We start from the raw sequence: 134549 nt of genomic DNA, 5'->3' as shown, positions 1-134549 counted from the left end.
GGGTCAGCCGGGAGGCAGTTGCAATAATGCAGGTGGGAGATGACAGCAGCTTGGACCACAGAGGGCGTTCTGGAGGTCAACGGTCAGACTGACCTTGTATGTCTGTCTTAGGGCCACCATTGGGCAGATGGGTGATCTTGGAAATAACGATTTCTGCAAACCTCCATTTCCTCATCTACACATCCTTGGGAAGCACTTGGCCCAGGCCCGGGCACATTGCCTGCTCAATACGTACTTGTGTGGCTACGGGACAGGGTCACACACAACCAGTTTGCTGCCAGGCTGGAAGGTTCCCCATCACCCTGAGGAAGTCGCCCCTGCACTTCTGGTCACTCTGTGTGTGTGTGTGTCCACGTGCACGCACACACCTGTGGACACTGCTTCTAAGACATAAAGAAGAAGAAGAGGAAAAACGGAGACCTGGAAAAAAGGATGATTTGAATTAAGGATGGTTTGTGGCAGGACGCACGCTCCCCTTTAGCCTGATGTTGTTCCTCAGGAGCATCTGTTTTGCCTTAAGCATGGGGTCCCCTTAGGGAATGCTTTTAAAGGAAGTCGATCTTTTCCTCGGGTTTCCTCCAGCCGTGCCACGTGCTTTGGCGGAGGCCAGTGGCGTTTGGAGTCTGCGCAAAGGCCGCCTCTGCCTCTCGGGAGCACCAGCGTAGCGAGCATGCGCGTCGAGTGCCGAATGGCTCTCAGGAGGGAACAATTTTCCATCAGTTCAAATCTAGAACAGATTTGAACGAATGCCCTGGAATTAAAAAGCCATCCTGTCTCTGGTTGAATAGGGAATGATGTCTGCAAATGCAGTTTGAAGCAAGTTGCTCGGATGGGTTTTACGTTGCACTAGACCCTTCTCTGGAGTGTTAAACTCTTTATGAATATCTGTTGGGTCCAGTATGGCTTGGATTAGATGATATTCCCAATTCAGGGGAAACGTAGTCCCTGACATACCCACATAGTGTGGGCTTTTGGTATCTGAAAGGATACGCTTTTATCGTGTCCAGCCTGTCAGTTCAGGACGTTGGTACTTGCAAATCAATCACTTATAATTAAATAATGTTTAATGTACTTCAGGGCAGGCAGAAGAAAATGGGCGATGAAGTCAGGAGGACAATTTTGAGCTCTCAGCTTTCCAGGCACATGGTTTCAACAAGTCCCTTAGCCCCTTTGAACCTCTCTTTCTCCCCATTAAATGGGCAGAACAACAGTTCCTACCCAGGGCAGGCCTGTTATTAGGAGATTTAAACTGCAAAGTGAGGGTTGAATACCTGGCTCTGTGTCTGGGACTTAGTGGATGCTCTGAACACCAGATCACCATCTTCTGCTCTCTTTATGGCCTTGAGCAAAAGTAGCAAATCCGTGAGGCATGCATTAGATGTCCTCAGATCAGGGGACTCATCTTGAAGCGTTTTCAACCACATGGCAAGTGCTGGGAGGCAAATCCTGTGGAGTACTGAGCATATCACGTTTCTCACTGTCCAGGCTCTCCAGTGATCAATGATATTTTGCACTGGAAAAGTGGAAAATAGAAAACAATAACACTGGGCATAGATAACCAGCAACACCAAAGAAATCAAGCCCGAGTCACAACTTTCGCAGGTAGAACATGGGATAGCAGACAACCGTAGGATGGGCTTAAATTTCCTGCGGAGCTTTGAGAGTTAAGAGAGGGAAGTTTGAGATTCGGGGACAGAGAGGAAGAAAGGCCAAAAGGCCAGGCACAGTGGCTCCCTCAGAGTTCCTGGGACCCAGACTGCCTGGGAGGATCACAGCCCCCGGCTGCACTGAGAGACCTGGGCGTGGGCTCTGTGTTCATCCGTTCTGCTTGATGGGGCAGCGCCTGCAGGATTTATGAACAGGTGCCTCCCTAACTAGTGAGCTCAGCCCCCAGTGGTCTCCCTCCTTCCCCTGCTGAAATACTCATGATTGCCTTGGACATCCACCTGTCCTTTATGTGGAGGTGTTTTTTTCTGAACCAGCCACCTGTATCTCTTTCCCTCAGTCCATTTCTGGGAGAGGGAAGCTCCCTTGTTCTTACCTCCTTCACCATGTTTGATTGCGGGTTTCCAGTGAGACAGCTAGCTGAGGGCGAGCATGCCTTTTGAAAGAGGAGGACGTGGTGCCTGATGCACTATCCTGGCAGTCACTATGGCCTGAGGACTTACATCTCAATCCCACCTGAAACGCTTATTAAAAATTTAGATTTCCACACTCCTGAATCAATCTTTCAGCAGTGAGATCTGGAAATTGGCACGTTTAACAAACACTTGGGGTGATTTGATCACAATTTAGTTTCAGAGTCCCTGTCCTGGTAGAGAGACCCTGGGGTGAAGCACATGTAGTTTTAAGCCCCCGAATAGATGACAGATTGGCTTACATGGTTGCTGTTGAAGACCACATCCATCTACTGCACCTCACCATTTTGCTGGAGTGCCTGCTGGCACTTACTTCTTCGCCACATGGGGCACACCTGCACCAACAGGCTGGGATGGAGGTGGGAGCAGAGGGAAGGGTGGGTTTTCTTATCCCTGCTCCACTTCCTCCTTAATCTGCACGAACAAAGGCATCACTCCCAGGTAGAAATATACATGTCCTCTGATCCGAAGTGTGTTCAGCAGAGTACCACTCTGAGCATGCCTGCATTGTTTTGTTTGGAGATTCAAGGAGGAGAGAAAGGCACTTAGCAGCTTCCTATAAGGTCATCAGGACCTGGCAAAATGATCTCCAGTGATTGAGAGTTAATAAGTGTGCTGTGATGCAGAAGCTTGCTAAATCCCTATCCAGTTCTGTAGGACTACTTGGCATTTTCCTCAAGTTCTGTGGTGACCTTGTTTCATTTTTGCTTTGTCTTGACAGAGCTGTCAAGACAAAGTTGTATCTTGACAGAGCTGTGCTGGGGTTGTTTTTCACACATTCACTATAAATTGTTATTTTTCTACCAGGAAAGAAGAAGAGCCATAAATGAAATGTTCTGTACTTCTGAAAAACACACACAGAGAGGAAGGGAACTCACAAGGCTCTTAATGGCATAATTTACAAAAGAAAGTCCTTAGAAACCTTCACAAATGGGGCTTGACTGGTCAGGGTCTGAAGGAAATTAATTGATTCCTGTTTTCACCTGAAAATGAAAAGGGGATTAGATATAATGAACATTGGCTTTCACCTTGACAACTGTCCTTCTACCTTGCAAACAGAAATAAGTGCCTTGAAGTATTTTCTGAGTAATTGAACTCAGAAAGTAGTTTAAGTAAGCTAAGGGAGATAGCTTGTGGTCTTCATTTCTGGTTGGAAAGGAAGGATTTTTGTATATTTAAACAATTTTTTAAAGAAAAGTAGGAATATCTAAATGCCAAAATTTGAATTGTGTAACTGTATATGAAGAGTTTGAATGATGGCTTTATATATTGTGAGCTTTCCTAGGGTTTTTAAAATATATTTTATTACTTATGCTATTACAATTGTCCCAATTATTCCCTCTTTGCGCCCTTCCACCCAACATCCCTCTTCCTGTAAGCAATGCCCCCTTTAGTTCATGTCCATGGGTCATGCATATAAGTTATTTGGCTTCTCCATTTCCCATACTGTTCTTAACCTTCCCCTGTCTATTTTGTACCTACCATTTATGCTTCTTATTCCCTGTATCTTTTTCCCTATTCCCCCTCCCCCTCCTTGCTGATAACCCTCCATGCGATCTCTAGCTCTGTGATTCTGTTCCTGTTCTAGCTGTTTGCTTAGCTTGTTTGTTTTTTTTAAGGTTCAGTTGTTGATAGTTGTGAGTTTCTTGTCATTTTACTGTTCACATTTTTGATCATCTTCTTTGAGCTTTTACCTCTATTTTTTATGTTGGTCAAATCAAGATCATAGCAAAGGCTACACATTTATGTTGTAAGTGTAGTGAGCATTTACTTTATGCCTTATACCAACCCTTTCCAAGTCTAATCTTGTAAAAGATCAGAAAGGTAGGTGCTCTAAATTTTGTTTTATAGATAGAGAAACTGAGGCTTGGAGGTGCTCAAAGTTAACAACAGCAAAAATGTAGTGGGAGATTTGTGATTTGGACCTAGACCCTCTGATTCCAAAGTCTATGGAGTTAACACAACTCTAAGCTTATTGTTTTCTACAGTACTTTGCTATGCATGCACATACATACATACATACACACACATGCACACACGTATATGTGAACGCACACAAAGAAGATAATTATTCCTTAGGGGCAAAATATTCCTGTATTTCATTTTATAGGAACCAGGTTTGAGAAAGAGAGACAGAGGATATTAGAGGGAAAAAACAAAACATGCAGAAAAGTGTTGGCACTTGGAAAAATAGGTCAAGACTCTCAGAGGCCTGATTCAACTCATCTTGGCTTTGCATTTCAGTTTTGCTCCTTCATTAAATTTGTTTGTTCTTAGGAACAAGTGCTAATGTCCTTGACTCTGGGTTTTCTCACCTGTAAACGATGCAGTTGGATCAACTGACTATCACATTGCTTCAGCTTCTAACATTGTATCACTACATAATACGTGCGTCCTGCCTTCAAGAAGCGTGCTGTCTCTAAGCAGATGTAAAGTGCAAGCAATGCATGATGCAAATAGGAGTTCATGTGAACAACTGAAGTGTCTTTTAGACGGTCTTGGAATCATTGTTAAATGAATGGTAAAGACTGTAAGGAAAGTGAAGAGATGACAAGTCACAGTGTCACCAGAAAAGATTTCCCCAAGGGGATAAAATTTATACTAAGCTTAAAAAGTTGTTGTTTTTTAATTAGACTGAAAAAAATTTATGAGATGAATCTATGCTCTTTGTGATGAGTCAATGTTACGCAAGTGGATGAAACCGAAGGCAGGCTAGGAAAGGTGAGAAGAAAGATGAGAGCCCTTGCCCTGTAATCATTTGGCTTTTCATTTGCTGTTTGCCCTTTGACACTTCCCACATGCTGTAGCCAGCTTCATGTCATATTATTGCCAGTCACTCAGGGCACTCCCATGGGTCCAGAGCTCCTTGTGACGCATCCGTATGACCGTATCTGGCACAGTGCCTGCATCGACAGTGCACTTCCTAAGTAATCGGTTGAATGAATGTTGGCATATTTTTGAGATGCTTGTTCATTCATTGAAACAACTCTATTGAGTACTTTGGGGGCTAGACACTGCCAGCAAAGATGAAAGTGACATTGATCCCGTAGCTCCATAGCCCCATGAAGATGTTGTCATAAACAGTTGAAATGCAGAGTAGGGAGGGAAGAATGTCCCAAGAGAAATTTTTTAATGGAGACTCTGCCAATGTGGGTGGGCTGGAAGGAAAAGTGCAAATAAAATTTCAACCCAATAAAGCCAGAAAGGAAGACATGGAATGGGCAAATACAGTCCCAAATGATTAGGTGATTATTTGATTGATCAGTTTCTCAGCTCTTAAGGTGGACCAATTTCCTTAGGCCTTGGATGTTGACTCTTCAATTTCATTATTCCAGCATCTTATAAGGCTATATACAAGAGGGCGTGATTACATCCTAAGTTTAGGGTAGAAGTGTATCTAATTCTAGAAGGATCCAGAGCATGTATGAAAACAATATAATAAGAGTATTGGTTGCCATCGCAGACCACATAGGCACTCACATGGAAATGCTGGCTGGAGGGAGAGGGGGGAAGCAAGAGGGGAGGATGAGAGAAAAACCAGCTAGTCTTTCCATCCCCATTTATCACTTTCTGGAGAATCTAGCCTGGGAAGACAAGGTAAGTGGCGGTTTCATTTTAAAATTAATTAATTAATTTGTTCGACAAACCAGTGGAGTGTTTACAGTGTCCAAGGCAACATGCTAAGCTCTGAAAGACTCCAGCGACTCACTACGTGTGTAAGTCTGAGATGATATGAAACAATATGACTGTCAGGGCTGCCACAGCCACATCGTAAACAGTTGCAGCCTGGAGGGCTTGAACAACAGACAGCTATTTTCTCACAGTTCTAGAGGCTAGAAACCAAGATCAGAATTTCACCTAGGTTCTTCCCTTCGACACCTCTGTCCTTGGCTCACAAATGGCTGCCTTCTCCTTCCGTCTTCACATGGTCTTTCCTCTGTGTCCTACTCTGTCCTTCTTACAAGGACGTATGGGATTAGGTCCCATTCGTATGACCTCATTTTCCCTTCGTCGCCTCTTCAGAGGCCCTGGCTCCAAATAGAGCCCCACCTTGAGGTGCTGGGGGTTAGAACTTCAGCCTGTGCATTTTGAGGGGACACAGATCAAACCATAACAGGAGGCTTCACACTTTCAGCCTCAGCTCAGGAAAGAGAGATGCTTAGGGGTGCTTCTTTTATTAACATTTACCTTTACTAGATACATAAACATATGTTCTTCTGGAAAACTGAAAACCAGCTTGTGAAAGCCAAAGCTTGAAAATTTTCCATTCACTAGGGATTTCATTGTTTGATAAAGATGGTGATTTTTCAACTTTTGGCACTAAGCTGTGTTAACCACCCCTGAGTGTTTTGTTTATTAGGTCCTTAGTTACAGCCTAGAGTTGACGTAGAATGTCCTTCTCTGGAAATGTGTACACATTGTACAAGCTCTAAAAGAGGAAAAAACATGACACTTTGCTGTCCTTCGCCTGGGTTTTAGTATAAAAGAGGATTTCAAGGATGTTAGAAGAGGTGATAGATGATGCTGAAGAACTTTATTCCAATGGATGGAGAGGAATTGTTTAGACTTGGATAAGAGAAAATATTTTGACTTGGGATCCAGGGGAATAACAGGATATTAAAATAGTTGGTTATGCTCATCAACAAGAACTTCTGTGCTTGTTAAAGACACTTCTGTTTCCACAGAGGACATTTTCTTTTGTGACCTTCACCATGACCTAGCAGAGCCCATGCAAAATAATGAAAGATAATGCAAAAATTCCACCTCTAAGCCAATATTATTATCATCACAGGGTGATAACTTAAAAAAAAACCAAACCCTTATTCTATGCACAGAACACTAGATTGGGGCTATTTTAAATTGTGCAGCCTATAGATTTCAAATATAATAATATTATCAACTTGATTTTTTCCATCAAGAAAGAATAATTTTGCATAAGGCATTCATAGAATAGTTGAGCTCTACAAAATATCGTAAGGCACCTTGTTTGACCCCCTTAACTTACAGGTGAAGAACTGAGGTTAGCCAGCGTGGCATAGCTCTCTTGTGGCCATCAGCCAAAATGAGCTCACCATTCCCCCACTCCCTGCTTAGGGCTGCCTCTAGCCCCAGACTCACAGAGCATTTGTGACAAATAAGACCTGAGAGGCCATTGAGTCCAGCTCTCTTGTTTTAGCTAATTAATTGTCATTAATTAAGGACCCTGCAGCCCACAACGGTGGGAGAGCTGCTGAGGTCATGGGGAACTGAGGGTAGAGCAGGGACCCCGATCCCCCATCTTCCTTCTCCGGCTGCCTGAGGCCCCTCCCCTGGGTTTCTCTCGGGGCTTCCTGAGCTTCCACTGCGCACAGAGCTGGTGGGAGGGGCCTGGCTCGATGTGACAGGGGAAGGGAGCAGGGGGTTTGGTGCCCCTCTCCATGGAATCGTCATCTTCGTTTTGCACAGAAGGAAGATAGGACAGGACTTAGGGATTCCAACCAGAAGTCGGCCAAAGTGCCCGTTTTAACTTAAGTGCAGTGGATCAGTTGGTCAGATTATTGAGAATCTGCTGGTTTTCAAGGATAAAAAACAAAGACAACAGAAAAATGAAGACTCTTTCTGTGCTTCTGCTCTTGTCCATGTAAGGAAACAAGGTATAAAAACTCCAACATGCACTAAAAATACTCTATGCATAGAGCTTTTCTAAGTCCACACCAGACATTCCCTTTCTTGTTGAATGAAGTTTTATTTTTCAAAATGTACAGCTGGCAGAACCTGTTGTTCATGCATCTGCACCAGCAGCTCTGGGCTTGTTGGTATGTCTGGTGTGAACAGCTTGAGCTCTGTGCTTTGAAACTAGTTGAATAAGTCCTTCACTGAGGAGCTCCTGAAGGGGTGTTCTGGCCAAGGGGCTGCGATCTCCAGTCCCTCACTGACAACAGCCCGGGTTATAAGGGTGTAGCTGGAGACTTTGGTACAGAGTTTGTCCTATGTTGCTTTGTCAGAGAAGGCAAGGTTATTGGTCTCATCCTGAACTTTGCTTTTGGACCACTTCTTCTTTTTGGCCTTGTCCCTAGATTTGTTCACTGGGTCTCTGTCTTCTTTGGTTGAATTCCTGGCATCCTTCTTCTTTCTGCCCTTGGGCAGCAGGGCAGAGTTCAAAGAGCAGATGCTACCACTATAGCCTCGCTATGATGCCAGACAAAAAAAGGAAAAGAAGGATAAAAGAAAACCAGGTACTCCCTTTATTGTAGTCTCATGGATGTCTCTGTCTCCCCTTCTAAACTGAAACATCTTTGAAGCAAGACCGTATCTTAGTCATTCCTATCTACAGCACTTAGCACAGCCAATACCAGTTTAACTTAACACAAGATGCCATGGTACACAAGAGGTCATGAGGCTCCTACTTTGGTTAGTATTAAATACAACTGTGGGAAACGGGGAATAAATGCAGTAGCTTAAACAAGCAGAAATGGTTGCTGGCCCACATTCAAGCTGTCTGTAGGCGGAAGCCAGTGCTTCAGGGTGCAAGTGACTTAGACACCCTCTTCCTTATTATGCCGCTGAGTATGGCTTCCATTCCAAACTGGCTGCTAGATTACACATGAACTCTAGCCAGCAGGAAGGAGGAAAGTGGTGAAGAATATGTTCCCTGTCTTTAAGAACACTTCCAAGAAATACTATACACCATAATGTGTTTTCTGCTTAAATCACATTAGCCAAAATTTACTCATGACCATAGCTAGCGGCAAAGGAGGCGGAGAATGTAGGTTTTTTCCCCAGAGGCTATAGGAACTTCTAAATCTTAGGGCTTCAATCACTGAAGGAGAGACATCAGGGAGAAAACTGGCAGGATCTGACCTAACTCCAAGCTCCTGAAATAAGTGTTTCCCTGCAACATTGCAGTTTGTTTTTTAAATCAGGGGAGTGTCATTGCTTTCTAATCTTATGATTAAGATTGTAGACTGAATAGTAAACAGGGTTGTTGCAAGACTTAAGCCACAGTCCTGACACATGGGCAATGATAAATGATGGTGTTTGTCGCGGTGTTTTTGTCATTGATGTCCCTGTTGAGAAATGTCTATGCAAAAACATGTCTAGGAAAAGAGATATCAACCATCAACTGGAGGACGCAGGCCTTACAAGTACAGCCATCACAGTGCCAAACACAAGGGGTTATTCTTTCCTTCTGATCAGCTTGGTCTGGGGAATCATTGCTGTGGATATTCTGTATATCCAGGTCTTGGTCCCATGTCCCCAGGGCACATGCCATTGTTCATAGGATTCTCCATGTCTGGGGGCTAGGTGCCCTGGGTGGACATGGCATAGGGGAACTCCAGAGTCTTTTAGTATTTTCCCATTATAAGTACGTCCAGAAAACATATCTTTTTCCCACATTGAGGGAAACCCAAAGGTTGCTGGTATCACCTCCAGGCAATGTTACTGGTTGGTTGGTTTTGCATTGGTTGAGCAATGAAGTTGGGCACCAAATATGTACCCCAACCTTGACATTTTAGGTGCTTTTCCAGGAAGGCAGGTGGGTTAGAGAACCACCTGCAGTGACCTCGGCCTGGAAAAAGCATGCAGTAAAGCAAACATTCATGGAGCACCTGCTCCATGGTGAGCACAGTCCTGGGCACTGAAGATCAATGAGGTCATGTGGGAGAGACAGAATCCAAGAGAGTGGATGGTATCCAGAGGAAAAGTGATTCTAGCATAAGCTCTCAGGTCAAGAAAGTTTGTATTTTCATCTCTCTACAGCGTAGCTGGAAATGAATATGGAGAACTCAGGATGCAGAAATTTCTATTAAAGAATGAGCAGGGAAAACATACAAGATATTTGCATTGTTGCTTTTCTCTTGCCACTAATTCTGTGACCTTTGCTAGTTCAGTTACCGTTTATGGAGCACTTACCATTGCCAGGAGTGAAGCCAATGAAAGCAACCTGGCTGCTTTTTAGGAGGGCAAGTGAGTTAACCTTTCACCAACTGGTCCTGGGTGCAGTGGCTGTTTTGCCGGACAACCAGAATTTGTAAAAGGAATCAAGCAACAATGTTCTAATAGGAGTCACTGAGACACTATAATCTGAAATGTAGTTGTTCATTTACAATGACCTGGACTGAAAGTTAACATAGTGGAAATAGGTTGGCACTTTGAATGCAGGACGGGCTTATATGTAAGCCTAGCTGTCTGCTTAGCTTCTGGGTGATGGTGCAAAGCTTAGTTCACGTCTTTTAGCCTCTGCTTCCTCCTCTTTTGGGGGAACTTTGTGAAGACGCACTGGAATGACATGTGCAAACACCAGTGTATTGCCTGGTGTGTATTAAATACTTAATATCAGTTTGTCATCTTCCCCTCCGCTCATCCTTCCCTCCCTCCCTCCCTCCCCCCCTCCCTCCCTCCCCCCCCCTCCCTCCCTCCTTCCTTCCCTCCCTTCCTTCCTTCCTTCCTTCCTTCCTTCCTTCCTTCCTTCCTTCCTTCCTTCCTTCCTTCCCAAATTGCTCTCAGCAATTGCCAGATCCAGTGGACAGCTTTGAGTGCTAGCTTTAAACCCCTTTTCCATTTGACACTGCTAACTCCATCTTTTTTTCTTCTCCTCCTGTTGTTTTCTACAATGCCCTTGCCTCTTGTTTTCTTCCTACGTTGACAAGTCCACCCTCCACAGACTCAGCTTTCCCCAGCAGCCCCTGAAGGACGGGTGTGTCTCCTTTCCATCCCTGCCCTGGCTCCAGCCACCAAACTTTCAGCCTGCCGGAGATTTCTAAACCCACACCAACTGCCCAGACTCTTTCCTGAATCTCAGTGTCGAGTTTCCAACAGCCTGTTTTGTGCCTTCCTCTGCCTGTCCCAGCAACGGCAACATGTTGAAATGGAACTTTTCCCTCCGCCACATTGCCTCTCTCGGCTGGTGCCTGGCCATCCGCTGACCACCTGTATCTTTTCTACCTCCCTGAAACTTCCCTTCTAACCAGTTCCAAAGTCCTGTCAACCTGGCCTGCAGAGTTTCTTTCTCCCAGGCTTTCCTTCCTTTCCACTATGGTTGCCAACGCCCGGGTCTGCATCTGCTTCACCTTTCTTCTGTTTCCAACGACCACGCTGGCTTTTCCGCCTCCCCCCGTCCCCTCCAGTCCCTACATTAAAATCACAGTTAGTGTTATACCAATATAGTCTCTCCTGCTTCATTGTCTTCAGTGGAGAAGTTCTGGCTAAAATAGGAGAGTGAAGCTGTTTTTATCCCAACTCTATCTTCTCAAAACTACCTGGAAAAAAAGCGCCAATTTTTATTTTCAAGGAACATAGAAAACACAACCCCAAACTCTGAAGAATAATTGCTGAGCACAGTAATTTTGGAATTAACTGGGGGAAGACATGGTAAGCCCACGTTTCCTCGGTGGTCTCCAAAAAAGAGGTAGCTCACTATTGAAGAGCCAGCTAGGCTGGGAACAGCAATGGGCGGGGGGGAAGACCCAGAGCATCCAGGGCCGTTTCACAGCGCATGGTGTCACGGGAAACGGAGCCAAAAGGAACCCCTGCAGGTGTGCCATCTTCCCAAGAATTCTCCGAGTGAGCCGGCACGGTAGAGACCGCAGGTGACGACAATCAGAGTCAGCTGATATCTGCAGGAAGACGCAGCCGCACAAAATACTCGAGACAGATGAGGGGCTTCACTGTGTGCCAGCCAGGCTCCCTGGTCTCCCACCAAATAGTTCTCCATAAAGAAAAGGAAAAAAAAATACAGATATCTCAAAGAAGGTAAAAACACACCCTGTAGCAAAAATGGGAAGACAAAAGAAGCATTAAAAACAGGGAACATAACTCAGAGAACTGAAAACACATTTATCACGTTAAGAGATTTAAATGGAGTTCAAAGGATCCATTAGAAAAACACAAGGAATGAATAATAAAATAAAATCCACATCTGATACCTTATAGTAAAATTAACTCATGATTGATTGAAAATGTAAACATAAAACAAGTCAGAAAAGCATGAGAGAAAACATAGATCGATTCAAAAATAATATTGGAGCGGAAAGGATATTTCTGCAAACTGGCTTGGGCCCAGCAGCCGTAAACGAAAATTGTGGTCAACTTGCCTATTTTCTTAATATATAAAGAGCTCTTATAAATGAGCAAAGCAAAGACCACAAACTAATAGAAAAATTGGCAAGCGAAATAAAAAGGCTCTTCTCTGAGAAAAAAGTACAAACGGTTTATAAACATATTAGCAGTTGCTCATCTTCACTCAGTTGTAGGAATGCAAGTCAAACCAAGGGAATTAAAAAAAGTTAACTTAATACATTGGCTGAGATTTCAAAGTTTGACAACAGAGAAACGTCGAGGGCTTGTGGAGACAGACCCGGGCACACTGCAGAGCTGGTGGTCTAAAGAGGCACTTTTCAAAATGGGCAAGTGGAAAACAGCTCTCGGATTTTAAGAGCACAGACCCTTTGATCCAGCAATTCTGCTTTTAGTAGTTTTGGGGTTTTTTTTGTGTGTGTGTGTGTGTGGGGAATACTCTTACATATTTGCAAAGATGTAGCTATGAGGAGGGAGTGCAGCATTGTTTGCAATCATAAATGACTGGGAACAATTTAAACATATATCAACGGTAGGACTGAGGGTAGGAGGTGAGGATGGCTGGGGTGGGGGGAGTGGCGGGGGGGACATGGAGACAACTGTACTTGCACAACAGTAAGAAAATAAACATATTAACCAGGAATGAAGAATTTAAAAGATGATGTAGAAATCCAGTGTGTGGCATACCATATAGCTTATTTAAAATACCAAGGTGATATTACATATGCTGAAATGGAAAGATCTCTGATATACAGGATCTGGCACAAATAAAGCCCCCTTTTTATTATAAAATCTTTTATTACAAAATCACAAGTGTGTAATTCTATAACATAACAGTATCACACTCAAGCACACCATCTGACACATTTTAGGTGAAATGTTCAAATTAAAACTGTAGCCGTGGCTGGCATAGCTCAGTGGATTGAGCGCAGGCTGGGAACCAAAGTGTCCCAGGTTCGATTCCCAGCCAGGGTACATGCCTGGGTTGCAGGCCATGACCCCCAGCAACCGCACATGATGTTTCTCTCTCTCTCTATCTCCTTCCCTTCCCTCTCTAAAAATAAGTAAATAAAATCTTTTAAAAAAGTAATTTTCTAAAAAAAAACAAAAAACAAAAACTGTAAATTACCACATTCATATTACATACTACTAACCACACTCAAGCAGGCCTTACTTCTGCCGGACCCTGGATTGTAAAGCAAGAAAGATGCACTGACAGTCGAGTGTATAAATATTTATTCACAGGAAGATTTTAAGGAGCATTTATGTGTAAAATTTCTGCAAAGAGAGAGAATCAAGATTTACTACCAAGAAGTAGACCCAGTAGTCTGGGATAAAGAGAAAAAAAGTTATACCTTTTTGCACTGTTTGAATGTTCTTTACTATGCACGTGGTTTTCATAATAAGAATAAAAAATGCTAACAACAAAATACAGATGGTCCCTAACTTAAAACTTTTTTTACTTTACGATGGTGCAAAAGCGATAGGAGCCAGAAAGTCCCAAATCTGGAACCAAATTCAGAAGAAACTGTACTTCATATTTTGAATTTCGACCTTTTCTCGGGCTAGCCACGGGCTGACGCTCTCCCTTGATGCCCGGCAGCGGTGGGGAGCCCCGCACCCAGGCCCGTACCCAGCCCCGAGGCCAGCCCCATGCCCAGCCAGCCCCGCAGCCAGTCAGCCACGTGACCACGAGGGTGAAGCCACAACGTCTGCGGTGACTCTGCGTTGCCTGCATCTTCTGGATACCGTGCTCTGAGCAAGTTCAAGCAGGCTAGACGTCTTGAATGAACTTTCAACTTACGATATTTTCAATTTACGACGGGTTATTGGACGTAACCCCATCATAAGTCTAGGAACATCTGTAAAATGAAACGCAAAAAGAGAATTGTTCTAATCTCTTTAATGAGCCTGCATTACTTATAGGATTAAGCCCAGAAGCGCCGCCTTGCGTGCTAAGCTCTTGGGGGACTATCCCAGCTGACCTCGCCAGACCCGTCTCCCAGTGTTTCTCTCTCCTTTGCCTTTCCTCCAGCCACACTAACCAGTTCTTCTTGTTCCTGGAGCACAGCAGGGTCTCAGTGTCTTTATTCACGCACCCCTCCTGCATGAAACGTCCTTGACATCCTCCCAGAAAATGTATTCATCTGTTAAGGGTCAATTCAATGGACGCTTCCTCTGAGAGGTCCTACATGGCTGTTCCATCCTTGCTCCTGGAGCACTTTAACTGGAGGGAGGCCAGCTTTGCCATGAGCTCATCTCTTCTGTGACAGAAGGACCAGGCGCATCTGAGCCCTTCACAGAGCACCCTGGTCGGGTCTCCAGTTACCGGGTGAATCGCCCCGTGGCCTCAGGACCTCCGGGGGTGGGGACTGAGTTCAGGGGCAGTCTGGGCCCCACATTTCCTGGGGCAGGTCACCACCATACAGGAGGCAGGGGCGGGAAGGGTCCCACATGAGTCTGCCAACGCCACACACCTGTTTGTGTTTTCTGTAAATTACCTCATCTGGTCTCCATCCTTCAAAGTAGGTCTTATTATCCTTGCTCTGTAAATGAAGAAATCTGAGGCTTCAAGAGGTTAAATAAATGCCTCCAAGTAAATGGTGGAGTTTGGTTTCAAATTTGGGACTTTCTGGCTCTAAAGCCTGTGCCCGTTTCATTCTGGAAGCTATGTTCTGGGGAGGGAGGGAGCGAGGGGAGAGGAGAGGGCGAGAGAGAGAAGGTGGGAAGGGAGGAGGGAAGGAGGGAGGGAAGCTCTGGATGAGGCAACAGTGTTCTCACTTGAGAGGCTCAACCGCAAACTCCCTCTTCCCTTGTGATGTGGGGCTGAGCACGGAGGGGGCGGGGGGGGGCGTGGAGGGTAATGTAAAGAGCGGGGCTGGGGTGGGTGGGGAAAGTGGGGTGTGGCAACCCCCTCTCTGCATGGCATTTATCTGTCAGCTCTCTGTCTCTGGAAGTCCTGGGTCTACGCATGTTCTCCCGACCCAGGTCCTGTCCTTCCAGAAGGCCAGCTGGAGTAATTCTGTTTTCTGGAAGAACACGGGGAGGAGGATGATTAATACTTGGCAAACGTCAGTGCAGGAAATGGGAAACACGTGCCTGCCTGGGGTTCCTTCAAATGTTTCTAATCAACCAACCGGATTTCACTTGAATCTTTTATGGCTTCTCTGAAATTTGTAGTGAAATTGAAAGCCAAGCGTAGCCCTGGACCAATTTGTGGTTGCTATAATAACTATCCCCTTCCCTGACTCCTTCCACTGCGCAGTGAAAATTATTATTGCAGTGAAATTATTTAGTCATACTTTCCAGGGGGTTGACATTTCTTAGCTTGTCAAACGGCTAAATCTTATGTTCATATTAGAGCTGTACGGTTGTATGGGTATTTGCATGGAATTTGACACCGTTGAAATTAGATATTGCAAATTCTGTAAGTAGGATAGATATACTGTCCCTTCAGTTCAGCTCAAGAAGCATCGTGAGTACCTACCATGTGCACCTACTATAGGGATGCATTTCTGCCTTTATTTCTTAGGGAAGTCTGTCACTTAAACTGAACGCACCTCAAAGTGGCTTGCTATCATTACAGTCCAGAGCTCAGATGATGATGGCATCATTAGCAATCCAGTTGCTGGAGCCAGGAACCCTGGAATCATTCCTGATTTTTTTCCCTCCATTTACAACCGTACTTAATCAAATCCAAGAGGCTGTTTCTCCTAAATGTGTCTTGACTTTGCATCCTCATCTTCATTGCCATGATCTCTTTCCTGGTCCAGACTTTCCTCACCTCTTGCCAGGACTGTTCTATTCTAGTGGCTTTCCTTCTCACTTACCTGCCCCTAGACTCTCGTCTCCCTCACCCTTGCTAGAGCAGCTACTCAGGACACAAACAGGGATATGCCCCCCTCTGCTGAAAACCCTTCACGAACGCCCTGTCACACGCAGAATGAAGGCTGAACTCCTCGGCAAGACATGCAAGGCCTTCCACTGTGTTGACTTGGGCACGCAGTTAGGGGAGGGTGGGCTGGTGAAAGAAAGAGGACACTTTAGGAAAACCACCATCTTTTCATTTGGAGACAGCTATCGATCGAGACTGAAAGAGGAGTCTGGCATTTTTAGACTATAAAATGGGACAGCTGTGGTTTGAGATGAGCTGAGTTCTCAAGTCCTAAAGGCACATCCTTTCAAGTGCATTTTGGGAAGGTGGATAATAAATACATTTAAGACAAATGCAATAGTCGCCCTTTATCTGCAGGAGAATGATTCCAAATCCCCCCATGGATACCTGAAACTGCAGATAGTACTGAACTTTCACCTTTTGACTTAAAGGAAGCACTTTCCAGCTTCTCTTTGGCATATCTGAATTGCCAGTGTGTCACTAGTCTTGCAGTTTGGGGACATTTTTAGTCAAATAAGGGTGACTGGAACAAGCACTGGGAGGCTGCAAGGCATGGTTGATCTGTTAACCTGCATAGTGAGTGGGAAGTGTATACAGCCTGGACATGATGGACAAAGGAATGAGTCACATCCCAAGCAGGATGGAGCGGAACTGCACAAGGTTTCATCACACTACTCATAAAACACATGCAATTTAAAACTTATGAATTATTTCTGGGATTTTTCATTTAATATTTCTGGACTGCAGTTGACTGCACATGGCTCAGACCGTGGAAAGTGAAACCGTGGATAAGTGAAAACTACTTTACAGGATAGTGTATAATAAGCTTTCGGAGCTCTTTTAGTCAAAATGTGATGTTCATTGGAAACATAAGTTCAAGTTTTTTTTTAAACATATTTATGTAGCCATCCAGTTATTTATTCATTTCTTTGACCAACAGGTATTTATTGAACACCCAGATAAGTAGGTTACAAAGTACTATGGTACAGTCCCTGCTTTCAAGAAAAGACAGACAGTTATAGAACTGTAGAATAAGCTCATTGTTATGAAAAACACGCGGTGCATTGAGAACACATATCAGAAGTTGAAGACGGTCAGACAAGATGATGCTTAAGTGGACAGCAGAAAGAAGAATGTGACTTACCTAGGTGAAGAGAAGAATAAAAAGAAATTCAAGCGGAGGAGAACATAGGCAGAGCATCGGAAGCAAGACAGGTAGAATTTTGAGATGCTCAAATGGCGATGTTCTAGTGCTAAGGCTAGGATGGAAGTGGGTATGGGGGGGATTAGGGATAAGCCCACAGCAGGAAATAACAGGCCTCCAGGGGACACCTCTAGCCTCTTTTGGGGATAGGCAGGAGTGGGCCAGTGCCAGGGCTCATGGCTTGGCATGTGCAACACAGACTGGGTTCCAGCTCACTCAGCTCCTTAGCTACAGACCTTTGTCTGCAGGCAGCAACCTTGACCAGGTTAGTGCTAAACTATATTAAGGAGTTAATGCTTTCACTTCAGGACAATTGGGATACCCTGCAGGGTATTAAGCAGACAAAGTAGGTGGTCAGGGTAGAATTGTAGGGTGATTTCTCTGGTTGAAGCGTGAAAGAGGTGTTATGAGACCTCAACCTGGGGTCAAGGCGGACGGATGGGTGACTGTCTCAGTGGTCCAGACAAGCGGTGATGTGATGGTGGCCTGACCATGGTAGCATTTATTGGAGTTAGTGCCCTCATGAGTAATTAAGAGAAACTTGGCCGAAGCCTTCAAGGAGCTAGGTAGGAATTATAGTCTTCCTCTTTCTTATCCAAAGTCTGCCTTTGTGAGAGACACAACACTGGGCGTGCTGGACCACGGTTTTGACTCAATGGAAAAATAAGTTCTTCTTTAAAAAACACATATATTGAGGTATAATTTAAAAGCTACACATATCTAATGCATATAATTTTATGAATTTGGACATTTGCATACACCAATCAAAGTAACAAACATCCATCATCTTTAAAGGGTTCTTAATAATGGATATTCAACAAAGGAGTAAGAACAAAAACTGAACAAGATTCTCTTTGTACTCCAACCTGGCCCAAATTAGTATCCCCTATGTCTCTTATTTGTCTAATAATCCCCCCTGAGCCAGATGGGGACATTCATGTTTGTGACAACTTGTTCTGTTTTCCCTCCCACTGGAAATGTTCTCATGAGGCAATTGAAGAATCTCATTCATTGCCCCCCAAAAGCAACTTGAGCTTTCCATGGTTGTGCAATGGCACCAGGTTAAATTTTTACAGGCCCTTGGTTGACCTGGCGTGGGTGAGAGCCGAGGGGAGGGGTGGGGCTATAATTAGCACAGAGTCAGACAATAGTCACGTCAGCCATATGGCAGATTTGGGTTGCTCTGTGTTCCTGTCCTCAGCCACCAACTCAGGGAGGCTTGGAAGCCTAGTGCTTGAGCTGAAAAACCATTAATGAACAAAACACTCAGTCGCATTTTCTCTAGTCTTCTAACTGCATTAAAACATCTATTATTTCAACCAAAGGGAAAACCACTGCCTTGAAAGAACAAGGTGTCAGGAGAGTTTGAATCTATCCCCAGTGATTTTCCTTCTCAGGTCTTGGGAAGCTTTTGAACATATTTTCTCTGGGCCTCATTTCCTTGTCTCCAAATTCATTTCAGACACAAAAAGTCCCATGCTTCTATGAAATGTTGGCATTTTGAAGTGTGAGCACTCAATAGACTCTCAATATATGTCTGTAAAATTGGAGGGATGAGCATGGTGTGCTGGCCCAGGGCTGTTCCCGGGAGACGCAGAGGTAAACAAAGGAGGCCCTTGTGTTTCCCTTGTTCACAGTCCGGGAGAAGAGAGAGTCACTTATGCAGGTGATAACTGGGCACTCCCAGGCGCTGTGGGATTGCAGAGGTGAGGAAGGCAAGAAAGAGAGACAGCTGAGCTAAATCTAAACAGAGGGTTGCCAGATGTGCAGGAAAGTCCATTCAAAGCAGTGGAACTCAGAAGAAGTCCTACTAATTAGCCCCCATGACTCAACACACTCAGTGCTTATGTGCAAGAACAGCTCCTCTGGAGCTGGCATGATGTTTGCCTGATCAGCTGGTAGCAGAATTGGCGTATCCTGCGGCCACTTGCTAGCAATGGTGTGCCTGACCATTGGATTGCTTGCCCAAGGTCTAATTTCAGATGTGCTCAAGGGACCCCCCAGAAGGGCTTAGCAGAGGATGCCCCAGACAGGTCTGCCCGATGAGAATAATAGAAAGGAAATAAAGAAATTGCTGGAGAGAAGTGGAGGTGACCAGACAAGACCCAAGGTTCACATGCAGACCTTTTCTTCTGATCAGTGGCGCTGATGAACATTTGGTGGGAAAAAAATAGGTCTTTCCATCAGCACTTATGCCAAGTATGGCCCTAACCCGCTCCCTCCCCCCACCCCCACTTCTTGTAAACACTTTCTCTCCGGGCGAATTCTGCTCCTCAAGCAGAGCACAGATGACCATCTGGCAGTGGATATCAGATGGTGTGTGAAGTTTTCCTAGAATAACTGTTCGCTTTATTTTTTTTAAAGCGCCAGAACCCTCTTTGCATATTAAGTTTGACTTAGAATAACACTATATCGACTGCTGTAGTTAAGCGCCAGCAGCTACAACAGCATAACTATGTCTCAGACGTTCACAGGCATTGATAGTGTCCCAGGCGTTGTACCGGGCAAGTGACGTGCGTCCCCTCTTCATTTACTTTTTATAATAGCATGATGGCGTGGTGCTGGTAAGGAGCTATCTTCATCCTCTTTTTAGAAAAGAGGAGGCAGGGTGAAAAGAGTTACAGCTAGTCCATGGCAAACCTAGAGTCTGCTCCAGCCCGTGTGCCCTCTGTGTGGGACCCTCAGGGGCAGGAGGTCCTGCCCAACAGCCCCACTGGGATGGGGGCTGCTGAGGCAGAGCTGAGCCGTCCTGGAATCTGCCCCCGTTCTCTTCATTCTGCGGTAGCAGGTGTAGCTGAGCTGCTCTATCCTCCTTCCCCTAGCTCAGGAATTTGAATAATTTACCAGGTTCCTGTGTAAAAATATGGTCCAAGAAATATTGCCTTGGTTTTTCCTCCAAGCTCTCGACCAGAGCCCATATTCTGTCACACTGACTCAACGTGAATGGGAGGCTTGTGGCCAAATACGACTTCAAAAGTGGAGCTAGATGCCAATGAAAAAAAAAACCCCAGTTATTATATGAGTCCACTTATATGAAATGCCCAGAATGGGCAAATCTATAGAGACAGAAAGTAGATTAGTGGTTACCTGGGGCTGGGAGCCTGGGGAGATGTGGGAAGAAACTGTGAATGGATTTCGTTTTGGAGTGATGAAAATGTTCTAGAGTTGATTCTGGTGATGATTAACTGTGACTATCTTCTAAACCACTGAGCAGTACAATTGGAAGTGAGGAATTGTCGTGTGATTTATAGCCCAATAAAGCTGATAAAAAAACCCAAACCAACCAACCAAAGAAACAAACAAAAAGCTCTAGAGCCTCTCTTTCAAAATTCATTGAATGTGTTAATCCACTCATTTATGAGTTCATTCCACAGCATCTGCAGAGTGCCTCTCAGGCCGGGCCGTCTGCAGCACGCGGGATTCACGTGGACGCAGAAGCAGCAGCAGCATGGCTGCCCTCGTGGGCACATGTGCAAGGGGAGAGGAGGCCAGGGCCCTTCAGGACCCTAGAAAAGGTCTGGCAGAGGAGATGGTATTGAGCCCACACCCAGGCTTTACCAGGCAGTCCAGCAGGAGTCTTCTTAGGTAGCCGAGAGGGGCGCTGGGTGTTCTCGGTAGAGCGAGCAGCCTGCGAACACTTGAAGAAACGAGAGCGTGTGGCTGGTTTGGGGTTCCCCGTGCCTGGATAACAGATCAAGCGTGGAAGGACGAAGGAGAGGAGGGTTGAAAGGTACATAGGGGCTAAATGACTTCATTTCTTAAATTATTCATCTAGCCATTCATCTCTCTCTTGAGCGTCCCCAGTGTGTCCGGCAGAGGTGAGGTCGGTGGGCTTAAGCTCAGCTTTTAGAATTGCCTGGAAAACCTACAAAAACTGACACCCAGTCTGAGGGTGTTTGGGACATCAGCAGTTTTCAAAGCTCTCCAGAAATCCTGTTCATAGTCAATGTAGAAAAGCAGTAGGCTGTATGATGGAAATTAAAAAAAAAAAAAAAGATTAAAGCAAAGGTGGTCCCAGCACCTGGGAGCTGGCAATCAACAGATGTTTTGTGAGGGCCCACTCAGTGCATCCTGGGTCCTGGGGATATGGCAGTGAGTAAAAGACAAGAGTCCCAACCCTCATGAAGGTTCAGGCTGGTTTAAGCAACAGAAAATAGGCCAACAGAAGAGTCTCTCATTACAACAGGGGGTAAATGATATATGGAAGTAGAGAAGGTTAACAGATACTAACAAGGGAGAGACTAGTTATCTGGATTGGTTGGTCAGGGAAGGGTCTCTTTGAGGTTATTTTAAGCCAGTTTCTAAGAGAAGGAACCAGCCTTGGAAGACCCATGGGAAGTGTGTTTCAGGCAGGGGACACACACGGGATGTGTTATAAGAGACAGATGCAAAAACATAGTTCGTTATATGGCAGAGACTTGAATGTGTTTATAGGTTGTGGTGCTATATGTATCGTTTCATGCCTAGAATCAAAGGTGCTGACTGTATATAGTTGTCTCACAAATGTTAACTGAGTAAATGAACTAATGACATCAGTAGAGAAGAAATTGAAAGCTAGGAGAATGGCTGCTGGAAGGAAGCTAGGAGGATGGTTGCTGAAAGAACATTCTAGATGAAATTAGTGAGAGGGATTCCACAGCACACAGAAGGAGGGGCCCCTCTGAGGCGGGGAGAAGGGATTGAGACTGCGCGTAAATTTTCCCGTGAGGGCAGGACATAGAGTTCCCTTCCGATGGCCACTGAACTTTTCTCCGGGGAAGGCGAGGCTGTTTGCTGAAAGAAAGCCACCTGGGAGTTGGCTTAGTGTTCTACAGACGGGGGACAGTGACTTTGTGTACCGCGGAGTGGGCTGACCAGGGACACTGGTACGGAATACAGTGGTGCCGGGCACGCAGCCAAGGCTACAGACCACACGTCCACGGTGGTGACAGTGCACGCGGCTGTGTGATGGTGTGAGAGTTATCTAGTAGATAACTACCTCTCGGGTGGGGGTCTTGCAGGTGGCCGTGGCAGTGGTAGGACAGGAAATGAACAAACTGGGGTGGGAGGGGAGAAGGACTGAGGTGGATGTGGAAGTCTAGACAGGGACATAAAGGAAGCAATGTCGCGAAGGAGCTGGACGGTAACAAGTGGAAAGGAGCCAAGGACAAACTGTAACGAGTCGAAAGCCAGAAGTATGGTAGGAAGAAAGGAGTGAGAAAACTGGGGGAATAAAAGGAGTTCCTTGTTACTCCATGGGAGGCACCACACACACATTAAATGACTGAAATATACTAGCTACCTTTGAGTGAGTACTACGGTATGTCAGAGGAGAGGTGGAGGGTTTTACGTAAAGAATTTCACTTAACCCTCATAGCATAACCCTCATAGCATAGCCCATAAGTCCCATTTTACTGATGAGGAAACTGAGGCTTAGTGAGGTTAAATGTGTTGCTCACATTTTTATAGCTAGGAAGACAAATAAATTGCACCAGGCTGATGAAGCTAATGTGCCTTACCACCTTGGTTGATATATATATGTGTGTGTATATATACACACACACATGCATATATACACACACACACATATTTGTGGATATACAAATACTTATGGTTGATATATAAATATATATTTATAAAAATATACATCAACCATATTTGTATATACACATATACAAATTTATATTTATACATTCTATAAATATATTTATGTTTATATATTTATATATTTATATATTTATAAATTTATATTTATATTTGTATATAAATATAAATATATATCTATAGTTGTGGAATGACATGTGACTCCTGTATCATTTTCCTGCGAGCTGACACTGTATTAACAGTGACATTAACCTATGGTTACTGAGGATGAGTTCCACACTCCCTGAGTGGCAGGCTGGTCAGAGCCCAAACCCACGCCCTCTGTCTGGCTGCAGCCGCCCACGCCCTGTGCGCTCACCTGCGAGGACTCTTTTCAGGCCGCCCAAGGCCCCAGGACATCTTTTGTGCACGGTGTTGTCTGGGTTGGTGATGTTTTCCTCCTCCCAGCAGACGTCTAGTTCTCCCAAACTGAGTGTGAGTATCACCCCCTTCCCTTTTCTCTAAGCTGAAGACAAACCGAAAAGGACACCACCTGACACGCTGGGGTGCCCTTGGGCGTCTCCTTGGACCTCCACAGAGCTGTCCTCATCACACTAAATTTCCATTGCCACTCCAGTTCAGGGCTGTCTTTCCCATCCCCCAGCCTCATCCCCTTTCCTATCCCCCTGCCCCATTCCCTTTCCTTTAGCACTCACCATCTGGAAGGACCAGAGAAAAGAAGGGGGGAAAGGCTTTGGGGGTGGCTAGGGAGGGACTCTGGGAGCAGCCTCAGGAACCCCTGGATTGCAGCCACATCTCTGAGTGGCCGGTCTGGTTCCCATGGCATCCTTTCGGCAGCTGGTGAAGAGAAAAATTTAGAGAGTAAAAAAGAAAAAAGAAAAAAAATAATCAATAAATTCAAGATATCTGTGGGTATCAACAACCAAAAACTCATATGAAAACAACTTCTAACAATCACTTTAGTACTCAAAAAAATTAAAATAATTATAGCTACTGTTGCTTTATATTCTGCGTTGTAATGTTGCGTTCTGCTATAATTGAGTTGTGATGGTTAGTGTGGCCAGCCACGCAGCCGGGAGGGGGGTGGCTTGTGCATGTGGACAGGATGGTGATGGAGAGGACCCAGATTTTTTCACTGTCTGGGTGGGTGATTGGGCAAATGCCTTATTTTTCTGGAGCTTCTGTTTATTTATGTTGTAAAATGGCAGGAACAGCAGAGCCTGCTGGCATTGTCTGGGCGGCCGGATGACAGCATGACTGTGAAAAGCCCTTTGTAAACTGTAGCATGTTCTAGGGAAAAAATAATAAATGGGGGTATTATTCCTGAGCGTGTTAGAGGAATGTATACACTATAGGCCTGCCCATGTTTAACCTGGAAATGCTAATTCCGGGAACTCATCAACAACACAGCAGGACACTTCTGCAGCAAAATGCTTTAGGAAACCGAGGGAGAATCCTACAGAGTAAGGGAGAAATGGCAAAGCTAATCTCCCAGAGACTCTCCCTGAAAGACTGAGAACTGGAAAATTAACTTGGCACTGTTGGGGATGGAAATGTGGACCGCTGTGCTGGGCGCCCCGTCTTTAGCCTCAGGACACTTTCCTTCCCCAAAGCCATTTTCGTCAAAGGTCATGTGTGAGTCTTGTCAAAGGCCAGCTTCCAATGGAATCATTGTCCCCCGGGACAGCGGCCCCCTGACTACATCTGCATTGGAGAACTCCCAAAAGCAAACGGCTCAGTGCAAACAAGAGCAGCCCGGGGCAGCCGTGCCGGGGCAGAGCTCACAGGTCCGCAGGCCCGCCGCAAGGCCGCGTCCGCAGCTCCGGGGCGGGATCAGGCTCCCAAGACGCCCGCAGCATGACCCGCCGCGCCGATTGGGTACGGTAGGCGCCTCTCCCTCCCCGTCCTCCATTGCTTGGGCTCCCGGGTCCAAGCAGCAGTTCTGTCAGCCCAGCAGCCTTGCAAACGGCCTTCAGATTTTCGAGAAGCCGGTCCCCAATGGGCTGCGTTTCTGTGCACTCCCCTGCAGCCGTTTCCAGGAGCGCAACGTGCAGAGAGCTTAACTCATTCTGAGTTTCCGCTGCCAGCGCATGTTTGGGTTTGTAAATCTCTATCTCCTTTCTGGAAAATGAGACGCTACCACTTGCAGAGAGGGGCCGTGGACAAGTCTCGAACCCGTGGCAAGCGGGAGTCCGCTTAGGCAAGTGGGAGTCGGCGTAGGCACAGCCAGTTACAGAGGGCTGTGAACTCTCCTCCCCCGGGGGCCGCGAGCCGTTTTATTACCTATGGGACGAGGGCTTTTTGGAAGAAGGATTTTTTATAAAAGCCATGTGTTTCGGTTAAGTTCTCTGTGATGCAAAGGAAATAGAATCATCTCGTAGATGGAGGGAGCCCCTTCCACGCGCCGGGGTCCCCGTGGGGACTCCACAAAGGAAAGACGGTGATTCGCGTGCACAGAGCTGCGCAGCCAGCCTCTTGGCCCTTTGTACTGAACTATTTGAACAAGCCTTTCCAATGGACCAGGCTAATTTTGGATAAGCGTGGAAGGAGCCTGGGGTCTCAGCTGAGTAGGAGGGCTTTTGATCTGGACTTGGAAATCGCCCAGGGCAAACAGAGCAGGTGGGGAGGGTCGGAAGGGGCCGTGGGCACCTCCGGTGTTCAGGTGCAAGCGGTGGGTCAAAGGGTTTCCAGGATGGCTGCCCTGCCACACTCTGGTTTCATTTTAACAGGTTAAGCCCAGAGCCGGCTCTGGCCGATAAGGGCAATGAAAACAAAAGCCTTTCTAAGGCTCAGCAGGACAAGAGAGACACGGGCCCTGGTGTTTGTTTATGTGTTTATCACACACCGGGGTCCACAGAGGATAGGAGGTTTTCCACATTTCCATGCATTAGATGCTTTCTGAGCTTCTGCTCTTCCCCTCCAGTTGCCATCTCCTTCTCCTCTTTTCCGCCACATTTCTTGAAAGATTGACATTTGCTAATGCCATGTCCCTACTACCCGGGTACTCCCCCCAGTTAACTGGCAACTGCCTTGGCTCCTGCAGACACACCTTGGCCAGGGCCAGGGAAGACCTCCTGATAGCCAAACTCTCCCCCTCATCTTCTCTGGGGCATTTTGAACAGCTGATCACCCCTCTCCAGTTGTTTCTACTGTGTGCCAGATTCAGTGGCGCTGTGCTTCTCTGGTTTCTCTCTGACCTTTGGAGGGTTTCCCTCTGACCTATTTAATGCCTTTAAAGGACTTCCGTTTGTCAATGTCCCATTCTTCCTCGACTCTCCTTCCCTTTCAACCTGCAGCCTCCCTAGAAAATCTCATCCACTCCCTTGGCTTTGACCCTACATACCAGTCTGTAGCCTATCCTGTTTTTCTCCTGGGTACCAACCTCTGATACACACCCTCTCCACTTGGACGTCCACTGGAGCACCTGAAAGTCACCATATTTAAAACTGAAATGTGCCTTCTCCCTCCTTCTCCCGGGCTGGTTGTTCGAGCTGGACACCAGGGTCATCCTAGGTCACTTCCTCTCTTTCACTCTTGACACCTGATCAGTCACCAAGTCCTAGCTACTCTACCTGCTTAATGCAATCCATGCATCCTGTGTCTGCATCTCTCCTGCTACTGTTTTAGGTGAAGTCGGTACCACCTTAAATTCTATTCTGGTCCTGACTTCCCATCTGGAGCCAGTGCTGTTCACCCCCAGCCCCTCTCTCTTATTGCCACATTGCGTCAAATGGTCTTTCTAAAGTGCCATATGATCATGTGGACTGTTTTTGAAAAGTCTTCAGTGGATTCATATATTTTTCTTTTTGAGAATCACGTTGGTGTATACAGGTTATTGCCTTTTGCTTTCCTCTTCAGTCTCATCTCTTATTGACTCTCTCTCCATATTTTGTGCACATTTTAATGCACATGTTATGCACATTTTGTGCAAGTTTAGGCATATTAAGCTATTTACTAAACACAACTGTCCTCCTCATTCTTCTCTTAGATCTGTGTCTAGCTTTATTTTTCTTTAAAGACTCAGCTGAGAGCCATTTTCTCTTGGAGATGACCCAGACCATCTGCTCCCTGTCTTCCAGAACTTCCTTTATTCCTTCTCTAAGAGCATTTACCAGTCTTCATTGCAACTGTCTGTTTACTTGTCTGCCCTGCACTGGTCTGTAAACTCAACAGCAGGAATCAGCTCTTTTTGTCTTACCATCCTTAGAACCTGGACCCAACTGGGATACTCAATGAAGCCTTATACATTTTTGTGCACTTCCTGTCAATGTCTATTATGTTCAGGCATTGAATAGGATGGCAGTGATCCACAAGCCTATCTGGAAATTGTCATCTATAATACAATATGGTAAAAAAAGAAGAAAGAAGATCGACCACACTCAGAGAAGAGGCATAATAATTAAGAGTCCAAAGCTATTAATGCATTATAGTCTATTTTGACTTTGTATTTTGGGAGGGGTGTGCAGAGATAGATATAAAATGTGTTGTGCATGGGTTCTAAAAGTCAACTGCATATTATTGGGTATGGGTTCATAGGAGAGACGGGGTGACAGGCAGTGAGAGATAAAGAGAGGAGAAGAGGGGATGAGTGGCAGAGAAAGAGAGAGAGCACACACAGACAGTAGGTTACAGAGGCTGGGAAGTCCCATGATCTGTCGTCTACAGGCTGGAGAGCCAGAAAAATTGGTGGTGTAATTCAGTTCACATCCAAAGAATTACAGGGGCTGATGGTGTCAGTCCTAGTCTGAGTCCTGAGGCCAGAGAACCAGGAGTGCCAGTGTGCCAGGGCAGAAGATGGAGGTCCCAGCTCAAGGGAAAAGAGCAAACTCAGCCCTCCTCTGCCTTTCTGTTCTGTTTGGGCCCTCAGTGAACTGGACGATGCCCACTCACCTGTGAGGGGCTCCTTCGTCCCTCAACCGATTCAAATGCTAATCTCTTCCAGAATCACTCCCACAGACACACTCGGGAATGTGTTTGCTCATCCCCTAGCTCAGTCCAACTGACACGTAGAATTAACCTTCACAGAATCTTCATCGAGGTAAACAAAGTAAAGTGAGGTCATCAGGGGTGCCCTTGTCCAATATGATGGGTGCCCTTGTGAAAGAGGAAATGTGGCACAGAGACTCACACAGGGAAAAGATGATGGTGTGAAGTGACACAGGCAGGAGATGGCACCCACGAGCCAAGAAGGGAGGCCTGGGACAGACCTTTGTCTTACAGCCCTCAGAGGGAACCTATCCTGCCAAATCTCCAGCACCATGAGGCAATCAATTTTTGTTGTTTAAGTCACATTGTTGGCGCTATTTTGCTATGGCAGCCCTAGCAAATTAATACAGATTTCATGAGAGCATAATCCCCTTAGCCTGGGTTCAGCTGGCAACATGCCACACAACATTATTTTGCTCTTCAATCAGCAGAGGTTTTGCTGTTGTTCTTGGAATGATGGATGACAGTGCATTGCCACGTCTGTCAGTGAGGCATTTTCATATCCGTTATCTCCTTCAAACTGGACGCAAGCAGAAGAGATGGGACTTCTCATAGCTCTGTTGCAGGACTAGCGAGTGGAGGCCCAGGCAGACTAAGTGAGTTATTCTTGGTTGCACAGTTAGGATGTGCTAGAGCTCACTCTCAAACTTGTTGATACTATACTGTACTATTTCAATTCATTAGAACACAACGCCTTTCACCTTCATGGGCACATCACATATCATCGTCCTTCTTTAACGTTTGAAGAGACCTGTGTTGTGGCATGGCATGCTGAGCTCTTCTTCTCCCCCAACTCCCTTAAAAATGACTTTAGAATCCTACTCGTTGGAAGATACCTGGTGCCTGAAGGCACCGACTCCATTCACACCTTCATCATCAACTATTTACTGGGAATTTGGGCACCTGTGTTTATCTGCAGATATTTTCTTCTCCTCTCAGAAGCTTTGTTTACTCACAAAACGACCTTTCTCAGTACACAGCTTGATTGCTGACAAACCTAACTGCAAAACTTTGGACATGTTGGATAGAGTAGCGTTTTTCCGTCATTAATGCTGCTCAGATATTAATTCAACATAGTGACGTGAGGGGCACCTCACATTTTCCAGGAAGCTGCTTGACTTTAATCAGCAGGAACAAATGCAAGATTATCACGCTTTTTCCTTGGGTGACCTAAGCTGGTTCTTGGCACCTGTGAGTGCAGAGCACTGGACGTCTCATAGCGTTTGAGTGGCTTCTACCCAGGGGACTTATTAGTTTTGAACCTTGGGGATAATTCCATAAGAATGTAACCTTTTCTCTCTGAAAGAACAAAATGTTACTTGTGTTTGGTTATTCTTGTTATAAATAAACCAATCGTTCCCAAATTATGGAACCATGGAGGTCTATAGGCAGGGCTGTTAGATTTTGAAAAAAGCAAAACAAAACGAAGACAACAAAATAAAACAGACAACAATAAAAACAACCCAACAACCGAATATTTCAGTTCAATTTCAATTTCAAATAAACAATGAATAATTATTTAGTATAAATGTGTAAACTCCCAAACATTACAAATACTGAAACAAGAAGTAATGTCTTCTGCAACCCTACCTATAGGTCATATCAGGGGTAAAATATTGATAATTTTTCAGAAGTCTATGAAAATTGTACATTTACCCAGAAGGTTTCAACCCATGTCATGCTGACACCATAGTTAAACTACCATTTTTGAAGAGTTGTATTCCAGGCATCGTGCAAAGCATATACATTATCTCGTGTAATCTGCAAAACCAGGAGTTGGCAAACTACAGCCTGCAGGTCAAATCGGTTCATCACTTGTCTTTTTTTTTAAAGATTTTATTTATTTATTTTTGGAGAGGAAAGGGAGGGAGATAGAGAGAGAGAGAAACATCAATGTGCGGTTGCTGGGGGCCGTGGCCTGCAACCCAGGCATGTATCCTGACTGGGAATCGAACCTGCGACACTTTGGTTTGCAGCTTGTGCTCAATCCACTGAGCTACGCTAGCCAGGGCTTGTTTTTTGTTTTTTGTTTTTTTTTTTGTTTTTAATTAAGTTTTATTGGAACACAGCTACCCCCATCTGTGGCTGCTTTCACTCCACAATAGCAAGCTGAGTAGTTGTGACACACTACTTGTGTATGGCCCCCAAGACCTAAAATATTTATTATCTGGCCTTTTATAGAAAGAGTGCCTACACCCACTTAAAACCACTCTCTGAAGGAGTCACTGCTACTCCCATTTTTAGAATAAAAGCTGAAGGACCGAAGAAGTTTAACTGGGCAAGGTCTCATAGTTCTTAGCATTCAAACCCGGCTCTGTGGACTTCCCAGACTTCTGCTCTTACTACAGCTGATCCAGAGGCTGATTGTCAGTTGCATTTGTCTTAAATGGGTTTAACAATGGGGAAACGGATTTGTGATTTTTATCAAGAACATCCATGTCAAAGACCAGGGGGACTGGATAGTGTATTGGTTTATCACTGGGGCTCTGGGGCCACACTTTTGAAGTCCCAGTTAAATCACCCAGTTTCTCCGGGCCTGCTTCTACTCCGTAAGTTACAGATGAGAGTGGTCCACAAAACATTGTTGCTTTTATTTCCAAAGTATTATTCCAAAGTAGGGGCCAAGGAAAGAGTTTGGAGAGGTCGGGAGCCTCGACCGTGGTTGGGTAACAGAACAATTCAACAAGGAAGCTCCCAGAGCTCAGCGGCCCCTGCCTGGCAGAGAGCAGCTAGTAAAGATGCTTTTCCAGCTCCCTTGTAAGAGATGCCGTTGGCCCGAGCACGTCTTTTAGTCCTTGGCAGGCTACGTTTGCTCTGGGAAGGCGTGTTGTGAGATGTTACAGGACGTTCATCCAGTCTTTGCTGGACCCTAAACCTCTTATTACTGTTACTGCTGATATTTATAGTTCTAATATCCACTCCCAGTGGCTCCACATTGACTAAAAATGTAGCCAGGCTGCCAGAGAATGACCTTCCTTAACAACGTAAGACAAGCAATTTTTCTCAGCAACACCTCAATCTAGAATTTGATCCTTAGGCACAACACAAGAGGGCAGGGGGTGGGAAATTAGTTTTTACCAGTATTCCCTACCTTCCAAAGCTTTTTATTCCAAAGATTTTGGAATAAAATCTGTATGTAGTACATATCAGGCATATTAGAATAGCCTTGATCTTTGGAGAAGATGAGGAGGTAAGTTTGTTCCCTGAGAGAGATGGGAGTGGAAGCCTTGAAAATGTTCAACCTTGTAACAAACAACTCAGTGACTAGTCAACATGGCACCCGAGGTGCCTGGGCTTTGCCAAAAGCAAAGCGGCATGAATGTGTGTGGGCATCATCAACAGGACCTTAACATGTTTCCAGCATGTCTCGGGAGCCAGAAAGTGGCATTGTCTTCCTAGGCTTGGTGCTTAGCACTCTTCCGTGGTCTAAGGAATTCTTGAGAACTTGGGCCAGGCTGGGGAGGGGGTGGGGATGGAGGGAGCAGGCCCAGCAGCCCTGCTGCAGGTTTCACAACGAGTAGAGCTCCAAGGCAGTTGCTGATCCCATTTCTCCTCTGCCTTGGCCCTCCACACTGGCTACATTTTCTTTGCTCTTTCTTTGCCATTCTCTTCCTTAATCCACTTGACCACTATGAATTGAGTATCCTCATGTGCTAGGCACCGTGCTAGGCTCAGGGCTAAAGGGGAAGGGACATAGACCAGGTCTTTAACCCCATGGAGCTTACAGTCCAGAGGGAGAGGCCCACGTGGCAGGAGTTAGGGTTAAGTGTTGCAAGATATGTGGGAGGGGTAAGAGAGAGCACCCTGGGGTGGGGAGGCAGTGCGGTCAGGGAAGTCCTCTGAGCCGAGAACTGAGAAGTCCAACAAGTCACCGTTTCCAGACTCAGCCAAGTAGTAAGTGGTAGGGCTGAAGTTGGAGCCTAGATTTGCCTGACTTTAAGAACTATCTACTTTTCACTGAGTATTTCACTGTGTATATGTATACACACACACACACACACACACACATATATATATATATACACTTTCTCCCAGAGTACTTCCATTTAGCTGTGTTATATTGCACAAAGCAATGTGAGCAACAATGAGAGAAAAAGCATTCAGCCACTCTGATAATTTTTTGTGGGCTAGCCAGGATGTGCCTGTACGTGCACAGTGCAGCTGTGCGTGTCCCAGCTGAGGAGTGCTGAGGAAAGCATTGTTGGACAGGGGTGGGTGATGCAGTGAGAGTCCGCACGCTCTGCAAATTCATCACAATGCCCTTCACTCCCTCGGATTAGACCTTGATTAAAATTCAGGGCATGTGCAATCCGACTTGGTTGTTCCTTTCATTCTTAGACAAACGTGAGTTTAATAAAGTGGCAAATAAGTTTGTCCACATCCCAAGTCCATGTGGAAAGGCGGGTGTTTTAGGGAGGTTAGGCTAATGCTAGCAGGTTGCCATCGTGTCCTGAACTTGGAGTCATTCGGCGCTGTGGGGTTCAAGGGTAGTATCGCCCTCATTGCTGGTTCCACACTGCAAACCATTGCTACGGAAGTTAAGATGGTGTGAAGCAGACTGGACAGCTGTCTCTCTTGGGTATTTAGAGTTCTGTCTGTCTGTCTGTGGAAGGTGGCTGGTCCAGATACAAAAAGTTCGACATTTCTATGCCAGATATTGTAGAACTTGCAGGAGACCATAGAGTTGGAATTCCCGTGCTGGAGGAACTTTCAGGTTAGTAGGCAGAATTCCCCATCGAACCAACTAGACAGCAGAGGCAAGAGGTGGTGGAAAGATCAGAGAGTTGGAACCACTCGGTCTCGGTTTAAGTCCTTTCCCCACCACTTGCCCTGTAGCCTGAAGCACGATATTTCATCTTTCTGAGTCTTGGTTTCTCTGCCCATAAAATGGGATTTGATAAGCACTTTGTGCAATTATACAGCTATCTGAAAATGGTAATTATTTTTATTGTTGTTGCTGTATTTATTAATGTTATTATCAGAATATGGCAATTCCCTGTTCTTTGAGCAAATTGTTCAACTTCTTTTAAATAGGATTATCTCAATTTATCTGTGTGGTTCAAGACCTAATTGCATTCTCTCATCACTCTGACCTCTGTATGTATTCTTCCTTCATAGCTCTTATCAGTAATTGATATGTTATAGATTTTGTGTCTTTCCCAGTCAGTAAAATGTAGCAGATATTTGGGTTCTTTTACTAGTTGCTGGTGTCTTTTGGGCCTAAAACAGTGCCTGGAACACCATAAGTTCTCAATAAAACATTTGCTGCATAAGCCCGTGAATGAATGCCAAATCCTCTGTTAGATGTTGACCGTGTGGAGGCTGCCGGCCCACAGCAGCTCTTACTGTGCTTAGCGTCATCACTAGTAGAATATGGTGCATATTGAGGGCAGAATCAATGCAGAAAGATTGCTGCCAGCGCCATCAGGTGCGAGCTTAGTTCTAAGCCCTGGCATCTCCTCAACTGTGCTGTGGTTGGGGTGAAACAACTAGGTCATTGTCAATAGAAAGGTCACATCAGCCTAAATGCAAAAAAAAAAAAGTTTCAGAATTTTAAAATCAATTCTCAGGAAGAAGTGGAAACAGCTGCAGAAAGGGAGGGAAGACTGGGAAAAGGAGAAAACAGCTTCTTTTGCAAAATATTTTGTCACATGAGGCCACAGGCTATAGACATCTGTGACCGAGACTTACCCAGCCCCAAACCTGAAGGCATGCGAAACCAGCTGCGTCGGGCAGATGACACGGGAAGAGTGCGTGGGTATAGCGGCTCCAACCTCCAGTGGGTGCCCACGTGGAAAACTTTGCAGAATCTGTTCTGTTTCTGAGTGGTGAAGGCATGAGAGGAAATTCCTCAGCTGCCCTCCAAAAGTGAGATGGGAGGACTTTCTTTTAAAAGCAATAAAACTAAATGTACCATGACGGTGTGGACTATGGCAAAAAGAAAAACAAAACAAAACAAAACTTAGAAGTGGGACTGGTTAGGCAGACTTGCGTTTGAATGAACTTGTGTGAACTTGGGCAAATGAGTTAAACTTCTGAGTCTCTGAAAAAGAGAAAGCCTTATGTACTTTGCAAGATTGTTGAGAAAGTTCAGTGAGATCATTTCTATAGATGTCGGCTACATTCCAGGTGCTCAGCAGATGGCAGCCGTTGTTATTAACAACCAACACTACATGGATGATTCGATTTAATCCTCACGACGACCCTATGAGGGAGGTACTGGGATGACTCCCCATTTACCCAGGGGGAACTGGAGCTCCAGCGTGGTTTCCTAACTCCAAGATCACACAGCCAGTGAGCATCTGAGCCACGGCTCTAACGGAGCCTGACAAGCCCCGGATTTCGGTAATTAGCAAGTTGTATAACATCTCTTCTGAGTGCAACAGAAGCTTAGCAGGACAGCAGAAGGGCCAGGACTTCTGCATTCTCTTGCATAATACTCCAGTGGCCAGCTGAGGTTATTGGATTTCAACTTCTAAGCGGCTCTGTGTTTACCAAGGATTATGTGAGACCTATTAAGGCTGGGAGAGGCAGCATTAGGGACAGCTTGTCTTAGGCCTGTCTTCTAGATCAACCCAAAAGGATGTTACTCCGTCTCTTGCTTACGTCTGTCAAGTTATTTTGTGAAAAGTGTTTCTTGCTCCTTGTCTTAACCTAGCCCTGACCAGTGTTCCCTTTAATTGGCATGAATTACATTGCACACATCAATTATATATCTGTCTGTACCTTGGTATATCTATACCTATACTTCCTTCAGGAGACACAATAGTAGGAACAAGGTGTGTATAAGGGTCTTTATCTTTCCCGTTGATTTCTCCCGAAAAAATAAAACTGAATTTTGGTTATTTAATTTAATTAGAGTAGTTCTGTGCTGGGCATTATGGAGGGAGGCCTCAGCTCCCTAAGAGTTTTAAGAAGAGAGGAAAGTAACAGATGCCTAGATTTGGAAAGGACTTCACACGCTGTGTAGCTGATCTTCCTCTGAGTTTTGATGCCTCATAAGAGTTTCTGACCAGCAGCGCCCAGCCTTTCCTGGAACAGTGGCTGTGAATTCTTGTTCTGTCAGAGAAGCCTGGCAGCCCTCCTTGCTAGGAAGTTCCTCCTGTTATGAAATGAAGCATGTTTCTCTGTAACTTTTCGTTTTGCCCAAGGAGGGACACATAATGAAACCCATATGTCTCGCATTGCCCTTTGAGTATTGAAGAAAGACAACCACACCCGCCCTCTCCCACCATCCATGCAGGGCGCGCAGGCTGCACAGTTGCGGGTTCCCCAGCCACTGGCCAGGAGGGGCGCTTAATCAGTGTCCCTTCTCCAAACACCAGTCAGAGGGAGCCTTTTGAAACAAAATCAGATTATGTCACTGCCTGGCTCAAACCCCTCCAGTAGCTTTTCATCACGCCCAAAATGACACACAAAGGTTCTGCTGTGACCTTCAAGGTCCCGCGTGAACCAGCGGCCCGACCGCTTCTTGGCCATCACCTGCTATTGCTCGCTCCCCATTTCTCACTCCCCATCTCTCACTCCCCTCCCCGGCCCCACTGGCCTCCCTGATCTCACACAGTGCTTCCCCATCTCAGGGCCTTCTTCCACGTGGTCATCCCTCTGAAGACACCTGCTTCTGCCCTCACTGCATCCAGATTTGTGTTCTGTTGCCATGGCTTCAGAGAGACCCTCAGTGCCCTGATTGAAAACAGCTCTTTCCATTTCTCTCTATTCTCTTGCTCTGCTTTGTTTTGCTTATCTTTTATCAACTACCTGGCATTGTATTTCTTCTCCCACTAGAATGTGGGACCCATGGGGCAGAGCCTTTCTTCTGTTCACTTCGCATCCCCAAAGCCTGAAACATACTAGGCGTTCAGTAAAAGCTGGTTGAATAAACAGCCACTGAATGAATGCATGAGTGGATTGGGTAACATGGGCCCCTCGTCATTCTGATCATGCCTCTCTCCATGCTCTCCAGTATGAGGTCCTAAAATGAGACATCCAGAAGCGAACATGGTCCAGATGGATCTGGATAGTGATTGTTTATTAAAGGGACCTAAGGTGGAATGAGGTCATTTGGAGTTGTGGGCTCCTGTAGAACTGGTAGGCAACAAAAACCCCCAGGCTTCTTTGAGAAGAATTGTTGTCAATTCTGGACTCTCTCCTAGCGTACATTTGTACAACTGAATTTTGTATTCTCTCTCAAGAATGTTATCTTAGATAGGTCGATCTGGTTCTCTCTCCATTTCTGTTTCAACTCTTGATTTGAACCTGTTGAGATATTTCTGAATGTTGATTCAGTGCATGGAACACAACACATGGTAGCTAGCTGTCACTGGAATATTGAGCTCAAGAACATACCCTGTATCCTTGATTCAGGAGTCCAGAAGCCACTGTCTACATCATCTCCACACACATCTGCTGATGCTCAGGATGCTCAAGAATGGACATTGAAATCATAGCGCAGACAACCTTCCGTATCCACACTCCTGTTTGCCCAGAGAAGCCACTCAGAGGAGTAGGAAAGCAGGACCCTGCCTCAATTCCACACCCAGGTCTCCTCTTTTGCATACCGACAATGTCAAGAGCAAAAAATCTGTAAGACAGGAGGACCCCCTGAGGAGGGGTGGAGTAGAGGTTGAGTGAGCTGGTTTGCAGGATCCTCCACACACACCTGCACACGTGAACCACCGAACTCACCGTGGTGTGATTTAACAAACTGTTAAACTGTTGACTTCCCGATCTCCCAATTAGAACATGCTTTTGACCTCCAAATCCCTGAGAGCAAGTAGTACTTGGCCCAGACTGAGCTTTCAATGAGCATTCGCTACTGTGGTTAGTGCTTACTAAATCTGCGTCAATCCAGTAGTCCGTGAGTTTGTAAAACTCCAGATTTCCTAAATTCAAGGCAGTTGTGTCAATGACAAGCCTTCTGTTTGACCTGTTAGGAGCTTTGAAATGACATGGCTGTGATGCCCACCGTTCTGGTCACTTCCTCATGTCAGTAGTCAATTCTTCCTTTTTGGGGTCAAACAAGGTCAGCTTAGAACAGAAGTTTATCTGTGGCTTCTGGTATGTTCTGAGCTAGGAGACATTATCAGGTATTAAAGACTTATCAAACATTTATCGGATCCTCTGCTTTTCATAGACTCTGGTTTCTCCAGCAAATCGTTGAAATCCCCCTTCCTTTGAAATCTTGCCAATTTTGAAATCCTCATTGGGAAGTCATGGAGAAAAGGCGGTTCCCCCCGTTCATAGGTACTTGAACATGGACAAGTGGCCTGACATATTCGAGCTTGTTTTCTCATGTATTGACAATGACAAAGTACTGTAATGGGTTTTATGAAGATTAAATAAGGCAATATATGTAAATGTCTTTGGTAGGTCGGCTGGCAGAGAGCAGGCAGTTACTAAATATTGGCTGCCACTTACACAGTATCTTCTCCATGCCAGGTATGGTATACATTACGTTACTTGCTTTTTTTCCTTTCCCTTCATCCTATTTGTCATTTGAGCTGTCTGATCTTCCTGCCAGAGGTACTTTAGCTCTGTGATCTTGCCTATGAACGCCTTTCGGTTTTATTGATTGTAAAGTGGGTCGGCGGAGTGAGCCTTGATTCTTCTGTCTCTGAGGACTGTGTGCTTTTTTTTAGAAGTGTTCTTCAAATGAAAGACATTGTTCTTGTTTTAAACTGAATTATAACTGCATGTACCATTATTTACTTTCCAGTGCACAACGTAATGATTCAATATTTGCATATATAGTGAAATGACCACCACCGCGAGTTAACATCCGTCACTACACACAGTCAAGTTTTTTCTGGTGATGAAAATTTTAAGATCTCTTTGAGATCTCTCAGCAGCTTTCAAATGCGCAACACAGTGTTGTTAACTATAATTATCATGCTACACATTCCATCCTTTATTCTATAACTGGAAGTTTGTACCTTTTGACCCACTTTATCCATTCCCCCCACACTCACCCCCTGCCCCTGGCATCTGCCAATCTGCTTCCTGTATCTGTGAGCCTGGTTTTGTTGTGGTGGTTGCTGTGTTCAGGTTCCACGTATCGGTGAGATCATGTGATATTTGTCTTTCTCAGTCTGCCTTATGTCACTTAGCACAGTGCCTTCCAGGGCCAGCCACGCTGTTTCAAGTGAATTCCCATAACTGCCCCACGGACTCGGATCACCGTTTGTTGCCATTAAGATTCAAACCCTTTGAGACCTGTTGCTGAGAACTGGGTTTCTTCTTGGGCTATTTTATTTGAAAGTAAAGTGAAACAAGATACTTGATGGGAGTGGCGTGGCAGAGGGCCCGGCATGCTCTTCGGATATGATTCCATTTACATGATTATTTAATCATCTAATTATTAAATGATTATTAATCATTAAATAATCAACATGATTATTTACATGATTATTTAATCATCTAATTATTTCAGTGATGCTGTCTTGTTTTCACTGTACAGGTTTCACACATCTTTTGTTAAATTGATCTGTAAGTATTTAAAACTTTTTTGAGATTATTATAAGTGCAATTGTTTTCTTAATTTCATTTCACATCATCCATTGCTAATTTATAGAACTGTGACTGATTTTTAAATATTTCTCTTGTATTATGCAACCTTCTTGGACTTATTCATTGGTTTGAATAGTTTAAAATATGTTCGTTAGAATTTTCTATATACAAGCTCATGCCATCTGCGAATATAGATGGTTTTACTCCTTTTGATTTGAATGCCTTTTATTTGTTTTTCTTGTCTCATTGCCCTGGCTAGAAACACGATACTTAACAGAGACGATGAGAGAAGACATCCTTGTCTTGTTCCTGATCTTAGGGGAAAAGCATTTAGTCTTTCACCAGTAAGTATGATGTTAGCTGTGAGTTTTTGGTAGAAGCCTTTTATCAGGGGTGGACAGTTCCCTTTCATTTCTAATTTGTGAAAGTCTGTAGCGATCGTTTGATGGTCAGGGGAACCACAGAAGTGGCTGCTGCACTTCCTCCCCGAGAGGGAACCATGGTGCTACTCAGCCTGTGCAGATGCCCTTCCGGTGGCCACCATGAGCTTCCTTTTGGGTTTGAGTTCAAACACATTTCTTGAGTTGCAGCTCAAATTCTGGGGCTTCCCAATCCAAACAGAGGGACCTTATTATTTTAGTCAGAGCTTGTGCTCTCCAAGCTGTGTCCAGGGTCACCCTGACCTTGGCCAAGTAAGTGCTGCCCATTTTCTCTTGAGGTTGGGCAGAATGTGGAAAGAATGATTCATAACATTTCTAACTTTAATTTACATATAGTCTCACCACAAGGAAAAGGAATTTTCCTAGGACCTATGTCACCACTAAGCACCTATTATGTGCCTACCATTTCACTGAATGCTGAGAATGTGATAGCGGATAGCAGTCTTGTCCTCTTGTATATAATCATGGCTAATATTTGTGTGCCTTTTATGTTTCAGGCACCGAGCTACTTCCTTAACATGCATTAGGTCATTGGGTCTTCATGTCAACCCTGGGTGATAAGAACTACCACCTCTTTTTTCTTGTTAAAAGACATCTGAGTGTTAGAGAATTTATGCAAGGTCTCATGCTTGGGAGTGGCAGACCTAGGTTGGTCAGGTTCTGGAATCCAGACTCTTTTTTTAGTCTCTATATCTAGTGGTTTCTTCCTCCTGTTCTCTGGGAATTGATGCCCTTATTGTTAACACACAAAACATTCAGATAAAACAGGGAAGCATAGAGAGACGAGAGACCACTCACTGTCTTGGGTAGAATCTATCGGATCTTGAATCGAGGCTGGTGCAGTGGGTGGTGCAGTGGGTGGTGCAGTCGAAAGGGGGAATGTCGTGAAGATGCCGAACGTTGAGGAAGGCTGCGGATTGCTGACGATCTGGATGAGCGCAATGGAAAGAGGAGGACGTCAGGGCTGAGATTCAGCGTGAGAAGTGTGGATGCAGAAGTGAGCTTGGATGCTTTGCAGGAAGAGCTTGACTACAGTGATGGTATCCATCACTCATCGAAGAGAGATCTGGCCTGAGGCAGTTTGGGTCTGATTTGGGGATGTGTATACTACAAGGAAGGGTTGGATTGAGGGGAGTATTAAAATAGTGAGATTAATTTAGTTGTTGGTTGATGTTTTGTTTTCACTAATTGCACTCCTCAAATTTCCAGATTTCTGTGAACGTGCCTTGGGAAGAAGGGAAGTGTCCACTTAGCTGGGGTCCGGGCTCCCCACCCCCACTTAAAGTAGAGCCACTGCAAACTTAGATGTTCTTATTCATTTTGAGATTTGATTTGAAAACAGGGTTTTGATGCTTTTAAAAAAGGGTTACAAACCACTGAGTTAGCCAATAATTCTGCTTTACAGATGAAGAAACGTGGGCTTGAAATGACACAGCCAATTAGTAAGAGAGCAAGAATTCAAGTTCCAATTCAAGTTTCTTGATGCCAAGTCACTTCATTCGATAAACATTTATTGTCTGGCTATTACCTCTGAGGAGAGATGCAAAGCCCGTTGCAGTGCAAGGATAACTGGTCCGTGCATTTGAACAGATCACAAGGGACATATGAGTGCCTAAAAAGAGATTACAGACAACGGAGGAGCAGAGTGCAGGAGCCCATTGCTTTGCATGGGAAGGGGAAAGGCAGAGGGGTGGGGGGTGCCCAGAGAGGTGGCCCCTGACCTTCACGAACATGTTGGAGTTTGTCAGGGAGCTCAGGTGGAGAAGGGCATTTTAGGCCAAAGAAACAACACATCATAAGGAATGAAGGTGTGAGAGAACACAACTTAAGGAATAGCAAGTATTTCTCTAATTAAGAAACTTAATATTTATTCAGCATTCTTCTGTGCCAAGCATTGTGCTAGGCACTTTGCATGGATTATTTCCTGTAATACTCTTAAGAATCCTAGGACCTGGAAACTGAGGAGAAAACTTGAGTCTTAGGCTGGAGAAGGGTTATGTAAGATCTCGCCGTTAAACCTGGTAGAGCTGGGACCTGGATCCAGGGAGCTCAGTTTCAGATGCAGAGTCCTATGTGCTTTGCTAAGCAGTTTGGATTTTATTCTCTAGGTCAGTGATTTTCAAACTTGCATGGCCGTCGCCTGGTGGGCTTCTTGAAACATGGGTTCTGGGCTCTAACCCCACCACCTCCGAGTGTCTGGTTCGGTAGGTCTGAAAAGGATCTGCATTTCTGACAAGTTTCCTGGTGGTTCTAACTCTGCTGGTCCAAGAATCACACTTTGAGAACTGTTGTGATGGGCAGCCACGGCCAGGTTTCAAGTGTGGGAGAAAAATAATCAGGTTTGCATTTTAGGCAGGGCTCTCTGGTCGACGAATGGGAATCGATTACAGGTTGGGTGAGAGGGGACTCAATGAAACGGCATCTGAAGGGGGCAGAGGACAAGAGAAGAGCCGTTGAGAGATGAACTTCTTCTAATACACACTTCTGATACACACTCAAAGCATGAAGGGATGATTCCAAAAGTGAAAGGAAAATAATTTAGGTACTAATAGCTCTCAGAAAGCTCTGATACATGATGGTAATCGTTGTCATTAATAAGCACAATAAGTATAGGTAGAGTATCTGGTTAGAACGGAGATGAAAGGGCTGTGGTAGAATAAACAGTAGCTTTAAACTTGCCAGGAGCAGACTTGAAGCTGGCGGCTTTTTTCGATAGCTGCGTCTGGACGTGTCGAGTTGAGGCCCTCGTGTGGTGTGTGGTGTGTGGTGTAATAGAGACACAGCATATTGCAGTGGAGAGAGGACTGAGCTGGCTTAGGGCACCTGGTTTCTGGTCCTGGCTCAGGCACTTATCCTGTCCCTCTGGGATGTCATGGGCCTTTGAACATCCACTTCTCCACCCGCATGGGGAGCTGAGAACAGCTTCCCAGCCTGTCTGTGTAAGACTGGCAGGGGAAGGATGAGAGTCTCCTATCCTCTGGTGAAACTTCAGGGAAAACATTCTTTTTTCTCTGGTTATATATACCCCCCCACTCGTGTTCATGTATTCCACAGCCCACAGTACACGATAGACCCAAAGATGAAAACTGTCACGAGGTTCATACACATTCTGATGGGCCATCTCGTCAAGTGGTTCCAGCCTTCTCCCATTAGCTGAGATATTTAGCAGGCGGGTTTCAGAGCAGCTGAAAAAAAGTAGACTTAAGTTGGGTTTTGAGTTTTAAAATGTTTTATTACAAGGTAGACTTAGGGACAAGGCTGGGTTATTTCCTGGTGGTAATCTCCTTGAAACTCAATCGTGAATAAATGTATTTAAAGTGTTTGAAGTCCAGTATAACTTTAAGTCGACTTCCTTTTTTGATTTTTAAAACTACTGGCCAATGCTTTAAAGCTACTAGCCTGTCCCTTATTTTAGCTACCTAATTCTAGAGTGTTGGCAAATGGCTGTGTATATATATTGAATATATATATTGAATATATATACCCATGTCTTTCTTATAAGCTAATTAAAACCTAAGAAATGACTTCAATGGGTATGTGTTTGGTCATCTTAATGGCTGAATATTCATGAACTCAGGAGTCATACTTTTACATCTTCCTGCCCCTCAACTCCTATACCCAATTCATGAACAAGTCTTCATCTTAACTCACCTGGGTCTCTCCCTCTGCACCACCACCATAACCTTGTCAGTGGGAGGTGTCACGATTTGTGGTCTGGATTATTGACCTTGTTTCCAAACTGATCTATTATAACCATTCTTGACTCCCTACATTTCATATCCACATAGTACAGAGATTAGCACTTTAAAATCTGATTAAATTTCCACCTGCTTAAGCTCTTTTAAGCCTTTCCATGGCTTTTAGGATAAAGACAATACCACCTTCTGTGACCATCGTGGCCCCCATGAACTGGCCTCTCTACTAGCCCCTGCAGTCTCATTTCGTTCCATGCTAACTTTTGCTTTCCCTGCACTAGTCAACCCGGCTGCTGGGTCATCACGTGCACATGCTGAGGTCCACCCCACACAGAGCCTTGGTGCATCCTGTGCCCTCCATCTGGAAGCTTTTCCTCCTCTCTCACCTAGTTACTGCCACTTCCCTTTCCATCACGGCTCAGTCGGAGCCCCACGAAGTCTCCTCCGACCCTCCTGACTAGATCAGTCCCAATTATAGTAATCCCCCTTATCCGTGGTTTTGTTTTGTCCAGTTTCAGTTATACACAATCAGTCTCGGTCTGAAAATATTAAACTGAAAATCCCAGAAATAAAAAATTCAGAACTTTTAAATTCTGTGCTGTCTTCATGCACTCCTGTGCCTATGTGGTGATATGGAGGGTTATGTTTGGTTCAGCTCCCTGCATAATACCAGTGCCCAGAACAGTGCTTGGTGCACAGTAGGGGCCTGTGAATATTCCTGCAATGAGTGATTATCCTGAGAGAGCTGAGATTGTTCTGGCGTGGGGGGCTTCTGCTTACACTGCATCAGGAGTAAATGAAATGCATAGAAGTTTACCGTGTAAATTGAAGTCATTGAAAGATGTGACAGTGTTGATTTCAGCTCTCAATTACATAATGACTAATGCACAAGCCTTGTTTGCATTTGAATAGTCGTATGCTCTTTCTCCACTGGAGACACCCTCCCACCCACGACATAGATTACTCACAGACCTTCGCATCTGTGGTTTAGAATCTCAGGAGGTGTCTACTTTATACACATTTGCAGTCCTGGGTTGAAGGAGCGATTGAGCTGGCTTGTTTCTCTATTAGCTGTTAGAATGTTTTGCTCAATTTAGATTGGCAAAAGACTGTTGTTCTGTTTTTATTCCGAATTTCCTTATAGCCCTCCACCAGAGCAGAATTTAAAAAAACAGGACTTAACTCAAAAAGTTTTAAAGAAGACCAGGAAGAATGCACGTGGGTGTTGTCCTCTTACTTTCACAGTGTACGTGCTGTAGTTATTGCTAGTTGGCACCACTGCAAATAAAGTGGTCAGCAATTGTGTAACATCATAGTCTTAGAAGTATTCTGGGAATGGTGTTCAAGCCAAATCAAGTCATGTTAGTTCTGCACGAGGAGAAACTGGATATAGATAAAGTTTGAATCAGTTCACGAAGATTTCGTAATTACTGCAGGAGGCATAAATGACCACCCTCAGCTCCATCTCTTTCAGATCTCCCTGTTAACCACAAGCCCTCTTACCTTAATCAGAGCTTGGGAACAAGGATTCACAGAACCATTTCATGAAAAGGTAGACTGTGCATTTGTATAAATGCAACTACTGTATTGCAATTAAGCAATACACACACTGCTGCTTTGTACCACCAGCAAAGTACATAAAAGACCGTTCTGCTGCTCACAGTTTGGAGATGATTCCCAAGGAGGAGCAGTCATGGTTTGTCATAGAGAGATCTAAACTTTAATGCCCAATTTGTAGTAAATGCTATTAATTATATATCAAAATTACATTATGAATCAGATGGAGCAATTCAACCTTTAGGGCATAAACAAATTAACTCAGGGTAATTTATTCTAATGCTCCATTGCTCTAAATGTGGTCCTTACATTGCTTGCATCAGAAGCCTATTGTGCCAGTTCTTGTCTGGCCCCTAAACTCCCCCTTCCCTTTCCCTACCCCACTCACTTAATGAATTAGAATCTCGGGGAATAGGCCATAGGTGTCAACAGTTTATACAAGCTCTCGGAGTGATTCTTACACTGAGGAAAGCTTGAGAACAACAGAGTGATTTCTATGGTCAGAGACTGTCACAGATTTGTTTACCATTCTGGGTTTTCCTCTGCCAGGGGGCAGTGTTTTCTGAAATACAGCCGGATTAGTAAACCACACTGGAGGCTAATTTTAGTCTTTCTCATGCATTTTCTTGATTGCTGACCCAACCATGGATGACCTTATACCAAAATCTTAAAACCCAGAGTAGGTGAGCTTTCTTAACTTGGTTTTGTTATAGAACATTTTGGATGATATTTCAGTCATTTTAATTGGGTTTCTAGACCTGTGCATTACCGGACTTTTGGTTTTCTCTATTTTGGACAATGAGCAGTATTAATATTTTTGAGAGGTAATTGTATGTTGTAGTTGATTTGATGCCCGAGGTAGGGACTTTGGTCATCCTCCTGAGAATTAATGTACAGTGATGTCTTGTAGTAAAATTCTGGCTAGCTCTGGTTAGATAGTGTGTGCGTGTGTGTGTGCGTGTGTGCGCACACGAGTGCGGATGTGCCCGTTAATGAATTCCATATGTACAACGACCCGGTGGAAGATAAAGCTCTTTGGCAGAACCGTTAACAGCCATAGTGGCTGTGCTCAATCCTCTTAGATAATTGGTAGCAAGCGCTGTACAGAAGCCAATTACGGATCAACTTGGCTATTACACTTACAGCTTTTTCTCCCTGCACAGCTACTCTGCATGTCCAAAAAAAAAAAATAGACAATGTTTAGCTTCTGAGTCTAATTTTATTTTCCAGGCAAGCCTTCATTATCTCCAAACTGAGTTTCCACAATGAAATGTCAGCATCTCAAGCTGCCGGACTCCGGCAAGGGCTGGGGAGCTTGCAGAGACAGGAAGGCAGGTTTTTAAGAACATTTGGAACACGGTGGCAGATGATGCAGTCACAGGATGTTGGCCCTTTTCGGTTCATAGCGTGTCTCTGTAAAGACAGTCCTGCATCTTGAAATTTAATATAAGTAGTAGAGAAATCTTACATGAGGTTAACATTTTTCATAAGCCTTCCTAAATACCCGACTCCAAATCATTTCAGTATGGCACACAGACTAAAGAAAGAGATTTCCATAGAAAAAAATCATGAGCCTACCATCTCACAAGAGTGCACAACTAAGGGGAGTTTAGAAAGGCGGCTTAAACTTTGCCAGTGCTTTCCTTTTCTCAATGAGCTGTTACTAAATCCTAGAACATATAATGCAGCCCAGGCCTACTGTGCAATCCACTGTAATAAACAAATTCTTGCTTTTGTGCTATCCTGTTTCATTTGAGCAAAGCCACCACTCCGTTGCATGGTGAGTAGTGTATTTGTTTATGGATACACATGTGCTCTGCACCCCAATGATTTTCTCTTGCTCTCACCGGGCTTGGCGAGAGAGAAACCAAGGACAAGCCTTCTTCCCTCATTTGACCCTCATTTGAATGCTAAAAGCATACGAAATTTATATAACTTTCAGATTTAGACGTCTTGATTTCTTTTAGAAGTTTCCTGGTTGCCAAATAGCTTAGGAAAGAAACTTCAACACTCACAATAGTTGCAAAGGGTGCAGTTTTGAGGGGCTGGATGATAATTTAACTGGAAATTAACCAGGGAAGTAGTTCTTTAATGCTGAGTTCTTGCACCATTGAGATTTCCTTCCTAAATTCAATCACTAATAAAGCTTCCCCCTCCACCCAACCCCCTACCCGTCCAAGAAACAAGCTGACAGTTTTTTTTTTTTTTCAGAAGAGGAGGCAGAAACTGAAATTATTGTGTCCCTCCTCAGAGGGCAGAGGGCTTTCCACTGCTTAGCTGGCATTCCCGTGTTTTGATAAAAGTTACTTCTCTAAACTCTCACAGCATGGGGAAAAATAATGCTATCTCTTGTGTTAGTTACAATCCTGGTAGATTTCATCGTGAGAAACATTTGAGGAGTCAGGAGGAGCTGAGAATGTGGCACTAGGAACAGGTCGCTTGAAAAGCCAGAAAAATAAATACATGAGAAAGACAGGGAAAGTTATTAGGGTTATAAATTATAAAACTGTCCTTGTTTTCTTTCTTTTTTAAAAAAAATAAAGCCGTGAGGTTGACGACACTGAATGACTACATTGTAAACCTTCAAAGCTTAAAACGAGCATAAATCCCTTTCCAGTTCTGTTTCTTTTTTATTGGATAAAATACATTTGGTTTCTTTTTTAAAAACCATGTTTTTGTGAGGGAAGGAAAATGAACACGAGCTGTTACTGGTAACAGCAACACAAGAAACCCTCATGTTAGCAGAGGAAACCACATGAAAGTCTGTGTGTTAGGGGAGGGACCGATAAGGGGGAGGAGAAAAGGAGGGTGATGTTTCCAGCCTCTTCTGCTCAGAGCTGCGATTCGTGCACCCGCTGTGATGACATAAAGCTTTGGGCAAATCAGAGCAGCCTGTCAACTTCCCAGGTGGGATTTCTTGTAGTTAATAGACGGAGCTCAGAGCCCCAAAAAGCAGTGCATTCAGTGGAGGCAGAGAACACACTGCAAAAAGCCTTTCCCAGAACACGCTGTCATGGCCCGGAGCGGCACGTTCCAGGCACATCAGGTAGGAGAAAGGAGGGAGGACAGGGGACGGCCTTGATCTTTAGAACTGGTTTCTGATTTTGGTTGTCTTTTTGTTTTAAGAAAAATAAAAGACAGCCCTTGATGGTGCATTTTTGGAAACTGTGGGATTGGGTGGTGATATTGAAGTCTTGTCTAGCTGTTTCTGACATCCCTGTCTCTTCTTATTCCCTTAGGTGATATCTCTGTTCACTTTTGCTATCGGAGCCAACATCTGCTTGGGATTCACAGCACATCGAATTAAGAGGGCAGAAGAATGGGATGAAGGCCCTCCGACAGGTAAGGCTGGCAACTGTTTGCATTTCAGATCTTTTCAAAATCAATAGAAACTCATTAAGAAAGTTGTCTTTAAATAGTTTTGCAGTGTAACTATTTTACCCTTGATTTCTCCAGAATACAACCAGCTCTGGGTATAATTCAGGTGAGAGGACATGGTTTTATTTAATTAGAGGACATTGATGATGGCTTCATGATAACTGGCTATTTAAGAATTTTTACCTTGACATTCATAAAGGTTGAGAAAAAATGAAAACTCTTGTGTAACAGACAAGGCTAAACTAGAAACGGCGAGGACAGGTGCTGGTTTAGTGTGGGAGACGGGGGAATCTGACTCACTGTGATGTGGTGTTGGATGCAGCATTTATCTCCAGAAAGTTCTGACTTAGGCAAAAAGAGGAGTGGGAGTAAAGAAGGGCCGTGAGCTGACTTGATGAAACTGTAGAAATTTAGGACTGTCCGATTAAGATTTACCTAAAAGAGGAAAAGCATAACAGGAAGGAGGTGCTTAAATCCTGACCTCACTGTTTTTTCCTAAGGCATAAAACAAGGTGAGTTTCAGCAGTGTACCTTGACTTAACTAATAGAGCTGCAGTGAAAGGGTTTCCTTTTACAATGCGCTGTGCCATAAGCAGTGCGGGGATTCTTATAAAGGAGCTCCTTGTGCAGACGGAGGGGGCTTAACTGACCCGGTCTTAAGTAATGAGTTGGTTAATTTCCTGGAAATTGGAGCTGCTGATGGTTTTATAAATAAAAATTACATATTAAGTAATGGGGACTCTAGGGGGCAATATTTTCTTGACTTTCCCTGACATCTCGACATGCTTGTCTGCCTCCCTGTGAATGTTGTATTTCTCTCTGTTTCTCGACCTGACTACTCGGAGACTGTCACCTGTCTCCGCTCAGCCAGCGTGAGCCTTCGTGAACCAGGTTATGATACATATATTGTTAGAGTACTGTTGTCTTCACATCAAGGGAATTTCCTTTGTATCATGCCAGAATTATATGAGAAGTCATTGAGTAAGGCTTAGTGGGATGCGGCTGGGGTGAAAAGTGAGAAAACAAATCATAAAAATTGCACCCCCGGGAACCAAATGGACACAGGGAGCTGTCTGCTGTTGGGAAAGGAGGGGAGAGTGGATGCAGGCTGGAGAATCCCATTTTTATTGGTAACAAATGCTCTCTTCAAAGACCTCTTCTTCTTGCTCCAGACGAGCATGACTCCCATTCACACCAGCTGTAACTGCAGGACTGGAAGGGGGACCGATGCTTAGCACGGCCCGCGAGCCAGCCGGCGGCTGGGCAGCCTGCTGGTTCTCTGCAGTGCGCCTTCAGAGGAACTTTTCCCTGTTTTGTGTAATGTATCGCATTGGCTGAAGCTGCCATTACAAGCTGTTTTCTTAATGAATGCATAAAACCCAGCCACTCATTATTTTCACAGTCGACTTTTTATTTTTTGGAAACCGGTCGTGAAAGCCCTGGACCTAGCATCCTGAGTTCATGTAACTTGCTGTGCGGTCTTGGGCGAGTCACCTGCGAAGTCTGTTTCCTTAGCTGTACCATGAGGAGCAGGCCTGGATGATTTCCAGTTTTTCTACTGGATTAAAAAAAAACAACAACCCACGGTTCTACCTACTCTGTTTCATTGCCTCTGATTTTATGTGCTTAGACTCCAGTGGAGAACTTGAAAAGTGTAGACCACACTTATTAAACCTTGAATATATTTTGTGTATAATGCATTGCTTCCATACATGATAAGAAATAGCAATAAGAGCTAATGAAATAATGCAACTTTTTGGAAGATAATATAATCTATATTATAGTAAATAAATCTAAGTGATCTTAAGTGTACTACAAAATATTTGCTTTTTGAATCATTTAATTAAGTCATGTATTATTTTAGGCCTCTATGGAATCTTCTAAAGTAATTTATTAGTCAAAATTCTACCTATAGGAAGCTTAGTCTTGGGATGCAATGCCATTTAAGTCTGCATTTTAGGAATTTGGTATGCCAGCACACTTTTTATTTTTAATTTTTCTATTGACGTAGCTTACCTGCTGTTTAGGCAAGACCGGAGCTATACTTAGGCAACTGGGTGAAAACAGTGCAGAGACTTGAAATGTTTTTTATCTTGTTAAACGTACTATGTGCCTAGAAAGGGCCTCCCTCAACATGTGTGGCCGGTTATTCCGTCAGCTGAGATTTAGCATCAGAAAACACTGGGTGAACTTTTCTATACACATCAGAACAAGACACTAGGAAGAAAGACAGCTGTGCCTGTGTTCAACGACACTTTCATGTTCTAAGAAATCCTGGGAAGCTCAGCGCTTCTAGATTGTTTCACAGAATAGAAGGGACACAAAGGGCGTTAATATATGGCCAGCTTCAGACTGATCAGAGCAAGACCTCCCATTCAAAAGCACGCAGGTTCTTGTTTGGTGAATGTAGGTCTTCAGAGTTCTCAACAATAGCTGGGAGCGTGCGACACCCACACAGCCCCTTGCTGCTGTACTATGGACTGGGGTGTTAGTGTCAAGGCTCGGGCAGTGCAAACACACTGTTATAATTAATTAACCAGCACACTTGTCAGCTGGATGTATTGTTGGGATCTAGTGATCTATTAGAAGTAATGGTGGAATAAGATGTCTTCTACCAGATCATAAAAGATCAATAGACTTAGTCGAAGATTTGAAATGAGCCAAGCTAGTTATAATTCTGTTGGGTAAATATGACGGGCAATCAGGTAAATGAGATAGCGGAAATAAATTTCCAATGAAAATGTGAGTAACAAGTGCAATTTAGTTTGATGTCTTTGCCCCATATGTACATCTGAGGCAGCCAGTCTGATTCACCTTTAAGGTTGCAAGAGACTTTATGTGTGTACAGGTGTGTGTACCTGTGCACCTATGTACATGTGCATGCATGTGTGCTTATGATGGTATGGTCTATTACACCAGCGTTTGTGCTAGATACTCTTTCAGTCTCCAGGGAGAATTGGGATGTCCTCTGACATATAAGTAACTTAATACTTGGAAGATGAAGGGAAATTTGTAAGCTTGTGAATATCTGACTAATCCACTTGAAAGTGCAGTTCAATCTATTATCCTTTACAGTGGCTTGAACGTTTAAAAGTATGCAAATATGAATGGAATTCATGGGTGTAAATGTGAAGTGAATTTATCTAACAACTGATGAGCAAAGCTTTCCTTTGTGAATCACAGAGAAACCAGACAATGATAACAGGAATACGATGGTTCATGCCCATTGGATAACTTTAGGGATCTCATTTTGCAGTGAAAATGAATTTTAGCTATTTAAAAGATGGGCTAGTAACATTTAGGAAGCTGCAAAGCTGGCAGAAATATCAGGCCAGCCCTGCCAGGAAAACTATCTCAGGATGCCATTGGACTTGGTGTTAAACTTACTGTAGAAATCAGGACGTTCCAGTCAATGTGCTGAAATGATCTGAATTCGAATCTAAGGAGGGCGTGGATTTTTCAGTTCTTAGTTACGTGGGGTTCTGGGGTAGTGACTTTTCATTTATCGTAAAACTATACCAAATCCTCTATCTTGTTTGTATGAACAGAAATTTCAGTCTTCAACGGTGCTCAACATAGATTCCTGAATCAACAAAAAAGTCAACAGATCTTCTAAAATCATGTCTTAAAGAGAATATCTGAAATAATTTGGACCCTATGGACAAAATTTCATGAACATAGCACTGTCGTTATACCCAGATGATCTAAAATTTCAGCCAGGCCTTTGCTAGCTCAAATTAGGCCTAGAGATCTGATTTTCCAACTGGAAAAATGGAGATCATGGTGCCTCTCTATTGGAAAAGATTCTTGAAAACAAAATGCCATGTCAATGCTGATGATGATACAAGGTGTTAACTATATAATGACATGTTTAATTTGTCTTCAATTAATATTTGAAGGCCAGTTTTTAAATTTCGATGGTATTGCTTTGACAGTCCCTGAGATATAAATACAACGGTGTTTCACTGTCTGGCAGCATGTTGCAAATCGTTCAGCCTGACACTGCTGACTGCCATCACAAATGCCGCTGGAGTGGTTTACAAGTTACATTCACATTAGTAATTTTTGAAACTGGAGTTTATAGAGATCTGCTTTGTTCTAGTGTTTTCTAGAAAAATAAGATTTTTTCTACACAAGGATGCTGTATTTATAAATATATGGGAAGTACAGGTGTTTGTGAACTTCCCAGGTAGAACTATTTATTTAACAAATGGTCTATGAAGCCCTTGCTGGCGTAGCTCAGTGGATTGAGCACGGGCTGCGAACCAAAGCATGGCAGGTTTGATTCCCAGTCAGGGTACATGCCTGGGTTGCAGGCCATGACCCCCAGCAACCGCACATTGATGTTTCTCTCTCTCTCTCTTTCTCCCTCCCTTCCCTCTCTAAAAATAAATAAATAGAATCTTAAAAAAAAATCTATGAAATCTGGCCCAGCAGCCAGGAAGAGGGGAGAATAGCAATGCTGGCAGGAATGGGTATTTCCAGAAAGTGGTGTATTTAGGAATCAGGCCTACAGGTGAGGGCTGCTTACTAAGGTATGAAGTCAAAAATATCAAGAAAAAATGACAACTTCCATACAAGAAAGTATGGCCAGGAAGAATGAATCATACGCTCCAGAAGAGGCATAAGACATGTTAAATTCTAGAGCTGGGAGGCATCTTGAATGCCACCCAGTTTCTCTGCCTCCTTTCTCTGCCCTTTGTACTTTGGGGAGGGTTGGCAGACATGGGAACACATTCTGGTCCAAGTCTTGGGATTACTGGATTCGAGGTCATACACGGCCCAATCCCTCTTCCCCCTTCCCTTCCCGCCTTTGTCCCTGAATCCACATCAGCCATGAAGGAATTTTGACATCTGTATCCCTAATTCACACATGCCTGGGAATTCTATCTGGAAGCTGTTGGCAACCCAGTCTTGAGTACACTGTTTTTGAGGAGATACAGCTTGGCATTATGAGTGTAAGGGCCACTCTTTCTTAACAAAGCTGCCTTCAGTTTACGGGTTGGTAGGGAGAATTATAGTTCAATGGAGTCAGCTATTGCGTGAGATTTAATTATTTTCAAAAACAAATGAGGGACACATTTAGAGAGGGATTAAGAAAATAGAAAACATCACATTGATAGAAGGAAGGAAGGTTAAAAATGGCTAAGAATTCATATAGGGATTTTGAAAGCAAGGAAAGAGATAGTGAGGAGACTAGAGGAGGGAAAAGCAAAGGGCACACGTGGAGGAGAATTGGAAACATGTTCTGGGACACCATGAAGAAGAGGAGATAGGCCGAGTAAACAACTGTGCACACCGTATTTTGAGATTTCTTCACATTATCTCAGCTATAAGCATAGCTAAACATATTTATGCACGTAGCTCATGGGAATTTATTAGTCTACTGTTGGGCTTCTAAGGAGTAAACTTATAGAAATAACTCAATGATAAGCATTTTCCTTATCTTTACTTTTACTATAAAGACTTCCTTCCTTTTTTCACATCTCAGTTCCCTTTCTCCCTCCCCTCCAGTTTCTTCTGGTCCAGCGTGTGCTGTTGGCCAAAGTCAGTAGAAAAATATGGTTTATGAACTGGAGGGAAGGCATTGCTTTGGAAACCTGACATTATTTCCTAAACTGAACTGGCGTGGTTTCGTATGTACAGTTTCAACATCCCGAAATCAACCATGCAAGGGGGTTTCTCATCTCATGGTCTAGTGAGTCTGTTTGCTTTAGTCAAACGGAGCTGATGCCATCAAGGCTAAAATGGGTGCTTCTGACTTCAAAGAGGACAGAGGAGTAAAGGATGAACAGGATGTTCAGATAAATGGCTTTGATAAACCTAGAAATGTCACTTAGCATCTGCTCTCCCCTGTGCATCTGTGTTTTTTTTTTTTATTTTAAAACTAATGCGTGCTGATTATAAAAAGTATAAACATGCACACAAGGAAACCAAATTATAAATTGCATGTCATAAATAACATTTATTAGGATATTTACATTTTATCTTTTTGTTTATTGTCGTTTTTATCCCTATTATAGGTACTATTTACTATTTTAACACTGTTCTGTACTTTAATCTTTTAAAAAACTTGTGTATATTTTTTGTAGATCTTTCCACATTAGCCTACATGGATCTGCTCATCCTTTTAAGGGATGGGCAATATTCCATTTATGGCTAGAGCGATTCTTTCTTGTACATATATATCTTGCAGATATATATGAGACAACTTCCTAGTAATGGAATTTCTGTGTGAAAGGTTCATAAGCATTTTAAAAAGGGATAGATATCTCTAAATTGTGTGATATTCTACAACATTTTTTTTTTTTATCTAGCAACAGGTTTGATGCTGCTTATACGTTCTGTGCATCAGAAAGGGATTATTTTGTAAGCGAGAATGAAGAGCAAGTTTTATTTTCCCAGACAGCTAGTTATTCCAGCACTACTCACTGATTAAACCTTCACTTACTGATTAAGTTTTCACTCTTCCTTTGATTTAAAATGTTACTTTCCTAATACAAAATAATATTGAATGTAAATTGTAATTTTAAAAACTGAAAACATTACAGTGTTACCTTCATTGTAAAATAAATTCTCATGTATTTGGCCCTGTTTCTTGTCCCCACCCCAGCTACTGACCTACTTATTTTCAGTACCAAACTATATATTTTTTTTGTACCAAACTATCTTAATTAACTTCAGAATATATTTTACTATCTAGGTCTTCACCAAATTACTCTCCCTTTTTAGTTTTCTCTATTTTCACATATTTATTTTGATAAACTTTTAATATTCTCTCAAGTTTCAGGTAATCTTGTGAATGCATGGAACCTTTAGGTTTATTTAGGAAGAACTGATATTTTTGTAATATGGATATTTTTACATTCAGGATGGTATGTGTTTCCATTTAGTTAAGTCTTTTAAAATACCTTTGTGTAAAGTTTTAATGTGTCCTTCATGTAGGTTCTACACAGGCCCTATTACATTTATACTTGGATATTTTATATTTTAGGTACTATTATGAACTAAACTTCCATGTAATTTTTGAACTTATATTACCTGTACATTACAAATTTGTGGAATTTTTCTCACTTCTTCCCCCACTTTAGTTGATTTTTAAGATTTCTAGCTAAACAATTATCATGCAACAATACCAAATGAGGATTTTTTTTTTTTTTGACAAGCCAAGATTGTCAGATTCACTTTTGTGCAACTCTAGTTACAGGTGTAGATTTTATGGCTGCGAGAGATTCTCAAAGTCTCTATTCCAATCGCACATGGTCAGACCATTCTCAGAACATTTAGGCTCAATTTTCCTCACGAAAAGCTATGGCTTTTAAAGTAGGGAAAGGCGCTCTTGTTTCCCAGCACGTGTATTGAAGTTCTCTTCTGTCCTGACATCACTGGCTTCCACAGAGACACTAACCCACACGGATGTGTAGTCATAATTGTAAAAAGTAATAAAACCAACAGCCAACACTTGTCACGCTTTCTATATGTCTGACCACCTGCTAAGTGTTCTGCACGGATTGTTTCATTTAATTTTCATTACAACCTCGAGCGACTTTTATGAGTCCCCTCGCTTTACAGATGGGGAAACTGGCACAAGGAAACTCAGAGACCTGCCGAGGGACCATGGCCAGCAGGTGATGGACCATGGCCAGGCTGCTTGGCCAGAGTGTGGCTGTGTTACGGAGCTGTACCCCTTCCCATGCCACGCCCCCGACGTGGTGCCATGACCCACTTCGCAGTCCCATTGCCTTTGTCTCTTGTGTCTTGCAGTGTTATCAGACTCCCCCTGGACCAACACCTCCGGATCTTGTAAGGGCCGATGCTTCGAACTTCAAGAAGTTGGACCTCCTGATTGTCGCTGTGACAACCTGTGTAAGAGCTACAGCAGTTGCTGCCATGACTTTGATGAGCTTTGTCTGAAGACAGGTATGCAGCTTTGGAGTCCTCTAGCCTCAGTGAGGTGGCTTACAACCCCCTGCTGTTGTACCCCCTGGCACTGACACCCTGCTTTGGCCGAACCAAATTTTAGGTTTTAGTTTTGTTTCTTGAATGATCGTCAACTGTATAAAAAGTGCACCTGGTGTAACTGTTGCTTCCCACAAGGCCCACCAGAAGAAGGTTTTTTGCAGCTCTAGTCATTTCCTGGTTTTGGAAATACTTGTGGCCAGACCTTTTTTAAATCTTCATTGTTTCTCTCTCTTGCTGTCAATTCCCACATTCACTGCTAGGGCACATGGACTGAAATTGTGCACATTCTTAAAGTATTGGTTTCCTTTTTTTGGTGTCTATTTATTTTGCACAGTTTCTAGCATTTGTTTATGTCATCATATCATGTAGTGATTATTGTTCTACCCTGACGTTATTCCCCATTCTCTGTGCAACTGGAAAATTGCTCTGGAATTCTACTTGGGAGCACGTGCTCAGGGTGGCACTCACATCTCTTCCTGACTTTTCAAATATTTCTTCTATACTAGAACAGTCAGTAGAATATATAGACTTTTGAGTGAATGCACACCAGTTGAGAAGAAGCACCTCTAGGGACATTTGCCATCCTGCGTGCTATGTCTGCAAAGCCCAACACTTTATGTAGAACTTTGAAGGTACCTTGCAGGCTGCCCACCACACCTCTGGGCAGCATCACATTCAAACCCTCTGAGAAAGATGACAGTCAACCTGGGGCTTCAGACCACTGGGTGCAGAGATTCCACAGCTCCACGGACACACTATGACTTGTTTTTAGACTTTTATGTATGATAAGATGATTCTTTCAAAAATCCACCTTCTATTATCATTAACGTTACTCTGCTCTTTCTAGTCATATCATTAGAAACAGAGACATTATTCTTCTCTGCTAAGGAAATATCCTTTAATTATATGAAAACTGACATCAACTTCTTTTCTAGTTCTGATTTGTTGGTTCCTCCTCAAAGAAGAAAAGTTTTATTAGGTTGTGTTTTGCACAATACATTTTCCAAACATTTGGCCCCCCTTTTTGGGGGGGGGATTACTTTCCTATGGAACTCCTCTCAGTTTCCGTAGTTGTGAGTCTGCAAATTTAAATGCTGAGAACCTTGTAAACTGAATATACGGATGGAACAGATGTTCCCGCAGAGTCCTTTGGCTCTGAGACATTATTTCAAGCCAGTGAAATGTGGTCTGTGTTTGCTTGGCACGGAGGAACCAACTAATATTGACGTTTCCTGACGTGCCTTGCTCCTGACACGTTGTCTCAGCCCTCGGGATTCCTGATCTCAGAGCTCCTTGAAAAGTTGAATGAATCTCCTGACTCTGGCTTAGCTTTCTCTGAATGTAGCTCATGCCTTTCTTCCCAGGTTTAATAAATATGGACTACAGGAACATTTTTAAAGTCCTTTATTACCCGTGCACAAGGATAACATGTGCCAAATGTGGAAGAATCAAATGTCAAATCACAGCAAAAAGTTAAAGAAAACAGACTTTGAGATTTTACTTTGCTGACACAAGCACCCTCTAGAAATAAGCACAATCAATGTTTCAGTGTAAACTCTACTTTGTGTGTGTGTTTAGAATGTATGTGTGTACGTGTATTTACACATGGGAGCATATGTGAGCACACACGTGAGTAGAACCTTGTGAGGATGTGTCTGTATTTATAAATCTCTATGCACCTCATCCTTCGAATGCCTACGTAGTGTCCCACTGAACGGCTACAATCTACCTCACTGAGTCATTGGTCAGCACTTATATTTCCCCCTTTTTGCTATTATTAATGCATCAATGAACATTATTCACACATGTTTGTATTTTTGTCTATTTCCCTTAAAATGAATTCCTATAAGTTGGATTTTAGGATCAAAATGTACCTACATTTAAAAAAATTAAAAATATATTACAAAATTGCACTGTCAAAAGTTTATATTTTCCTCAAAGGGCACGAGAGCTTTTCACTACTGTCTTTTCCGCAACTCTCATTTAAAAAATTTATATTCCTGTGTTAAAGCCTTTTTCTGGTCTGATAGATAGCGTTCTTACTATCCAATAAGGTTAAATGCTTTTTGTGTTTATTCCAATGTTTGCTTTGAAAACTTTGCGATTGATTGACTCATACCTTGCTTATAGTTCACTCTGAACCTTGAATTTTAAAAAATTTCATTCTTATCTGAAGTTAGTAGTTCCTCAATAAATCTAACTTATTAATAGTGATGCTCTTTGTTAAGCAAAGTAATTTTCTTACGGAATTAGAGGAGGAATAAAAGTATGTTGGTGGGTCAAATTATCCTTGAATTGCCGGGTGGCGGGGGGGCATGATCTCTGTCAGTCAGCGTAACCTTGGAGAAATGGCTCTTTGGGATAGAAGGTCTGGGTAAAGGAATCCCAGGCATTTAATCCACTTGGGAAGCGAAGGCAGTGAAGATAGGGGAATGGAATCCGAGAATGGAGTCAGGATGCACAGGTAGGTCTGACAGAATGGAAATGGACAGGGACGTGAAGAACAGAGTGGTGAATGTGGCAGGAGAGGGGTGGAAGGGGATACGTGGTAATGGGAAACATACAATAAAGAAAATTAAAAATAAGTAAATAAGTAAATAAATAAAAGAATGGAAATGAGACAGCAGTGGCAGGATTTTCTAGAATGTCAACAGATATCTCTTTACCTGCTTCTTCACCTAACAATAGTATATCTTAGTAGACTATTCTTAAGGAGCAGCATTGCTTTCTAAAATCAGTGCCTTCCACTTTTTAAAGAGACAATGACTCGAAGTGTGCTGTAGCTCCGAGAACACTTTCTGGAGTGTTCTGCCCCCAGGAGCAGCCCCACCCCCACCCCACCCCAGCGGGCCGCTCTCTGCCCACGCCGTCCTGTTCTTTCCACAGCGGCACGCAGCACAGGCCGGCCTCATCTCGTTTCCTTATTTCCCTGCTTGTGGCCTATTGCAACTGGAACCTAAGCTCCATGAAGACAGGATTGGTCTTTCCTGTTCTTCACAACATCCCCAGCATGTGGACCCTGGAAAACATAATAAACATGGATTTATCGAATAAATGGGTTAACTATAAAGTTTCTCCATGTGACAGTCCTGAATTTAAAGAGTCACACTTTATTTTCATGGTAATTTTCAAGTAGATGCAATAAATGTTCATGGAATACCGAGCACATGCTAGGCACAGTCTCAGGCACTGGAGGGTGAAAAGGGTGTGTTTTCTTGCCTTGAAACTTAGAGTCTTGTGGTCAAAAGAGCCAGGCAAAAAATAAAACATGCTCTTTAAAAGGAAAATATTACTGTTTCTGGAAGTTTCCTCTTGGGAGAGTTGAGCTGTGAGCTCTCAATGGAGTCTGCTCAGGCAGAAATCCACCTCGTCCACGGGCCTCCTCGAATGTGGGGACTCTGACCTCCTTGTAGGTAGGGCCCCATTTGGTCAATGATTGGAACCGTGAATGTTTTTTAACATCCATTTAAAAATCTTTGCATCTGTTTAGGACTTTAACCTCCAGCTGCATCTCATAGTAGGTCGAGGCCATTTAGTTGCACAACCATTTAGTTTTAAATCAAGCTGATTTAAGTGAAGTAAAGCTACTTTGGAGAATAAAAGAGCTGAGCTATAGTGACTACGCCTACAATGGTAACTACCCCGATTACAAACCTCAGACACCGTACATTTCGTTGGGTCTTTTAGGACAGTCTGCCATCAGTAAGAGTTCCGTTTTTTCCCCAAGGAGCTCGATTGTGTTTGGCTTTGTACTCTGACTTAAAAATTAGGCGTTCATTCTATTTGTAAGTCCTCCAAATATCGTCTGGGCTTCAGGCCAACCCCAATTTCACAAGCAGATTAAACGAGATGTGGGATTTTCGGCTCTTTTTGTTGGCAACCCTTGTAAGCAATTGTGGCCTCTTTCATTTGGTTTGTGCGAAGCAGTGAAAGTGTTTTCTTGTGCCGATTTCAGCTGGCGGCTGGGAGTGCACGAAGGACAGATGCGGAGAAGTCAGAAACGAAGACAATGCATGCCACTGCTCAGAGGACTGCTTGGCCAGGGGAGACTGCTGCACCAACTACCAAGTGGTTTGCAAAGGTACCTGTTTCCCTGCAGGGGCTCGAGCTGTAAGAGAACAGAAAGGAGATGCTCCAAGACATCCTGGGTATCGGGGATATAACATCTGGGATAAGGGCTTGAGAGGAGGCAGGAGGATGTGCCTTTAGATTTCTCAGGCTTCTTTCTTGGTTTTGCTTCCCTGAATGTCACTGACTTGCAATAACTAGGGAACAGCCCCAAATTCCCTACTTAGACAGAGCCACTGTAAGGAAGAGATTTCTAAAGTGCCTGTTTTGGTCTCAGGTCTGGTTTCCTAGAAGCAGAACCTGAAATACATGGAATTCGCTGAGGGAATACTCAGCAGGAAAACCGTGTAAGAGAGCGAGGGAAGTGGAGGTGAGGAGGGGAAGTGAGCAAGAAGGCAATCTCAAGTAGGTTTGGCTTGGGCTGCTCTACTGTAGGCCCTGGGAAGTAAATCCGAGTCCTTTCCCCTGAGGCCAGGGGTCCTGGCCACTGTAAGCCGAAGAACTAGCAGCAGCCTGAGGATGGGGCACCAATGGCTCCTGTCCTACCCCAAAGCCATGCGTGTGTGCACACTGACTTTGGATGCTTGACTGCAGAATATGATGGTTAAAAAAAAAGAATATGATGGTTTTCTTCTGATAATAAATACTAGTCAGTGGCCTACCAAAAATGTAAAAGATGCAGTTTCCGTCTTCAAGGAGTTTTAGTCACCATGGTCCCTACCTATAAAAGTTAATGGGAGAATCCAAGAATCTTTATGAAAAGTTTGCAAGTCACTTTTTAGTGGCTAATGTAAGTTCTTCTTCCTAGCTGTGGTGTGGAACATCCAAGAAGAGGTTCTGTGAGCGTGGGGAATATAGTCAATAACATTGTAATGACTCTGGATGGCGTCAGCCAGGCACTAGACTTACTGGGATGATCACTTCATAAATTATAGAAATGTCTAGTCGCTGTGTTGCCCACCTGAAGCTCATATAATAGGGTATGCCAACTGTAATTGAAAATTTAAAGACTAAAAAATAAAAGTTAAACAAAAGGTTTTAGGGAAAAAGCGTATCAGTTCTGAAACATGCGTAGCGTTCAGTTTTGGCAAGAGGGCATTCCATTACTCTTAAGTTTAAAAAATTTCCCCCATCTGAACAATCACTGTAACTGTGGATAATGCATACCTTTGATTGAGGATTTGTTTCCTCTTCCCCTTTTATTTCCCTATGTAGTAACTGTACCAAGAGGCCACAAAGGCTATTGGATGAGAAAATAGAGAAAAAGTCCTAGGTATCCTTGACCATTGAGTCATTAAACGTTGGCTTTTTTTTTTGCTTAAAATTCTAGTTTCAGGACTTTCGTGAGGCCCATGTGTGCACCCCCTGGGTTATTACACGAGGGGTACAGCTCCCCATTTTAAGGACCACTTCTCACACAGCCATCAGTAGTTAGATTCTTGTCGACCAGGGAGGTTTCTGGTGCTATTTACATGGGAGCAATTTCGTTACAGTCTTGGCCACACATTTTACTTATGTTTAAGACTCATGGTTTTTGTATGTTTTATGACAATTTAAGGTACCGTATTTTGTCATGTATAATGCACATCCATGTTTTTAGCCCAAACTTTCAAGAAAAAAAATCTTCTGTTTTCATTTTTTAATTCAAATGTTTATTTATTTCTGTTTAGATACAAAAATGATGATCCTATTCTAGGGTATTATTTTGCATACAGGTATCATTGTTGCTTTCTAGAGTTACACTTCTAATGCATAAGCATAAATAAAAGAATTAAAAACATATATATAGATATGGAATTAGTACTACCCATGTATAATGTGCATCCTTATCTTTCCCTCAGACATTTGGGCAAAAAAAAATGTGCATTATACATGGCAAGATATGGTACATGGTTTTGATAATTTTTACTTCCCCTAAGGGAAGCCACGGCTTTGATCTGAGTTCTTTCTCTTCTCTGTTCTCCATGGGGTAACTTAGGAGAGAGAGGGTTATACTCTGAGATCTTGGTGGAAGATAAAAGGGAAATATACCATTGCTGTTTTCCCTTTATTTTTATTGTTGACACTGTTACAGATGCCTCTATTAAGATAGCATGGTTTGTATTCCTGAATTCCAGGGTCGTACACAGATCCACTGGCGAATCATCTATTGCATCTTTCAGCCATCACCCCTGCGCCTTCCATGCCCTGTTCCCCAGTCTAAGGGAAGTTGTGCCATACTTTCTACGGCTTTGAGATGTTTGGTGGTGGAGAGAAGAATGTTGCATCTAATGGCCAAATAGTTTATTTCTGGAGGGAAACAAACATTGCATTTTAGTCACTGACACCACTGGTGTTTTTATCTAGAAACCATTTAGACTCTGAAGGTTTCCATAAACACCACTTGGGGTTATTAAATCTTAGCTTTCTCGTTGTGTGTGAGTGTACTTTAAGAAGCCAAACCAGACACGGGGCTGTATTTCAGTTTCTTTTTAGATGTTGTCCCATAATACATGTGTCAGCAGGACACAGGTCCTGGCATGGTACTTGTCGAGCCTCTGGATGCCATTTTTCATTTGATTCACCAGTAAATGTACCCATTTCTCTTGTAGGAGAGTCACACTGGGTGGATGATGACTGTGAGGAAATCAAGACACCAGAATGCCCTGCAGGGTAAGTGTTTTTCATGAAGAGCATAAAAATGCACTTGATTAATTGAGAAAATATCACAGGATAGAGAGGGATAAATGGTTAAAAAGGACGACAAACTGAAATCCTCTTATACAGGCAAGCTATGTCCACCTTAGCTGAAGATTTCACAAAGTGAATCTAAATATCGCTTAGGAAGAAAAGAAACTTTTTCCCATTTTTTCCCCACCAAAGTGTGGCTTTTGACTTTTTGGGGGGTGCAGTGGGCAGAGGGAAAGCTGCTAGAACTTCTCAAAAATATCATCCAAGATGGTAACTCCTGCCCTGGCTGGTGTGGCGGGCCTGCAAACCAAAGGCTCGCAGGTTCAATTCCCAGTCAGGGCACATGCCTGGGTTGCAGGCCAGGTCCCCACTGGGGGACACACAAGAGGCAACCACACATTGATGTTTCTCTCCCACTCTTTCTCCTTCCCCCCTCTCTAAAAATAAATAAATAAACATCTTTAAAAAAAGATGGTAATTCCTACCAGATGCTGCAGAAATGTGACAAACCACCGAAGTGAAGTGACACCCCACAGCTCAGGGGTGACCAGCATAAGGCACTTACTATGCCTTTCAGGAAACTGCTGAAAATTCATGGTCCCTTAAAAAGCCGGGCAGAAAATAAATTTTCAACAAATGTGTTTTCACAAATGCATTTGTTCGAGTGTACATTTTCTTTTAAGCATAGCTTGGGGCACGAAATCCAAGTATTTAGATATTGTCTTGATTTTGATCTCCTTTTTAACATTCATGGGCCACCTGAACTTCTTTGGGCTTTTAGAATGGGAGGGCAGTAGTTTCTGACTGTCTAAAATGTAGTCAGTTAATTTTTGAGGAAAAACCACTCTAAGTGACACAAGTCTTGTTAAATAACAGCAACGATAACAATAAACTCTTATAGATCATTGTTCCAAATGCTTTCTATTTAAAATAAGCCTCACTCTTTATGTGACTTCAAATAAACTCAAGCCTATCCTTGCTGCATTATCATTAAGCTATTAGAAAGAGTTTTGTGCATGGTTTAGTATTCTCAAGTCTGATTAAACAACTCTATATTTAGAATATAACAAAGGGCCTATTTGATCAGATCCTGCACTAGTTAGATGGCTAGTCTAGTCCTGTATTAATTACCTTTTTAGAGGTTTTCAATAATTGAAGTATTTTTTACAACAATTATACAATTAAACGTAAATGAATTTTTACTAGTGCTTAGTTCTCATGACAGGGATGCTACTGTCTTAATTTCATATTCATTCATTCCTGTGCTAAACAGTAATGTAGCCCTCCCACGGGTCCAGAAAATAGAGGGATGAGTGAGACACAAACTGTGCTTTGAAACTGGTGAAGGAGATAAACATGTTAACAGAACGATACACTGTGATAGAATATATGTAAACAATAAAAGAGGTGTGAATTAATATCTTAAAGGAATTCAGAAGTGTGGGCAACTGATATTACAGAAGGGGAAAACTTAAGCTGGGTTTTAAAGAACGAGCAGACATTTTCCAGGTAGCAAGTGAGAGAAAACATAGTCTCAGCAAATGTAACAGCTTTTTGCACTGTGAAAAGCCTTGTTTGCCGTGTGGGAGGCAGCCATGGAGGGAGCACATTAGGGGGAGTCGGTCCCTGCCCTGGCTGCTTTATGACTTTGGTCACTTGGCTCTGAACTTCAGGCGCCAAAAGTGGTACCTGGCTGGAAGCCCAGGCTTGTACCGATCTCTTCACTTGAGGTTTCATCTTGGAAATCCTTGGTCCCAATTATTGAGAATGACTTGGCATCATGGAAACTCTGTGGCAATGATTTTTCTAAGGCTTTAATGTGGTACTGTTTAAGGTTTGTCCGCCCTCCATTAATCATCTTCTCCGTGGATGGCTTCCGTGCCTCATACATGAAGAAAGGCAGCAAGGTCATGCCTAACATCGAAAAACTCAGTAAGTCGCTTCTATACTGTGTTCTCTCATCTGTCATCCATGGTCTGCAAAGTGAGTGCTCAGCCTGGGGCTGGGAGATCTGTGGATGCATGGCTTGAAATGTATTTTATTATTTGCAATATGAAAGCGAAGGTTAATGCGTGCGTGTGAGAGTTTATAAAGCGGGTTCTCTGCACAGAGTGATTTCTGTTGGTTCTCCCGTCCCGATCTCGCCTCCAGGGTCTTGTGGTACTCACTCTCCTTACATGAGGCCTGTGTACCCGACGAAGACGTTCCCCAACTTGTACACCTTGGCCACTGTAAGTATTCTTTTCAAACGGTAGAGAGCCAAAGGGCTGATTGCATGTTCCTTAGTGTCCAAAGAAAACCTCCCTGTGTCCCATCTTCTCTGCCTTGGCTGTTCTCAGTAAACACCTTTTGCAGCCTTGTCGGTGGCCCAGTGTCGCTGCAGCTTTAAGCCCCAAGCTGGTTTCCCAGGACCGTTCCATCTAAATGCTCACATTAAACCTCCCTCAGACACCACAGGGGCTATTGTGTGTTTTCTCAGTTTTCAAGTAAAAATACTGACTTCAGGGCTGCTGCGTTTTCATTTTCAGATACTTTCAATTCTACCTTGCTTTCTTCTTTAAAAACAGGCTTAATTTATTTAATTATTATTATTTTTTGGTTTGGGGTTAGAAATAGAACTGAGAAAAATGTATTTAGAAAGGGAAATTCTTTTTTGGAGGCACATAAATAAATTTCAGCTAAAGGTTAATTTGTTATAATAAAAATTGTTGTCATCATATTAAATTGCAACAGTTCAAAAGACCCAAATATTAATCTATTTATAATACTGTCAGGTCTCTCAGATGGCTTAAAATCAGTACATAGACAATATTTATGTTTGCTCAGACACATATAAAGGTTTTATGTATAAAATATAAATTTGGAAATTAATTATTGCTATAAAACCTTCTATGTTATGAACATTTACAATGGAACTAATGTGTGTGGATTATTATGTTGATATTTTAGTGATAAATTTCCTTTTACTCAAAGGGGCTGTATCCAGAATCACATGGAATTGTTGGCAATTCAATGTACGATCCTGTATTTGATGCCGGTTTCCATCTTCGAGGGAAAGAGAAGTTTAATCACAGATGGTGGGGAGGCCAACCAGTAAGTTTCGCATTTTTGTGTGTGTCTCTGTGCACTGAAACATTTCATTCCCAAATGGGTTACCTGCAAAAAAGCTGCATATGATTTTTTCATAACTGGCAATGTTTCTTTCCTTTGTTATTTGTATATGTATGTGGATGTGTGTGCATATAATATGCAGTGTGGGGTAAATGTCGGTTTACAGTTGTGAGTATGCAAAACAGTTTACTCTTGAATTATTTATTAATTATTGTGTTATTTTTCATTCAACTGTAAACCTATTGTGCCCTACCTGTATATGTGTCCATGTGTGCATATGATGTGTATATGTATTCATATCTATGCATATATACTGTTTATATATGTATGTGTATCTGTGCATCTACAATGTATATCTTCATGTGCTCATGTCTATGTGTGTGTATATACATGTGTATATGTTTATGTGACATTGTGACTATAAAAATGTGAGATGATAAATATCTTCATTAGGGTGACAGTGGTAGAAATAGTGACCTAGGGATGAATTTCAGAAACATTTTGAAGAAGGAAGAGTCTAATCTTATTGATTTACTAGATTTGGGGGTACAGTGAAAAAAAGAAGTGAATGACTATAACTACCCCAGAATTTTGGCCCAGATGACATGTGAACAGAAACAGGGAAACTTTCTGAAAAAACGGAACTCAATGAAACCACAATAAAGTCATTCTTTTATTTAACCCATTTTTGTAATAGTTTTGAAAGTTCCATATAGTAGGTGAAATCCAGCCCTGGCTCATGTGGCTCAGTGGATTGAGCACTGGCCTGTGAACCAAAGGGTCGCTGGTTCAATTCCTAGTCAGGGCATATGCCTGGGTTGCAGGCCAGGTCCCCAGTAGGGGGTGCACGAGAGGCAACCACACATCGATGTTTCTCTCCCTCCCTTTCTCCCTCCTTTCCCTCTCTCTACAAATAAATAAATAAATAAAATATTTATTTAAAAAAAATAGAAGAAATCCTACCTAGATTCTGGACCAACAAATTGATACTTTGAAAGAAATCATCCTGTTCACTTCACATTAAATGCCTGGGCAGAAAGTGGAAAGGGGTGTAGGGGGCTTTCTGCATACTATTTTCCCTGTGACTGTGTGTGTGGTTAGGCAACTTGCTTTGGTCAGACGTGAGCGAAGCAGCAACCTAAGACCCTGACTGGTGAGTGTGTGGAACTGAGCTAAGTGCACGTGACCGTAGCGGGGGGGGGGGGGGCGGGGCGGGGAATCAGAGTTCCCCCGCAGGAGCACATCCCAGCCCACACAGTGGATCAGAAACCCGTGGGGGAAGGATGGCGAAGGTTCCGTCTCGTCCGCTGTGATCAGGGCCGTGGCTCCCCGGGGCCCTGGTTGGGAAGGAGGGCTGGGAGGCCTCTAGGCAACCGCCGTGAGAGGCGACAGCATCCGCACACGTCCGTGTGTCTCCCGCCCCCGAATGATCTCCTGCCTGGAGACGTTTGCCGCAATCTCTGGGCGGAATAGAGAATATAGAGTAAGAAAAAAAAAAAAAATTACCTCTTCTCTGAGAAAAGGCCGTTTGTGAAAAAATATTTATATCGCATAATAAATCAGTATACAAGGTTAAATATGGACTTTTCATTAAAAAAAAATAAACATGGGAAGACTTCTTGCGTGTCTGTAGAAGTGTTTCTTTATAAGAGAGGTTCTGATTCTGCCGTCCCTGTTTGGGCTGGGCTCCGGGGAGTCTGCGATGACCTAGGTTGGGAGCATCGTGAAATTTGTTTACAGGGCGGATTTCACAAACAAAGTTTATGCGAGAGCGTCGGTTTATGTGCAAATAAAATGATTGAAATTAGAACTCCATCAGGCTCCTGCTCGTTGGTCTTTTCTATTAATTTTGTCGTGGAAGCCGGCTTTGCCTGGAACCACAGAGAATATAGAGATAAACAGTAATTTTATCAAATTGGATCACCTTACACCAAATGTTGACATTAGGTTTCCTCTGGGTTGGCGTGACTCAGAAGATGAGTCAACATATTCATTAACTTGGGCAGAAACAGGGCAGAGGGAACGCTATTAACCTGCCCCGTGAAGTGAAGTCTCTGTCTGACTGTTTGCCTGTTTCCTTATTAACTCCCCAAGTTGACACATTTGACCAAGTTTAGGACTTTCCTAGTGCTGACCAAGATTTGTGGTGAAACTGATTCGTGTTTCTATCTTCTTGCATAAGATGCCAGAATAAGGATTCCAAGGAATATAGTACTATGATTTAAAGACATGCTTTACTGAAATTTGGCATATAGGGAAAACATACAGTCAGACACTATAAGAAACTACAGTGTAAGAGTGGAAGAAACTACAAATGGTATAAGAGAAGTTGAGCATTAATAGATATTCTTAAACATTTATATCATCTCAGAGGGTTATACATTTTACAAAATCATCAGTGAAAAAATAACTGGAGTAAGGAAAAATTTATAAAACTATGATAAAAACATTTATAAAAAGTAAAACTTTTAGGTAATTAAATTAAACTCAGATTACTTTTACTGAGTGATTAAACCACGAAAGAAATTTGCTTAAATAGTAATATAAGGGTCAGATTAAATGGCAAATAAAAACCACCCTTATCCTGGTTTAAAATCTAAAAGATGGAATCAGACATTTGTTCAGCGTCCACCTGAAAATTTGAATCTCACCATTAGGCTCCCCAAAATAATTTCTATAATTTAATTTTTTAACCCCGATATAGCCACTCCAGCAAAGTTGACTCTGATTTGAATTTGTCAGTCTTTAAAATGCTAATAGTTGTCATTCACTTAGTGACCCTACATTTCTCATACATTTTTTAATGGAATCCCTTTCGTTGCTGTTGTTTTAAAGTATATTCAATCCTCTTAATGGAGTTTTTTAAGTGTGTTCGTTTCTTTGAAAAACCTCTCTAGTGTAACTTTGCAATTCCTCCTACTAAGGTATCTCAGGGGCAATTCCCCATTCTGTTTAAATCTGGGCTCAGCAAGGGGGAGAATGAATGAGACCGCAAGGGGCCCGCTGTGTGAGGGGATCTGAGAAACCAGTCCCACCCACCCCCCGCCCACATGCTCCCAGATGCAAGTCTTCCAAAGCCCGAATTTCCGGAGGAAGGCGTTTGTGAGAGGAGAAGACACGTACTCATCACTTCCCAAGATGCTAGGGCTGCTGTTGCTTTCTGCCAGTATTGTGCGATGCAATGAGTGGATTCTGAGGAAGATGGCATGTTCTAGAAAGAGACAGCAAAGAGAAGAATGACATTAGAATAGGAGGGAACTTCCAGGCCAAAGGGAGCAGCTCGATGGAAAGTGCAAGTTCGAAGCATACCGCTTTTTGTCTAGTTCGTTATCCCCGCTAGTTGGGAGGCGTGGCTTTCTTTTCCGGAAAATTTTATCTTTTCTTTATTCTGTTGTTTCTTTTCCATATACTGCTAGAAATCTGTATTTCCTCCTCTTTTGATTGTATCTTAATATGCTTAGGATGGACTCTGCTCACCTGATCCCTTTGCTACACTTATCTTTCAATTTTCCGTTGAAATACCTGCCCCCAAGGGGCCCTCACTAAGCTCCTTCAGCCCTGGCTAAGCTCAGAGATCCTCCTCTGGGTTTTCATATTACGTCTGTCATCAATTTGACCATATCCTTTTGAAATTGTTCACAGGCCTGCTTTAGACTGTGGGCCCCAAGGGGGTAGGGCCTTGCTTTACATCTTTCAGTAGTCTCAGGACCTGCCCCACAGCCTGACCCGTGGAGGTGCGTCACTGCTGTGTTTGGGCTGACGGCGTTCGGCACCCCTGTGTGCGGCTCATTGGCCTGCACGTCCTTCCTGTACTTCGTCCCTCTCCTTCTTTGGCCCTACCCGCCTGGAAAGAGCCACCATGGTCCACAGTCTCTTCTGCTGGATCATCTGACAACCCCTTACATCCTTAGTTTGTTCTGACTCTTGAGCCTCGATAGTTGATTTCCTTCTGTGCGGACTAGTGCCCCACCCCTCCCTCCAGTCTCCCAGAATTCTATTTGTCCTACCTCCGTGCTTTTGAATGCACCGGAATAATTTCTCTGCAAAGAACTGCTAGAAATGGGGAGGGATGGGTGGGTGGGCTGGAATGGGAGTAAAGGACAGAAAACTGTACTTGAACAATGATTAAAATAAAATTAAAAAAAAAGAGAACTGCTAGAAAGACTATGACCATGATTCATGGTTTTGAAAAATGGTTTTCACTTATTTTCTTTTTCAAAACTTCTGTCCTTCTCTTAAAGCTGCATCCATTCCTAAATTTGAGAAAGTGTTTGATTTCACATTTAAATCTTTCTGGTTGCAGCAGGAAAGGTTTTTTAAAAATATTTTTTATTCCTGATAATATATCAAAGAGGTACAGTATTATTCCCATGCATCTCTTTTTTAAACTAGAGCACCCAGGACACAGATGTTGGAAAACTCTGTTGTCAACATTTGATGTTGAAATCTTGACCTAGACATCAGGCAGGGAAATGGGCGACACTTGGGGATTCAAGTTGGGTGTGTCTCCACCCAGTGTCTTCTCAGCTCATTTTTTTTAGCTGTGTTGCAGTACCAGTCTTGAGGAAGCTGCATTCGCATTCAGAGAATTGTGATCCCATTTCTCTGAATTAACAAGGAACTAGGAATTTCTCTCTCTCTCTCTCTCTCTCTCTCTCTCTCTCTGAAGCTCTTTTTTCACTTTTCTTCTTTTGGACCCACGATTTAGTGTCTCCACTGCCTCCCCCCTGTAATTACTAGATTTCACTTCTGAAATATAATAAACACATACGACCTGCAAAGGAGCCTTTATAGCTGTTTATGATCTGATTTAACTTACAAACTTGACACTTCAGTCTAGTACCATTTGCTAAACTGAGACAGGTCAGCTTCATTACTGCTAGAATTCTTTGGTTTGAGATTTTTAAATGTGTGTGCTTCATTTCAGGTGCTCTCTCTTTGTTGTTCTATCTGTTCTCCGTCTGCGCTTTTCTGACCACACTCCCATTTTCTTTTAGAAAGTATGGTCAGCAAGACTTTTACCAAGAAGCAGGGAGAAATCGATTGCTGCTTCTTTTTTTTTTTTTGAGAAGAAATAAAAACTTTGAACGTTTAAATTGTTTTCATAGTTTACATGGGTTACCGTTAAAGGGACAGTTGGTTACCTTTGTTCTGATTGCAAAAATTCGGGGACTACAGGAAAGTGTAGAGAACAAACGATCCCCGGTTTTGCCATCGGGATACCGTCCCCTATCCACTCTGGCTTCTCTCCCAGGGCTGCCCCCTCCCGCCGCCGCAAAGGCCGCTTCTGGGGTTCTCTCCTCTCCAGTGTTTCCGACCTACAGGTTATCTGTAGGGCTTCCTGTTGCGCAGATAATGGCGACATCAGCGCGTGTTCCACGATACTGTACAACCTTTCAAAGTGCACGGTCATCGTTTGACAAAATTGCTCTAAAAAAACATCCACTAGAAAACCCCACGTCGATCTTATATTTCATACCTGCCAAATATTGCCTAGTACAGCTTTCTTGAAAATAGCAAACCACTCAATTTTCAAGGAAGTTGTTTGGATATGAACACTCCAGGCTGTGTTCCTGAAGCTGAAATAAGCATGAAAACAGACCACTTAACATGAGCAACTGGTCTCTCCAGGATCTGGTGCGGGTTTTGAGGCGCCTGTGGCGTGTCCAGCACCTAGCTTGACCGCATCTTCTTGCTAGTGGAGGTGCGAATGAGTGGGACTCCATTTGCTAGTTGGAACATGAATGAGTGAAACTCCAGGACACGGTTTGAATCCTGTTTAGGCTGGGGCACCTGGGCATGCCAGAGTTTGTATGTAAGGTGGAATGTGCTCTGGACCAAACCCTGGAATGCTTCTTGGAGCAATGTGAGATCCTTTTCTCTCTGATGCATCCCAATGGGACCCCAGTTCTCCTGTGCTGATAATACCCAGGATCTAACAGGGTACCTGTGTTCTCCTGCCTTATCACTCACTTGCCAGCTTCAATGGCTGCAGTTTGTTGGGGGGGGCTGGGGATTTTGAGGCCCCACCAAGGAGCTGGGAATCTTTGCAGTGCTCTCCTAGGCCAGGCGTCTCAGACCCTTCTGAGACCATGGCCAAACTCCTCACGCCTCTTGATTACCCCTTTGATTGCAAAAACCAAATGTTTTCCCTGGAGTCAGTGAGTCCCTCTCAGAGTCTGGATGCAATGAAACCAGGAAAGGGAGTGGCTGCGATTCCTAGACCATTTTTGCTTCAGTCTGTAAGAAACAAGCCACACTTCTCCTTCCCGTTGGCCTCCTAAAGTGAACGGTTTTCTTCTCCCAGACTTCTGTTTGGTGGGACGCTGGCCATCTTAAGTTGTTTTTAATGCTCCTAGAATAACTGGATCATATTTATTTCCATTATTGCATAATAATTAAGATGAAAATACATCAAGTGGTTACCAAATGCGAAGACACTGTTTTAAGGACTTTAAATGTATTAACTCCTTAGAACAGTCCCATGTGCGAGGTAATATTATCTATATTTTGAAGGAAACTGAAGCACAGGGAGCTTAAGGAACTTGCTGGAGGACTGTGTGGCTGGTGAATGGCAGAGACAGGGCTTGGAATCCAGCTGCCTAGATGTGGAGCTCAGGTTCTTAGCTGCCCCTGTCTGCTGCCTCTCAATAGCATGGGGCAGAAAGAATATTTTACAAGCCTTAATGAAATGCTTGGTTGACCTAACTTAGTCCAGGAACTCATTTCTAAAATTCCACTTACTAACAGGCTAAGTAGAAGATACAAGGGAAAATCCAGAATAAAATAATAACCTTTTAACCCTGGCTGGCATAGCTCAGTGGATTGAGCACGGGCTGCGAACCAAAGTGTCGCAGGTTCGATTCCCAGTCAGGGCACGTGCCTGGGTTGCAGGCCATGGACCCCAGCAACCGCACATTGATGTTTCTCTCTCTCTCTCTTTCTCCCTCCCTTCCCTCTCTAAATAAATAAATAAATAAAATCTTTAAAAAACAAAAACAAAAACTAAAACCTTTTTTTCCTTTCAATCACCTAGTTTAAAACAAAACAATGCAAAGCTAGGTTCCAAGTTCCCCACATCTGTGTACCAAACTGGGATTCTCCTCTGTAGGCTTTCAATAGTAAAGAACACATATGGTCTACCGTTGGGTCCTTTGATGATTAGAATTCTGCCCTGTAAGTGTGGTGTTCAAAACAATGATCCGATCAGAAAGGTACAGAAGAGACTTTTGAAGTAAGAACAATGATCCGATCAGAAAGGTACAGAAGAGACCATGAAATAAGAGTTAAAAATGCCACTAGAATCACAGCGGAGCTTTTGAAAGCCTTTGCAGCCAACATATCAGATAACATTTATGGAAATAACGATTCTGATTTCCAGATGTGAAAAAAATCATGGTTGCAAATAATGTGAAATTTATGGTGTGGTGTGGGTAGAGTGTAAGATAACTGATATCATATATTTTAAAACTATTTTTCTTCTTTGACCAAAGCTCAGAACATGTTCTAAACCTCTTATATTTTCCTCATTAGCTATGGATTACGGCCGCCAAGCAAGGGGTGAAAGCTGGGACATTCTTCTGGTCTGTGTAAGTTACCTCTGTCTTGCCAACGTTTGTAAAACTACAATTATGATTCAGTTTATGAAACATTGATTTGACTTGATTTCATGCCAGTTAAGAACCTGAACTTCTGAATATTTTCTGCTTTAAAATAACCTTCCAGTTATTTTTCCGGAAGTCCTCTTTCTATTCTCTCTCCCACTTCCTCCTCCCATCCTCTCTTCTTCTTCTATGTCTTTTTTATGCCATCTTCTCTTTTCTTTTTTTTAAAAAAGATTTTATTTATTTATTTTTAGAGAGGGAAGGGAGAAAGAAAGAGAGAGAGAGAGAAACATCAATGTGCGGTTGCTGGGGGCCATGGCCTGCAACCTAGGCATGTGCCCTGACTGGGAATCGAACCTGCGATGCCTGATTCGCAGCCCACGCTCAATCCACTGAGCTACACCGGCCAGGGCATGCCATCTTTTCTTAATAGAATATAAGGAAGATTTTTCTTTTTCTTCTATTCATTCTTTAGATTTTTCTGTCCCCTTTTATACATTTCTGGTAACTTGTCACCCAGGGAATGTATATTTCTTAGACTACTTCTGCTGTAGTTTGTATTATCATTTGCTATCCATATATTACGACACACTGTATTTATTTTGCTTCACACCTTTAAAAAATCTAGTGTGGTCTCAGGCTGATGTAGTGGTTTAGAGATTGGCTATTCCAGGCAGGAGACAAGGGGAAGCCTCTGTTTTCACCCCCCTCTCCCACTGAACTTCGGGGTTTCCCTAATTAGAAAATGGAACCACTTCTCTCCCCCAAAGAAGCGATGGGGAGATTAGTAGTTTGTGCTCATAAGACAGAAGAAACTGACCTAACACAAGTGTCAACATGTTGATTATTTTTCAGGTCCTTAGTAAAAAGAAGGAATCTGTTTCAACTTTCATGGGGATTTTGGTCTCACCGAGATGTTCTTTCCATCTTTTTTATTTTTTTTGAAACCACCTAAAGCTGTTTCTGAGTTTGCCTCATATTCCTTAACAAAAATCTGACTATGCCATAATAGTAGTGTGCTGACAGCCGTCACCCAGAGTGGTGCTGCCTATATTCTCCAAATTCAGGAATAAAAGTAGCTTTTTCAGATTTGAATGGCAAAGTTGAAATTGGGTTTGGCGATTTGAAGCTGAGACAGAGTATCCCTTTAAAAGTCATTTCTCCCTTTTTTAAAAAAGAGGTTTTCGGAGTTGAGAAATCCATGTGGGCATGTGGAACATGACACTGCCTCATGTAAATGGCACGTTGATTTACCAATTAAATCTTATGCATTACACTTTTAATTTTTTGCACCTTGACAGTCCCAGATGCTTACAGCAGTGATTTCTTCTGTTGGACAACGTATTTGCCTGGCAAAATGGAGAGGAGCCGACAACATAATTAATACTTAGACCCACCCTTACCCCCCGAAACTGCTGCAGAGCTTCATTGAAAAGACCCAGTGTTCTGGTTCTGAATGGCGATTCTCTCCACCCACGTCCAACCACTTATAAGAAGGTGGCGTCCGAGGCCTCCAGTGATGCCTGTGGTTGCGCTGCTCTTCGCAGGCCATCCTTCTTGGGTCTCTCCATCTTGGAAGTGACTTGGATCCATTTTTTCTTTTCTTTTTAAAACACCTTTTTATAACTCAATGAAAACATGGCCATACTTCCAGCTGTTTCATGGCATATGTGTCAAGGAAATCGACACATAGTACATTTGGGAAAATTTCAAATTTAAAAGCCGATTCCAGCCATAGACTTAGAAGGCCATCTTTTAACATGGTTCTGTACTGCGGCCTAGAATTATCTTTCCTTTTTCAGTGACGGTATGTCATTTCAAAATCTTCCTCAGCTGACGCTCCATCACATTTTTTCTTTGGCGTTAATTCATGTCCAAGGGCAATAATTCCTTTTACATGTGAGAGTTTAGGTTGATTCTAATCACAGCTCTGCCTTAACAGATTGTTGACTTGTGTCAGGTGATTTAATCTCTTAACAAATCAATTTCCTCCTTTTTGAATGGCAATAGTAGTATCTTCATATCATAGGGCATTGTGAAGGTAGAAGGAGTTAACTTATTTAAAGTGCTTAGTAGGATACTTAGCATATACAAAACAACCAGTAAATACTATTTTTAAATTCACATTATTTCTCACCACATTGATTAGATAATGGGTATACATGTCCAAAGGTAATTTGTTTTCCTTTATCACTAATAGTTCATCTAGTCCTTCGTTTTCCATTCCTCCTCTTTTGTCTGACCGTGTCTAATGTACAAGGCCTCATGACATACTTTATATCAGTTGGTGATGGTCAAGAAAATAGCGTGAACCCCATTTGCCTTTCTGTATGGACCTCTGTTCTTCCTTAGTCATATTTATTGGTGTTGACTCTGAATTGTATTTTAAACACTAATGAGTCAGGGCCATGTCTTTTTGTTCTGTGGGTATTTCATGAAAATAATCTAGAACTCCTAGGAAATTTAGAGACCACTCTGCCCAGTACCTCGTTTTCGAGATCGGAACACTAAGGCTCAGAGAGATGAAATGCTGTGCCCAAGGCCACACTTAGGCTGAACAGTTACTCAGACCTCCAGTGTTGTCGTCTTATGCTCTTACCCACTCCTCCCCTGCCCCCGCCGGCACATGCGCACACTCAGCCCCTGCCCAAAAAGGATCATGAATTGCTTATCTTTCCAGGCAGAGAACGGTGACTCCTCTGTAATAGGAGTATCTTATATGTTTATGTATATTCCCACAGATGCCTTGAACATAATAAGCTTTTAATAAATATTTCATGACTAATTGTATCATCTCTTGGGGCCTGTGAATTGAGTACTTAATGATAAAAGCTAACATTTTTCTAAACTCTTTCTATGTGCCAGGCACTATTCTAAGTGCTTTATACATATGATGCCTTTTAATTTTGACAACCATCTTCTGAGATAGGTATCTCCTCATTTTACAAAGACACAGCAAGGTTAGGTAACTAGTCAGAGTCTCATGAGCAGCACACGTGGGGTCAGGATTTAGACCCGAACATTCTGGCCTCAGAGCTGATGTTTCTGTTCCCTGCCCCGTACTGGTCAAGCGTCCCATCCAATGAAGGTGTTAAAGGACTAGAGCATTCTGAACTTGACACAAATTCTAACAGCTTGTGTTTTTCCATTAGCATCAAATGAGTTGATCAGAATCCATTTGTGTGACTTAATGCCAATTACATAAAATAAAGCAGCTTCTAGGTAGCTAGTGAAGTAAGATAAAAGGAAAGGCATTCACTTCTTTTTTTTAGTTAGGAAAGAATTCAAAATATGTAATTACTTTGTTCAGATACAGGGGATTTCTAAGACTGAAGAATTAAATATCTTAAGTGATTAACCTGACTTTGCTATGCCCATTTCTAATTCAATTATAAGATGTATTAAACAAGGTCGCATTTATTCAATAGCATTGAAATGTGTTTAAATGAGGGCTTATTTTATGATACACATGATTTTCTGGGTTGGTGGGATAGTTTTCGACAGAGAGAGGCCCAGAGGAGTGGCAAAGGCCCGATCTGTCTGAGAAGGCGGGAGGCGGTGGTGCTGGGGAGCGGGAAGCAGCTGGATTAGATACCCTGCCAACTCCGGCCGCCTCCCTCGGCTCTGAAAACCTGCCTTTCTCTTCGCTTTCTCTCACGCACATCCATAAAGAGTAGATGTCTAAATGGCTCGCCCAGCATTCCATGATAAATGTTTAACACTTTCTAAGAGCAGTTTTAGGTTTACAGCAACATTGAGCATTAGATACAGAGGTTTCCTATGTACCCTCTGCCCCCACACACAGGCATGGCCACTATCAACAGCCTTAACCAGGGCAGTGCCTTTGCTACAAGTGATGAATCTACATTGCCACATCATTACCACCCAGAGACAGTCAGTTACCCTAGGGTTCATGTGGGCCACAGTGTTTTTTGCTAACCACAGTTGAACTTGGGCTTCAGTTTGAATTCATCCTTAACATGCTCTAATGCCCAGTGTTGGATGGAGGAGCAGAAAAGCATGCTGTGCTCCTTGTTAGGAAAGAATAAGCAAATTTCCCTATAAATAAATACATCACTCAGCGTGCGAGCATCTTCATGAAACTCAGCTGAGGATACAGGGCTATCATGTTAGCCAAGCACTCTCAAAGTGAGGGCCAGATTCAGGGTAATTATATTTCAACAGAAGAATGAGACTTAAACACATAAGTCATTGTGGATGAAGATTATACCCTTTTTGTCAGTCTCATAATTATATGTGCCCATTCCTGATAGATTTTTGTAGAGCTAGAAGAGAATTTCAAGAATGCTTTTCCAAACCCCTTATTTATAGAGGAGGAACTTAAAGTTTCAGATTAAATTATGTTTCTAAAGGCGTATGTCTGCTTAGAGATGGAATGATAACTAATTCTGATCATTAACAAAAATAAGGGTTTTTTTTTCAGCACTGACTGTGGGCTAGAAATTGTGCGTGCCCTTTGCTTATCTTGTCTTATTTCATCTTCACAGCCAACCAGCGCAGTGTGCTTTGCTGTTATCTTTATTTTACTGATAAGTAAACTGAGGCCAAAAGAGGTCAGAGGCCCAGAGGTCAAGAAAGGTCACACCACCGCCAAGAGGCAGATTGAGGATATGAATCCTGGTGTTTCTGTGGCCACAGCTAACACTTTCACCCACCAAACAGCAACAGTTCTGAGCCCGGGGTCCTTTCTGCCTGCAGTGGAGTCTGAGCAGCAAGGCAGGTTCCTCATCTGACCGTGAATCAGAGTTTCCAGTCTCCTCTGGGGTTGAGCAATGTAATATGTTGCAAATGGAAATGGAAGTTCAAACACTGATTCGAACAAGGCCCTTCTGCAACAATGAAGTGAAAACAGATGGTGGTCAATAGAGAGCGCTTAGCCTGGGTGCAAGGGCAAATGCTCATCGGGCCGGAGTTTGTGGACGCGCAACCTCTCATGGTGCTCTGCTTGTTAATGCCCTACAGACTCCCATCATGCTTTGCTTGTTTTACCTGCAGGATCATCCCTCACGAGCGGAGAATATTAACCATACTGCAGTGGCTGTCCCTGCCAGACAACGAAAGGTATTTGTTTCCCTCTCCCTGACTTTTCCTCTTCTTTCTTCAGTATATTTTAATTTTAGGTTAGAATTGGGTGAGAAACTAGATCGACTATGAAACAGAAGCACAGCGAAAGTTCAGTATTACTAAGTTTTGTGGTCTTAGCCTTCAGTGTTAACCTCCCTAAGAAGGACACACTAGACGTAGGTTTTGGGGAGCATTTAATTACATGGATTACTACAGCTGTTAATCCTGGCCACTACCCCAGAGTTTAAGGGAGTTCCTGGCTTTGATAAATGAACCAACAACTTCCCAAGGATTAGGGAAACATTAAGAAAGCCTTTTAGCTTTAATGGAGTAGCTCTTTCAGGCTGCAGATTGCGTGGCCTGTGTGAATTGTCACTGGGCTCCATTATGTTGAGGATCAAAGACCTGAGTGTGTGTTTCAGATTTTCCTTTGTGACTTTTGATTCCTGAAGATGGTACCAGGCAGTTGCCACAGTGGGGGTGGTTGTGGAAGCAATAAAAACCAAACCAAAACAAAACAAAACAAAACAAAATAAAACAAAACAAAACACAAAACAAGAGCGTGATGTTTTCCATGGGAAGCCTGATAGCAGTTGGGAGATTAACCAGATAGGTATGAGAGGTTTCTTTTCTTTTTTTAATGTGAAGGTATATTTGGTGCTTTTTGTTATGTGTGTTTTGGGGAGACTCTGAACCTGCCTATTTTCCTGTAGGCCTTCGGTCTATGCCTTCTATTCCGAGCAACCTGATTTCTCTGGACACAAATATGGCCCTTTTGGCCCTGAGGTTAGTAGCTTATCATCTATCTGAGGAGAGGCCGAGTCCCTGGGCTACGTGATCTGCTGACCTTATTTCATGATTCGTACAGAGTCTCTTTGGGTGTACGTATCTGAAAGGTTTATACGTAGTCAAAGAATTACAAGACTAAAAATGTTTTGAAAAAGCTTCAACATACTTGTTTCTCTTGCAGGAATTTCCCTTCAGGTTGATTTGCTATTCAGATGTCTTTTAAACGTAGTGCTCACGGGGCGCCATCCAGCCTAGCATGCAGGCATCAGTCAGCAGGTGAAGGAGCGGGAGGGGTGGGCATTTCCCACCCCCGGGACAGGAATGAGAAGGACTCTGGAGATAAGGGCTGCAATATAAAACACTGCAACGGACTTCCAGCTCCCTTAAAATGACCATGCAGTTCAGACATCGTAGGTCAGCTAAGTAGCTCTACTGGCCTTAGCAGGTATAATCATCTGGGCATATAGCATCAGACAGTTTCATTTAATGAATTTTGATGGATATACCTGTGAAGCCATCACCACAATCGGGAATATGAACATGTCCATCACCTCCCAAAGTAAAGCAAATTCTTCATTCTGAGAAGTACTATTGAATGAATCTGGTTAGCAGAGCAGCGTGCTACCCTATATCAAACACTAAGGAATGTTAGTAGAGGACAGTCTGTTTGTAAGGTAGTAGCCAGTACAACTTCAAATTTAGAAGGGGATGGTGACGCTTTATTATGTTTCTTTTCATCTGGAGATGGAACTCTTCCAGTGTTTCAGCCTAGATCATTTTAAAATACCATACAATTTCTAATCTAAACCTTTTAGTATTTTATGTATTTCCCACTACTCTTTCTAACGAGGGTGGTGAGGTCTATGCCAACATAATATAACTTGATTCTGGATGAGACATAATTTCAAAACTTTGTTGATGGAAATTGCCTTCAATTCCCTTTTAGGCCACAAGAACACTGTTGTTTATAATTAAGTTTATTGTGCTCCGCATAAGGATGAGTGGGATACATATAATACGGATAACGCTCAGTTTAAGGATTTCTGAGCAAAATATAGCACGTTTAAGCAAAGACAGTCAATACCAAGGAGCCATAAGTATTTCTGATTGCTTTAACGTTAATTCAGTCGTGACTTTTTTAAGCACTGGAAACGAATGGCTATTTAAAACCATTCTCGGTTTGCCTTAAATCATTGAAGTCATATAAGTCTGATGCTGTTTTTCCTACCCTTTGATGTCTAACCAGTGTGGCATGGTTATGAAACACAAATGATAAAATGAGATAAACATCTGCATGCACGAAACACAAATCTTATTCTTGTCAGAACAAGCCTGGCCGTTTTATCTTTTGGATGACTTTCTTTGAGATTAAAGTGAACAAAAGGAACCACACTTTATTAAAATGCTAAAAAAAAATGCTCTAAGCAGTTCCATGTGCCCTATTTAAAGGCTTGACTTTGCATACATAATATCCCCTAAAAGACCCTGTGGCAGAGGCACAAGAGGGATTTGGGGGACAACTTGGTATAACCATGCTTTGAAAGGCAGGAAGCGGATACTTGAAAGAGGTTCGAGGCTGCTCGGGCTGCGTGGCTGGTAAGTGAACTAACTTAGAGACACAACCTCAGACCTTCTGACTCCCAGACCAGGGAGCCCATGGGAACATTTAACCCCCCTTCCGTCCAGGAGAGGAGCAGAGTGGTCAGCTAATAGCTATGTTCAAATTATATGGAACATTTTATGTCGAAATTTGGCTATTTACAGTAAGCTCTTATAATCTTCATTTCCTTAAAAGTTATATGACTTAGTAATAAACATTCCTTGTCAATGAACCTCGCTGGATTTCTAATATGTATAGTTCAGTTATAATGACTTGCAAGTGTGTGTGTTTTAATCAAGAAATCAACTAAAATGTTTTCTTAAAAAATACTGAGCAGTGATAAATGAAATGTAATATAGGATGCTTTAATTTGTGGCAGCAATGGTTCTATGCTGAGCTTGCTCATGAATATATAAATGGAGATTTTTCTTGTACTTCTTTTGAATTAAGAGTTAGAAGTATTCATGCATGCTGTGTTCTTTTTAGAATTAATGCCTCTTGTAACTGGGATATTCTCACAGCTCCATTGGGTGAAACAGTCTTGATTAGATATATTGGAATGTATCTTCACTTACGATAACCTGGTAACCTGGTCACTTTCTTCTCTTAATACAAAGGATATTTCCAGATGTCAACTATTTTTTATTTGGGTCTAGAAGCCTTATTTTTACTAAAATAAAAAAAAGTTCATATTTTTAAAGCACAAAACCAAAGCAAGCCAGCACAACCTCCCTCTGTTGTAGACTAACTGGTTTATATACCTATGCATCCATCACATATAGTTATTGTGCATGTAAAGATTATACCAGCTGAGTGAGAAAACATCTTGTATTTGAAATTTCATTGAAATGATTCAGCAAAGTGCTGTGTGCTACAACACAGTTGAAGTTTGTACTTTCTTGCTTAATATTTGAGCATACCTTTTTTTTTTTAGGACAATTGTCAAAGGCTATTCAATTAGATGACCAAAACTTGGGCTGAGAGTTGCAAGAAATGGTGTGTTGCTCCTGGTTTCATAGTGTAATGGTGAATGTTCAGAAATATGCTTGCTTTCAATTATTGGCGCAATCTTTTTCTCTTTGACCTTCTCTGCTTTCTCTGTGACCCTTCATTCGGCTGCTCTTCCAGGCCTGGAGGCAGAGCTTTGGCTGGCTAGTGACTTCCTTCAGATGGCAAAGTATCCTTCTGAAAAGCAGGGAAATTTGCCCTTGTCCTTCCCATCCTCTTAATAACCTCAGGCTAAACTTCTCAAGTCAGACTAAGTATGGCTGGTCAGTGAAAACTTAGCTTCTGGGTACCTCTAACATTCGAAGAAGGAAATACATGCCTTATAATCAGTGGATGAACACTCATTTTGACTAAATCCTGTTTCCCCTGCTGCTCCTCTAACCCCGCTGCAATCGGAAGGGCCGCCGCCGCCTTCAGCGTCTTCGGAATGTTGAGGTCTCTTGCAAAATGGCTGGTGTCTGATGGGCAGACTTGAGCTCTCGCTGAATGTATTCAGTGACCATGAAATGGGGAACCTTTTTTTCCTTGTGCCTCTCTTCTCATGGAGAACTGCCTAAAACTATAGAAGCATTAAAAAAAAACAACACCGAACCCAACCAGAGTCTGTGGGGCTGCGTCTTTCAGTGGCTCTGCCAGAGAGGGAGGATGAGACAGAAATGGAAGTGCCTTTGCAGTCGCTTGCTCTGGAGACAGTGAGATCGCATGGCAGGTGGCCTCCTTTGTGGATACACTAACATCGTGCCTCCTGCTGCCCCTCCCTGCATCTGAATGATTCTCCGGACAGTCCCACCGAGAGAAATCAGCTAGGTAGACAGCAGAGCTTGCGGCTTCAATTCACCTTTGCACCATCAGCAAATCAGGGGCCTGGTATCCTCCAGCACTGGGGAAGTCCTGAAAGGTTATCTTCCTTACTCAGTTTATGTGTTGGCCTTGACCATTTCCTAGATTTTCAAGATAAGATGCATAGTATTGCTACTCTCCCCCCTGCCCCCATGCAAAAACAAACAAACAAACAAACAAACAAACAAACAAACCTCTGGGGTTTCTGATAGAAAGAGTGTAAGCAGACTCTTTCATGATATGTGTACTAAGATGAAGAGATATTGATGATTTTTTTACACTGTACCTAATTTTACAAGATAATGTTTTTTTTAAAGACAGTTCTATTTATGGTTATCTCATGGCTTAGAGTGTCTCTGCACTGGAAACCTAAGTTATCAGTGACAAGTTCTCTTTGCTGCTGCAAGTCCTGATTTAGTACATTTGTGACCAAGGAGGATTGCTAAGTATTTATGTTTTCTTCTCTCCTTGGTTTTAAAATTTGTCCTGCTCCTTCCCAATAAAAGGGGACCATTGCTTTGCTCTAGCTGGTGGTGTGAACAGATAATTAATGCTCAGATTCTGAATTGGAACTGCCTACACAAGTCTCACTGCCCCCTTGAAATGAACATGTGGCTAATTTTCTATTTAGCTTTCAGCTAGTAATTTTTAAATGGAGAGCGTTTCCTAAGCAAGGACCACTCTCTCCCTAGTGCAGGAGGTTTGAAATGCAGAATTCTGTGTCACCTTCAGGTGCGTCCACCTGTGTCAGTAGGCTCCTCAGCCGAAAGAAACGGACGTGACTCAATTCTCTGCAATTATATTCCTGTTCTCAGTGAGGAGGCTGTGACAGCAGCAGCAAGATCCATTTTGGGGGTTTCTCGCTATAGAGACCCCTGAATAAGCCCTCATGCCAACTTTTTCTCACTTAAGGAGTCTTAGTTTCTCTAACTGAGATTCTGCTGACCCCAGATGGCAAAGTGTGAGCTTTATTATCTGACCCAGAGGGACAGACGACTTCTGAGTCCAGACATCTCTATCCGCCAGTACAGGAGAGTAGTTATGGCTCACCTCTTACTCCGGCTAAGAGACCTAAGAGGAAGGTTGCCCCTAAGAGGAGACAGGAAAAACCAGTTGCTCCTCCAAAGAAAAGAAGAAGAAAATTACATAGGATGGATCATTATGCCGTGGAAACTCGTCAGGACAAAGTAAGTTTATCTATTGTTCCAAAGCTTTGTGGTGGGCAGGTCTGAGTTGAAGCTTTCCTTCAGTGTCTTGGCTTGAAAGTCAGCTAAACACGTTTCAGAAAAACTCTGGCGCATCTTCCTTGGCTTTGAGTCCAGAAGAAGCTGGTACTGCAGAGGTTAACACCGATTTGAAGACCTCCTGAACTTTCAGTAAGGCAGGAGAACAAGAGCCTTCTCCTTTCTTTAGGGTTATTTGCCCCCAAACTGGTATTCAGGCTTGAGTGAATGTTAAGAAGGCCATTCCTGGCTTTGTTTCTCCTTAGTCACAGAATTTGTTACAATGGTTGGTTTGGTTCTTGAAAACAACCCAGCAAAGGTAGCGGGGGGAATCCTCAGAGAAAATGTAGACTAGAGCTCAATAGAAAATTGGCTTGGATTTGTGGTCTGTAACTTCAGAATTCTGAAAAGGACTTTGGGTTATAGAAAGAGGAAGTAGTGGGCTGATCGAGTTGTGTGTGTGTGTGTTACCCATAGAGATAATGAGTAATGCCTAGTCTTCGCAGTACATTCATAACCTGCAGGTTACTATCCTCAGAACCTTCAGATACCTCCCAGGCACTACCTCATTCATGATGGTCTGAACTGACTACTAAGTGGTGAGCTCAGGATTTTAGCTACGTTTTCTTGTTTAGTGAAGGAAAGTAAGTCATTGTCAAGGGTTGATCTGTGTTGGGTGTTCAGTATTTCTTCATCCTGTCAAAGGTCTTAGAGGAGACCAGGAGCAAGGTTTTCCAGGAGCAAATACCACTTAGTCCCCCACCTGTTACTCCCTTCAGATTACACTGCATGCACCTTTCTGAAACTGGCACTTGGGACTTCTTCCTTGGGACAGAATTTGAAATACTGACTTCCACCCCGAAGAAAATCAAGCTTACCACGGACTTTACTGATGACACGATATGAGGGAAGGTCTTAAGTCATCTGAGAAGATGCTAATGGGAGCTAATATCATGTGTCTGGACGAAAAACAATATGTAGATCCCTTCTGTTCTCGTCTCAGTCATCTTGGGTGCATGTATGCAATTGTAGCTGAATTGTGAAATTCCTCCCAAGTACTGTCAAGTCTTTGTCTGATGAGATATTTCTTAAAAATCTTTCCACTACAGAGATGAAGTGAAGGGTGGGTCCCTACTATGCGAAAGCATTTGTGCTGTTAGACGCTTCCATTTGAAACAAGCAAATAAGAGATGGGTTATGCTTCTTGGGCTTTGGCAATGTTTTCTTCAGAGAACTAAGTTTTGGTTTGGTGTTGTTTTTGTTAAACGGAATAAGAAATCTTCTAGATCAAGATTAGTGGTTCGCTTCTGTTTGTTAGGACTCTTAGAGATTCTCATTTTCCTTGAAGTCAGCTTCAAAGGGACTCAATGGAGAGGCAGTAGCTTTTTTCTCAGAAGAGGTTCTTCTATTAAGAGTCTGTCATTCCCAGCCATTGACAGGTACTTGGAACATCAGAGGGATTGCATTGTGTTCGCGGTGTTCTCATTTAGCATCCAGTGAAGGTCACTTTTAAGCTCAGAATTTGTTTTTGATTCACTGAGCCTCCATTTTCTTGCTGTGGTTCAAAGCCTAAATCTTCTTGCTGTGATTCAAAGCCTAGTGTGACTTCACTTAGGGAACAACAGACTTAAACAATCCATCTGACTTTCTGCTCTCAAAATTTTGGGGTTTAAAGGACATTGTTACATTTTAGAAAGGCCATTTTATCTCCAAAAAAAGAGAAGAATTGCTTTTAATATTTCTTTTATATTTTATATCAAAGTATCTTGAAAGGAGTTGGAGGAGGAAGATTTTATCCTTCTGGAAGAATACAAATAAATGTGCTTATCTTAGATTTCCATTAAGAATGGCAGGCAAATCTCCCTAGACAAAGCTCTGCCTCTCGGCCTGAAGTTTTCTTTCCAGAATGTTCTAGGAGGAGAAGATCTATGAGAAACTGAAAGGAAAAAAAAAACTGGCAGGGACTAATTTGCTTCTTTTTCCAGATGACAAATCCTCTGAGGGAAATTGACAAAACAGTGGGGCAATTAATGGACGGACTGAAACAGCTGAAGCTGCATCGCTGTGTAAACGTCATCTTTGTTGGGGACCATGGTAAAGCTTTGTTTCTTCTTTGCTAACGATCGGAGAGATGCCCAGAGACCGTTTCTGACGGTTCTGTGGAAAGGGAGGCACCTCTTCCCTGAGAATCCCAGGTGGGGTTCTTCACCTCTGTCTCTGTTTTTCCAGATGGGGAAAGGTACCAAGCCATGACTACACACTATGAGATGACCTGGAGTGACCCTGAGTTCATTTTGACCAAAAACCAGGGACTTCCTGTATCTTCCTAGTCTTTGTAGGAAAAGGCTTCCTACAGAAATCCATCTCTTATTAACATGTGGCAGATGATTTGCTTGTTCTATGAATAGCTTCCTCTGTGAATGTGAGTTATTAGATGATAAGACCTCATTCCTGATAGCCACATCCCTGAAAGGAGCCCACAGGGTTTATGAGACTAAAAAAGAAATCTAAACATGATAAGGAGGCAGAGACATAGGATTCTTCGTGTCAAAGAAGTGGGGTGATGGGGGGCACATGAGTAGAACTATGCCCCTGCACCCACAGAAGGAATTCAAGACAACAACCAGAGGACCCTGCTTTAGTTTAGTAGAGAAGACAGTTGAGAGGGAGGAAGAAGCAGTTTAGGACGCAGGTTTTCTAAATCACTGTACAGAGTAGAAAAATGCACGGGCCCGTTCTTGAGGTGATCAAGAATGTCATAAACATGCCCTGGCTGGTGTAGCTCAGTGGATTGAGCTTGGGCTGCGAACCAAAGCATCGCAGGTTTGATTCCCAGTCAGGTCACATGCCTGGGTTGCAGGCCATGGCCCCCAGCAACCACACATTGATGTTTCTCTCTCTCTCTCTTTCTCCCTCCCTTCCCTCTCTAAAAATAAATAAATAAAATCTTAAAAAAAAGAATGTCATAAACATTATATGATGATAGGGCTGGCCAGAGGGGGTCTTCAGAGAGCATTCTGATTTCACAAGTGCTCCGACTGAGCTCTGCAGAGTGCCTCCTGCATTCCAGAACCTTCCAACGGAAATAGCGATCCTGGAATATGGGTCTGCTCTCCTCTAGGAGGGCGTTTGGAGGAGGAACATTGGTTGACTCTTTGGTAGTTCTGTTAAAAATGAATGACAGGCAAATTTCCCATGTCAAAGCTCTGCTCTGGGCCTGAAGTTTTCTTTCCAGAATGTTCCAAATGATCTTTGAGAAGGTTAAAAAAATGTTGTGGGACTGACTTGATCTTTTGTAGGGACTAAGTGTGACCCTCTGCAAAATCATACTCCACAAGTTTGAAGAGCTTCAGATAGGACAGAGACTGGAGCATGGTACACAATTGATTCCATTGAAGTTGCCCAGAAGTATCAAGCGCTTTTAGTTACATTTTGGGGCCAGATGTCTAAGAAGTAGATGGGTCTCAATGAGTTACATGCTGGAGCATTGTAAATCTCGGATCTATTAACACCTTGTCTTGCCAGTGTGTAGGCTTCTGAGATGAGTAGGTTGCTCTGGTTTTGGGATGCCATAGCATCTCTTACTTAAAAAGGCAGTGTGGTCTAGTGTTTCAGAGCCTGGGCTTGAGTGAGTTCCACTGGAGTTCACGTTGCACTGCACCACTTAAGAACCACTGGACGTGGCGTACGTTAGGTGACCTCTCCAAGTCTCGGCCTTCTCATCTGTAGATTGAGAGCACTAACGCCTCCTCCATGGAATTGCTCTGGAGGGTGAAGGGTGATGATGCTTCAGGAGTACTTCACCTGTGGTCTTCGAAAGCAAGAGCGCTGGCTCGCTGTAAGGTCGGCGTAAGTGACTTCCTGGAAGTGGAACAAATGGAAGAGCCTTCCAGTCTTCTCTTAATACGTGTTTGTAAACTTCCCCATCCTGGGTTAACATTGGACAAGAACAGAGTAGCTGTTTATTGTTGGTATTTTTCTTCCTGAATGTTTAAAAATGTGAAAAAGCAAAATATAGAACCCTTGTACTGTGTTGGGATATGTTTATGTTTTCTTCTCTCTTCATTTCAATATGTTTATAAAAACGAAAGGGCCTGGAAATGGGATCCCAGAAGGTGACTGTTTGAATTTTAGCAGATCCAGGTCACTCTGGGCTATAATGTTTTATTCCAAAACCTTAGAATGTACTTTATAGAATCCCTTACTTTCCCCTCTTAGAGAATGTGCACCTATTGGACTGTGCACAGCAATACATTAAACCTTCAGGGCTCCACGTCGGCTCATAAATTCTGAAATGATAATAAAGGTCCCTACCAGCCTCCAGGGCCTACGACTGTAAGACTTGAGTTTGTTTTTGCTTTTATTTATTTATTTGAAACATTGATCAAGATGGAACCAAATCTTGGAGCAGGAGGGAGATTTGTTGGTTGAAAAAATCCCCTACCTAGATTCTTTTTTTTTTTTTTTTGGTCGTTAAGTTGCCAGCTTTCAGTTTTGACTGATTACATTGTTTACAGCTTGTTTTCAGTGCTATTTTGTTCTTCAGTTTGGGTGGTCACAGGGGCTGACATTTTTCTTTCTCGTCTCTTGCTGCCAGTATTGTGTTGTCAGTAACATCCAAGGCCACCAGTGGAGCCGGAGTGAGGACTGGTGATTATGTGCTCAAGTCAGGAGATGTATTAGAGAGAGAGAGAGAGCTAGGGAAATGCCATTTTGTAAGAGAGACAGGGAACTATGTATTCCAGTTATTTGACCACCCCCAGCTGGGAAAAAAATAGATCTTTTTCATAATTACTGTGAAAACAGATTAAAAAAAAAGATTGTGGTTACTTCCTTTGTCTTGATGTTCTTGCTGAAGGACACAATGATAATAGAGAGGATGCCTTTTTAATCTTCTAGGGCTGCAAGATGATATTAAATCCAAGTCTGGTGAAAAGATCATTTAGAGAAGCATCAAAAAAAATGTAATGTCAAACTAAGAAATCTCAAAAGAGAGACATCCTTGCACGAAGCTGTTAAAAACCAATCGAAGAGATGCCTGGATATTATCTTTAGGGGCTGGGTTAAAATTTTAATGTTAAGGTCCTCTGAAAATCCTTTTTTCTCCCCTACCTGCAGGAATGGAAGATGTCACATGTGAGAGAACTGAGTTTTTGAGCAATTACCTGACGAACGTGGACGACATCATTTTAGTGCCTGGAGCTCTAGGAAGAATTCGATCCAAACCTAATAATGCTAAATGTAAGTCGATTCTTAAAACACTACGTTGTTACAGTGGTAATATTCTCGAGTAGGGACAGGTGTGTACTCTGCTGCTTCTCTGAATGCTTGGGTAAAAATCCCAGTTCCGCAGCTCCTTAGCTGAGTGACCATGGGTCAGCCATTTAAACTCTAAGCCTCAGTTTTGCACTCTGAACAATGGGATTGATAGTAACAGGTACTGCGTATGGTTGTTGTGAAAATGAATCATTGTATATTACTTAGAGTGGTTCCTGGAACGTGGAAGCATTATATAAATATTTGTGCTTGTTTTTATCGTGGAGAAAATATACTCCACTTGAGGCATGTGTATAAAACCATAACTTCCGTTTACAAGAGAAGGACTTTTCAGCAAGAGGTTGAGCCTCGCTCTTTAGCTGAAGCTCAGGAGTTCATGCTGGGGTTAGCAAACCACATTCGGGCCCTAAACATTCCCCCAAGTCTGGTTGAAGGAGACTCTTCATCTTTTTTTTTATTTTTTTAAAGATTTTATTTATTTATTTTTAGAGCGGGAAGGGAGGGAGAAAGAGAGAGAGAGAGAAACATCAATGTGGGGTTGCTGGGGGCCGTGGCCTGCAACCCAGGCATGTGCCCTGACTAGGAATCGAACCTGCAACACTTTGGTTCACAGCCTGTGCTCAATCCACTGAGCTACGCCAGCCAGGCCGAGACTCTTCATCTTAAAAGTGATTGACAGCACCCAGGAGGAGAAATGAGCAAGCTCTTGGGAAGTGGTAGCTGCTTCAAAACATTAGAAACAAGAATAATCTTATCACTTTAGTTCTACACATTCAGGCTCTGAGATGCCACTGACAAGAACTTAAATTTATGGACTAAGATATTGTAGGGTCTGCCCATCTAGCTGTTTGAGAAGCCCTGAGCTTTGTTGGAGACGTGCTGCATTTTGAAAAAAAAATGCCTTTAGAGGTTTTAGCCTTGAGAATAAGAAACCACTGGCATCAAGCATCAAGCTTTGGGAAGTTAAGTTTTTCCCAAACTTCATGCCTGAGTCAACACGAATGGGAGGCGTTCCAAGGTCAGCTCCAGGCAACATTGTGAAATCAAAACACCAGTGTTTCTGCCTTCCCTTTTTTTATGTCCTTTCTGTCCCCCACATCCCCCCTTCTCCGATCACTTGAGACAGGCAGGCCCTTTTCAGAGAAAGGGTGCAAGTCACCGAGCTCCTTCTTGAGTTAGTATTTGCATTTTGGGACTCAGGCAAGACAGCTCGTATCTGTTTTGAAAGGTACCTCGGACCACAGTCAAAGCAATGGGGAGGTTGTTTTGGGGGGAAGAAGTAATAACTACCAAATCGTTATGTGATTATTTGTGTATGTGACTTCATGTTGTGAGAGACGTCTGTGCGCGCAGACGGTGGTGACGGGATGTCTGGACTGAAATCCCCGATCCGCCAGGTGCTCACGGTGACCCCGGGCAAAGCTGCTTCCACACTCTCTGCCTCAGTTTCCTCGTCTATCCAATAAGGATTGTTGGGAAGAGTAAATGAGAGATACCTATCCCTTAGATTAGTGGGTAGCACGTAGTACCGCCAGGTGAATGCTAGCTATGACGATGATGTCCTGGCGTCACCCCCGTTGTAGCTAGGCGCATGCACCATCTTATTTCATCCTCCTCATGGCCCTGTGTGGCCCCTGCCATTGCCTTGTCCAGACAGTAGAGGTCAAGGCTCAGAAGGAGGTGAAGAAACTGGCTCCAAGTAGGACAGCTAGTCAGTGGTGGAGCCAAGATTTAAACCCAGATTCTCTGACTCGTAACCACTCCTGTGCTGGGGGCCTCTTCCGCTCACAGGCCGTGAGAGCTGTTAGCAGGCGAGGACCCCGTACTCCAGAACTGGTGGATTGGGGTCCGAAACACAGCCTCAGGCATTTGGTACTTCCATGCTCTTTGTTTTCCTTCATGATCGAGGAACATGAACTTTCTCCCGTCCCGTTGAGGACAGTGGTTTAGGAGGCCACAGAGTGAAGAGGTTCAAAGCATAGCTTGCTCAGTCCGTATGAGGGTCCCTGTGCGTCAGCGCCCCCACCTCCTAAATACCCATCGACTGCGTGAGGATTCCAGCACCTGTCTCCCAGGGTTGTTGCGAACAACCAGAGACAAAGTGCCTGCAAAGCTCTGACAGATGGAGCGCACATGGTGGGGACACAGTCGGGGTAAACCATTATTACTCCCGTGGTCACAGTCACGCGCAGCTTCACAGCAGGGAGACAGTCTGAGGACTGCACTGTTAGGTGGTTTCACCATTGTGCAGGCATCACGGAGTGCACTCACACAGGCCTCGATGGCTTAGCCCCCCGCACACCCAGGCTACGCACAGTACCACTGCCGTAGATGCGGTCCATCGTTGACGGAAACCCTGTTACGCGGCATGAAACCGTACTCATTTGCTTTCCATAAGAATATGCAAGTAAAATTCAACTGCAATGTAGGTAGCATAGCCACATTTTAGCTTTGGATTTCATAGCTTTAGAACTAAGATTCTAAAAATGGTGCTTGAGTTGTGGGTGTTCATACCACAAGGCAAGCTTATTCGTGCATTTGCAACAAATATTTTTTTATCCTTATTAACAAATGTTTACTGAGTGAGTGCCTACTATGCACAGGCCCTGGGATCTGGCAGGAAATGACACAGGCGTGACCCGTTTCACCGGTGCTTCTGTTCTAGGGAGGGCTGCGTCGTGACAGTTGGTATCTCTCCTGAACTCCACTGTCCTTTTCTGCTGATTCTATAATAACATACTAAAGCAAATTTTTTGAAAACAAAACAAAGTCCAACCAACCTACAATCTCCTCTTTCTCCCCACGTCCCCCCAAAGGGGACCTTCAGATAATATAATCCTGTCAGCAGTTTATACACAGCCATCATTTACATAGTTTTGCTTTTAGCTAGTTCGGGGCATTGACTAAAATATCCTTTGTTTGCTGGTAGTGAAAATAGAGGAGGTGCGTGCATGTGCGTGTCTGTGGCTGGAAGGGGCAGCTACCTATGTAATTAGACCAGTGATATTACCAGGGAAACAACACCGCCTTCAGAAGATGTAACTCGATGGATCAGGCATTCATTCTGAAGTGGATGAGAACTTGTTTAAAGATCTACAGATAAAGAGGAAGTCACACGAAAAGCCCCAAATGCCCAGTTTAGTTCCTGATGTTAAACTGCGAATAAACTAAATCCAGCCTCCAGAGGGACCACGTTGGACCCTTTGACGCAACTGAACGAAGCAATTCGGACAGCGGTTGGTGGTGCTCTGGAAGGAGGGGTTCCCTCTCAGCAGAGGAGACTGAGTCTCAGCAGGGATATTTACTGTATGAATTGTTCCACTCATTTATTTAACTGCTTTTCCCTTACTGAAATAGGAAGTGCCCACACACAATTTAAAGACATTTTAAACAAAACTAATGTAATGGCCCTTCTGAGAGGGACTAGGAAAAATGGAGTCTCTTGCTGCAAAAAATGATTTCTTTCATTGATTATTGTCATGTCTTTTGAGATTTCTCTCCTCTCTTTGGACAGATGACCCTAAAGCCATCATTGCTAATCTCACGGTGAGTACCGCAAGCCACCAGGCCTCTGCCCTTGGGGCAGCTTCCACTCGCTCACCTCCCGCGTTCACCACCCCCGTGGGGCGGGGCGGGAGGAGTGATTTCCCCATTGCCCTGCATCCTGCATGTTTGTTCCCCTGAGAGCTTTCAAAACTCCTGGCCTGGAGACAGCTGCAAGCTCCCTAATGGTCTTGGCAGGGATACAAACTGACCGTATTTGATCTTTCCGTTAGTACTGAAAAGTATTCGTGCAAGATTAAACAAATCCTTACTCTCTCTGAGCCAGATCTGCCCACCACCCTGCTCCGTCACTCCCCCACCCAGGACAAAGACCTTAAAAGCACACGAGGATGTAATCACTGCAGCCCAAACAAGGGTGCTCCTCCCTTTCCTTCCTCCGTCCCACCCCTTGACTCAAAGCTGTTGGGAAAGACCTCGGGGCCTGAATGGCTCCAAGTGATGGTCACATGAGTCAGGAATTTATCTTAAAAATTCCTTACTCCCCTCCGCTGACCTCCCATCTCCAAAGTTATCTAATCCTCTTTGAACCTGTTTGATAGAGGGGTAACAAATTCCATTTACTCACTAACAACTTTTTCTTTGGCTTAAAACTTCCTTCAGCTTTCTAGAGACTATCAAAGCTTTTTTTTTTTTCCCTGGAAGACACTCCATCTGAAGTCCAATTCCCATTTATATTTCAGTGTAAAAAACCAGATCAGCACTTTAAGCCTTACATGAAACAGCACCTTCCCAAGCGCTTGCACTATGCCAACAACAGAAGAATCGAGGACATCCATTTGTTGGTGGAACGCAGGTGGCATGTTGCAAGGTAACTTGGGGTTGGCTGGCCCTGTTTCTCATCTTCAGATCCAGCTCTCCAGCACCTGGCAGGTCTACAAGGTCCTCAGCTGTCGTAAGAAGGAATCTTGGTTGGAAATCTCACTGTTCCTGAAGGTTTTGTAGGTTAGATACACAGTTAGCGCTGAGACAATACATTTCTATTTCCTGCATCTCGGCATCTCGGTGTCTCTCTGGGTCCCTCTCCTATTCAGTTTTTGAATTTGCATCCTAGCCTCTGTTCTTCTTACTTGAGTAAGTCTGACGTGTGACGGGGACACTGCTCTACCACCCCAAACTGCTTTGGTCTCAGTTAACAAGACTTAGCCTGTAGCCGTGTTTATAGGGGAGTTGAGAAAACGTTGTTCAAGATGAACACCTCTGTTACTGTGGGCATGCTTTATGTGGCATTAAATATCACCGTTCATCTTTTCTTGAACTACAAAAAGACTCCAGAATCAAAGAGGCTGTTTCTTGCTCTTGAATTTTTGGTAGAATGTGTCCTCTGGAAGCTCTAATCACTTCCAAAAAGTTGATCATTTTTTAAGTTTATCCATTTTCACCCAGTCTTGGCAGTAGCCCCTTCCCACTCACTCTCCTTAAAAATGTAATCTTTATTGTATTTTTTCCATTACCATTTAGTCCCCTTATACCCCCTCCCCCCAGCACCCACTTGCTCTTATTCTGACTTCCTCCTTAAGGAAATGTTGAGCATTCGCATGTAATGATAACCAAACAGCTTCTATACGTACTGTAGCTGGTCCTTTAATGAGTTTTCCAGGGAGAGAAAATGATGAGAAAACATCCATGCTCTAGGAACTTGTGTCAGTACAGAGCATATGGAGAGATGCACGACAAACGTCTAAATGTCCTGCTGTTGTCGGAGGCACACAGTGTCAGATGTGGTAGGGTTAGGGACTGAGGTGTGGGAAGGCCAGAAGTTATTGAAATCCCTCAGAACGGACATGGGGAGTCTTCATGGAAAAGTCACAGAGATGTGACCAGACGGCTTGGTCAAGGGTGTCCTCTGCAGGCACACTGCTGTGTGAGAACGCGTATTTGGTGCAGCTGGCAGGTTCGGGTGAAGTAAGCCTGGTTGTGGGGTGGAAGCGAAATGCAGGATGATGATAGTCGAGCAAATTAGCATAGACCAAAGCCAGAGATTTTAATTAGCAGTAAACCTTTTAAACTGCTGCGTGGTTGGATTATTATATGTGCGTATTTTATTCACTCAAGCTGAAATTACTTTTCCTAAGGGTGAGGATCCTAATGATTAATTTCTTTATCTTTCCCTAAGCACTTTACTTCTGTGCGATGTACACTATAGGTACTTAGGAAATATTTGTATTAATAACATGAAAGTTTTTGGAAAAGTGCTATGTAACACTTCAACAAAAGGCATCTTCTTGTCACAGAGAAAGTCAAGTGGTATTGATGTGTAGAGAGAGGTCGCTATTTTCTATTTCTTATTGAGATAATGATCTGGGGGAGGCTGGGCTTTTGTTAGATATGTCAGTGTTTCTGTTAAGCTTACCACTCAGCTATAATCTTCAGTTGTTTCATATCATAGGTAAAGTTGTAGGCAACATTTTTATAGAACACAGATCTCCATTCATTGACTAAACATCGTGTGTTTAAAAAGTGCCTACTATGGGTTTGACATTGAGCCTAGGGAGTGTATATAGAAATGAACTCGTGAATGCGGCCCTAGAGTGGAGAACCTAATGATCTCGGAGCTGAAGCTCACGGGCAGACAGGACATCGCCTACTATTGGTGCTTTTCTTTACGCAGGCACGAGGTACAAGGAGGGCACCGTGGCTTCTGTTCAGAGGCCCTCATTTGCCCTGGGCTCATGGTCAAAGCAAAGGCACTTGGGAGACATGAACAGCATCATCTTTTCATGCCCACAGGACTGATGCAATTAAAATAGAAATAAATACACTTGTGAAACTTCTTCTTAGAGATTCTTCGAGCATTGAAATTGGCTCTTTATCACAGTGATATCATGTGAAATCCTGACTGATTATGCAATTGTTTCGATGTAGGAAACCTTTGGATGTTTATAAGAAACCATCGGGAAAATGTTTCTTCCAGGGAGACCATGGATTTGATAACAAGGTCAACAGCATGCAGGTATGGGGGCTGAGAACGTGTTTTCGTGGATCCCAGGAGGGGTGGGCGGTGGTGGTGTGAGTGGAGTTACACGGTCTTCATAAACAGGGGAAAGGACGTACAGAATATCAGCAATGTCTAATCATTTATGTTTTCTTATCTTTGGAAGACTGTTTTCGTAGGTTATGGCCCGACATTTAAGTACAAGACCAAGGTGCCTCCATTTGAAAACATCGAACTTTACAATGTTATGTGCGGTAAGTCACTTATTAGTCAACACCAACGAAGCACCAATCTTGACTTAACAAACAAAGGAACTTCCTCCATGTCAGAGAAAGAAATGAGGTGTCTTTTTTCTGGGACCACCTCATCCCCCTGCAAAAAAAAATATTGTAACTTGCCGATCGGTTCGAAGAACAGAATATCATTCCCTTCTATGGATTCTTTGTCTTCCTCCACCAGTTGACTAATGAGGAGTTTTCACAGTGTTGCTGTTGGCAGCCTTGGGCTGATCCAATATAGCACTGCAGTTTGACACCACCGGTCAGAGACCCGGTGAAGCAAGAGTTCGGCACAGAGCTTTCTCCCACCTCCATCTCTCGTCTTGCAGTCCTGTTCAAATGTTGCCAGCTTGCATCCTGGCCAGCTATTTATGTGCTCCTAATTATTTTTCTTCCTTGAACTTCTCGTTGCTGAATGAGGACAACTTTTCCTATTTAGTCAGGGAGTGCCAGTCTGGTGGTTAGAGGGGGAGTCTGAAAGTCGGGTCTCCTGGGTTCTTTGCCCATCTTGGCTGCTAGCTCTCCCCTGCCCTGCCTCTCGGCTTAGGCAAGGCACTGTGCGCCTGCTTGGCAACCGTTCACTGGCTATGAAATCAGCCTGTTCATTTCACAGCGGCACCTCGAGGCACAGGGCCAAAGCCTGCTCTTGTCCCCATATTTCTGCGGAGTGCATTGGAGGGCAGGCCAGAGGTTATTTATTGACTATAAGGCTCATTTCAAAGTTTGGGTTCCACAGTTTCACAGAGGTGCAGAAAGGCATGACACCGATAGCCTTTGGGTCCCTTCCTTTTTTTCTCTGTGGGTCTGTCTCTCTCCATGAGCAAGCAATGCCCGCGCTGCTTCCGAAAGCCGTGGTGAGACGTGGTCAGGCTAGAATGCTTCAGGGAGTGAGAAGGGCGTGCCTCCTCTCTGAAGTTGGTTTTATCCGGTTCTCGGTTGTGTTCAGAGTTTTCAGACCCTTAGAAGGTGAATGGTTTTGGCTCTCAACATAGTCTTATCAAAAAATATTTATGAACCACGTAGCATCTTTTTCTTCTCATCAGATCTCCTGGGATTGAAGCCAGCTCCTAACAATGGGACGCACGGAAGTCTGAATCACCTGCTGCGTACGAACACCTTCAGGCCCACCATGCCGGAGGAAGTCACCAGGCCCAGTTACCCAGGGATCATGTACCTGCAGTCTGATTTCGACCTGGGCTGCACCTGTGATGATAAGGTAGAGCCAAAGGTAAAAAGAATCTTTACGTTTTTCCTGGAGGAGGTTGTTGGGCATAAAGCGGTGCCGCCCCCTGGAACTTCCTGTGATCTGTGTAAGTGGTCGGTATCTGTGCCGTTCAGAATGGTAACCACTGGCCAGATGTGGCTTTTGAGCACTCGGAATTGAGTTTTTAATTTCGTCTAATGTCATCATTTATGTTGAAAGAGCCGTCTGTGGCTTGTGGCTACCACGGTGGATAGCGCAGGTGTAGAAATGGATGGGCAGAAAGCAGAATTTGTGATGTTTTTTGTGCGTTCAGAATTCCTAACCAAAGACTTTCTTCTTTTCAGCCTGGATCGTGTGTTCATCAGTCAGGGTCCCAATAGGAAACAGATGGTCCATGCAGGAGGGGTTTTTAAAGAGAGTTTAAAGGGACCGTTTCTGTCATGTTTAATGAGAGGACTATCAATACAGGCTGAGCAGGGTAGGAGGATGTCACGGAGGGGTGGTGGTGCACCATGGGGCTACACAGGGGCCGGTCCTGAGCCCAAACAATAGCGGGAGGGAGCGGTTATGAGAAAATGGAGAGGTATGTAGGAAGGACCTGTGCAATGTGGTAGATAGGTCCAGCCAATACCCCATCACCTTTTGGGAGGAAGCTGGAGGAGTACACACCCCTGTTGTCTTTCCTTTCATTTCCTGCTGGTGCCTCCTATTGGTGAAACCCCACAGGAAGCCCGAGGGCAAGCTTGTGGTTTTGCTTATTTTGATGCTGTTCTGAGAGGTCAGTTGCTCAGGGCCCAGAGTGAGTAGGGAAGGGTATGGCACGGGTGGGGGTGGGGGTGGTGCACACAGGGGCTACTCGGCACATTCTGTTTGCGCAGTTTTGAATTCCAAACAAACTACTTGTGTTAAGCAATAATTTGTTCATCAAAGACCTTTATAGTTGCCAATCAGTGCTTCTGACCACAAGAAATAATGGGATTACCACACTGAGTTGGTATGATTCCAACACAAAGCAAAGAAATAGATTATTTGTGCATGTGTGGTTTTATTATGGGTAAAGCTGTGATTGTTCTATTATACCTTTAAGAAATGTAAAATAGTTCTTCTAGTGTCCCATCCCTATTCCCTATCATTGCTACCTTCCAGAATTATTAGGGGCCTGGGAACCACGGTTTGGGAAGCTCACCACCAGAGGAACTCAGTTTGCCCTTCATCCCCACCTCCCTTTCTTGTCCTTCTTACTTTTGCTCCTGTCTAGGGCCAATGAGGGTAATTACTCTCAGACCTCAGCTGGAGAATTTGCTTTGCCAAAGTCAACAGGAAGTGGTTTTCGAAGTGGATTCCAAAGATAGTGTTAGAGGAATCTATTAGTTGTATCTTGTTTTCTGAATTATCGTTCTTCTAGAGAACAAGAAACACTGTGGATATGTTAGAGGAATGATGGATTGTCTTTATTTTGTCTATGGGTTTCTCCAAAAGACTACCTTCCTTTTCTTAAAAAGGAACACAAAAACCAAACCAACAAGCAAAACACTCCCCCCCACACATAACAAAAAAGTACAGGGATTAATAAAACGACTGCCTCAAAACACACATCACGAGAAAGAAAACTTAAGAGATTCCGTGGAAACTCCGAGAATACCTTCCTGCCCGCCATTGCGCTTCTTCCTCCCTATTCCTGAGGAACTCGTATCCTGAATACAGTGTACACTTCTCATGGGGGCTCTGGACTTCTATCCTAGACACCTGCATGTCTTAACTGATGTATTAATTAACCTTTAGTATAGTTCCCCCAAATAACCTATAGTATAGCTTTGCGTATTATGATTTTTATGTGCTATTAATTTTTAAATTAAATGTGTCCTGAACTCATATTGTTCATCATCGTGTTTTTTTGAGATTTATGCATGTTAATACATAGAGTTTTAGCTCACCCACTTTTACTTTCAATAGTTAGTATTTAATTGAAAAAATATATCATAGTCATTTTATTCATTCTCTCATTTAAGAGCATTTGGTAATTTCCAGTTGTTAGCTCCTCCAACACTGCTACAATAAACATTATTGCAAATGTCTTCTTTTTAAAAAGATTTTATTTATTTATTTCTCTAGAGAGGAGAAGTGAGAGAGAAAGAGAGGTAGAAAAACATCAATGTGTGGTTGCCTCTCACACACCCCCACTGGGGACCTGGCCCACAACCCAGGCATGTACCCTGACTGGGAAGTGAACTGGCAACTATTTGTTTTGCAGGCTGACACTTAATCCACTGAGCCACACCAGCCAAGGGGTGCAGATGTCTTCTTGTATACATATTCTAGATATGTCTCCAGGATATACAGTGGTTGCTGAGTCATTACTTTTAAGAATTGCTGAGTCATTACCTTTTCAATTTTAGAAAAAGTTATTCCATAAATTCATTTAGAAATCACTTTAATGTACCTGGAGATTACCCTGAAATGTTGAGGCACTGTTCTAATTAATTTACATATATATGCCCAAATAATCATCATTACCAGCATGAGAGGTTGGCACCATGATTACTCGGTTTTCAGAAAAGGAAACGAAGTCATGGAAAGATTAAAGAACCAGGAACCACTAGGAAGTGGATGTCAGTTTGAGATAAAACAGTGATTCCTCTACAGAGTTTACAATATTGATGGCGTTTAGGATCTTGTTTTGAATTTAGCAGGCTACTAAGTGGAGACAAGGGTACAGGAAAGAAGGACATTTCTAATTCGTTTTCTTTTCTCTTTCTTTTTCTGGTTCTCGAACATGAAGAACAAATTGGATGAACTCAACAAGCGCCTTCATGTAAAAGGGTCTACAGAAGGTAAGGGGTTGGTGGAGAAAGCCATCAGAAACATTTTGTTTTTTTTGGTTATGAAGAGACTTATTTACTTCGTAGTGTAAGCACAATATTTTTTAAAATTCAGATTTTGGATTGCAAAAGTGATTTCAATATACATCTGGCAAAGTGTATTGGTTTATTCTATGTACACAGATGCCGGTTGTGCAATAGACACATTCCATTCCAATTGTTTTCCTAGTCACTTTTAAGCCCTTTGGAAAACAAACATCCAGTTGTGTAGCTGACGGGTCACACATTAAGGTGCGGATGGGTACTTCTATGAAGGGACTACAAGTCACAATTATAAATAATAGCAGCTGGTACCTACCCCGTAGCTCAGTCACACGGAGAGTCAGCATGTGTGCTGTGCAGGGAGAGATGGACGGAAGGAACTGAATCAGAACTCGCTGTTCACTCAAAGACCATCTTGCGCCTTAGCTTATTAACTTATTCTCTGATTTTATGTGCAGTGATACTGTGTGGATTAGTCAACTTTTACAAGCTTGTGATAGCAAAGTACTTCAGTGGTTTGTACCAAGAAAGGTGCATGTTTTGCTCGCGTTTCAGCGTGCTGACGGCAATAGGCTGTGTGCGGTTCTGCCTCAGGGGTGCTCATTATTCTGGGCTCCGGGCAGGAGGAGCAGCCCTTGGCTGGAACCTGCAGAGGGAAGGGGCAATAGTGGAACTGTGGGATGGGTCTCAAGGCTTCGGCTTTTATCAGGCATTTGTTCACTTCACAGCTCACTGGCACAAGCAGGGTACACGAAAACAATGGAGTAGAGAACTCTGTCCTTTGGACAGGGACATGGCCCTGTAAGTCATATGGCAGTGGGCGGAAGTAATAATTCGAGATGATAATGGCTGTACCCCACAAGCTCTTTTATCTGGTTTTGAAATTCCAGAAAATTAGAAGAAATTGGAAAAGGGGGGAAGTGCTCCGGTGCAATTTATTACAGTAGATGGGGTAGTCTCTCGTAACAGCAAGGGAAGGACGGAAAGTGCATTAAAGAGTAAACAGGTCTCGAGCACGGCAGCCCGGCACGCAGTAAAGAGGCACAGAGTCCATTTCTCCCGAGAGCGGTCCTTGAGTTATTAGCTTACACATGGTTCTGTTTATCACATGTGCTGTTTCCAATCTGATTAAGTAAAGGTTAAGGAAACCGGTAGAAGATTTTATTTACTTATTTTCCCTCTTTAGAAAGATCTTCATCTTCTTTCTTCTTCCCTTTCTGATCGCCCACTCCCCCCGTCCCCCTTCTGTCTTTGATCGTAGAACACACAGACTCTTTGACATGTAATTGGATGAACGCAGCTTTGAAGACAGCACTTGGTTGGTGGAAGGTACACAAATCCTTCATGAACTCTAGAAGTGATTTGAAATGTTTGCCATCTAACCTCTACTGGACTAAAGTGTCATTATAACCAGTAACATTGGAATATTGCCAGGGTCCAGGGGTGCAGAGGCTCGTGATTTGAACTTTTCAAATATACGGAGATGTTTCTCTTCTAAAAATCACTGATGAAACAGGGAATTATGATAACTTTGAATTGACTCCCATGTTTTTGCTGATTCAAGCTCTGGCTCTTCGTGGCACTAAACTATTTCCTTCCGGGGGAAAAAGAATCTGCTTTTTGTTTGCTGGTGGCAGTGTGGCAAAACCATTCCCACGACTCAGCGTAAACAGTAGCCTGACACTTCAGACCGTGAAAATAAGAGGCGTCTTCTAGGTGAGTCAGCTTTCTTAGCTGGCCTCCCTATCATTAGTGATTTATACCAAGAAAGGATGCCCATTCTCTGCTTGGAGGTGAACCCAAGTGTCTTACTTCAAGACGATTTTACATCACTGAAACTCAAATCTCATACACTGTCCTGGGCAGGGACCCTCATGAGTGTTTGTTGCGTGTTCACCCTAGGATGGGAATAGGTTTCTCTGAAATGTCTGGTTCTGTCAGCTGTATCACCAACAGTCTCCTAGATACGACTTCACATTAGTGACAGAAAATATTACGGAGAGATCCTGGTAGTGCATCACCGTGGTCTGTTCACGGCCTATTGGGCTAGCCTTTAATGACACAAGAGAGACTTTAGAACTATTACATAAAATAAAAATAATGGTATTTCACTGCCTTGCTGCATGCAAAGCATCTCCTTGTTTGGAATATGTATGAACCTCAGCATCTGCTCTCTGGTCTCTTTCCGTCTTTCGGTTCGATCTTTGTCTGATTCCTTAAGGATCCTACCTGAGTCATTTCTTCAGCTGCAAAGAGACATTTTCTTGATCAGAGTTCTTTCAGGTCATTATGGTGTTCCCAAGTCATAAATCTAGTCCCCTGCCTAAAGTACTTCGTATCTGCTCCACTGGAGTAGAACTTCACGACTCTGAGTCCCTGTGTGTGTGAGTTCATGTGTGTGTTAGGAGTAGTTGCTTCCCCTCTCTGGATGTCTTTGGATATATATTTAGGCTTTTAGGCATTTTTCAGACCTAAAGTTCTATACGAATATAAAATTCTGTTATTTTTATTCCAGATATTTAAACACGCCTATAGGTAGCTGATTTTTTTCAGAATAAACTATGTGCTGTACACATTCCATTTGTAACATTCCTATGTGACTATCTTAATCTTAATGTCATAGGCCATAAAAAACACCCATACGTGTATACAAAACACACATGTAGAAAACGGTGCATAACAGCAGTGAAACAACCTGGGAGTTGTATTTGAAGTAACCAAAAAAGGTCTATTAAATTAACCTTAGGCAATATTTTGCTGTAAATATTTTGCTATAAATGTTTAAACTGTTATAGAATCAAGTCCTTTACTAAAGTGAAGAGGAAAAACGTAAGATCTTCAAAGATAGTGATCTGAACTGCTTACTAAAGCCTTGAAATTCCTGGGGATGTGGTTCTGCATCTTCATTGCATGGCTGTTGTTTCTGACTCACACGTACTTAATGTCTTGGCAAACTTACTGTGCAATGAAAACTCATTTCTTTGGCACATTGAATCGATGAAAGAATGAATGAACAAAATGGAAATTTAAAATCTCTCGTAGCGAGCAATTCTGGCATACAAGCCAGGTATAATAATCTCCACTGTGAGAATAATTGCACTGTTTATTTTCATCTTAGTCTTTCTGTATTTACATTGCTATAAAACTGTTTTATATTTTCTTAGTCAGGTTGACATCCACTATTATCTTTGTGAAAAAGGGAATTAAAACTCATTTTAACGCCTGTGTATGTTTGGCTCTTTGTCACACAATAAGAACTCATTTGGATGAGAAAAATGCCTTAAACACTAGTAGCTCTTGTTAACTTTAAAGTACAGACTGAATACGACTGGACAGGGCTCTCCTCTGTCATTCTTTTCAACTCCGGAATGTTTCGTAGATTTTGTTATTTCTTGGAGACTCTGGCTGTGCTGAAGATGTTACTTGTGCTAAGGTGTTTCTATGTGCGAATCCCTGTGTGTGTTTTAGGGAAGACTTGGAAGAAATCAAAATCTAGTATGATTGTTTATAATTTGTAGTAAGATTCAAGGTCAGTTGGATGAAATAGAAATTGAATTTTAATAACCTTTACCCACCAATATTTCTTGAATAAAATGCTACCCCTATAACTACCATAACTACAACTACTTTGGGTCGAGACTGGCTTTCCATATTGGACTCCAAATGTGCAACACCTCAGTGAAATACGAGACTTGGGGAGGGTACGTTATAGAATCCCAGAGCTGTCAAGAGCTGAGTTTTGACTCTAGTTCTACATGACAACAAACACCCTATACTTTCCTTCTTATGAAGCGAAACATCCTTCTTATTCTAAGGGTTGGGCACAGAGACTGTGTCAGGAGAGAATGTCCGTGCAGATAAGAGTTTGGAAGTTGTTTCTGAAGTGCCAGATGCTTTGCTACGTGTTGCTGTCCTCATTTGTGTTTCAGAAGGTGTGCCTCCAGCAGAACTCATACCCAGGAGTAGCTGGATCTTCCTTGTGATTTTCTCTCCACTAGAATAACCCAGCAGTCAGCATCCCACCGGAGACTGCTCAGAATGCTCAGGAGAGGAATAATGAGCCGAGAGGGTGGAGGCCTAGCCTCTGGGTGTTGCAATGTAGCTGAATTATCTTATACAAATCACGAACCTCCAGTTTCTCTTCAGTTAAGGGGACATGACGATGATCTGCTTGGTCCATCTCTTGGGGTTACATTTGGCAGGTCACACCAGAAAGCTTGTTCTTGATGCCTGTAAAGACACTTATTGCTATAAATATTTAAACTGTTTATTTAAAAAAATAAAACAAGCATTCAACAAATATTTACCAAGTAGATATTTATTCAACAAATGTTTATCAAGAAGAGAGTACGTGCTTGACGTTGTTGGAGGTGGAGAGACAGTGGTGCAAAAACCAATGAAAATCTCTGTTCTTATTGTAAATATTTGATTGTGAGACGTAGCCAGTTGATGAATTACAGCGCAGTGTTTTCAGTGTTGGGGTAAGCAAGAAGGGGACACAAATGAGAGGCACTGAAGCTAGTCCCCAAGGAGGATGACGCGGTAGTCAATGCCCGCAGGCCCTTGAAAGCCAAAGGAGGAGAACGGAGGTAGGGAAAAGAAAGATCTTGGGTACAGACTTTGTGGTTCAATGGAAGAGAACATTATTGTGGGAATGAACGTTTTTAAGAAAAACAAAAAGGAGACATTTTCATGTGGCTCTCAAGTCCGCCAGCGCATCTGTGGGACCGTGAGTCAGGAAGCTGAGGAGGGTGGAGACACACAGACTCAAGTCCGGATGGCCAGATTGTGGACGACGCGGAGAGTGGGCGCCAGGGAAGTCCACACCACTTGAAAAAGACTTGACTCACAGTGTTTTGCCGAGTGTGGTAACTGGGGGAGAACCTTGGCATGGACCAGCAATGCCGGAGACTGATGTAAACAGGGCACTGGGGTGTGGGATGAAGGCTCTGTCTAGAATTCCACGGAGTAGGAGCCCGACCTGGGGAGACATGGACTATATGAGGTCCAGATCAGGAAATCACGGCAAACATATTTCAAAAGCAGAGGCTCTTAGGCTTGTCTCCAGGGAGCCTGTCTCAAGTTGAAGAGTTTATGTGTCCAAAGACTGAGATTCAGGTACATTCTCAATGGCGCAGGTTAGGGACATTTGCTAAACAGAAGTGCAAAAGGTGTCTTGCCCAAGATGTCACAAAGAGTGACAGAGTTAGGCTGCGACCACGACTCTGGTTCTTGGATGCTCTGATAAACTGGAAAAGGAAAAAATCTAAATTTTGATCCTGGATTTTAAAGTTTGTATTTGTTACTGCAATGACTATTTCATCTCTTTTGTACATGAAATGATTATGCTTTAGGAAGACCCAAGGAGATCCTTTGGGTCAGTTGGGGGCCTTGGTTGGATTTTAGGAAACTGTCAAATTGGCTACATTGTTGTTTCTTCACGCCATGTATGCCCAGTTTATGACAGAGAAAAGTTAGTCTGCGTGGTATATTTGTGCTTTAGCCATGTGCCACTTGTGCGTAGCTTGGAAGCTCAGAAGCACACATTTCTGAAGAAAACTGAGTCTTTTTACATGCAGAGCAGAAGAGTGACTAGGGATGGAGAAGCTTCACTGGGGAAGTCTTTCAGGAGAAAGTGAATCTTAAGATGCTTCCTCTCCTTTTGTCCCCTCTTGCCTTCTCCTCATCATGTCTCTTCCTCCAGGGCTGAGCTATGTGACCATATTATCTGTCACCCACTTTTGGGTGTGACAGGAGGCACTATTGACAGTTATGCCCAAGCAGCAGGTAGAAACTGGGACACGGAGTCCACTTGGCTGAGCTTCCCGTGTCCTGTGAGGACGGTACTGATGCCACCTCACCCTCACCTGCAACGTTCGTCGCGCTCTGTGATCCCATTACCCTCTGTAGATATCCCTGACACGGAGTGCCATCTCGGTCCCTCCCCTTGAACTGTGAGCGTTTTGAGGGCAAGAGCTGTATCTTAATTGTCTCTGCCTAGAGTCTCTGTGCTATAGCCCAAGGCTTGGCACAAAGAAGGTACTGGGTAAATGTCTGATGAGGGGAGATACAACAGCAAAAAACGAGAAGGTAGATAGGTGACAGGTTGGTGGAGAAGTTATTTCTGGTGGAGAGAAAGAGACTCACATGTATAAAAGCATAGAGTTCCTAATGCTCACGAGCTGAGTATGGCAAATAAATCAGCCTTCTTGGAATGCAGCGTTATGTTGAGAAATGCCAATAAATGAGGAGGGCTGGGGTGGGAGCCAGAGCTGGTGGAGTCTATCTGTTGTTTAAAACTATTGTTTGGAGGGGTGTTGCAGAGCGAAGTGTGGCTGCTGCAGTCCCTCGACGGAACGGACTGCAGGTGAGGTTTGCACTTGTGTGTGTTTGGTAAGCATTAAAATGCGAGCGATAAAAAGAGAATAGCATCTCAAAGAATTTTGATACTTCTACTTCCAGCTGAAACCAGGAAATTCAGAGGCAACAAAAACAAAAACAAGGAAAACGTGAATGGAAATTTTGAACCTAGAAAAGGTTTGGTTTGAGTTTTGAAGGAAAGTCTGACTTGCTTCGCTGCCCCCAAGTACTACTGTTATGATTTGCTGGCTATTTTTTGTTCACTACATTTCATTGGTACAATACTATCGCATCATGTTCTAAGAGGTGGGTCCCCGAATTTGGCAGCTCAGCCAAGGCTTCCTCATTCAGTGCAGCGCTGAGACCGAACTACCCAGAACAAGGCTTGTGCTGTGAGCTGCAGACTGCTTTGCCTCAAATCAGCAGTTCTGCTTGGGGAGGGTCTCGCAAAGTATTCTACGAAGAGTTTCCTCTGTCACTTGCACAGATGGGTGATACTTTAATTAAAGCAACATGTATAAATAATTTAATAAGGGATTGCCAGAGCTGATTTTCTCTAATAAAAATAATCGTAAATTGTTTTTTGATGATCACTTAGGGAATTGTGAATTGCCTAAAGCTCAATACCTCAATCTTTAAATATTTTGGTCTGTAAGACCCCAATTTCCAAGAATCTATGGAAGTTCTGACTTGAGCCCGTCCAAACTGGGCAGATCAAGCTCCAGGCAGTTGTCGTGGGTGTGGAATGAAAGTTGGCACACTAAATGCCTATCTCTTCATCCTGCAAAAGTGAGGTTTCAGACCTTACTTTTTCCTAATGGAAGACCTTTTCCTTGGAGTTCTGAATCTACATTCTGGGGTCTTACCAGATTCATCAGAAACTGATGGCCTCCCTCTTCTGGATTTAAAGGATGCTCTGGAATGCTCACTGATTTTGTCTCTCCATGTTTCCTTAAGTTCTAACCTGAAGAGTTTTCCTCCATGTGACAAAGCTGCTTACTTTAAATGCTCATTACTACTCACTGTGTCTGCTGAAATAATGCGTGTTTGAGTTGCTGCTTGCAACTAATGATCAAAGGGCGCCTTCCTCTTAATTAAATCACTGGTGAATTTGATGAACCTTTTCAGGGGCCCAGTGAATTAATTCCACAAAAAACAATCCTACTGACTGCTTATTCAGCAGAATCATTTCAAAATTTGCTAACCATGTTTCCTTCCTCTACAGGTTAGAATTCTTTACAGCTGAAAATAAAGCATTAAAATGAGTATGGCATTTGCATCATAGGTTTGATCATCATTAGCCTTGACCCCTGCTTAGGTGATCAGATAAACCACAAAAGTGTTAGGAAAACTAACTTGATTGAATTAAGGAGAAAGAGCTCTACGTCATTGATAAGTAATCCAGCATATTTTGGACAACTGGACCCTCTTCCAATGTTTCTTTAATATTTGATATAAAGTTTAATTTATGTTTAATACAGTTTATTTTTTTCTTTCCTAGAGAGACACCTCCTCTACGGACGGCCTGCAGTGCTTTATCGGACTCAATATGATATCTTATATCATACTGATTTTGAAAGCGGTTACAGTGAGATATTCCAAATGCCACTCTGGACGTCATACACCGTTTCCAAACAGGTCATTGAGAAAACGGGGTTTTACGAACCTCTTCATGTGATCACATTCCTTTGCATTGCTTGCATAACAGAATTTTGTCTTAGAAAAGATTTTAATTGTTTCTGATGAAGCAAATCCTGTGTTGGATGTATTGCAAGAGATTTTGAACTAGACTTAATGCAACGTTCTAATAACTTTATGGTAATATGTTAAATATCAAAGGGGGCAAACTAATTATTTTCGTTTTTTTTCCACTCTGCTTGTTATTGCCCAGTACTTCCAGAAGTCACCAAGATTTGTTTAATAGATTTTATTTTTCAGAACAGCTTTAGGCTTATAGCGAAAACCAAGTGGAAATGACACAGAGTCCCCATATACTCACACTCTGTCCCCAAACACATACAGCTTCTTCCACTATCACATCCTGGTTTTTTAAAAAGGTTTATTTATTTATTTTTAGGGAGAGAGGAAGGGAGGAAGAAAGAGAGGGAGAGCAACATCAGTGTGTCGTTGCCTCTTGTGCGCCCCCTACTGGGGACCTAGCTCACAACCCAGGCATGTGCCCTGACTGGGAATCCAAACAGCCGATCCTTTGGTTCGCAGGGTTCACAGGCCGGTGCTCAATCCGCCGAGCCACACCAGCCAGGGCTGCATCCTGTTTGTTTTTTTATAAAAGCTTGATTGTGGAGTTTCAGTGTTAATGAAGAGGAGATAAGTTGCTATCAGGAATTAGAAACATTTATTTGGCAGTTGAGAATATGCTTTTAATTTCTCAGTACAAATGAATCCCTCCACCACCCCCCACACAGCTTCTTGCTAATTTGAACTGTGTGCATGTTTGTGCGCTCTGGGCCATGCACTATGTCTATGCAGTTTTTCTTTTTGTAGAGAGCAAGTCCCTGTTATTTCCCAGATGTTATTTTTGAAGTGTCTTCTCTGGCATCCTGTTTATTATTTCAACAGTGGGATACCTACTTTATATATTGTTTACTTAAGACTTTATCAAAAGAGTTCTGCTGCTAAAACGTTAAGAGTATGAACATTGTTGGCTTACTGTATTTAAAAACTGAGGTCCTTTTTTATTTTTGAAGGAGTCAAGATGATCAAAATATGAGCTATAGTAAAAGCTAGAGGGGTTTTGATTCCCGCTGTAACAGAATGATCTGGTTTTGGTGTTTCACTGTTGGTTTGATGCTCTCCCAGCGATGACATTACTGAGCACCTCTGACTCACCATGCAGGCTGAGGTCTCTGGCATCCCCGAGCACTTGACCAACTGCGTCCGGCCCGATGTTCGTGTTTCTCCGAGTTTCAGTCAGAGCTGTTTGGCCTACAAAAATGATAAACAGATGTCTTATGGATTCCTCTTCCCTCCTTGTAAGTTCCAGAGTATCAGCCTCTGCCCATTCTAGAGGGATGTAATTTTGTGGGGTTTGGAGTGTGCGACTTGGAATTCCAGGCTTCGGTGGTCTCCAGGCTTCCTTCAGGGGAGCTGCTCCAGAGGTGGAAGACAGGAACTACTACGGGACCCTTCCGAAACGGGCCGGAGAAGGGGCCAGCTTTCACAAATCCTGTCCTCCGGAGGCATTCTGAAGTGCAAGGGGATAGTGTGTGTGCCCCTTGTATCATTTAGTGAGAGTCTAGAAGTGAAAGAGAAAATCATTAAGACATCATTATTTAAACAATGTGGTAGAGGTGATCTCTTAAGATAGATGGAGCCCTTTAATTACTTTCTTATTACCTTGATGGAATTTTTTTTTAAAGTCTAAATTTATGGTAGTGAAAGCAAGAACTCCTTTACATAATATTTACTAGACCCAAGACTAGGTAGGAAGAAAAATCATTGTAAAAAAATTTTTTGAGAGAACTATTGAGTAAATGAAAGAGACTGAGTAAAAGAAGAAGTAGGAACTTCTATATAAGGGGAAGATTGAATAAGTAACAAGAGAGTAGATCCATCCACTTCAGGTTATTTGGATCATTTAGAAGACTGATTTAAAAAAAAATTGAAATAGATTTTGATAAGTAATGGAGACTGTTTGCTTTTCTCATGTTTAGACCTGAGCTCTTCACCAGAAGCTAAATATGATACATTCCTTGTAACCAATATGGTCCCAATGTATCCTGCTTTCAAACGTGAGTCCAGTATTTATCTCATAAACTGCTACTTATAAAAAAAATTTCTAAATTTATCACTTAATGTTTCTACTTCTACATTACTTCTTGCGTTTACCCTTTTTAATTTTTGAATACCTTTCATGTAAATTCTCTAGCTTTAATCCAAAATCCAAATCTGTAACAGAGGTTGGCAGATTCTTTATCCATTGTTCACAATTAAGAAATTGAAACACAAGCGATTACCCAGATCATGTGGCAGAAGCTGAACTAAACCAAGTTTGTGTTTTCCTTTTAAGCTGGTGTACTTCAGTGCTCATTGTAAGACTGGTGACAAAGGGGCTTCTCAGTATCTTGGAGGCCACTTGACATGTAACAGCATCTACATTCATTTATTGAATGTTGCAGTACAAGCCACTAGTAGCTCTCTCTTTCCGGATGATGGTGATGATGTATTCTGAACATTAACCCTGAAACCGAGTAAGAGCTTGTCTTCTGAATCATCTGAGGATTAGATCCAGATGTTTTTAGAGCTCTGCAAATTGTCTTAGTTTCTCTGAACACTCCTTATTTCTCTGTACGTGACGTAAATATCTATGGACGATAGTGATGCCGTGACTGATATAAGCAGAAGGAGCCCCAGGCCAGAAACTGGGTTCCAGTCCCAGGAGGGTGACACAGAAATGCCATTTAACCTCTTATTTGCAAAATTGAAAGATCTGATTGCATGACCTCTATGGTTTATACATAGATTTATGACTTAATTATCCAATGACCAGAACAATTCCATTTCTATTTCTCATAACAAAGAATTCATCCATTCACCCATTTATCCATCCAGTTACTCATCTATCCATGTATTCAAACACAGAAAAAACACTATGGAGTAGCTCTTACCTCTCCTTCATTCATTTACAGTGGGCAGACCTATATGCCTGCAGAAAAGGTGGGAGAAGGAGGCATCTCTACCTGCTCCTGCACTGGGCTGTGTCACAGGACTCTCAGGGCTGAAATAAAGTCTCAAACCAGGACTCACAGGGACACATGACTGTAGAGCACCATCTATAGTGGCAAACCTCCCCAACTTAACATCGGTGAAATGGCCAACATGGTTTAGAGAAAAAAAATGTTTATTTGATGTCCTCAGTTAGTAAATGAAGCTTTATTCAAAGGAGGAAGCCATGCTTGTGAATGAAAAATTGAAGTGTGCTCTTAAAAGGTTTCTTGGTTTGTTCCCAGGCCCAGCTGAGGAATGTTTTGGAAACCCATGTCGATACATTTGTCATAATGTGCAGCTTCATTTAATTCCCACACACGGGGGTTTCCTGGGTTTCTTTACTCTTACTGATGCCTCTTTGACCGAGTGGCAGTAAAGGAAACACTGGGTGCCACCCTGAGGCTGGCGTGGCAGAAGGCCGGTCACAGAGGGCTCGCTGTTCCTCGCCGGGGCGCAGTTTTTTTCTTGGCCACATTTCTGGGGGGTCGGCCTCTTGACTGTTCTCGTTGTTACTCCTCTGCTGTCTTGCCTCTCTAGCAGCTTAGGTTAGCATTTGAACTTCTCTCCCGCTGCCCTCCTTTCTTTATGGCAAATGCCCGTGGTGTTTTGGCTCTGGGGACTTGCCCATTCTCACTCAGGGTGGACTGTCGGGAGGTATCAAAAGCAGTCAAAGTGCTATGAGAAAATGGCCAAGTGCTGTGAATAGGGGCAGGTAAGGAGGGGTAACACCTGCGCCTCATCACCCCCATGGAGAACAGAGCCTAGTAAGTCGAATCTAACTTTCCAGAACCAAGTCATTGTTTGCCTTTCTTCTGTTATTCTCTTTTGCTTTTGTCCTTTTTTTTTCTTTTCCATTCAGCTCCTTTCCTGTCCCTTGGATTGGTCATAATGCAAAATGGAGCTGGAGTAGACAATTAAGTCCTCTCCAGGGGGTGACCTTGAAACCGAGAAATGAATAATGAATGATGGAGAAGAAACCTGACTTGCATGGATCAGGGAAGGAGTTGTCCAGGCACAAGGAATAGCCAATGCAAAAGTTTAGTGGGAAACACGTTGGCCAGGTTGGGGGCAGGAAGAAAGCCACGAACCCGAGGGGACAGGGGTAGGAAGTAAAGCCATGGAGGTAGGCGGGGGTCACAGCGGAAAGTTGAGATTTTATTCTAATTGTGTACAGTAAGAAATCATCTAGAGTGTTAGAAATGGGTGCTGGGCCCTGGCCTGGTAGTTCAGTTGGTTAGAGCATCATCCCAATATATGCCAAGGTTTCAGGTTTGATCTCTGGTCGGGACACATACAAAAATCAACCAATGAGTGCATCAATAAATGGGACAACAAGTCCATGTCTCTCTCTCTCTCTCTCTCTCTTCCCCCTTCCTCTCTCTCTAAAAACCAATAATAAAATTTTAAAAACTCTTACAAATGGGTGTTGCATGGAATGTGTAATACAATCTGATTTATGGTGTAAAAGGATCCATTTATATGGAGAATGGGCTACAGGGACCTAGAGTGTCTTACCGAGAGTCCCTGAAGGAGTTTTCCATAGTAGTTTATCGCAGAGAGGGAAGTAACTCAGCCCAGGGTGGGTGCAGTGAGAATGGTGAGAAGTGGTTGGATTGGATGACTGGGGTGTGTCTTGGAGGTGGCACTGCTAGGACTTGTTCACATGCTTATGGAGTAAGGAGAGAAGCCAGGATGACCCTGGGGATTTTGACCTGAACATCTGGATGAATGTGAGTGCCGTTACTATGATGGAGAAGCCAAGAGCTGGAGCAAGATGGGGAAGGAAAATCAAGCATTGTGTTTCGGTGAATTTTTGTTCCATGTGATTTCTAGGTACTCCAGTGGACCGTGAGATGGGTGGCTGGGTAGCATGTCTGGAGCTGTCAGGAGCTGGAGACACAAACTGGGGAACTGGCCTATCTAAGAGATTATGAAAGATTAAAAAGTAGATTAAAGCCTTTTTTCAATTTCTCACAAATACTGTACTTCCTCCTTGGTACATACTGTTCCCGCTGCCTAGAATGTTCTGTCTCCATCTTGTTGCCTAGGAAACACCCACTTGTCCTTCAAATCTCAACTCAGTAACCACTTCACCTGCAAATCCTTCTCTGAATGATTGGGCTGGGGTCAACTCCCTGCCAATGTTTCCATAGCTTTCTCTTTGTTGGTCCATAAATGATACACAGACAGCTAATGCTTCAGGATGGATTCTTCTCAAGAATCAACAGCTCTGTTGTCTCTGGGCTTGTGATATTTGGCTTGTACAGTGCCCTGTAGAGAGAGTTTAGTCAAAGTGAGGAGTTTTATTCATGAAGAACTGATTTTGTCTTTGCACAGGAGTCTGGAATTACTTCCAAAGGGTATTGGTGAAGAAATACGCTTCAGAAAGGAATGGAATTAACGTGATAAGCGGACCCATTTTTGACTACGACTTCGATGGCTTGCATGACACACAGGACAAAATCAAACAGTAAGCTTTTCATTTTCACCGAGTGTGTATTTTTTTAAATTCCAGTATGTCTCTCGACACTGTTTTTCAAAGATACATGGACTAGAAAATAGCTGACACCCCTTAAATCTTTTGCTCTTTGAATCTCCTTGTGATTTCTTCAGTCCTTTTGGGCCTCTGAGAAAGCGTGGCATTGGGGGTTGGAATGGAACCACCACCAAAATCTAGATCCTTGGATTTTGTGGTGAATAGATGCACTTTTCTACTCCAGGGAAGGAAATGTATCAAAACATTTAATTTTTTGTCATTTATTCCATAACAACTCCTTTGTGGGGAGATAATTTTCAGTTACCTTCATTATTTGGGGGGACTTTTAGAATCCCTTAGATTTTCTGAATTAGCGTGTCTCAGTAGGAAACTGCATAGAGACTTTCACGGACTCTGGTTTCTGTTCCTCTCTGGGATGTCACTGGGCATACACTAGGGTGAGAAAACTCTGCCCGCAGGGAACTCACAGTCTGGTGGGGAAGGCAAGAAAATACGAACAATTTAATTTTAGACACATGAGTCAGAGCAGCACAGAACGTAAAATGGTTTAATCGTGGTTTATAGACTAGAAAAAATGATATTTTTTCATAAAAATAACTAATAAAATAGAAGTTATCTCACTCCCTTTCCAGTTATGCGTAAGAGAAATTTCACCATGACTGCACATTCATTGGTTGCTGATCATTGTTAGAGTTTTTAGCCAATTATGTTGTCAGTTTCATCGTAATTTTGATATTTTGAAAATGACCAAAATTAAGATAATATAATACCAGGTAAGGAATTGTGATTTCTGTACTTTGTTCTGCTGGAAAAGATGTTTTGATTCCTCTGATCTAGGCTTATCACTAGCACCCAGTCCTTAGTGTTTCCTTTAATAAGCAAGTTCTCTGCACCCAGTTCAGGATTTCACGGTGGCTTGAAAGGCCTATTATCCCCCTCACTTCAGTGTCTCCTCTCTCTGGCTCACTTTATACAACTCTGCAAGTTATTCCCCTGAAACGTGCATTTCCCAGTGACAGCCCCTCGCACAGAAACCTTCAGCGGAGTGTTGTTGCCTAAACAACAATGCCCAAACTCCACAGCTTGGCCCTCAGGACTCTCTGCAATTTGGAATGTATTGACTCGTCCAGCCTTACATTTCTGCTACATTGATCTGTGTCCAACGTCCAAGTCTGGATTCAAGCTGTTTTCTTTTCCTGAAATATCTTATTTACTCTGCCAGGTTGAGGGAGGTTGGAGTCCAGGCAGTGAATACATTATGTTCAAAGATAAAGAAGTTGGCTAGTGCTTAGAGGACAAAAATGATTCAGTTGAGTGGGAATTCACTGTAGCGGCCTCGGCAATACTCACTGCTCAGCATTTCACAGGGAAAGCTGCTACATCAGCTGTCATTCCCTTCCCGCCTCAGGCACGTGGAAGGCAGCTCCATTCCCGTTCCAACTCACTACTACAGCATCCTCACCAGCTGCCTGGACTTCACTCAGCCTGCGGACAAGTGCGACGGCCCCCTCTCCGTCTCCGCGTTCATCCTTCCGCACAGACCCGACAACGATGAGAGCTGCAACGTGAGTTCAAAGAGGGCCTTTGGGGTGTGCTTACGGAGGTCATCTTCACTTCTCAATTTATGTTCCCCCTGTTGTACTAGAGCACCCTTGTTATTGTATAAGACATTTGGACTATACAAGCAAATGGAAAGAAGAAAGGACCCAAGCAAAACTTTGCTTAACACTCGGGGACTGCGTGTTCTAATGGCTTTTTATTTATCAGTGTTAGAGTGTGGGTTGACGTGTGTGTTTGCATTTAATGTATTTCTATTTATGTGTTTGAGTTTGACAAAGGATAAAAGTGCCCGAGTGTTTTGAGTTTTGCAGAAGGCTTCTAGATTTTATAAAAAGCAAAAGGAAAGTAGCAAGAATTTGATAATTATTGAAACTAGGTAAGCATTCGCAGGAGCTTATTATATTATTCTCTCTACTTCTGTGGATGTTTGAGAACTTCCATGATAAAAACATTTTTTTAAAACGCACACACTCATAGGGGAACATATGCTTTCCAAATCAGAGTTCATTTGCTTCTAGTTAGGAGGGGAGGTGAACCCTCCCCCCCTCAAATAGCATAGATGACTCCTGATTCTCTTGTCCCTGTGTGGAGGCCGGACAGCAGGACAAAAACTCCCGGGTAGGCAGACAGGAGCCATGGTGCATGCTCCCGGCCCTGAACTAATTCTGCGCTCAGGGAGAAGTCACGAGTCTTTCTAGATCTCACTAAAGTAATCGGGTGTCTGTGTTGCAGGGCTGATTTTAAAAGTAATAGTCTTGATGCTTTTGTTTCACGTAATAGTAAAAGGAGCAGGGATAAAATCTACCGAAGAGGATTTTTAGTCAACAAACACAACTCAAATCCCTAACTTATGTGAGGGACTCTGGGAGACACACAGTCACTGCTCTAGGCAGCCTGCAGCGGGGGGAGCCAATGAAACGGGCACAGAAATTGCTACATGAAGAGGCAAAGTGCCACTGAACAACTTCAGCAGAGATCATCGGCTCCGCGGCCAACTCGGCTCTTGGACAGTGGTTTCAAGTGAAAGAGAAGATTGGGCTATGAATATCCAAAGCAGAATAAGGGGTGCAGGAAAAAAAAAGAAATTTAAAATATGGCCAAGAAAGCTAATTAAGTTTGGCCAGAATAATGGAAATGAGAGTAATAGTGGGAGGTAAGATTTTAAAAAATTCTTTTCAATTACAGCTGACATCCAATATGATATTAGTTTCAGGTCCACAACCCAGTGATTAGATATTTATACAACTTACGAAGTGCTCACCCTGATAAGTCTACTACCCAGCTGGCACCATACCTAATTACTGTGCCAGTTATATATATAACTGGCAGTTTGGATAAGGTTTTAAAACTTGCTTGAAATCAAATTTAAAATTAAAAAAATTGTAATAATAGTCACAGTAGCAGCAATAGTAGCTCTTACCATTTATTGAGAACCTGTGACCACCCAAGAACTCTGCAAGTCCTTTACATATATTACTTCTAATTATCTGGTCACCCTATGGGGCAGGTCTATGTGCTCTCCCTGACCTCCTCTTAATAACCAATGAGCAACCTATAGCTGTTAAATGAAAGGTATGTGAGTTGGTTACCTGGTTAGTCAGTAGGAGAGCGGAGCTTTGGATTCAAGGCCTCTTAACTCCAAAAATCTACCCTCTTTCTAGTTTATCAGATTTCCATAGTGGAACCATGGGACCTTAGGAATTTTTCTTACTGCACAGGCATTAAAAAGCCACGGAAATGTTTAAGCATAAGAGCAATCTTGTAAGCTCTGCTGTAGGGAGGTAAATTTGAATTGAAGCAGACCAAGCGCGGTGCTCAATGGCCTTTGGCAAGATTCATTTCCTGGGATTGAGGTCACAACTTGAAATGGGGCTGTGGTCTTGGAAATTGGAAGAGAAGGGTGGAAGGCAGCGGTATTACACCAGAAGCATCATTAAGATCTTCTAAGTAATTGGATGGGAGGCGGAGAAGCAAGGGAACTGCAGGAGAGATGAGTTGTCATCAACTAATTGGCTTGACCTTCTCAATTTTGATGGGTTATAACCACAAGCGTAGCAGATGGTGCACCAGAACAGTATAATTCCTCTGTATAACCTGATACCCTGTATTTGAACTTCAGATCCACCAACAACTTGTGGCGGGGGTGTACAATTTTTTGCAAAAATGTAAACACATATGTTATGGAGTGAAATTTAAAATCGCCATGTATTTTTAAGATAAGAGGGAGACTACAAAGAACATTTCAGACTGAGAACGGGCCATCGAGGGTATATCTAGGTTTCTAGGGAATACATATTCAAGTTCCTCTGTCATTAGGGGAATTTGGTGATGGGAGAATTTTTAAATGTTCTTCTAAATACAGGTCAAAGCAGTCCTTTAAGTCACCACAAATTTTTTTGTCTGACAAATGAAATCCACTAAAGTCTTCGTGGTCTGTCTCTCCTTCCTGATTCCTGATTCTGCATAGAGCTCAGCGGTGTTTCTTGTAGAGTGCATGGCCAGTGACTTTCTTATTGAAAAATGCCTTATCCACATAGAGTCCTGTCCTTGCTTTGGTGGTCACTTTAAAACTGCTAGGGCTTACATTCACAGACTCAATTGGGATAAAGTCACGGAGAAAAGGCAGCCGAACAGTAAATTTTCATAGTAATAGAGACAGTAAGCAAATTCATGGATTGTGCCTTTGGTTGCATCCATGTTCTAAGTTGTCTATTCTTAAAGTTGTTCCTTTCCTTCTTCCCTCTGTTGGTGCACATGACCTTTAATTTGAATTTTATTAGTTTTGCATTTCACACTAGAGTCTCCCTCAGCAAATACTTCTGTGGACTGCCAGCTAACCTCACACAGAAGACATTTTTTTTCCCCACATGCAGCATGGCTAGTATTTCCTAATAATTGCTTGGGGGCTAGATTTCAGCAGGTGAGAACCAGATGAAAATGTCTTTTGCACGAATTTGGCAAATCACTTCCCAAGGAAAGAAATAGCAAACGACAGATTTTCCCCCCTGAATTTTTATACTCCCAGCTGGCCATTATTTAAATTAAAAAAAACTTATGCACTCCTTCTCCACACAATGGAACGACCACATTTTCAAAGGAAAAATATGCTTACCGACCGTTGAAAATTAAATAATGAATTGAATATGAAAATTCTCCCAAAATATAGCTTCATGCTTACTCTGCTTACTCTGAGGGGGTCCTGCAGGGTTTGGAGACCTCCTACTTCGTTAATTATATGGTCACACTGAGGACTGGTCAGTACCGTTGTGGGTAGAGTTATATTTAGACCTTTCCTTTCCTGTGAATCCCAGAGATCTTGGTTAGCTTGGGTTAGGAGGGTGGGGCGTGGAGGGTTAAAGTCCTTACTTCCCCAGTGTGCAAAGCAATTTCTTCCTATTTCTTCATTTTGCCTGGGATGGCCGGGCATCAGTTTCCTGAACCAACACCCTCGTGGTACATATTTAGCACTGGCACAAGCTGCTGGAGCTCCCTGTCCAGGTCTGTGTGGGCTGGAGCTTTCCGAGAAAACCCATCGCAGGTTCTTGGGCTTTGGTTCATTGAGAGCGCTAGTGGTGAAAGTGTTGGGTGAGGGCACGTCTGGGCGTCCTCGGCCCAGGGACATGCAGCCATCCTTCAACTTGTGAAAGACTCTTGGGAGCCAGTGCAATTCCAAGGGCACTTGGGAGTGAAATTATTTGCAAAGGTCCTCCCGCTTTGTGTCTGCTAATGAAGGTAGGCATTGCTCCATAATTCTCAGAGCTCTCAAATATCATTCTCGCTCTTGACTTCCCTCAAAAGTGAAAGAAGTTATTTTTAAAATGTAAGGACCCCTTCTCCTGAGTTGCTTTTTAGTTTCAACTTGGACGTGAAATAACTTAATTGGGGTGGGACATCTGATCTGATGAACTTCAGCTCGAATATGTGCTGATGAGGCAGCAGTTGGCAAGTAGCCAAGACAGAGATTTTCTTTCTTTGTTTTCCATGACGTTTTCCATGCTCTCGTACTTTACCCTCCCCTGGCACCCCTCCATCTGACCTCCCAGGGAGCAGCTGAGTTAAGCATTATTGTCTTTGTGAACCAAAGGAGAAACTGAGGCCTACAGAGATCAACCGGTTTGACCAAAGGCTCATAGCTGGAAAGTGGCAGAGCCACAGTCCCAACCCAGGTCTCTTGGGCCCCAAAGTGCCGGGTGTGTCAGTTAAGCCTCTTCAGGTCAAACTCATATTCAGCTGTCCATTCATTGCAGTCAAATAGATGGCGTAGCTGGCACAGCGGGTTCTTCTGAAAGACAAGGGATGCACAGACGTGATTTTGCGCATTGGGCACAAGCTCTTCCCTTCCCTTGGGGGCATTCCAGATTACTTGTGCTCTGGGCACAATGCTGTAATATGACAGCAGGGAAAAGGAACAAATTACTGAATTCCCCAAGACTTTTGGTTTTCCTAATTTTGATTTATATTCTGAGAACTGATGAAATCAAATGCCCTTTCACACCCCATGTCTTGTTTATTTAGTACAGCTAATTGCTGTTGAAAACGTTGGCAGCCGACGGCAGGTATCTGGCGTGTCACTGACAGGAATGCGGTGGAGTGGCAGGAGAAGGCCAGGAAGGAGTGTCGCACACCTTGGCCCTGGGTGTGGGAGTGCGTCGAGGTCGTTCGTGGACATGGAGCAAACGGACCGTGTGGAGAACCTCCTCTGGAAAATTCTGACGCCGACTGCATTCTGTTTCCATTGCAGAGCTCAGAGGATGAGTCGAGATGGGTGGAAGAGCTCATCAAGATGCACACAGCACGCGTGCGAGACATAGAACATCTCACCAGCCTGGATTTCTTCCGGAAGACCAGCCGCAGCTACTCAGAAATTCTGGCGCTAAAGACGTACCTGCATACGTACGAGAGCGAGATCTAACGTTCTGCTCCTCCACAGGGCCGTCTTGTCAACTGGTGTATATTTTTATATTGTGTTTGTATTTATTAATTTGAAACCAGGACATTACAAAATGTTAGTGTTTTAATCCTGTACCAAATCTTACGTATTATGCCTGAATGACTCCACTGTTTTTCTCTAATGCTTGGTCTAGGTAGCCTCGTGCTCTGCGTAGAGCTTGTAATAAATACTGCAGCTTGTGTTTTTTAGTGGGAGCTTCTAAATGGTGCTGCAGACTTGAGATTTGTATGGAAGAAATACTAATTTTCCAATGCACAGTTACGACATTTAGTCCTGTACTGTATTGAAATACTGATTTTGTAAAGTTGCATTTATTTACTGTTAATTATGACAGACGTATTTAAGCCTTATAAACCAATCTTAAATATAATAAATCACACATCCAGTTTTTTCCTGGTTTTCTTTGGCCTTTATTTTGTCCATGAATTAGAGTGTTGGCTTCTGGTCTACTCATGGCATGAAAGGTATGCTTTGCCTCTGTCGGGCCCTCCTCCCTGTTGAGTGTAGTTTGCACCGTCGAAGGGGCGTGCTTGGTGTTCAGCTGCAGTGGCCGGCATAGGGTAGTTTAGGTTCCTATCTATGGGAAACCCAGAGGGCGGAGGGAAAGGGAACCAGAAAAGTTCCCTCATCCCCTTTCTCACTTACCTCTTTTTAAAATATTCTGAAGTTTGGAAGAGTAATTTCTTTTGATTAAGTTGGTTCAAAGCTCAATGAGACTCTATTAAGCATGTATGCTGTATAAGGTGTCCACATAAGATCCATGGAGAATATACAGAGAATGAAGACAGTGGGATGAGTTATAGATATAAAAGAATAATTAATCAGTCGAGGTAGTTAGTAATACGTGCCAAGTAAAAATTTCTAATAATAATAATACAAAAACAGAATGGTCTGAATGGTAGGTGGAGCGATTTTAGATGGCCACAGTTATGGCTTTAATAATGAATCACAGAGTAAGGAAGTCATTCGAACATTTTCAATCCCAATTGTATCATGGGAAAAGGCTCTCCTTAGTGTTGTGATATCTATTAACAGTGGCTAATCCCCCTTTTTTAAAAAGAAAACAGCGTATTGTTTTGTTTTCATTGTGTTAGTTTTTATGGTTTCCCCCTTTATGATCAGGGAAATGGGCTTCAGATTTCTAGAAATTAAAAAAATTAAGAAGGAAGATGTGTCAAAGAAAAAATACATTACAACAAAAGTAGGACAGATGGTACAGGCATATGGGAGAAATCACGAATGTAGTAAGAGAAAAACTGGCATTTGGGAGACAGCTACAGACGTGCACCTGGAGAGGAGAATATGGTGATACTAATGACACCTGTGTTCATCGGGAAGCTACTATGTTCTAGGCCTGTCTCTGGTACTTTATATGCCTTGTTTCACTGGAGGCAAGAAGCTCAGGAAGACTTTATGAAAAGGGGAAGAACAAAGATGGGAATGCAGAAGAATGCTTGAATTGGACTTTGTTGTTTGGTGTAGGATAAAAGCTTGGTAGACACCAATTGAAATATGACTCCTTCTCTATTTAACAGTTAATAATGATTTATTGAGCATCTACTATATCCCAGTACCTATCCTTGCCACAGGGGAATAAAATAGTAAATAAAATAAACATGGTTCCTGATATTGTAGAGCTTACTTTAAGGGGAGAAAGAGGCCTCTTCTAAAATCCCCATGGTTTAGCTGTGACATGTGCTTTGACATAATGACAGAGGCATGGATTGAAGGGCTGGAAAGAGATGAACCCTGTCAATGTGTTATAGCAAAGGCTTGGACGATAAGAAGAGCTGGCCTCAAGAAGAATAGGGACAAGAAGCAAGAGCGTGGCCAAGGCCCGGGGGTTGGAAGGATCTTGGGATGTGTGACCGCCTGAAAGAAAACAGCGTGCCAGAGTGCAGTGGGAAGACTGGTAGGGACCAGGTCAGTAGGTCATCTAGACCCCCATTGCAGAATTTTGCTTGAGTTCTATTTAAGTGCAATGGGAAATCATCGAAAATTCTCAAGAAAGGTGTGACAGGATTGAACTTTTCAGTACACTGACTTTGATTATGCAATAATTACATAATATAATCTAAATATAATTCTGCATAAAATACATCCGAGAACAGAGGGTCCACCTATTCGATGCAGTGATTCTGTCTCCCATCAGAATTACAAGGGAGAAGGGTCAATTCCGTTTTTCTTCATAGTTGCAAGCTCCTTGTTCAGCTATATTTCTATATCACCTCAGATTGAACTCTTTTCAAAATAGGTTACACCCAAGGTTTTTGGGGAGAGCAGTTGCAAATTTAGTTGCATACCGCTGCTCTATTTTTATCCTTGGTCAAGTCTTTCTTTCTCATAAATAAACTCCATATCCAGAGAGAACATCAACCACTGTGTATTTCAGGTGAGTGGCTTTGCAGATAAACACATGTCATTAATTGTGAGGTTATTTATGAAAGTCTCTGAATGGACAGGGACTCTATTAAAATGAGGTCTGGGAGACTATTTTAAGGTGGGGTGTATTTTTTCTTTTTAATATTGAGACCTTGGTCCATTCATGCTTTCACTGAGCAAGTTGACAACTGCTCTGCTAGCACGGTGGTCCTGCTCCAGTGGATGTATTCAGAAACTGCCTTTCTAAAATGAACTCACTGAAATAGCGTAAACCAGGAAAGCAGCCACATCGTTTCTAAGTGCAAAAGCATTCTGAATTGTTTTTAGGAGAGTTGGCTTAAAAAAAAATCTCTGAACAAAAGTGGTGTTTGGTGCCATTTGGGTTTGCATAACTCCCCAAGGGCCACAGCCCACAAATCCCAGATCCCGTTTTCCCTTGAGGTTTTGGGGAAGAAGGGGATGATTCCTCCTCTTTGTATTCCTCTTACCTCATCTGTCTCTCACTATCTCTTTGCTGAGTCAGGACCCAGCTGCCTTGTGGGTGGGAAGTGGTGAAAGCGATGGGAATTCTCCCATAGCTTTGAGCAGAGGAGCTGTGTGGGGCAGTGAGGAACAAGATTTAGATGTTTGAGTTGGTAGGCTGGGTAAATACAGATTGCTGGAGGCCCAGCTGAGATTGTGGTGTTTCCTGTCTAGGTTGCATTTCTTTTTGCAGGGAGAGGGTGAGGGACTGCATTACCAGAAAGCTCTGTTGACCATAAAAAACAGAATTGCCTAGGTATTCCATCACCAAAAGGATTTATTGGGGGGGGGGAAGAAAGGATTGCAATCCAGTGTGTGGAGACATGGCGAATCACATGTGTGCACTGCACTGGACAAAGATGAAGGAGTACTTTACAGAGGGGAAGAGGAAGTTAAGGGGAGGAACTGTTAATACCACGGAGCTCTGTTGTGAACTCAGAGTTCTTCCTGGAGGGCTCTCCCAATGACAGAGAGTGAGAACTCCTCCCATAATCCCTAGCTCCTCCCATAGACCCTCCTGAATGGTTATGTCCACATTAAAGTCTCTGTCATAATTTTATCAGCCTACGACCTTGACCCCTCTTGGCAAGGATGCCCAGTTTGGGTTGAAACGTCAAAGTGGATATGATGCCCCTGCCCTAGAAAATTTTGCACCCTGGCTATTTGGAATGGGCAAAACTCCAATCTGTGTGTGAGCTCTGGGTACTGTGTGTGAGCTCTTCCTTCAGGTGGTTCTTTCCCTGCCTTTGGGTAGTTTTCTCATGCAGAGCCTTGGGTGCTGATGGGTGCTCCTCCGCACCCTTGAGGCTGTCTGCAGCACTCTGGAAGAGGAAGACCACCAGCGATTTACACAGAAGCAAGGAGACAGGCCACATTCAGCAATGGTTAAAAACTGGAGATTTGTAGTTACATGGCCTTGGGCAACTTAAAATCTAAGTTTTCTCATCTGTGAAGTAGCAAAATTGCACCCACTTCTCAGAGATGGCATAAGGATTATGGCAGGAGACCTCTCCAAAACATAAGTGGGGAAAAAATTCCCTCCATTTTTATCCCCACTTCCCACAAGGAAGGCATGCCCTGTTAAGGTGTTTTCGTGGCTTTGGGGCATTTTACCGAGTTGGGGCAGGGAGCAGAAGTAGTTTGAAATGAATAGATTTTCTGCCATTTGGGAAAACCTAAACCCACTGAAGAGATGGAAAGAAGTAGCCGTTAAGAGTACCAAGGACGAGTCTGTGGATCTGCACAGGTGGTGATTACTATACTCCAGGACGTGCTGTAGGATCCTGTTAGGCAGGTGGAACCTCAGGCCCTGGGTGTCCTGGCCATAGCTTGGGAACAGGAGGCAGGCAAAGCTCAAGGGACCTGGAGCCATTTAGAGCAAAGACATGCATGCCTGTTACACTTCTCCCATTTTCCATTTCCCGGATTGTGGTGTGACCCTGGGGAAAGATGGGAGCTTGGGGAAAGACTGAATTCAAACATTACATAAGCCACATAAGCTGGAAGCTGAGATTAGAAATAAAATTTATTGCAGGGAAATAAAATTGTATTTCTGGTTGAGCGAGATGCATACAGGCTACATTTGGAAGTCAGGTGTTCAATAAATATTAGTTCAATGAAATCAAGCCAGGAAAAAAGGAAAAAAAATTGGAAGGAGCAGCCTGAGAGGTAAGTGAGAATGAGAAAAAGGAGAGAGTATTGTGAAACCCAAGAATAAAGGCACTTTCAAAGTGGAGGAAGTGGTCAGTGATGTCAAATGCCAGAGGGAAGTTAGACGGGAATCTGAAAGCATCCATTGAATTTTGCAAGAAGGTGGTCGGTCATCTCCGACCTTCCTGGAAGCGCATTTAATGAAGTGGTCTGAAAAGCAGCCAGGCTGTGCTGGACGGAAGGGAGAATGAGAGACCACACTGGAGGCAGTGAGTGGAGACTGCCCTTTGAAGACACAGGAAATAGGAGAAATAGACAAAAACACAGGGTGGGGATAAAAGGCAGGAGGTGTTTCTTTTATTTAGGGTGGGAAAAAGCTACTAGAGGCCATTGAGAAAAAGCCATGATCCCAGAAAGGCACTAACAGGTGAAGCAACTGAATTGTAAACAAATTTGAAATGGGAAGCCATTGGTGAATAGAGGCAGCTGTAACAGATCTGCCCCCTAAGGAAGGAGCTAACACAATCAGCTCTTGGGATGCGCGCTAGCCAAGGACATACATGCACGTCACACTTTGCTTGCAAAATGGTGACCTGGGAACTGGCTTTGTGGTGCCCACGTGATATTTTAAAAATAAATTAGATGCCAAAATATAAAAATCAACCAGTTTCACATGAAAATCCAGATTTTTGGCCTCCTTTAAAACATAAAAATAACGATTTACTTTGTCATTGTTTGTAGGCTACGGTGCCTATCAACTATGGGTGAGCTGCCCTGCAGGCACACATCTCCGACTAAGGCAGTGACTGGCAGATGTTTCCTGTCAAAGGCTTTGCCATTCAGTCTTTAATTACTCAATTCTGCCCTTAAAGCCCAAAAGCAACCATAAATTAATAAGCTTTGCTTTGTTTCAATAAACTTTGTGTGTAGACAACTAAATTTGAGGTAATTACATCAGCTCCTTAATTTAAAGTCAAATCTGTTACAGCTGACTCTTTATTCATCAACTGCTTTCTGTTTCATGCTTCAAGAAGCAGTGCTCTGCCCTGACAGGTGTGTCTCAGTGGATTGGGCATTGTCCCGCAGACAGAAAGGTTACCGGTTTGATTCCTGGTCAGGGCACATGCCTGGGTTGCCAGCTGGGTGCACGCCTGGGGATGTGCAGGAGGCAACCAATCAATGTTTTTCTCCCTCTCTTTCCCTCTCTCTACAAGTAAAAAATATAAAAAAAGAATATTGTTTTTCTTTAGATTTTTTTCCCCAACCATTAAAAATTCTAACTATTCTTAGCTTGTCGGCTGGGCCAAAACAGGTGGCTGATGGGGTATGGCCTTCGGACCACGGTTTGTGGCCGCTGTCGGAGGTTGCCAGCTGCCCCTTTCTGTCCGCTCTGCGTGGGCTATGAGTTGCCATTTAAAAAATTGTCTTTGTGCTTTTATTTTTTCATACTCACCTGAGTGCATTAATCTGCTTTGTCTGCCTGTAGGCATTTGAGTTTGACCCCCATGTAGGATAACCAGGTGCTGTGACTGAAAGATGTGCAGTGGTAAAACCAGGCAGGCCTTGGGCAAACCACGACCAGCTGGTCATGCTAACCATGTGCTTTTATTATTTTACATTTCTAGTAGTACTTTGCCATTCAAAGAGCACTGCCATTTTAAAAATTATTTTATTTTTTTAAAGATTTTATTTTTAGAGAGAGGGGAAGGGAGGGGAGGGAGAAAGAAAGAGAGAGAAACATCAATGTGTGGTTGCCTCTTGCATGCCCATCACTGGAGACCTGGCCTGCAACCCAGGCATGTGCCCTAGACTGGGAATCGAACCAGCAACCCTTTGCTTCACAGTCTGGTGCTCAATCCACTGAACCATACCATCCAGGGTGAGCATTTCCATTTTAATCAACCGATTTCATAATCTTTAATAATGTTTCATCTCTTTCCTTTCTTAAGGCTTCATTTTGCCACCTCTGTAATATCTCAAGCCAGTGTTAGACTTTACTCTGTGTATTTATCTCCCCCATGTCCAAACGGGGGGTCTTGTCTTGTTCATCACTATTTTCAGAGAACTTTGCATAGTGCCTCACACAGATTTGATTATCATAATGTGATAGATGAGTGGCTGATGAACCTTACTCCCTCTTCACCCTCTGGCAGTCCCAAGTGCACTGGGACAAATTGGTCACCTGAAAACCCAGAAGTGAAGTACAGGAATGGACCCATTTTATAGATGAGAAAGCTAAAGTTCAGAGATGTGAATTCGCTTGCCCAAGATCACATGTCCGTGGCGGGGCTGGGATCCCAAGCAACATCTGTTCAAAGTCAGGTCCAGAGTTCTCAGTCATGACCCGATGCTCTTCCTTCTCTCCTTTAGCTACATTGCATGTGAGGGAGTTGAGCTGTCCACTCCCAGTAGGAAGATGGTTGAGCAGGTTCATAGCCATTTGAGGGTTTTTTTAAAAAATATTTTTATTTATTTATTTTTAGAGAGGGAAGAGAGAGACAGAAACATCAATGTGCGGTTGCTGGGGGTCATGGCCCGCAACCCAGGCATGTACCCTGACTGGGAATCGAACCTGCGACACTTTGGTTCGCAGCCTGCACTCAATCCACTGAGCTACACCAGCCAGGGCTATTTGAGTTTTTGTTGGAGTGGGAAGCAGGTTGATTCAAATTCTACCCCTTATTTAACACCAGAAGAAAATATCTTCTATTTTCCTAGTGGGAAAGTATTTTTAACTGGGAATTAGAAGGGAGAGAGGAGGTGAGGTCTGATCTCTCTCTTTCTCTCTACTCTAAAAGCACAAGATAAGCTCAGTGCTGACAAGGTCATAGTAAACAGCTCTCTGTTACTTGCACAAACCCACATCCCATGCAGCAGATCCTCGAATAACATCCTTCTAAAACAAGTAGGATAAAATATTCCCCCAAATTGCTCCATTGAGTCAAGCCCTCTCAGAACAAATTACTCCATCAGTTTAAACCCTCCCAGAACAAACTGCTCCAAGCCCTGCCAGAACTACAGCAGTTATCAATAGTTATAAAACAATGGTCCAGGAACTACCCTGACTTCTTTTAAGTTTGTTTTTCAGATCTAAAGCTAAGCCACCAACCACAGAGACAAACTCAATACCAGGTTTGGAAATTTCCTTTCTGCATCCCATAATAAGTGCTGCACAATCCCAGGACGCTGGGCTCTGTTGATGTGTACCTGGACATCAGTGTTCCAAAAGAGGAAAAGCCTGCTAACCTGCTTCCTGATTGGTCAACCCCAGCAACTCCCATGTTCCCAAGCCATAAAAATCCTAAGCCCCACACTTGGGGGGCAGAACCTGGGGCCCTATCTTAGGGTTCTCGCCCTTTGCAGAGCTGCAATAAATTTGGCTTTGCTATTGTTCCTGGTCTCAGTTCTTCTGTATCAGGAGGCAAGAACCCAAACTTGTCGGTAACAATTTTATTCAAGGTTGTCTTATTATAACGTTAATGAGATTCCACCGGAACTTAACTCTTTTTTTGTATCAATTAGCCTACGGCAAAATTGGTTTGAGTATATGTCGTTTTGCTTAAAGTGGTAAGATTATCTACATTAAGTGAGGACTTAACTGTATATCTGTTGACATGATAAATAGTTCTGTTGCTCTGAATTCAGGTAAAGCATCCCTTTTTTGCACTTGCAAACCAGAAGTTTTTTCCCAAGGAGACACAAATGGTTTCATGAGATTTGAATATAGAAGTGCCGGTTTGTCTTCGACAGCACATGCACTTAGGACCGACCCGCCCTCATGATGACAGGAGTCCAAGTATTTGGGGGCAAAATGAACTCCTGAATTCAACCCTATTTTTCTCCTGAGAAAGTTTTATTGACAATGATAATAATGAGCAGGTAGCTTTTATAGGCTCAGAAATGGGGATGTTCAGGGGTAGGTGATACTTGGGGTTCGGTAGTGAAAATGTGCCTTTTGTCTGTGTGTTATACCTGAAATAGGCCGAATAAGAGTGACTTCAGAGAGTGGTCCCAAGCCTTGAAGGATCCTAGGAACAGGAAACAACTAGTATTATTATGGCACTTCCTTCTGGGTCCCAAGAAGCAAAGCCATCTGGACACCGTCTCAGGGGTGTGACCAAGTGGGGGAACTGGGTGCTTTGGTATTGAGTGAACTCTCCCATTAAAAAGTGCTCCCTTCTGAGACTTGACTTGGGGTGGTGAACACATAATACAATATACAGATGATGTATTATAGAATTGTACACCTGATACCTACATCATTTTGTTACTCAATGTCACTTCAATAAACTCAACTTTAAAAAATAGAAAAAAGGGCACTCCCTTCTATTATACTTTCTATATGTCTCCAAATCTTGCTTTCACACCACTTCTGTTATCTTTATCCTATTAACATATTACCTTTAAAATGTTATTAGCAGCTATGTTTGAGAATGTACTGGCAGTGAAAATACTTGTTCCTGTTCTAATGACCCCTCCCTTCCACAAGCTGAGCTTCTGGAGTTGGACTAGTTTAGTTTATTCAAAGTCTTGGCTTCCACAAACTGTGGGACAATGACACTCCTTGCCCCCTCCCCCGTGGTGGGTTTCCACTTGGGGTGATGAGAAGCTGACAGCTGGAGCCAGTAAGATCTGGGCAGCCAAGAAAGTATGAGGAGGATGCACAGTCTTCATATTATAATGCCTTAGCTGTAATAATAGCTATGTCCCGCATATTAAAATAATTTCTGACCTTGAAATAGAAAGGGTTTTATATAGGAAGCGTCAGTTGGCATTTTGTTCAGTGCACGAAGATGGTTACCCCTGGGTCTGCATTGTTTCATCTTTCTCTTCTAGTCTTCTCAAGGTGTTCTTTTGGGATTTCTCCCTGGGGAGGAGGAGAAGGTGGCTCTTTTCTGTTACTGGTCTGGCCTGGTAAGAAACGGAAGGCCTGCTCAAAGGAGTTGGGGAGATAGAGTCCAACAAAGATATCATTTGCAAGGGTTAAGGCAAACCAGCCACACGTTTAAGAATTCTTGATTCAATTTCTAACTTTTTGCCACCTGACCATCTCCACTAGTTCAGCTCTTCTATGTCCCACGTGGTCACAAGGCTGGCTGCCCACCCAGTCCCTGTGCTGTCCTCACTAGCTTCCCCTCAGTGCCTGGCTCCCTCAGTAGCGCCTGTTGGTCCCTGACCGACTTTAACCTGGCCGCCAGCACCCCTCAAGTGCTGTAATGAACAAATACATAACTAATACTAACCCAGCCACTGGGCTTGTCTTATTCCTCTGAACTTTTTCAGTTAAAGGATAAACTGGAGGGTCCTGATTCTGTGGGAAGCTGGGGAGATGCCTCGTTCATTTCTTTTTTTGAATACCCACGAACCAGCTCATTCAGCTGGTTTAGGAGAGCTGGGGCCATTGCTCCAGAGGCCCCCACTGTTAAGCTGGTAGGTTCCTCACTTGTAGAGGCTGGTGGAGGAGGGGAAGGCAAAGGCAAAGGAGAGAGAGTGTGGTTTGATTACAGTATAACTTTCCTCCCTGTGGGAGCATTTCAAGTGTGTTTTACAAATGTCAGGGAACCAATGACTCATCAAACAGTCGAGTGTTGGTTTTGGAAAAGGGAGAGGAAGTCACTGCTTTGGAGCTCAGTGATGGATTTGCACTAAGGTAAGATCTTATCGCACCGGAGGGACTGAAATGTTGGCAGTCATCCCTTGCTCTTTTTGGAGCCTGGGAGAGGTGCCTACCACGTCCCCCAGGTCCCGGGGGCAGGGTGACGCATTTGTAGTCAGGAACCATTTAGCCCGAGCCTTCCAATGGCAGCACTTTGGTGTCTCCCAGAGACAAGGAGCTGCGACTGTGAAGTGACACCTTCATGTTCTCAGTACAGAGAGGAGGCAACGCTCGCCTTCTGTCCCACTGCAGTGGCGAAGGCGAGACAGGCAGAGTATGTGTCGCTCGGTTAGCCTAGGCAAGTATGAGCTGCAGAAGAAAAGCAGCTGTGAGAGAGAATCTTACCAGACTTTTCTTATCTCTGTTTTCCTTGTTCAGCTTGGGAAGGGCGAGAGCATTAATGCAGAGATGGCGAGAGCGACACAAGCACAGAGAGGAGAAAACAACAATGAATGGGATTGTTCAGCATGAACCGCAGGCCCTTAGGTAACAGGCATGTGAGCTTTGTTACCTACATGTCACAAGTCGCACATGTGGTTAATGAAATTGATGTGTTGCGGTGGAGATAACACGCTGAGACCAAAACACCTATGACTCTTTCTCTCCCTTCTCCCCGCTATCCTTTCAGCCTTGAACAAAGACCATAATTTTCTGACCACTTCTGCATCCTTCAGAAAGTTTGGACTTCTCCTGCTGCATCTGTTTTGTGGTGGTTGTTTCTTTTTTAAAATAATGATGAGGTGTGTGAAGAGGCTTGTGCATGTTTGGTGGGCGATGGGGTTTTGGAAGAAAGTCCTGTGGTCGTGGGGCCTGTTGGGCCTCGTCTTAGAAGGGTCTGGAGGTGGAAATTGCAGAAAGGGAGTGGGGCAGGGACCTCAATCGTTGGCAGCCAGTGTTGGATGCTCCGCTTAGGATGTGGCTTACACATGGCCACTGAGTCCCGTTTGTAAGTGTGGGTGCCAGGAAGAGGGCCACTCCGTAGCCTGTAACACCTACATGTGAAGAGGGAGTTTAGCTGTGGTCCTCAGACCCAGCCTTTTCTCCTTGCTCCTCCCTAGTTTGCCTTCTTCTCACAGGGACAAGAGCAAAAGTTGTGACTTGATGTTCTGCTTTTCCGGATCTACAGCTAGAGAAATCCACACAATGGGACACTGTGGTAGCACAGGAAATTCACAGTCACGCCCTCATATGGTCTTCCTTATGGCCCATCCTCTCTCTCCCCTACTGTCCACAATGACCAGTCACTCTGACCCAACATCTGACCGTGTTTTACGTGATTTCTCTCGGAGCTTCTGATATCTCCTCCTACTTTCAGAGGAAACTGACGCCATCAGACCAGAACATTTTCAAACGATACCTGTCCCTTGAGCTCCTGTTACATTATTGGGGTGTTCCTCCACCTACGGCCAACCTCTCTTTGTGCTTTAGAGTCTACCGGTCCTTCTGTCTTCACAGGGATGTTACACTATCAGTGAGTCCTCTCAACTGGATCTTTCCATAAATAGTTAAACATGCTTAACTCTCTTCAATTTGAAAAACAAAATTCCCTTATACTAGTATATTTCTTCTTCTGACTATTCTTCTTCTAATACTTCTCTAATCCTTTCCAGTGTAAGGAGCCCAACTTCTCATAGAAATGATCTACACTTGGGGCCGCCATTTCCTCTCTATGCCGTCTGGCTTCTGCCCTCAAGCCCCTCCCACAAACTCCTTAATGTCACTGATGACGTCGTGCAACTTCCTCCAGTGACCACGTGCCAGTCTACATCTTCTTGACCTCAGTGTCTGACACTACTGGTTCTCGCCTCCTTCCAGAACACTCCAAGATGCCCCAATCTCTTAGGTTGCCTCCTCCATCTTGGCTGATGTTTCTTTCTCTTTGCAGCATCTCTCTTTCCTAAGCTGCCATTAAATACTAAAGCGTTTCTCAAAGCGGGGTCTTGGGCCTCCTTCTCTTCATTTTTCTTCCTCTCTGTTTTCTCTCAGGAGTCTCTTTGATGTGCACGGCTGTCATTCCCACCTCATCAGGGATGACCTCCGAACTCAGTCTCTGGTCTAGATCTCACCTCAGAGCCTCACAGATGTGTATCCAGATTTTTATTCAGTATCACCACCTGCATATTTTAAGGCTACGCCATTATATACAGGAAGATGTATAACCTTTTTCTAAGCCCAGTTTTACTTTTAGTATTCTCCATTTCAGTGAAAGACATGACCAGACAGAACTTAGAAATCGTTTTTGCCATTGTCTTTGATTTACCCCACCATCACTAAAGCTGTTCATTTTACCTTTTTCCTTTTCCTTCTCACACCTGGTCTGTCTTCATCCTAGTGCAAGCCACCCCCACTTCTCACCTTCTCGCCAGAGCTCCGGTAAGAGCTGGCTGTCTGGTCTTCCTGAATGTGTCCTGGCCCTCTTGTAATCCACTCTTTATTCTACAACAAGGATGATCTCTTCAAATGTAAATCTAATTATGGGAACCGATCTTCTCCTCCCTGTTTCTCCATTAACTACCTACTTAAAAGTCTCTAACACTCCTTTGCTCTTTGTAAGACAAACAAAGAAGAACACAGAAAACTAGAGATGCTTAGTATGGCCAACAGAGTCATTGCTTGTTTTGTCCCTGCCTCCCTCTCCAGCTGAGAGTCCCACCACTTTCTCCCTCACTTCCTGTGCTCCGGTCACCCAGGTCTCTTGTTTCTCTGTTGTTTCTCGTTTCCACATTCCACATGGACACAGGGACTTTGCCCATTTCCTGCCCCTCCTAGGAGAAAACTTTCTTCTTCTGCCTAGTTCCCTGGAACTTACTCTTGTGCTCTGAAGATAAACATCATGTCCTCAGCATTTCATGACCTCCCATCATGGATCAGGTTATTTTGTTATGTAGTAGTACAGTATCATAGCACTCACCTCTGTTTGGGGGAATACATTCATTTGGGCTCAATGTCTGTCTTTCTGACTTGACTGGAATAGAGAGCAGTGGTTTGCTCAGCATTGTATCCCCAAAATCCAGCACAGTATTTCATACTTGGGAAGCACTTAACAAAGACTTGTTGAGTGAGGGAATGAGAAGTTCTGTTGGACCGGCCCCACTGTCTTCATCTTACAAATGAAGAGACAGAGGCTTACGCAGTAATAACTGGTGGAGTCATGTGGCCAACACAAGTGTATCTGACTCCAGAACCCAAACAGTGCCTGTTATTACAAAGGTTTGTAGAGTTACTAGGGAGGGATGCTAGTTACAATGCTGTGCGTGTGTGTTTGCTGTTGCCATTGTTTTGAAACACAGAACTAAAGTACAAAATAACTTGTTAATGGCTTATGTCACCTTAGTTATACCACAGGTTGTCATTAAGAGAAAGACTTAGATGATGTACAATTCTTTGTTAAATAGGGCCCGTGTGATCTCAACACAGCTTTAACAGGGTGAGATTAAGGAAGGTTGACCATATGTCTTGATTTATGCTTGTTGTCTTGGTGTAATTATTAATAGGGCTCTTTTGAAGTCTCAAAAGTGTTTCACCTGGGGCCACCCATGATATGATCATCCCGTCTATAGGTGAGGTGACTGGGCCAGTTACACAGGTTCAAAGTTAGGAACCTTAGATTTTAGCTCAAGCTCTGCCTTTAGATTTGGTTGTGGCAAGTTACTTTAGTAAATTTGAAAGGCTGGGCTCTTTTTAATCTGCACTTTTTGTGATTTTTGTGAGATCTTTAAAATAACACATTAAAAATAGGTAGGTTTTCAGTAGACATGAATCAAAGGGCCCTCTAACCTTAAGGAACATATAAGCTAAGCCACAGAGATATCAAAAGTGCATAAACTGCCCTGGCTGGTGTGGCTTAGTGAGTTGAGCACCAGCCTGCAAACCAAAAGATCACCACTTCAATTCCCAGTCAGGGCACATGCCTGGGTTGTGGGCCAGGTTCCTGGTTGGGAACATGTGAGAGGCAACTGACTGATATATCTCTTGCACATCAATGTTTCTCTCCCTCTCTGTCTCCCTCCCTTCCCCTCTCCCTAAAAATAAATAAATATCTTTTAAAAATGCATAAACTATTCAGGAGCACAAGAAACTTAGTTGGAGGGGGCAGAAATAGGGTTAAGAAAGGCTAGAAATGAGATGTGAAGCTGGGAAATGATTGGATTGGGGAATCATTTATTCCACAAATATTTTAAACACCTATTTTGTGCCACATACTATGCAGAATATTGGGGTACAAAGATAAAAAGACTTGATCATTGATTCAATAGCAATCTGTAAGTTAATAATTGTGGTAAATGCAACATAAATATTAGAATGGCCATATGCTCAAGAAGGATACATTTAAATCATAATGAAGGAACTTTTAAGTCTTTCTGGGTGCGTAAGGATGAGTATGCATCATAGGGGAAGTATTGGATCTGAGACTGAAATAATGAACAAATGACTGGGCTGAATGCAGGGTATTCAATGCCAGGACCCACGTCTTACCCATTTCTAGAGCCCATTATGGTGCCCAGCAAATGAAGAACCATAAAACGTTGGGGTCTAGCACGAGGTGGCTACAGGGGAGGTATAAGATGGGGGAGCAAGGAAGGAGGGGAAGGAAACGATGATGGTGCAGAGGCTGAACTTGAAGACTGCGCTGGCATCTTCCACATCCTGCTTGAAAGCACTGCGTCTGCCTTTGAAGTGTGCTAGCCTGCAATTAGGAGAGTGTAGACATCAGCAGGACCTGACTCAA

The 134549-nt window shown here is 43.2% G+C and overlaps 1 protein-coding gene across 3 annotated transcripts; it reads left to right on the top strand.

The window, feature by feature from the left end:
• The first annotated feature begins 24606 nt into the window (after positions 1 to 24606).
• ENPP2 (ectonucleotide pyrophosphatase/phosphodiesterase 2) lies at positions 24607 to 120000 on the top strand. 3 transcript variants are annotated; one of them, XM_045861217.1, is made up of 25 exons: positions 24607 to 24754; positions 47300 to 47402; positions 55203 to 55358; positions 59356 to 59481; positions 62060 to 62120; positions 63973 to 64070; positions 64290 to 64369; positions 65112 to 65231; positions 72783 to 72838; positions 77870 to 77935; positions 78652 to 78724; positions 85384 to 85492; positions 88517 to 88639; positions 92190 to 92221; positions 92920 to 93047; positions 95102 to 95189; positions 95338 to 95425; positions 96493 to 96677; positions 99433 to 99484; positions 107376 to 107512; positions 108732 to 108867; positions 109549 to 109626; positions 112940 to 113072; positions 114508 to 114664; positions 119401 to 120000. In XM_045861217.1, the coding sequence occupies exons 1-25, from the start codon at positions 24734 to 24736 to the stop codon at positions 119569 to 119571; spliced, it is 2577 nt and encodes an 858-aa protein (XP_045717173.1). In that variant the 5' UTR covers positions 24607 to 24733; the 3' UTR covers positions 119572 to 120000. The 3 variants fall into 3 exon arrangements, with proteins under 3 accessions (XP_045717173.1, XP_045717172.1, XP_045717171.1); XM_045861216.1 differs by lacking the exon at positions 24607 to 24754 and adding an exon at positions 46955 to 47106 and having other exon boundaries at positions 96493 to 96665; XM_045861215.1 differs by lacking the exon at positions 24607 to 24754 and adding an exon at positions 46955 to 47106.
• Positions 120001 to 134549: the final 14549 nt, after the last annotated feature.

This window comes from Phyllostomus hastatus, unplaced genomic scaffold, assembly GCF_019186645.2.
Source record: "Phyllostomus hastatus isolate PE091 unplaced genomic scaffold, TTU_PhHast_1.1 phas_scaffold_21, whole genome shotgun sequence".
Taxonomy (NCBI): domain Eukaryota; kingdom Metazoa; phylum Chordata; class Mammalia; order Chiroptera; family Phyllostomidae; genus Phyllostomus; species Phyllostomus hastatus.
This window is presented reverse-complemented; position numbering and strand designations above follow the sequence as displayed.

Bases quoted from the DNA above. Each gene is read 5' to 3' on its own strand.
- ENPP2 (XM_045861215.1), top strand. From the start codon at position 47,074: ATGGCCCGGAGCGGCACGTTCCAGGCACATCAG. The intron at 59,482-62,059 runs GTACCTGTTTCC...TTTCTCTTGTAG, and splicing joins CTACCAAGTGGTTTGCAAAG to GAGAGTCACACTGGGTGGAT. The intron at 64,071-64,289 runs GTAAGTCGCTTC...TCTCGCCTCCAG, and splicing joins GCCTAACATCGAAAAACTCA to GGTCTTGTGGTACTCACTCT.